At 44.3% G+C, this 131,715-nt stretch overlaps 2 protein-coding genes across 4 annotated transcripts; one reads left to right on the top strand and one right to left on the bottom strand.

Annotated features, from left to right (window-relative positions):
* The first annotated feature begins 19,435 nt into the window (after positions 1 to 19,435).
* LOC147622372 (stress-related protein-like) lies at positions 19,436 to 21,555 on the top strand. Of its 2 annotated transcripts, none has more exons than XM_086823493.1 (4): positions 19,436 to 19,543; positions 19,637 to 19,682; positions 19,820 to 20,059; positions 20,947 to 21,555. In XM_086823493.1, the coding sequence occupies exons 2-4, from the start codon at positions 19,662 to 19,664 to the stop codon at positions 21,337 to 21,339; spliced, it is 654 nt and encodes a 217-aa protein (XP_086679619.1). In that variant the 5' UTR covers positions 19,436 to 19,543; positions 19,637 to 19,661; the 3' UTR covers positions 21,340 to 21,555. The 2 variants fall into 2 exon arrangements, with proteins under 2 accessions (XP_086679619.1, XP_086679620.1); XM_086823494.1 differs by having other exon boundaries at positions 19,442 to 19,543; positions 19,632 to 19,682.
* A 34,890-nt stretch (positions 21,556 to 56,445) lies between these two features.
* On the bottom strand, positions 56,446 to 128,699 carry LOC147622371 (ABC transporter A family member 11-like). 2 transcript variants are annotated; one of them, XM_086823491.1, is made up of 16 exons: positions 127,950 to 128,699; positions 127,530 to 127,761; positions 113,841 to 114,010; positions 113,576 to 113,761; positions 89,369 to 89,464; positions 89,022 to 89,225; positions 88,767 to 88,926; positions 88,457 to 88,674; positions 58,560 to 58,677; positions 58,402 to 58,478; positions 58,171 to 58,260; positions 57,926 to 58,069; positions 57,510 to 57,803; positions 57,323 to 57,403; positions 56,996 to 57,172; positions 56,446 to 56,877 (listed from the first exon to the last, which is right to left on the bottom strand). In XM_086823491.1, exons 1-16 carry the CDS (start codon positions 128,400 to 128,402, stop codon positions 56,638 to 56,640), a joined length of 2,940 nt encoding a protein of 979 aa, XP_086679617.1. In that variant the 5' UTR covers positions 128,403 to 128,699; the 3' UTR covers positions 56,446 to 56,637. The 2 variants fall into 2 exon arrangements, with proteins under 2 accessions (XP_086679617.1, XP_086679618.1); XM_086823492.1 differs by lacking the exons at positions 127,530 to 127,761; positions 127,950 to 128,699 and adding an exon at positions 121,231 to 121,425.
* Between the last annotated feature and the right edge of the window lie 3,016 nt (positions 128,700 to 131,715).

Raw genomic sequence — 131,715 nt, 5'->3', positions numbered from 1 at the left:
CAAAAGGGTAGATCTGATGTGCGGGGTGCGCCGAGGCCGACGGGGGGGCCGGTGGTCGTGCCGTGGACCCTGTGCGCCACGGAGCGACTGTAGCGTGTTTGACCTATACGCTACAGTCGCTCCGTGGTGCACAGGGTCCACGTCACGACCACCGGCCCCCCGCCGACGGGTCAAACAGGCTACAGTCGCTCCGTGGCACACAGGGTCCACGGCACGACCACCGGCCCCCCCCGTCGGCCCCGACGCACCCTAGGTCAAACAGGCTACAGTCACTCCGTGGCGCACAGGGTCCACGGCACGACCACCGGCCCCCCCGTCGGCCCCGGCGCACCCCGCACATCAGATCTACCCTTTTGGGGCCATACGCAGGAAAAATCGGCCCGTCGAGTCGAGCCAAAGTCGGACGAGTGGTGGGGTAGATGAGCGTTCACATGAGGTCGAATGTACGTATAGCGACAACAATTACATGCAAAAGACTACAATTACCTTGACAAGACGACAATCACTTGCAAAAGAAAACACAAATTTTTTGAAAATAGACATCGTTTTTCATTAATCAAATCGAGATTACAAAACACGGATTTGTTGCATTACAAAGGCTTCTCCTATCTAGTGAAAGAGAGCGTCGTCTCCACGGATACGCCTAGCTAGACGAAGATCAGATGGCTTCATAGTGACACGTTTTGCATGCACCATGCACAAAACAGCGTCTTGGAAAAGCGAAACCAAAATATCCTTGGCACCTTGTTGCAGAGCGCCTAGTGCCGCTGCTTGCACACGATTGACATCCCGGCACTGGTCGAGGATAATCTCTTTGACGAGATGCGCAAAAGGTGCCTTTGGAATAATTGGTGTGGAGCTCTTCTGATATTTGCGAATTTCTCTAAGGGCAACCGTCCCTGGTCTCCACCTTTGCTTCTTCTGCGTTGTTGGGGGGCGGTGGTGCTTGCGCGTGGCGAGTCCAAGCTAGCGTGTCATTTTTGAACTTTTGTCGCCGCTCTTGGAAGTTATCAGAAGGGGGTTCTGTGCGTTTAGGAATGGTTTTCCCCTTCTTAGCCTTTGCAGGTGTTGGAGTTTTCTTTGCCTTTGTAGATGGAGTCTTCTGAGCTGCTCTCTGCTCTGCCTCCTTCCTTACTCACTCCTCTTCATCTTTCCTTTCTTTTTCCTCACGAAGCCTCCATGCGTTTGCTGCCCTGGCTTCTCGTTCAAGCTTCTGTCTCTTATTTTCTACTTCCTGAGCTGAGAGTTTTCTCTTTCCTTTACCAAGTGCATGAGCCAAGACTCTGTCTAACATTGCATTGAGAATCCTACTACTCGGCAGGTGCTCCCTTTGTACTGTGTCTTCATTTCTCCTCTTTGTATATTCTGCTCGAAGACCTTGTATAGCCACTTCCAAAATCGTGTCATCTTCGTATCCGGCCATTCGCAGGTCAGCAACAAATCTGCGAGCTTGTCTGTTAAGCCAATCCTCCTCCGTGCAGCAAAGAATGTAAATCTTCTCTCGTTGCTTGCGGCGGCCTGAGCTTCTTCTGTAGCCTTCTTATCTGCCTTCGCCTTCCTAACTGCCTCGTCTTCTTCTGCCTTCTTGGCAGCCTCATCCTCTTGTGCTTTCTTTGCTACCTCATCCTCCTCCTGTGTTCTGACAGTCTCTTCGGCTTCTTTTCTTGCTCTCTCAGCTGCCTCCATGTCCTCTGCTTCTTTCTGTAATCTCTCCGCTTCTTGGCGTTCTTGGGCTTCTTGGGCCTCTCGCTCAAGCCTCACACGCTCAGCTTCCAGATCCATTTGGGCTTGTGGGTAAATGTTTGGGATTTCAGTTCTATGTGTGGTGGGTAAGGACCCAAGTTCTTTGAAAATGTCATCCTGCATATTGGAGGGAGGATCATTTGGGGGCTCCATGTGCGTGAGATATAAGTGCACGAGCGAGAGAAAGAGAGAGAGAGAGAGAGAGAGAGAGAGAGCGCGAGAGGGAGAGTCAAGGGGAGAGGAAGAGAGAGAGAGAGCTCACAAGTCAAGACTTTTAAAAATGATAATAAAACTCACTTTGATATTTATAGGGGGCCAAAATTACAAAAAAGTCAATTTACAATGAACGCGCCAAAAAGTGGCGAACAAGAATTATTGGGTGGGTAACCACACGCGCCCATTTCTTAGTCGACCAGTGTGCCATTGCCTCGCTCTTCCATGTGCCATTGACGCATTGCACCCTTCTCTTTCGCCTTGCACCTACCACCTTCATGATTTTGCGCCTCAAAGATAAATTTCCGGCTCGCTTTTGGGCCTTTCTCCCAGTAAGTGCACGATAAAACCAATTGAACATTTCGTGAGACGCATTGCTGCGAACCTTGCCACCGCCATCACCCGTGTTCTTCAAATAGGCCGCCGTGGCTTGGTAATGTGATCGTTTCATGCCTTGGTTGCTCCAGAGTGCAAGAGACCCATATTCATCTAGAAAGAAGGAACTGTGCGCATAGAGAATATGCATGTAGTGTGTTATATGAGTTTCCCCCCAAGCATCGATCATTTCTTCTGTGAATCTGTCAATCGAAGTCTTGAATGTAGCTATCTCTGCTTCATCAAGATACAGGCGCTCAAGAAGCCTCATCATCTCATCACAAGCTTTCCACACATGTGCACACTTCAATCCTAGTGTCGCCTCATTGCCTCGATAGGTTGTTACATCACAAATCTGCTTCCATAATTCAAAATGTGTATGGCTTTGAGCCTCACCATAGTTTGAGAGCAGGTGTCTTGCTTTTGCACCACCCATACATATCTTATTAGGGTTATCTTGGGTACTTGATGGGTTTTTGCGATCCTTAGAGAGGGTGACAGCACCTGCGTGAAGCCCCACGGATGATAAAACAACTTCAAGCTCTTGGATGCACTATTCTCGCCGTGACTCTGGCTCCATGTTCCAAGCATAATTGATGTGGAGCATCAACAATTTGTCCAGAATTCTAAGTCTTGCATGCAAAGTACACACATGTACTCGCGATAGTGGAATTGAAAGAATAGGGTTCCAAGTAGCATCCTCCTTTGCGTGAGATGGTGCCTTACTTTGATTGCAGCTCATAATTCCATTGAGCCAGACGTGCATACCCTTCCCTTTTTGTAATTGATTTGAGCCCTTTGCACTTGCCTACTTAACGACCTTTCACCTTAGTTGCTTGTTTGGCCTTTCCCACTGCCACACTTGGCATCCTTGGATGACAACAAAAGATGCATGGAAACAAAGTGTTAGCACCGCTTTTAGTTCCCAACATGCATTTGAGGGTCTTGAGATCACCACCAAGGTGCCACTCTATTTCAAAGTCACCAATGCCAGGCACTCTATTTCACCACCAAGGTGCCACTCTATTTCAAAGTCACCAATGCATTTGAGGGTCTTGAGATCACCACCAAGGTGCCACTCTATTTCAAAGTCACCAATGCCAGGCACATGCAAGACTTCACCATTTGATTGCCTGTGTATCACTCCTTGAATACCTGTACGGGTGAAGTACCACCTCAGACACTGTCATGATCCTCGTGCGGAAGGGTCCATGCCGCCTGCCACCATATGTTCTTCTCAAACAGCACTCCAAAGTAATCTTGCTTGCATCGCTTTGTGTGCAAGTTATTCTCCGCATCACCTGTTTCATCTTCGCCGTCTAAGCTCTTTCGCTTCAATGCCCTGCTCATGAGTGTCAGACTTGTACGTTCCACCCTTTGGCCCTTTACAACCTGACATTCATCCAATTTGAGGACAAATATAGCCTTTCCATCCGTCTCCTCTAATGTCATATCATAAAACTGAATCATAGCTTGTTGAAGCACCTCCACCTCGACGTAAACATTGTTAAACTTGTTGTAAGCAAAATCTTTTGAATTTGACATTGGCATGCTACCATCCACCCATCTGTAGCCGCCTAGCAAGTCGGCAATATTGTTGTTTGCTGACTTCCTTGCCATAACTATACTGTATGGTGTTGGAAGTATAGATCGTGTCATTCCTTTGCCTCGTAGATGTGCTGTGATGCAAGTATACAAAGCCCTGTATCCCTTATCAAACTGATACCTACTATGTCACACACAGTGAGCATGTCAACGAGACTGACAATCTGCTCGAATTCCTTGAGAAAATACTTTTGAATCCTGTCATGCAACGCACCATTTACTGGATTGGTTATCATATTGAATTACTTTCTGCTCTGGAATAATGTGCTCAAGGATAGACTCCTCAGTATTGGAACAACCTAATATTGCTTTAGCACATTCCCTGGACATCACATAGTTCAGAGTCAATGACATAACTATATGAAAAAGGAATGTAATGCTAGTTTTGAAGCTGTGATTACCTTGTTTGACGCACACGTCGCTTGCGAGCCCCCCATCTTTGGAAAGAAGACTCAGAGGCTTGCGCTTTCACTGCCTTGCATTATATCCCACGGGAAGGTGAGTGAAATGATCGACACGTCGGCAAAGGTTCCGAGTTGAGTTTCGAAGACGGAGATAGTTCTCTATAACTCGATCCCTGCTTTCCACACCTTCATCAAGCTTCATCTTCTGCTCTGCATCCTTCTTCTCTAGATCCTTGACTCGAGCCAGCATATGTTCCTTTGTGGCCATGAAAGTTGACGCACATTCTTCCTTTTTCGCCTTGCATAATTCTAGAAGCTTCCTGAGGTGATTTTGATTTGAGAGTTCCTGCAAGTACAAAGAATAGAGCCTCTGACAGTACCCTAAGAAACCATTATAACCATCACCCAAGAAGCGTACGACCTGCGTGATATTACGAAAAGAGGGAGGTGCACCAGTCTGTGGTTCAAGGGGATAAATGCTTCCATCAGTCCAAAGATCAATGGCTTTTGCACCTTGAAGTCGTAGCACCTCAGCAGGAATACATCCCTTTATTCGATTACTTCGCATTGTGGCATACTCCTCGTCTAAGTCCACGTGTAAGCGAAACTTTGATTGCTTGTTGGTGATGTCCTGTAGAGCCATTGTACCTAGCAAATGGAGATGGAGGAGATGTAGATGGATACAAAGATGGAAATGTGGATGGTGATGGAGATGGAGGAGATGAAGATGGAGATGGTGATGGAGATGGAGGTGGAGGAGATGCAGATGGATACAGAGATGGAAATGGAGGCCTTGAGGAGATAGATATGGAGAGCTTGCTAGTGATGGAGATGGAGAGCTTCAGCTTGCAAGGATGTGTAGATTTGTACCTTCACAGGAGGGGATGGTGAGCTCTTCCATGAAAGCTAGTGGAGAGGATGATAGATATGGAGAGCTTGCTAGTGATGGAGATGGAGAGCTTCAGCTTGTAAGGATGTGTAGATCTGTACCTTCACAGGAGGGGGGGATGGTGAGCTCTTCCATGAGAGTTGGTGGAGAGGATGATGGAGTAGGAGGTCCAGATCTGCAGGCCATGGCTCCTAGAGAGAGAAAAAGAAGCCCTTACCCAAGTAAAACACCCTAAACTTGTTTTAGAGAGAGAGAGTGTAGAGAGAGAGTGGGATCTGCAGCACCTCCAAAAAGGGAGGGAACAAAGTGACGAAAATTTTCAAACATTCTTTGTGAAAGGTACTTCACTACAAGACAAAAAGGCAGTTAGGTCCATATTCCTTCCCAAGGACAGAAGATCTAATGATTAGATCACCTTTTGGCCTATTTTCTTTTTTGTAGAAAAGGAAAAATGCATTTTCAGGCCTAGGCTACTAGCTTGGTCAAAGCTTGATTATCATTTTAAGCATTTCACTAAGTGTCCAAATAAAAGGGCCCAAGAAGACCCCAAACAAGTCCTAATGATTATTTCATGAAGGAGAAAAGTGAGGTATTTGCTCACTTTCAAAGATTTAAAGCCTTGTTCGAGAAGGAAAAAGGCATCCCTAAGATCAGATGCTGGGAGAGAATATTTCTCCAATGAGTTCAGCAATTTCCTAAGAAAGCAGGGAATCAAGAGGCAGTTTACGTGCAGGTACACTTCGCAACAGAATGGTGTTGCAGAAAGGAAAAACAGGCACATTGTAGAAGTGGCACGTGCCTTGATGGCTAAAAAGAATATGCCACATTACTTTTGGGCAGAAGCAGTAGCAATTGCTCTGTACATTATGAACATGACACTCACTGCAGCTGTTCATGGTATGACTCCTGAACAGAAGTTTACAAGCATAAGACTGGATGTGTCTCACTTGAAAGTGTTTGGGTGTATTGTATATGTACATGTTCCTCATGAAGTGAGAACAAAGTTGGATCTAAAGGCAGAGAAATGCATCTTCATTAGTTATGCTATGGAGCAAAAAGGTCATAGATGCTATAGCCCTACCACTCGTGAGATGTGAGTAAGCAGAGATCTTCAATGAGAGGAGTAGCTGGTATGCCAGTAGTGAAGGTAATATAAGATGCAGATGTAAGAAGTGCTGATGTTGCACCACATGTAGAGTAGCAATCACAGGTGCTGAGTGGACTTAGGGAGTCCTCGAGCAGTGGATCCAATGTTAGTCCATGGTCAGACAGGTTGAGGAATGATGCAGGTACACATGTATCACGGAAAGGAAAAGGAAAGGTAGATCAAACTTTTGTGCCTGATCTGCCAGCAGGTCACTTATATGTGGATGGTGACTCTAGTGGCTCTGAGCAGAGCCTTGATGAGGAGCTTGGCATTCCGTTTGTGATTACTCCTGGTGTAAGGAGAACCATAGTTGTTTTGAGGACACCTAGCAGTGATCTAGGTGTACGCATGTCTACGAGAGTTAGATACCCTGTTGTTGGACAGGTTGAGATATGATGGATATACATCCCATCATTATGCTTACATGGTAAATGCAATACAGGAGGTTGAGCCCACTTGCTTTGAGCAGGCAATTGGAAATAATAAATGGGAAGATGTCATGGATGAGGAGATGGCAGCACTGGATGCAAATGCAACATGGGAGTTAGTGCCTTTGCCTAAGGAAAAGAAGGCAATTGGATGCAAGTGGGTGTATAAAGTCAAGCACAATGCTGATGGTTCAGTGAGCAGGTACAAGGCAAGATTGGTTGCCAAGGGCTATGTGCAGACTTATGGCATAGACTATGAGGAGACATTCAGCCCGCGGTTGCAAGAATGGCAACCATGAGAGCTGTCATTGCTATGGCTCTTGCATGGTGATTTGCAAGAAGAAGTGTACATGATGCAGCCACCAGGTTATGAGAGTGATGCACATCCAAATTTTGTGTGTAGGTTATGTAAAGCATTGTATGGCTTGAAGCAGGCACCCAGAGCATGGTCAAACAAGATCGGGGAGTATCTTGTTACCATTGGATTTTAGATATCCAATGTAGATTTTTCACTTTATGTGAAAAAGACAGATAGAGGGATCATGCTATTAGTCATCTATGTGAATGACTTGATTTATCACTTGGTGATAGTGATACAGACATACATGATGTCAGGATGCTTTTGAAGTAGAAGTTTGAGATGAAGGATTTCGATGAGCTGCGGTATTTCTTGGGCATAGAGGCGGTGAGATCACCTCATGGCATTTTACTATTGTAGAGGCCGTATGGCTTGGACATGTTGTCCAAGTATGGTATGACAAGTTGTAAACCTATTTCAGTGCCATTGGAGCAGAACACAAAGCTTTCCATAGATACAGGTGAGCTTTTGGTGGAGAATCCCACTACATACAGGCGTATAGTGGGTAGTTTGATCTACATGACCATTACAAGGCTAGACTTGAGCTATGCTGTTGGACTTGTGAGTCAGTTTATGCAGGCCCCTAGGAAGCCACACTTGGATGCGGCTAGATGGATCCTTAGGTACATAAATTCCACAGTTGATTATGGACTTTTCTATGAGGCTGGTACTGAGATACATTTGCATGGGTACACATATGCTGATTGGGCTGGAAGTATTGCATAGACAGGAGATCTACCCGTGTTTATGTTATCATTTGGGAGTGCTACTGTGAGTTGGAGCAGTAAGAAGCAGCCAACAGATGCCTTGTCGAGCACAGAGACAAAGTACAGGGGTGCTACTATGGCAGCTTGTGAGGTAGCTTGGTTTTAGAAGCTACTTGGTGACATGGGAGAGCCCGTGGATAGGACAGTTGTGATATATTATGATAACATGAGCAGCATACAGTTGGCCAGTAACCCAGTATATCATGCTAGAATGAAGCACATTGAGGTGCATTATTACTTTGTGAGGGAGAAGGTTCTAGCAGGAGATGTAGATCTGGTATATGTCAGCACAGAGGATTAGGTAGCTGATATCTTCACACTGAGGCATTGAGCACAAAGAAGCTCCACAAGTTTAGGAGCTTACTTGGAGTGCAGTGTGCTTACTTGGAGTGCAGTGTGTGCAGTTGAGCTCGAGGGGGAGTGTTGAGATATCGAGCTCAACTAGTGCTACAGCGGACATTGATGACCCGCCTCGGTGATAGCTTCCGCATCTACACCACTGGCATGGTTAATGAGATTATGGATGATATGCGGCTAGTGGGATGACAGGCTATGTGACAGCCATTTTGGATTACTAGAGACTGGCATAGTTATAGCGCCAGCTCATTTAGTCGCGTTCACATTATATGGACCGACCCTTGTATGTTGTAGTAGTTGAGTACTAACCCATATAGTGTGTACTCTTATCTTTATGTTATGTTGGTTGAGTAGAGAAGAAGAAGATAGAAGAAAATTTATCTATCCATCTCTCTCTTGTGTCTTGCTCTCTCTTGTGTGTGTGTGTTTGCTTGCTAGGGTTTGAAGCTCTCCCTCTCCCCCACATTCTCTTTAGCATATAGAGTCCACCGCAATGGAGGAAAACATGCACAATCAAATAGCCCAAGATGGGAAAGGAAGATATAACAATTAAGTAAAGAAGAGTGGGAGAAAAAGAGGAAAGAAATCAAAGCAAAAATAGAAGGTGGAAGAACATAAAGAAATTCCAAGGGAGTAGGAACCCAAAAATTAACCAAAATCATTATAAGAGAAGTAATAGAACAGAACAAAACAATACCATGAACATGGCAATACCATGAACATGGCAGAAAAAGGTAAACTCACTAGGAATGAACGAACACCACGGACGCAACGAAAAAATCAGCGCTTTTTGCTATCAAGCGGCGAATTAACCAGGCGAGAATCGGCAAAAAATAGCCCTCTTCAAAAGCCATCGAATAGATTGGAGCTCCTAAATGGCAAGAAGATGCAGTTGGCGTGGCATTTGACTGCCACGTCAATTGCAAGTTCTAGCCTACAGGCCCCAACGTCGTCCATCGCCCATCTCGAAGCCGTCTACGCCGTCTACATCGTCAACTCATCTGAGTGTCTACATCGGCAACGTTGTCAAGAACGCCTCGACCTCGTCTATGTTGCCGTCGGCATCCCACGTGGCAATATGATGTGGCTGCCACGTCATATGCCACGAGGGTTGGCCGGCCTCAAGTTGAGCTTCACCTCCTCCTCTGCTCTCAAGCTTTCATACGCATTGAAAGCAAGGCACACAACAATTGTGGGCAAAATTGGAATTTAATTTACTTCAAATTTCTGAGCTTTTGCATTTATTTAATTATTTCCAAGCTTTTGCATGTATTTAATTATTTTTATTACAAAATTTATTCCTTCAGCCCAGACTCAAAATTCACGCTTTTTCTACTCATCCATGCTAAAAAAGGACAGTTTAGTGTATTTTTAACCAAAAGTATGAAAAAAAGGTTGTAGCCCTTATATTAAGGTTTTATTTTTTATCGAGAAATATATTAAGGCTTTATTTATATATATATATATATTAATTACAATTACAAAAGTGACATATAGTATAGATTTGGGAACAAATATAGAGTAGGTTCAAGAGTTGTCCTTATTTTGATTAGTTAAAAAATAAGTAATGGTTGAGATTTCTTTAGTCCTTATTTTGAGGCTATATTTTAGTTATTTTGAGGTTCATAATTGGTAGTTTTCTTCCTTAAAGGGTACTTTAGATTGAGAAGCTTTGAAAAAAGTATTTGAACTAGATGGTGCTTGTGTGTGTGTGTGTGTTGATAAAAAACAGAAGCAAGAGAGGGCACACACAAGAGAAGCAAACCCTAATCCATATCCATCAATCATAAAGAAGGAGAGAAGCCATAGTCATCATCTCTCTCACACACACAAAGGAGAACACAACATAGTGTTGTGTCCACACTACAAAGTAAACCTAATGTAATGTCCACACCACACATGACCAGCTGGACGCGGTCATAAACACACCACATGATATCTATCTACCATACTGTCACTCTGTCAGCACCCATGTGCTATCCTCCAGCTGTATACGAGCTTGACATTTCAACACTCCCCCTCAAACTCGACATGTCCATCTCTAGGACTCCCAATCTAGTACGGAAATACTCGAACTTATCCTTACCAAGTGCTTTGGTAAAGATATCTGCAACCTGCTCATCTGTCTGCACATATGTCAAATCAACATGCCCATCTAGCACCTTCTCTGTGATGAAGTGATAGTGGACCTCAATATGTTTGGTCCTGGCATGATAAACTGGGTTGCTCGCAAGCTGAATACTACTCATGTTGTCACAATGAATGACAACTCTCATATCACTCTGTAACCTGACATCATCTAGCAACTTCTTCAACCACATAGCCTCACATGCAGCTATGGCTGCTCCACTCTGCCTCTGTGGTAGATAAAGTAACTGTAGGTTGCTTTTTACTGTTCCAACTCACAGCTCCACTACCAAGGCTGAAAACATAGCCACTGGTAGACCGCCTGTCATATGCACTACTGGCCCAATCTGCATCTGTATATCCATAGACATGCATGTCTTTTCCTGCCTCATAGAAAAGACCATAATGCACGGTAGTTTTGACGTATCTCAGAATACGTCTCACAGCATCCAAGTGAGGTTTATGAGGATTCTGCATAAACTGACTCACCAAACCAACTGCATAACTGAGATCTGGCCTCGTAATGGTCATGTAGATAAGGCTACCAACCATTCTCCTGTACATGGTGATATCATCAAGCTCATCACCCAAATCAGCCCTAAGCTTCATGTTTTGCTCTAATGGTGTCAACATTGGTTTGCATGCTGTCATACCATACTTTGCCAGCATGTAAAGTGCATATTGCCTTTGCACCAGCCATATACCTTTGCTTGTTCTTATCACCTCAATGCCAAGAAAGAACCTTAAATCACCAAGGTCTTTCATATCAAACTCTTTGCATAAAGAGGCCTTAACCTCATCAATGCCTTTCCCACAATCACCTGTGATAATCAAATCATCAACATAAATGACTATCATCACGATACCATCATGTGTTTTCTTCACATAAAGTGAAGAGTCTGCATTTCCAACCACAAATCCAATACTGACAAGATATCTGCTGATCTTGTCACTCCAAGCACGAGGTGCTTGCTTCAAACCATAGATTGCTTTCTTTAACCTGCAAACAAAAGTCGGATATTTTGGATGTACATATCCTTCTGGCTGTTCCATGTACACCTCTTCTTGTAGTTCACCATTCAAGAAAGCATTTTTTACATCCATTTGATGTAAAGCCCAACCTTTTTGTGCTGCTAGTACAATGATAGACCTCACTGTAGCCATCTTAGCCACTGGGCTGAAAGTTTCATCATAATCAAGACCATAAGTTTGTGCATATCCTTTAGCGACCAGCCTTGCCTTATGTCTCTCTAGGCTGCCATCTGACTTGCACTTTACCTTATACACCCATTTGCAACCAATTGCATTCTTTCCTTGAGGTAACTCAGCCAATTCCCATGTATCATTTTTGTCCAAAGCATCTATCTCTTCATCCATGGCTTTCTCCCATACATGCTCTCCAATAGCCTCTGTATAGCATGTAGGTTCCACATGCTTTACCATAGATGTCATGTATGCATAGTGCATAGCAAAATCTCGATATGTCAATCTTTCAACTGGATATCTGACTCTCTGGGATCTCCGCAATACATGCGGGTCACTCTCTACACCTGTAACTCTAGCATGTGGTGGTACATATCTGTCCTGCCTAGCACCAGGTGTGCGTAAAACAGGTACGCCGAGCTCCTCATCCAAACTCTCAGAACTAGATGATTCATAACCTGTGATTCCAATTCCTTCGACTTTCTTCTTGCCTTTATCCATAGCACTACTCCCAGTGCTCACACTCTCATGCCTCAAACATCCTGACCATGGACGTATACTGCTACTCTCAGCTTCTGCTCTGCTGGCCCAGACATAGTAGTAGAACTAGAACTTGCTTGTGATGGCAAGTTCACAGGCACATTAGCCTCAAGTGAGTCAATGACTCCCTCATCTTTTGCTTTGTACCAACTAGCAAGCTCATCAAACACCACATCTTATGAGATGACTACTTGTCTAGTTTGAGGGTTATAACATTTGTAGGCCTTTCGATCCTGTGCATATCCAACAAATACACATTTCTCTGCCTTAGGATCCAACTTCCGTCTTCTTTCATCAGGCACATGGACATAAGCTACGCATCCACCAAAGACTTTGAGATGTCCAATGTCTGGCCTGTAACCTGTAAGCCGCATCTCTGGCGTGCTTCCATGAATGGCTGCTGTAGGTGTTTTGTTCAGGATATACACTGCAGTAGCACATGCTTCTGCCCAATAGTAATCTGGCATGCTCTTTTCATTGAGCATTGCCCTTGCCACTTCACATATGACTCGATTCTTTCTCTCAGCCACACCATTCTGCTGAGGTGTATACCTGCATGTCAACTGTCTTCTTATCCCATGCTTCCGCAAGAAATGCTCAAAAGCTTTTGAGGTGTATTCACCACCTCCATCTGTTCTCAAACATTTAATCCAACAGCCATATTGCTTTTCTACAAGAGCTTTGAAATCCATGAACTTTTCCAGCACTTCACTCTTCTCTTTCAAAAAGTATATCCATGTCATCCTGCTGAAGTCATCTATAAATGTCACATAGTATAGACTTCCTTTGATAGATGGATTTTGTGCAGGGCCCCATACATCACTGTGTACTATCTCAAGTGGCCTGTTACTCATATTTCCTTCTCTAGGAAACCTCAACCTTGCCTGCTTTCCAAACTGACAAGCTTCACAAACATGCATATGTCCATCATATTTGAATCGAGGCAATCCACTGACAATGCCTCTTGTTTGCATGTTCTTTAATCTCTGTATATTGACATGTCCAATCCTCTTGTGCCACATGTCAATGTCCTGCACAATCCCATTGCTCTTTGAAAACATGGCTGAGCTCAATTCTGGTATGCCAATTTGAACAACCTTCCTTCCTTCTTGCCCTTGGCAATAAATCTACAGCCATGCTTAAAGTCTTCCACAAAACAGCCATTCTCATTGAATCTTACTTGTAATCCCTGCTCAACCATTTGGCCTACTGATGCCAAATTCTTTGTGATGGATGGTACATATAACACTTCTGACGTATTCTTCACATTTCCATCATGCATCCTCAAAGGCACACTGCCAACATGTGTTATAAGATGCTGAGTATCATCTCCTGTGACCACATAACCATTTGTATCCAATGGTTGCATCTTCTCAAACCACTCACCATGACATGTCATGTGGTTTGAGGCACATGAATCCATATACCATGACTCATCTCCTGCATTCTGAGAATCCATTGTCCCCATAATGTGCTTCATTGCAAAAAGATGATTTGAACTCCCATCATTGTTACTGGTAGATGCATAATTTCCATGTTGTGGTCTTCCATTCCTCACATCATTCTGCTTTTTGTAACAATCTTTTGCCATATGTCCAAGTTTGCCACAATAGTGACATTCAATCCCATTCAAATTTTGTTAAGGACCTTGCCATCGTCCTCTACCACCACGAGCACCTGTTCCAAATCTCCCCCTATGGGATTGAAATCCACGACCTCCACGTGATCCAAATGATGACTGTGAATTCTGAAAATTCTGATTTGATTGTGGTTGAGTAGACCTGTCATTCCAACCACGTCCTCCACGGCCTCGAGGGGTAAATCTCCCCCTGCCTCGAAAGCCTCTAGATGAGTAAAAAGCCTGATTCCTTGCATGCTCATCATTGCGTGACGAGGATGCACCACCTGTAACACTCATACCACCAAGGCCAAGCTTCAATTCTTCCACAATGAGCAATGACACAAGCTCATTAAAGTCTGGCATTCCTCCCAACCTTACTGAGATGAAAGTGTCAAAAGATTTGTATTCTTTGCCTAAACCACGCAATGTGAGAGCAACCAAATCATCATCATCCATTGGGGCATGGATTGATGACAAGGAATCTGCATAACCCTTGATTTCCTGAACATACTCATGTATACTCCTATTCCTTCGTGTTACACTGTGAATCTGTTGCTTTAGTTGTATCTTCCTTGCACCAGTGTCCGTCTCATACATTCGGCACAATATACCCCATGCTTCTTTCGGTGTATCTGCATCTTGGATGTGAATAAGCAAGGCATCTGTTACACATATTGAAAAATAATGCAACACTTTCGAAGACCGCTCTACCCATTGCTTGTGAGCCAGCAACTGAGCATTATTTGGTTGAGGAGGTAGAAATGGCTCCGGATCTTCATCCGATACAAGGCTCCACAATCCTTTGCCTTTCAAAAAACTCTTCATTCGAAACTTCCACACTTGGAAGTTGGTTCTGTCAAGCTTCTCTCCAACAATTTGTACTGGACCATCTCCCATTTTGAATACATGTGATGTACCCTGATGTAACACTCTTCCCGATGCTTTCCAAAGCTCCAAATGATTATGAACTAAGCTCAATATGTGCTATACATATGCATTCACACCACAAATGACTTCATGTTGCATAAGAACTTCATTTGTATCATCAAAATTGAAAAAGGGTAAAGTTGAATTTTCTGGTTTTTTTCTCGCCAGTAATTTCTCGCCAGTAACCAGTCAAAGATTATGCTCTAAATCCTTCAAATCTTGTCCAAATGCAATGATTCAACTTACATTGGCTTCCCAACACATTGCTCCAACATATCCTCGAAGGGTTTGATCAAATTCTTAAAGGTGAATGAGAACCACCAATTTTTGTAGCTCCCTGGTTTGCCTTTTTCTGCATCTGTCAGGTACCACCTCTCACTAAAAGTGCTCTATCTCCTTCAAATCTTATCCAAATTCAAAACTTTTTGAATCAAAAGTTTAGCAACTCATAGAACTCTACTTGTACCAAAGGAATTAGGCCAATTTGATATAGACAAGGATTAATGCCTTGATTAATAATGCTCTGTTTCTGGACAGACTTTCTGCAAACCTATAAACCTCTGCTAATTGAGTTCAATGAGCTCCAAATACATCAAATGAGCTGCCCCAAATGTTATCTTGCTCTCAATTACACTTTTGCTAAGTATTCCAAGCTTTAAAGCATCCAATTTGGTGTCCAAATGAGGGAATTAGACCATAATCATTGCAAACTGTCCAAGAAACTCTTCCAGAAAGCGCTGCCTGCTCTTGGGGGCTGTAGAAGAGGGGCAATTCACAATTGAGGTGATAAGATTCTTAGCAATGACCTAAACCAACTTGTGCTTGAAGGGTTTGGCTCAATTCTTCCTCTAGCTTCTGCAATCGATCCTCCACCGGGCATACGTTCTCTGTTTTTGTAGAGTCCAAAAAACCAAAATTTTTTCCTTCACAAATTGCCTGTAATGCATCAATTTTCCATGCAATGACTTGCCCCAAAGTTGCTAATACATGTGTTCATTCACAATACATGAGAGCCTCAGTGTTTGCTTTGCATTTGATCCAATACATTTGCCAAGACACACTCCTTCATAAGCTTTCCATTAAAGCTTCAAAAACAGAAATATTTTGCTTGCTTTTGCACCTTTAATCTTCTCTTACACTTGCTCTTGATACCTGCAATCCGCAGAGGGGGTCTTGCTACACTTACCAATGGTCCTTAGCTCTCAGATCTGATGCCGATGTGTGCTCCACAGCTTCTCCTTTGCTCCAAGCTCCAATGGCTTCCTTCACAGCTTTTTTTTCTTCTTCCCTCTTCTCTCACTCACTCTCACAACACAGCTAATGAGCTCTAGGCTCTGATACCATGATAAAAAACAGAAGCAGGAGAGGGCACACACAAGAGAAGCAAACCCTAATCCATATCCATCAATCATAAAGAAGGAGAGAAGCATAGTCATCATCTCTCACACACACACAAAGGAGAACACAACATAGTGTTGTGTCCACACTACAAAGTAAACCTAATGTAATGTCCACACCACACATGACCAGCTGGACGCGGTCATAAACACACCACACGATATCTATCTACCATACTGTCACTCTGTCAGCACCCATGTGCTATCCTCTAGCTGTATACGAGCTTGACATTTCAACATGTGTGTGTGTGTGTGTGTGTTTGAGATATTGAGAGAGCGAGAGGGAGAGGTGAGTTGTGTGTGTGTGTGTGTGTGTGTGTGTGAGAGAGAGAGAGAGAGAGAGAGAGAGAGCGAGAGAGAGAGAGAGATTGACAGAGAGCGAGAGGGAGAGGTGAGTTGTGTGTGTGTGTGTATCATTTTATTGGAGTAATTTTATTGTGCTATTGAGAGAGATAAGATAAGAGAGACATAAATAGAGAGAGAGAGAGAGATAAAATGATGTTCTGCTCGTCGCTAGTTTCACAAAACTGCTCGCCCGAATTTGTTCGCAGAAAAAATCCCCCCAACTCATAATAGGGAAATAAAAAGTCATCTCACAAAACACAATACTACTAAAAACCTTTATCTATGTAAGATTCTAGCAGAGGTATTCAAAATTCATATCACAAAAAATATAATTTGTTAGTAATAACCAAGATGTGTACCAAGGTGATATGTGGGGTTCCATCTTTGAAGATTATAAATACAACAAAACCTCTGTATTCACCCATGTATGTTTATCTCTCGTTTCAAATAAAAACTCTTACACAAGATATCTAAGTTAAACACACAACCCATTGATGCATGTTTTTGGATGGGCATATTGTTCTTAAAAGTGTCTTGATTATCCCAAACATTGAATATGTCAAATGACTTATTTCAAATAAAATACGATAAGGACATTTTTAAATTTGTTAATGCATCTTGATATCCCTATAGACATTCAATTTTAAGAAAATATATACTTGGGGAAAAATGCCTATTGATGTTTAATTGTATTACTGTATCTTGATGTCCCTTTAGACATGCGAATCACATATAATTTTGGTTGAACGATATCTTTTAAAGATATCGTTGCATAGATGTTGGAGTAGGTAAGCAAGCACTCAAAAAAAGAATCACATCAAAAAGTGATCGTTGTGGTGTTGCTTTAATGAATTAACTTCTTAATAACCAGCCACTTGAAACAATGCCACATGGCAATTAATGAAGTTAAATGCATATAATATTAATGAAGTTAAATGCATATAATATTATCATATATTTTAGAAGGTGACAAGGCATGTGTAAGAGTTACTTTGTAGGCATCACTTTTACGAAAATGAGGCTTTTTTACATGTTTTGGTGAATATATATACACTTCATTTCTTGTAAGAGTAAACATAATTTTATGCTAAATAAAGTTCAAATAAGTCAGATGCGAAGAAGCTAATAAACGAGATTTGTGCTATATATGTTTTTAAAAAAAGCTAATAAGAAACTATCTCATGTGCACTTGGGTGTAATTATAAAATCTTTTTATTGATGATTCTAAAAAATTGTTGATAAGAAACTATCTCATGTGCAGTTGGGTATAATTATAAAATCTTTTTATTGATGATTCTAAAATGAGTTATGCATTATAGTATTAATAAAAGCATTATCTTTTCTCTTTTAGAATTATATTAACCATAGGTTTTGGCATACATGAATAATATGTGCCTACCTTTATTGACGTAAATTTTGGCATCATATGATCACACAATTCAACTTTTGGTTGCACCTAATATATGGACTTATTTGGTGTAGTATTCATAACTTTTTAGTGGTTAGATTGGCATGCATGTTGTTATGGATATTACTTTGGTATTTGTGACAACTAGTGTGAATGGTTGTAGAGAATATGTTTCAATCAGTATAGCCTAACAAGTATCCTATAGTCTATATACCACACTAATACTACCTACCCTACCCTTCATCCTTGTCTTTACAAATATACTCGTTTCTACACCCTACCCTTCATCATTACAAATATACTCCGTTCTACCTACACCGTAACCTTCATTACAAATGTAATACTTTCTTCTAGCATACTTGACATAAAACAATCTTTAAAAAACAAGTTTCACATATAAATACAGTTCCAAATAAAATTCCCTTATTCACTCGATTTTATTGTAGGTGCTTATTCACTCGATTTTATTGTAGGTGCATTAATTAAATGCCACTTACGTGGCATTTAATTAATGCCTACCATACCCCCCTTGCCTACCATAACCCCCTCGCCCTCCACAAGCTTCGAATGCTCACTCCCTACCCCGAGCACGCGTAGGCTTTCACGTTGAACCCTCGCTCCCTACTCAGCACCTCCCCTCACCGCCTGCTCGCCTTGTCCGCCCTCATTTGCTTGCCTCCCTCGCCTCCAATCTCCTCCCCTCGGTAGTTTGTGTCCCCTGACCCACCTTACGTCCTCATCCACTTGCTCACCTCCCCCACCTTGCCCTCGTTTGATCGCCTGGCTTAACCTGCCTGATCAACTCCAACTGCCTGGTCACCTCCACCCCTCCGTCCCTTGCACCTATGCACACTGGGAGGGAGTACGTTGTTTCCCCCGAAAAGATGGCTTCGTCTTACGTCAAGGGAGTGAAAGAGATGTTGGACAAAGGTGTGACAGGCTTGCTCACCCACTACGTGAGGTCAACTGACGAGCGTCCGGCCTTGTAAGAAGTGTGCACAAACGAAGAGATCCCTGTGATAGACGTGTCGCATGAGGTGTAGGAGCGAAGAGGTGAAGGATGATGATGCAGGAGGTACAGTAGTACACAATTTGCTCTATGAAAGAAGGCATTTTCTGGAAGCATGCAGAAACGTCACAATGAAGCGAGATCACACGAGATTCTTTCCAAAAAAGTGAAAAAATCATATTATTTAACTTTAAAAAAACCAACAAATAGATTTTGGGTGCCTATAATATGAAGAGCAAAATTAATTAAAAGCCACCAGAATAACGTTTTGGGTGTTTATTCTTACAAATGACGTCTATGGCGGGGACCCTTTGTTTATGTATGTATGTATGTATAGAAAATTGATGAAATGAGTTGCCCGTTCAAAGGACGCCCACGTAGCGTGTGAACAAGGGCGAATGACGAGAAGTCTAGGCTCGTGCACACCACACGGGTCAAGCACAGCAGCAGGAGTGGGTGGACACTGGTGAGAACGGTCAATTGCGAGAGAGCCGCAAGAAAAGGGACCGAGATAGGCATCTACCACGTGGCCAGGCGTGGGCCAGCGCGAGCTCCTAGGGTATCGTCGTGGGCGGCGACACCATTGGTTGGTTGTATATAAAAACGACACGCTTCTTCGCTCTCTGTTCTCCCACCGCCTCACGACTCTCTGACAGCAGCTCCAAACTTGAAGCGTTCGGGTAATTATGCGTCATTAAGTTACTAATTACCAGCTATTGGTGTAATTTGCCTTCACTGGCTCTCTCTCACTCAGTTGTTTTTGTCTAGTTTAGGAAGCATTTGTAGTTGCTCGATTAAATGGCCGCATCAATTGATCAGGTCTGTATTAAGTTTCGAAGATGATTAATTCGTTTGAATTTGTGATATGGTCGAATAGCAGGCAATTGGATTTAGACTGAAATGCTAAGGTTGCCTTCAAGCTAACATGGGCGATTAATTGATTCAATTTTTGCAAGGGCTGTGACCACCCGGACCACCCCCACCACGCGCAGCTCAAGTATCTGGGGTTTGTGGAGGTGACGGTGAGCTTGGCCACAGTTTGTGTTGTGCGGATTTACTATGTGGCCAAGGAGTGGTCAGGGAAGTGGAGGCCTCGGATAGACGAGGTGGAGAAGAAGGTGAAAGAGCTGGTCGGCCCTATCTACGACCTATTGGAAGGGAAGCAGCACGAGATCCTGCTCTTCTTTGATCACAAGGTAAACATTTTTTTAAAATTTTTATTTTTTAAATATCTTGGCTTGAAAGTAAAAAGTACACATATTATCGCCCAAAGACCCAAGTGCCATGGCTCACACAGAGAAGATTCAAACACATAACCCACAGGCAAATGATAAATCATTGTTTACATTTTTCGTTTTTTGGTATCTCTATATTTTTTTGAAATTCTCTCTCTATCAAGATACTGAATCCTAGGGCTGTGATGGTACTGAATCATAGGGCTGCTGATGAAGGCATGGAAGGAGGTTGTGAATTAAAAGTGGTGGTTATTAATAAGCTGTTATCAGCTAAAAGAGTTTATTTTGCTTATTTTGTTGAGCCACAGGGGGAGGTAAAAGCTGTTCTTAAAATGATAAAATACTGCTGATTTTTTAAAAAAGGGTTTCTTCATATCTTTGAAATTCGGTCTCAATTAAGGTACTGATCATGAGGCTGTTAATGAAGTCATGGAAGGAGATTGTGAGCTAAAAGTGGTGGTTATTAATAGGCTGCTCTCAGCTGGACGAGGTTATTTTGTTAAAAGCCATAGGAGGAGGCTGTGAGTCGAAATTTGATGGTTAAGGCTGTGCAAAGCTTCTAGTTTAATTACTTAAGAGGGATGTGATTAATCAACAAAAGTTGACTGCAAGAAGAGGGTATGAAGATGAAGTCAAAGATCCCTGCCTGGTGGCCCTTTTCTCCCCGTCTTTATTGCAAGCTGCTACTTCATGAAATTAGCCATAGAGGCAATGATTTTCTTGTAGTGAGGTGTGTTAATTAAGCCCTAGAGTGGAAATAATCATGAAGCCCTAGCTGACTATATGAACGATTAAGGGCTATGATTTAACAATTTATAAGCTAAAAGGGCGTCTTCTGATGCATGCAGGTGGATGTGATAGCGTGCACTGTACGCAAGCACACGCCACACAAGGTAAAAGAGTTGTCGGACGGGGCTATCGAGGTGGCGAAGAAGGTGCCGGATTTTCTTTTGGAGGTGGTGGGGGAGGTACAGAGGGTGGGGTTGGTGAAGACCACCACGGTCTACTTCAGTAAGTACGAGCCTCTGGCGGAGGAGTGGGCGCACGTGGCGTGGAAGCAGTTTCTCAAGCTGCCCTACTCAGTGAAGGCCGTGCACCTCTTCTCGCCTCCCGCCCTCTTCATTGGTGAGAAGTTCAATCAGGTGCTCTCTTCTTTGAAAGAGAAGCACCTCCCTCTTATCGACTACGTTCCTCTCCTTCCCATCAAGCGCATCGAAACCATCATCAAGAAAGATGCCTAGGGCCGCCCCTCCCCCTCCATCTCCCCCCTCGCTTCTCCCTCCCTCTCTCGCTGGCGCGCGCCCACAGCTATATATAGTACTACCAGTATTTCCGTTTCCACACGTCCTTATGAAATGCTTTTGACCTTTTATGAGTGGTGTTTCATGCCACATGAAATTGATCATGCGTGCTATTGTTCTAAATTTGTAATATATGTTGTTTTTTTTGTTTTTAAATGTTTAGTTTGGTATCACTTGTGTATTGTTATCGCAAGGACATGTTTTTTAGTTTGTGTTGCATGCTGCACAAAGTTGTAGTACATATATGTATGTGGGGTTATGCATATGGCTATGATGTGTGCATGTATGTATGTTTGCAGGATGAGTTTACAACTACAGTAGATTGGGTGTTGTGTTTGCGTTTGTTCTTCAAGGCCTTCTTCTTCTTTTGGACCTTTGATTTTGGTTCATTGGCCTTTGTAGGGGCTACTGTAGCCTTTCGACTTTGCACCCCTTCGACTTTGCACCCCTGGCTCTTTGGCTACTTGCTTCAAGTTAAAGCCTGGCCATTCTGTGTATTGGCAGCCTGGGATGTTCCTTTGGTTTCCACCCTCATCTTAGCTTGGAGCCTTGTAATGGCATTAAGGGGGATTGTGTGAATAAGTCCTTATTGTACATTTTAACAAGTTAAGGCTCGTCGAAGTGTTACTAGATGCTTCTACCCACATGGGTAATTGTCATTCTATTGGGACAATCAGGCTTATATGCATGGTCTTATCCACACTTATAGCTTCAAAGTAGTGAAAGCTAGAGAGAGTATCCATGTCATGCCTTTCAAAGTAGTAAAAACTAAGGAGCAATATTCTTTTCATGCCTTAAGAAGTAGCAAAACATGCTTTTTAAAGTAGTAAAAGCTAAGGGGAAGAATCCCTCTCATGCTTTTGATCAAAGTAACTAGTAAAATGTACCTACAAGTGTAAATTGAGGAGGTATTTACGTCTTCTCATCTAAGTAACATTCCATCATGCATCACTCTCCACCAAGTGATTGTTAGCACATAGTCAAATATGCCTTTGCATTCTACAAATCATATTTAGGGGAAATAGAGGATTTGGCACTAGAAACTGTATTTTTAACGATTTTTTTAACAAAAAAAAAACATATTTGGTAAAATGGCATGTTTCGAAGGTATACATTTATGAGTGAAGAGAACATGAATCCTTCTCACCATGGGTCAAGGAAAATTTGGGAGAGAGTTTTCCTTCTCCTCTCTCAAAGATGAGGCAGGTTTTTTTAGAAGTTAGAGGAAGCTCTAGACTGAAGTGGAATCCATCTTTTCCGATCTATGTGAAATTTGCATGACAATGTGCCACACCTTTACGTCATAGCTTTCAAAATCCTTTTATTTGCCATTTATATTATTCCTCGGGGATTCACTCATAATAAAGGGAGACGCCACCTGCGTGCATGAACCTAAAAAAAACCCCATATATATGATGCTCATAAGATGATAACACCCCCTATTTAAGCTTATAAGAATACCTTTAAAAATGACCATGTCACCCCCTTTCCTTATATCTATGTTTTTTCTCTAGCATTTACACGCTCCCTCTGCTTAGATTAAAGTATGTTACTTTGAACCTTAGTGAGGGAACATAAGTACTTCATGCATGCTACCAAGAAATAGATGTTAAGTACTAGGAAATCATCACTGTAAATCACCACAACCTACTTGAATCATTATTGAAGCATGTTGAGATCATTTCTTGGTATCCTTAGATCATTACCATACATGTACCTTAAAAGTAAGTACTATCTAGGCCCCTCCCCCTGATTTAAATTTAAGATTTAGTATTCATCTAAATACATGGCCTTACCCCTACCTTATAATCTTATGCCTCATTTCAAAAAACCCCCCTCTTGTACACTCACGTGATATCATAAGTTTTCTAAGAGTGAATCCCTCGGTATATTATTTTCATTTAGGGATTCAACTAGGTAACCATGGCATTTCCCATCTCCATAAAATGATGAGAGTTTAATTGCCACATGGATTGTACAACAAGTAAATGATGAAAGAATTTTACATTGATATAAACATCTTTGGAAAAATGGCATGTAGCTTGCATGACAATGTGCCACCCCCTTCATGCCATTGTTCAATTTCATATAGGGATTCAACTGGGTAGCCATGGCATCATGATGAGAGTTTAATTTCATATAGGGATTCATAGAGCCATTGTTTAAACTCATATAGTGATTCAACTGGGTAGTCATGGCATCATGATGAGAATTTAATTACCTTTGTATAGGAAGTAAATATGATGAAAGAATTTAACATTCATATTACAAAGTCATGATGCGGCACTCCATAAATATATCGACAGTTCATATGTAATGTACTTGGCATTTTCTACCTAAACTCTTTGTATGTTTATCCTTTTAATTATTGAGTTTTGCAAGGCTTCCTTAGTTAATCCAAGGTAAGATCCACAGACCTTTGTGTAACTTTGTCAAAATTGATGTTTGGAGCCAACATGTTTACAGTTAGATGCCCAAATACTACCCTAACAAGAGTGCAAGATTCTAGAAATTCTAACACCCATGCAATAAAAGCTCTCTCTCTCTCTCTCTCTCTCTCTCTCTCTCTCTCTCTCTCTCTCTCTCTCTCTCTCTCTCTCAATTCATTTGAACAAAGGCTTTTTATCATTGAAGATAAAGATAATCTAAAACACTTTAAATGCATTTATATTTCAAAGTGTGTTGAAATTATATCCATTAAAAATCTATCCATCCCTAATCTTTTGATTTATGGATTGGTCCTAATCATCATGACATGTAATTAAGTTATGAGGATACCTATCTTAGTATTCAAAGTTTTATAAAAAAGAAAAAATAACACGTTTTGATAGTTTTTATTAGTATCTAATTCGTGTCTATGGCGCAAAAGTGTTAGGCACAAGTAAGATGGAGGAGAGTTACTTCTCTAAGGCCATATATGGTTGATACGTTTATGGTACTCTTAAGTTGTTAGCACAACTGCAACTAGCTTGATTGATATAGAGGGGTCTTGGATGTAGAGCGATAGTGGAACAACCTAGAAGCTTAAAGCATCACAATCTCATCTCCATGGATATGTAGTGGTGGAGGAAAGCATGTTGCATGAAAGTGATGATGGATAAAGAGGCAAGGGTATTCATTTTGATTCTTGGTGTATTTTAAATCAGTCTCTCACAGATAGATATGTCCATTGCCATTTCTTATGGAGCCATCTTGAGCTCCACATAGAAATGGCTCGTGTGCATACGACATTGCTATATTACATGGTTGTCCATAATCTCCTTTTTGTGGAATGTTAAACATCTTAGTTTTCATGACAACAACAAATGCAAGACAAATGGGAAGAAGATATTTTGTCCCCAAGGCAATAGCCTTACGGGTAAAGCTCTGTTTTTTCCCAAGTCAAATATTTTGGGACCAAATCCTCTTGAGGACACTAGAATCTAGTGTGCATTCGTGTGCAAAGGTGGACATGTTGGATGCTATCCTCCTACATTCGTTTGCTATCGTTGCTTTACCCGAGATTTTTCACCTCATCTTTGACGATTTTATAATGAACAACAATTTACAATCCAACTCCTCAAGCTCCATCAACTCTAGATTAGGGCCATTGGCCTAGAGTTGGAGACTCAATTGCTATACATGGTACTAATCATCATATGTGGTGTTCACTCCAATTAGACAAGCTCATCACCGGGGATCATCACATAGCTTGTCCCCTATGTAAAAGTGCCCCCCCTTCATGTGGTACTTAAGTGTGTGTGGGTGTGTGTCTCTCTATACAAATAAATAAGAAATCTCATCTCAAAGAAACGCCATGTTAAAAACAGGCTTGAGATAAACAAAGTGAACAAGGAAACATTAGCTCATTCACGGTAAATTTTAAGAATGCATGACATTTATGCTTTGATAGTGTGCTAGTCATAGCTATATGAAATGAAAAACAAACAACTTTGCATGAATGGTTTCATTTTCTAGGGGAGATTAAGTGAAAAATACATAAGATAGAATATGTTTAGAAGCGGTACTTTTGTCATCACACAATTTAAAGAAGAGGGGTATCTAGAATATAGAAATCCATAAATAGAGGGCATTTTAATTACCCCTTGAATGCACATGCTATATGGGGGGTTTCACAGTGTTGTATTTTAATTACCCCTTGAATGCACATGCTGTATGGGGGGTTTCACAGTGTTGTATTGGTGGCAAGCCATCACATTCTTTGAGGTGTTGCCCACATGACTTAGTTCCAACCACTATTGCGCTCCTCTCTGATTAGGAGGTTTAAGTGGGCTTCCCATACTCATCGTGCATGCTGACTAATCCTTGTAAGGACCACATGACTTGGTTCCACCACTAGTGTCCTCCTCGGTGAGGAGGTTAGGTGCTTGTACTTCATGTATGTGTATTTTCATACAAAGACATCCTCATATTCTATAAGAAAATTCTTTAAGAAAGGCAATCAAGTATCAAGTCATTTTATTGAAGCGAGTTCCTTAGCAATGTATATTAGCTTTGGATCTTCTCCTTATCTAAAGAAGAGATGTACTTCTTTAGTCTCAATGGGGCCATCATTAGATGTATGTAGCTTTCCATTGGCACTCCTTTGGTCCTTGGGCCTTTTAAAAATGAATGAATCAATCGAGTGGTTTGATGTTGAGACATTCACTAATTTTTGTAGGCTTTAGGACCAAAAGCATTGTAATGGTCCTCTTTGCACAAGAATATTCATGTCTCCATCTCTTTGTTATAGTAAAGCCTATAGACTTGTCTTAAATAGGGGGGGTACAAGAATGCATCCTCAGGCTCATAGGGGTCATAGCCTCTAGGCTCCCATGTTTCAATCTCGGGGAGTTCATGCAACAAGTACTATTACAATGAGTTCATGCAATGAGTACTATCATATGGGTGTTATCTTCGGTGGAAGTGGTTGTGATGGCAAACAGAGTGAGTACTATTGTACATGAGTGTTATCTGCAATGGAGGTGATTGCGATGGTAAAACAATGTTACTAGTGGCATATTGGTAGGTCTATACATACCTCTAGGTAATTGGTTTTATACTCCTTGATGAGTAGCATTATATTATTGTACACATTACCAACGTTTTGGGAATCATGATACATCCTAGCACTTCAATGAGTGCAACCATTAAGTGCAAAACTTTGGTCAATGTAAGCTCTTTCCACCTCCTTAAGATAACTTTGGTCAGTGAGTGTGTTAAGGGAGAAATTGTAGCTTCATAATAAGTACTGTCGCAACAGCCAGAAGTATGAACCCGTCTAAAGCGTGAAAGCGAATTGATTACGGGAAATGGAAGACTCAGGGGGTGTTCAACCCTTGAGTCCCATTAGTCCTATTGCTTGGACTGTATCCATGAAGTACATCATGTAGGACTTCATCCTAACTTGCTACCACACACTCTTGAAGCAGGAATCGATATAAATACTCCGTCACACCATTACGGGCGCCCGTCCAAGTTCGTCCAAGTTATAGTTTTAGACACTATTGCTTCATATCTTGAATGTATGACCCTTTGGTGTATCTACTATGACTCCTTGATGTAAGATAATGGCAGTAGCTCTTGTTAATCCTAGAATTGGATTAACAGTTGTGTAGACATTTGGTTTGATCTGGACCCACAAAGTCCAATCCCCACTTATAAAAAGGCTCGAGTGAAAAAAATGGATTATGAGGCATCTGATCTTTCTTTGTTGGTTGACCAATCCACTGACAAATATGACGTTGTTTTACAAACCGGTCAGCATCCCCTAGAAGTGAAGGCCACCACCATCCGACTTGTAGAGTTTTTCAACCAGTAACATCTCTTGCAAAATGACCTCCACTAATACCCTGGTAAGCCTCCCGCAGAACCGCTTCTTGCTCATGAGAGGGAACACATCTTTTGAGAATCTAATCAACTCCCCTCTTATAAAGTACTACACCAAATCACTTGGAAATTCTAGCTGTGCGGACCGCTAGTCGTCTCCTTTGGTCCTTGGACATACCATCTTCCATTACCCATGTTTGCTAAAGTATAGCATCTCATTATACAAGTAGGTAGTTGGAAAAGTAACTATAATACCAGTAGGTATAGCATCTCATTATACCAGTAGTAGGTAGTTGGAAAAGTAACTACCACTATTGTTGTGTCGAGCAAATCGGCAAGGAAATCATCTGGAACCTCTTCCGAAGGTTCCCCAAATTTCAGCCTCAATAAATAATCTACCACGACATGACTGGACCTAGGAGTATGCACCACTATAAACTCAAATTACTATAGAATCAATATCCTCTTAGCTAGCTTGCCTGTTGAATCCAACTTAAAGCTGAATGATCAACATGAAATGTGAACTTATTTCCTAGCAGGTAAAGCCAAAACTTCTTGACTAAATAAATCATGCCCAGAGCCTCTCTTTCAGTGGTAGAATAATTTTGCTTAGCATGGGACAACTGTCTACTACTAGCATAAGAAACTGGATTGAACCACTTTGGCTCCTTTTAGAACACTGCCGATGTTGCGACATCTGAAGGATCCACAAAAACATGAAATGGAGGATTCCATTGCGGAGGCTAGACAATCAATGCGGAAGCCAACATCAGTTTCAGGTGGTGAAATGCCATGTCTCATTGCTTCATCCACTATATGATCGTCTGCTTGATTAGTTGATTAAGGGGGCAAGCCACATGTGCCAAGATACCTCAACATCCGAGTGTGCCACCTCACTTGTCCTAAGAATCTGTGTAGTTCCTTACCGGCGGTAAGAGGGATTGGAGCTTTTCGGGTCACCTCCACTTTACGTGGATATAATATGACCCAAAAGCATTCCGCTCTCTGAACAACAATGACACATTTCTGAGGATTTACACGCAGTCGAGCATTGCGATACTTTGTCAAACATAGAAAAAAATGATGCAGATTTTGACATTTCTTCCCGAACATACTAAAATCATCAATGAAGACCCTTGTGAAGGAAGTCAATACTCCTCAAATATTTCGTGCAACAACCATTCTCTAAAAAGTGGCTGGGACATTCTTTAAACCAAATGTCATCACATTAGAAGCAAACATCCCCCAAACTGTCCATAAAGGCGGTCTTCTCTCTATCCTCTGATGCCATTTTAACCTAGTTATACCCACCATTGAATCCGTCCAAAAAAGAATACATCTCATGCCCTGCCACATCCAACACCGAATCTGTGTGAACGATAGAGGGAACAAAATCTATAGAACGGTGGAGGGAACAGATCAGTAATGGTAGCAGCATTCAGCTTCCTATAATCCACATAGACACGAAGCTTCCTGTTTTTCTTGGGAACTATGACGATTGGAGACAACCAAGTTGCTCGATTAATTGGATAAATAAATTCAACCTTGAGAAACTCATCCACCTCCTCCTTCACCCTTTTAGCATGATCCGAATTCATTCTGTATCTCTGTTGTTTTACTGGTACTACTGCATCTTCCATCAGGTTTATCTTATGTTGATAGAATTCCGGATCTATCCCCTTTATGTCCATATAACTCCATGCAAAGACATTGACAAAGGAGGCTAGCAAGGCCTATAGATCATGACGGAAAGCCTCTTCTAGCTTGGCACTGACCCATAAATTCCGGATCTATCCCCTTTATGTCCATATAACTCCATGCAAAGACATTGACAAAGGAGGCTAGCAAGGCCTATAGATCATGACGGAAAGCCTCTTCTAGCTTGGCACTGACCCATAAATTCTTTGGATTATCCAGTGATCTAAGATTAAGATCCACCAAAGCATCTTCCTTAACTCAATGAGACTTCCAACTCTTGGTCAAAGGCCTCCCCAACTGCAATCATTTGTTGAAGATCAGGGACTTTCGAATCATCGAACGGTGACTTAGGACAACTTCTTTCAAGGACCCTGGGGGACTATGGAGCTTTCTAGATTTCGCAAAGGTGCCAGAACTCCTACATCCAAATCGGGATGATATTTATCCATAATTGACACTATGTCCCCCTCGAATAGGCTCACCAAGTCGGAATGTCACTAAAGTAGGCATCTTCCTCATCCATAATTGACACTACGTCCACCTCGAATAGGCTCACCAAGTCGGAATGTCACTGAAGTAGGCATCTTCATCATCATTATCCAGTCCCTCCAACATATTTACTCCTTCCACAATACAAGGACAAGCTGGTACCTCCACCTTCTTCTAGGTGGAAATTGAAAGCTTGATCTTCCTTTTGCCTTTCCACATGGTAATGACATCCACATCCCAATCCTACTTAATCCTAGCCTATCAAAGCCCAGGTCACCCAAGTAACAATGAATAAGCATCCTTTATGTCCTCCATCCGGAGAACCACCATAACCACTATAAAGGAAAGGTGGGCCAACTCCATGACCAAACCTTGGATCAGACCAAGTGGCTGAACATAACACTAGTCTGCTGCAAAAGGGGCAGGTTCCCACTTTTGTAGACCCAGCTTATAGCATGTAAAATCTGAAATTATGTTAACATCGGACCCACCATCAAGCAGAACCTCCGGGACCTTTTGTCCCGAGACAGAGTAACATGAACAAGTGGAATGGACTCATCAAACATCGGAGGTTCCTTGTTCTTACTACCCACCTCTCCTACTATATATATACCATCCAGTAATAGCTCCGTAAATGACATTGCAAACTTGGTGTGCCGGCATTGTAGCGTCTCCTAAGGCTAAATGTGCTACAAAAACTATTAAAAATTGGGGATAAATGTGAACACATGTTCGATCGTTATATAAATTTGGTTGTTTCTTAAGATCTTCCCATATAGATCATATGATGGGACTTTTTATCCCTTTGGTTTCTGAGTGGAAGTCACGGTCAATCCTCCTAAAGATCAGAACCTCTATTCCCTCCAGTGTTTATTTTTGCCAGTAGGGTATGCTTTTTCTTAAGAAGGCCTCTTTCAACTTTGTCTTTCAATGTGAAGGGCATATTTTTTTCTTTGCCCTTCAAAAGATGGCCAACATAAAGGTTATCTTTCAAGTTCCTTCATAAAACATTTACAAATGAAATGAAATTGTTAAGTCATTGACCCATTATGGTAACAATATATCTATTGACCCACTGTATTACAATCTCTTTTTGCTTATGAAGTTTGTTTTTCTTGATCACCATGGTTCTGCTATAAAGCTTCATCAATATTCTCAATAAGCTATCAACGAATGTCTTCAAAAAAAGAACTAATTAATGTGTAATGTGTATCTAAAGAAGCAACAAACTAATACCTACATGCCCTTCATGTGCAAGGTTCAATTTTTTTCACCCTTCCATGTGAAGGGTAAATTTTTTTAATATAGCACTTCAAGAGCAATACTTGATTCTTTTTCATACTTCTTTAGCAGGTCAAATTGCCCTTAGAAGGGCTCTGCAACCTTCAAAAATAAACACTGATTCCCTCCATGAATGATTATCTAGGATGCCCCCCGACTTAGCGGCCCTTGGAATCACCTTACGCGCTTGAGCCTTCTGCTCGATTTCTCGAGCTTGCTTGTTCTCAATGGAGTTAGACACGAACCTTATTTTGTTCCACCCAGTCAATTCCCTTTCCTATTTGAGCTCGGGACTTCCATGGGCTCCAAACACACAGGCTTCTGATATCGGGTGACTGCCATCACACCGAGGATTCTATTGTTCTAGAAGATCGGCTCTTTACCGAGACTTCGGTCTTCCCCAAGATCTCCACCACCTCTGTCTCTCGGACGTATGGATTCCAGCTCATTTGCTGGGAAATTGAAGCCTCACCCTTGACTCTACCTTGTGCTTTTTCCAGAGTTCACAGTCTGCTTTCTCGTGTCCTGGGGAATCACAATAGAAGCAATTAAAATTCAGTGGTCTACTCAAGGCTACTCTTGCGAGGAATCCTGTCGAGAAGCCGCATTCCCGCATGGCCAAAACGATGGTCGTCGCTGCACTAGTTTCGACTAGGCCAGTGGAGCAACCGGTGCCGTAGGCTGGCCTCAGCTCTATTTGGCATGGACATGGCCAAGGGGGATCAACAGTGGAGAAGGTTTGGGGGTCGCACCTTGACACGAGGAGCGTTGATCTTGGCGGTGGGCACCAGTTGAGTAATCTCGAAGCCAAAGTAATCTTGGGCTGGGGAAGGCGGGGGTGGCAAATCTTTTTGGAAAATAAAGAGAATTGAATGCATTAGTATAATTTTGAAAAATTTGAAAAGAGTGTCCATATTTCTTTAAATGATATTTATTAAACATCATTACAGGGACATAATGCTAGTTGCCACTAAGTAATCTCGGGACAATAGTAATCTTGGGATAATAGTAATCTCGGCCCATCATAGTTTTAGGAGGACTTCATTGATATTATAGTCTCTCTCTCTCTCTCTCTCTCTCTCTCTCTCTCTCTCTCTCTCTCTCTCTCTCTATATATATATATATATATATATATATATATATATATATAGCCAATACATTGGGGAGGGGAAGAACATTCTATTATCTTATTGGATCTAAAGATCAAACTACCACTTGCATTAATCTGTCAAGAAGGTATTTCTCTTAGCTTGATCTTTCTAATACATTGAGCTATACTTTTGGTTACAAGCATTGCCAAAAAACACCTTATTTTGACATGATTTGATCTCCAATGTGATGTGCATTATCTTTAAACAATTTATAGTTTAGCATATTGATCAATTTGATAAAAATAAAATTCTTTGTTTTGACATGATTTTATCTCCAATGTGATGTGCATTATCTTTAAACAATTTATAGTTTAGCATATTAATCAATTTGATTGTGTATGTATTGATAATGTAGTCTTAAATGTCCACAGCAATGGATTGGCTAGTTGGAGATGAGGATAGTGATAATGCAAGTGATCTAAACATTGAAGACCAATGTCAAAGTGGTAACAACCATGATACTACAATGGAAGTCTCAAAAAATTACAAGGTTTTATGCAATCCAAATGAGCATTTATCCCGTATATATTTCTCTTTTAGTGAGGAGCTACATAACTTAATGATAAGAGTACTACAAGATGATGTGTCCATAAGCTTGGAAATGCTAAAAAGTCATGATGATAGAGGCATGCTTGATTTGAAGAAGTGGCGAAAAATGAAAGATGAGCTTTGCTTGGGAGAGAGAGAGAGGATGGTTCTCTTTGTATTTGTTTGAAGGGGCCATTTAAGTTAAAGACTGCATGTATTGAGGAGTGGGAAAGCATTGTGAAAGCTGCACAATGTGTCAAAGGCTCAAGAGAACACAAAAGTGCAAATGCCATGCTTGAAGCGATCAAGTAACATGGTGCACTGACATCAGAAGGCATGGAATACCCTCATCTTACATCAAGGAGTTTATTAATACATGTACATGTAATCGTAGCAAGAGTCAATAACTCCCTTTAATTAGGCACCACAAATGGGATCTAAACAAGGAGCCATCATATGCTATACATACAAATAGGGCTGATGTGGACATGCAATTAAAGAATATAATGATAGAGCATATGGTGAGACTAGTCATGGTGCGGTCATCAAAGCGACACCACCCTTCCAAGGCTATGGTGGACTACATGTGTCATTGAGGAGGTGGACCTAAATGAAGTGGAGAAATTAAGGGGTTACGTACATCCAAGAAATGTGGATGCACTTTCAAAGTGCAAGTGAAATACATTGATGGCAAGGATGAAGTGTGTATTTTCATTAATCCAATCCATACAGGACATGAACCAAGCACAAGAAGCGACTTATATCACTTACCAGTTCACCCATATGTTATTGAATGCTGCACGGAAGATTTGTTTGATGTGGAAAGCTCTCGCCATGTTGCAAAAATATCCTTATCTAAAGAACGATATCCTATGGAGAGAGCATCTACTCTTGACTACGCTATCTATAGGTTCTTCACATGATTCCCAAAGAGGTTTCTTCATTGTCATATCGAATTCGCACTGAAGGTACTTTCTTGCTTGTTGTTCATGAATAAATATGATAAGATAATTAAGAATGATCGTTTGTTTACGAGTAAATATTGTTAGATCATAAAGAGTAATTATTTGAGTGCACCAACATGATGCAGGTAAGGTTTCTAAAGATGATTGGGAGTCAATGTACATGGAGGCTTTAGCATTGAAACAACAACAAAAGGTAGTGTATTCTAAACTTCATAGTACTTTAGAGATCTCTACCATATGTGTTGCATCTTGGAGATCTCTACTTTGGAGATCTCTATCATATGTGTTGCATCTTGGTATATCACACATTGTTGTTATGTAGGTGGTGTATTGCCAACCCTATAATCCAAGTGCAAAGGATGCCAAATATAGGCCATTCCTCTTGGTTTTGCAAAATGATTGGATGTTGAAAATGGCTTTACGTTTCTCTAAAAACAACTCATGGGCCATAGATAGCACTTTTAAGACAAACGTATTTGGGTTACCCTTATATGCTGCAGTGCTACCAAATCAACTTGGTATTAGCATACCAATTTGGTTCATGTTGTGATGTGGGAGCCCACCATGAAGTCATTGCCTTGGAGTTGACACTGCGGATTGTTCTCTCTAGAATGGGTCATGTTCGTCCTACCGCACTCGTTATTGACAAGTCACAATAGCAAGAATTAGAGGCTATACTCAAGGTGGTGAATGAAGATCCATATTGTTGGAAATTTCAAGAGAATGGAACAATGATTCAGATTGCATGTCACGTCTTGCTATGTTGGATCCATACCAAGAAGGCTTGGGTTGAGAATCTTTTTCCACAGGTAGAACTAATCCATTTTATAGTCAAGCTTATTTATATTTATAGCTTTGTGGTATATGCAAATGTTGTTTGTAAATTCAGGTTTCCAAAGGAGATGAGAGATGACATATATACTTCAATGTCAAACCTTATGCATTATGCTACGGAGGATGATTTTGAGGGAAGGTATCTACAGAAGTATTCAATCCAAAACAATGTCATCCGTTATATTACAAACGGTTGGTGTGGACAAAATTGTATGTGGAGAAAACAATGGCCAAAGTTTGGACGCCTTTTCAACTATGGAAATGTTGACACAACAAATTTGGTGGAGTGGCTCGGGCAATATATCAAATACACACTCTTGGAAGATCGTATAAATCAATCCATTTTGGATTTAATTCATGCACTTATGGGCGATTCAAAGATTGGCAGTCACATGGGTGGAACCTTACTTGTTTTCTTTAAAGCAGAAGCAAGAAATAGGTATAGACAATGCACATGAGATGGTGTCTCCTCCAATGAATGACATGTGTGATAAGACAAGTCCCGAAGAGGAGATATTTCAATGTATACAAGAAATTAAAGACTCCTTGGTCATCAATCCAACAAGGAATACCTAAGAGAGGTGCCAAAGAAATGAAATTTGTCTTGCATCAATTGAAGCTGTCTAAAGATACTCTTGCATCATTGGTGTCTCCAAGCCAAATCAATATGCCAACTCGAGGGAATGTGCAGCAAATCTAAGAAAATGTAACCAATACTCGACTTAGGTATGGGGAAGCACAACCAAATCTTGTATCACCAATAGAGATGGGTGCACAAGGTTCCACTTGCAAACCCAATAAGCCAACACATCAAACTGGCATTCTTAAAAATATAAAATCCAAAACCATAACTTGCGTTTGACAAGATTACATGAGCCATGACTTATACAAAAGTTACAAAATCTCATACAAAAGAGGTTGAATCTCATATAAAAGATATAGAATGTCATAAATAAGATGTGGAATCTCAATGATCATACAAAATATGTAGAATCTCATACAAGCGCCCACATCATCATCTAGCAACATAGGACCGTATCATCTACTGCTGCATGACCGTCTCCAATATACAAGTTTGGATCCAGGATCGGAGACCACCCTTCAACCTTTGTACATCCGCATGTGCAAACTAAGATTTTGAAAGCTAAATACAACATATCAAGAAGGTAAATGCATATGATAAATTATCCATAAAACTGAAGAACATAGAGAGATAAATTAACCATGAAACTAAAGAACATAGAGATGAAAGCTTATATACCCAATTTCCAGGCTTGGAATGTTGTAATCTGCCTTTAATCAAAAACCACATGGTAGCCATAACATAATATCCGCAATCATATCCATTAGGTTGTTGAGGAATCTTGTACAGAAATTATAAAACCACATAAGCAAAAAAGTTGTTTTGTTTTCTATAATAGCTAATTGTTAAATGGTAAACATACCTCCACTGTCGTGGTCCTGACACAACATATCTGGATTCAAAAGCTCACTCTGTGTACCACATGATGAGAACTATGGCATGCTAAAAATGCAAGCACCCTGGAATAATAACATAACCTCCATCTTAACAAGCTTGTGGGATTACTTCTTTACACACAACGTATACAATAAAATACTAAAAGTAGATTTACATCTGTAAACACATGGCAAGTAATCTGTCAACAGACAGTGCATAGGCAAGGAATCAAAAAAATAAGATTGCACTTTGCTCTCAGGCAACCCATTAACACGTTGAATGTGTCCATTGTAGAATTCCAGTAGGCTCCAATGAGATCTGTATCATTAAGATTATCATAAGTGATTTCACTATACAAATGAAGTTAGTAACATTTAAGATTTACAAATCACAAGTGGGCTTACCTATCAAGGATTGAGAAAAAGGTGAATATAGAGCTCCCGAGTCTGGGGTTCCAAAGAAATTTTGAAGTGACACATCATCAAGGGACATAAAGGACATAAAGGACAACCATAAGCTGTCCACTATGAACCACACATGATCTAGCACATTCTTTGGCAATGTGTACTACATCCACCTATATGAAACTTCTTTAGTACTACATCATCAACTTCAAGGGACATAAAGGACAACCATAAGCTGTCCACTACGAGCCACACATGATCTAGCACATTCTTTAGCAATGTGTACTACATCCACCTATATGAAACTTCTTTAGTATTAGGACACACACAAAAATGTTTTGAAAAAGAGACAACGCAACAAAAAAACTTACAAGGCAAAAAGATTCAAAGAGTTTGTGCTAGCCTCCACATCCACACCACCTCCATCCACAAGTTTAAAGTCACAGTCCACCTGTAGTCTCGATCTCAAGGATCCCAAATGGTAAATCATACCATGTCTTATCCTATTACAATTTACAAATGAATTTAGCCAAAGAACGGATATCATACAAGTAAGATACTGTGTGAGAAGCATACAATGATAACAATTACTTATCTATGTAAGCTGACATAGAGTTTGGGGCTGGACTTTGGCAATCAAATCTTCTATTACTGATAACAACATTCATGTCTCTATTTTTGCTACTTTCTTCAGGAGACGCAATGATAATGGGTATAGAAATTTTATTTTTGTTATCAAATATTGGCTACATTTTACCGCATAAGAAGTTGCTTCAATAAAAAATATACTTTGCATGTGCTTACGAAGAGAAAAATAATCTGTCGATAAAAAATCACCAATCGACCCTCTCTACCATCCTTCTCATCACCTATTGGAGATTTTTTGTTTCTCGCTCCCTTTTTGTGGAGCAAAAGGCATATGCACATTCTCAGAGAGTCTCACACCCTAAACCAAAAGAAATAACAATTACGAATTTTAAAAAAAATAAAAATTTCTTGGTATAATATTTCTTGAACAAAGGCTTACCGAGGTAGTGACAACATCATCTCTCATGTCATGGACATCGGTATCTCCCACCGCATTCAAACCAGCCTCATCATCATCTTGAACATCGGCCTTGTCACCATCATGAACATCGATATCTCCCAACTCATGGATATCGACCTCATCATCGTCCCCCATCTCATGGACATCGGCCTCTTCTTGATTTGGCTCATTTCTCATCTATAAAACCTTATGAATATTAGTATTTAAACAAATGCTTTATGCATAATTTACCATTGAGGGAAGACTAAATAACTATACGTACCACGACATTATAGCCTTGTGCAATTCTTTTTGCATGCCGGCAATGCGAGCAGACATTCCCTTCTCCCACTCCTCCATCCTTTTCTTTACATAAGCTTCTTTCCACTCCTCTCATAGGAACTCAACATAAAAGGGAGATTCCTAAAAGGAAAGCCACATGCATAGTTACGAAGTGACTCACACTTTATTCTACTATTATAGAAGCAACATGAAGTCATAATCTCAAAGACCTTGTACAAAAACTAGATTCCACTTTATTTTTAAAATTTTAAAGATCTCTTACAAATTACACAAATGAGACTAACCTGTGTTTGCATAGTGCCACAAGAGTAGTCTTGGTTGACAAAGGTACTTTAAATCTGCAACTACATGAAAGAGACATACACATATATTAGCGGAGGTTTTTGCATACCACTTACATGTTAAGCATTCATACATACGAAAGACACATACACTCTAAGTCCCTCTCCCTCTCTCTCTCTCTCTCTCTCTCCCTCTCGTTTAGACACATACAAAGAGTGTTTGCTTATATCCGCCTCTCTTCCACACGCACATTTCATTTTGATATCATGTGCATGCGTATGGCGCACATACATATCCAATCACATTATCTCTTAATAAGAGGGTGTTCACACCTAAAGTGTTCACACACCACTAGACTCTCCAGAATATCCAACATTTAAAACTTGCTAAAACCTCAATCCAAATGAGGTAAGAGTCCCAGTGGTTATTGCACCAAACATATTCAATCATGTTATCTTTCTTTTCTTAATTTTGATGTCCTTCACTTTTTTATAATGTTTTTCATTGCAAGTTCTACGAGTTGATATGCCCTCTGGATAAAGAACAAGATGGGTGAGCCTACAATAAGCAGTCGAGTGCTTCAATTGTACAAGTGTGGTCCAATGCCAAACTCGTCAATTTTGAAGACCAAGGGTGCTCGACAAAAATCAATGCCATCATATGGATCACGTGGTCCAATGACTTGGCTATGATGTTAGAACTCCTCTCTCTCTCTCTCTCTCTCTCTCTCTCTCTCTCTCTCTCTCTCTCTCTCATGCCACATGCATGCATATGTTTGGCCGTTCTAAATATGGGAAATCCACAAAGCAATAGGTGGTACTGCGATGATAGAAGCTACACCTATCTCACAAGAATTAGAAGGGCAATAAAAAGGAGGAATAACAAAGTGCTATTCGAAGGCACACATAGCTAATGGCTTGCGAAGGCAAAGGGTGCAGAAGCAGCAGTCGGGCGAGATCAGCAGTCGACTTCGTAATGGCTTGTGAACTAATGAAGAGCTAATCGAGTGGGATCAGCTATATTTGCCACGGGTGGCAGCTAATGGCTTGTGAACGGTGGAGCAGTAGAGAGTCGGGCTTGCCTCTGAAAGCACTTGTGCTGTGAAAGCTAATGAAGAGCGAAGGGTGGAGCAGCAGAGAGTCGGGCTTGCAAAGGGTGGAACAGCACTCGATTACACCAGTCGGGCTAATGAAGAGCGAAGAACTAAGTAATCTCGGGTGCACTAGTCGGGCTTGCGAAGAGCTGAGTAATCTCGGGCACACCAATCGGGCGATGACAGGAAATTTGGGTGAGCTTTCGGCGTAGTAATGTCAGCCGACACAAATCATAATCACCAGAGCCAGCCTGAGATTATGCCAGAGCCACCTGAGATTACGCAACGGCTCCGAATTTGATCCAACGGATCACCGCATTTGTTAGCTCTCCACCGTGGATCCCCCTTGCTAGCCCGTGCCAAATAAAGCTAAGGTACTACCAAGGCAGAATGTATTGGTGCCAGTGCTGGGGCTCTTCTACCATTGTACTCACAGGAATCCATGCTGTGAGTAGTCATGCACGACAGATAGCACACCAGAGATCATTAAGCCCGCATTCTTCTTCCATGTGACCAAAATTTCGATACTGGGTACACCAAGCACCTGTTTGGATGTGATGAGAAGATCCAATGCTCCATGCAACAAGAAGTTGAGCCATAACTACTCACATCGTGGACTGTTCTCCTGCCCTTCTTGCTAACCTTTCCCTTTGACTTGCGCTTCATCTCTTCATCTGACTCATCAAAACTTTGATCATCCTCCTCATCCGAGGATTCAGATGAATGCTTATTGGACTTCTTTTTTCTCTGTACAAAGTAAGCTATGATTCCCTAGATTTAGAAAGGCATCCTAATCTAAACTCATCTAGATGAATTCATAAATAATGAGAATACTCACAGAATACTAGTAACCACACGTAAACAAAAGAAGAAAGAAGAACATCATGGTTGCCAAAGTGTTGTCTCACTTGATTTTACTAATAACATTGTGTAATAAAAAATCGACAGAAACATGCAAAGATATATTCTCAGAATTAAGACAAGAACAGAAACATAGAAGACACGACGATGCACAACACTATGCAACGAACATCAGATTGCCATGGAATTATTGAAATGACAATTTTTATCCTGATTACAACAGTACCTCACTCTATATAATGGGTAAGACCATTACATTCCTAGGAGATGTCAATGGACGTAGGCGCCTTCAAGATCCTTTTCCCAAGGCGGTTAGGCTTCTGAATCAAACTTGAGTTTGGACGTGGGCTCTAGCCAACACGCACGTGCACCACATCCAATTTTCACCTTGCACACGCATGTACACTGCTAAATAAGGGAGTAGATACTCAGCGCAAACACACAGACACATGCACACATAGTCACACAGTCGTATTGAGCTCAGAGACCGTGGTAGAGGTAATAAGTTTAAAGCTTTGCAGAAAGCTTCAAACTTTTCTCTCGAAAGAGACTTGGTAAACCCATTGGCCACATTGGCTTGTGTAGGCACGTAAGTGCTCTCCCACACATAATGATAATGCACCTCAATGTGCTTTGTCCGCGCATGAAAAACTGAATTCCGTGAAACTACTAATGCACTTTGATTGTCATTGAAAATGGTGGTAGAAAATAGTTGCCAATAGACGGCAGAGCCATGCACACTCCACACTAACTGTGAATGCTGCCCTGTACTCAACCTCACAACTAGAAGTGGCCACTGTCAGTGACTGCTTCTTGTTGCTGAGACGTGAAATGCATAAACTTCCAAGAAGAAAACAGTTACCACTGGTTGACACCCTAGTGTCATAACATCTTGCCCAGTCACTGTCAGTGTAGGTGGTCAAGCATAAAGAAGACACATTGCTATAAAACAACGCAAAGTCTTGAGTGCCTTGAAGGTAACGAAAGACATGCTTCACTACTTTTGCGATTTCCAAGTGCTAGGGAAACGCATAAATTTGCTCAATTGTAACACTATATACTGAATATCAAGACGGGTAGTGCTCAGATATATAAGGCATCCGACGACACCCTAGTGATAAGTTGCACTAGGTACCCAAATATTAATGCAAAAGCCCCATGTCTATAACATCGAATACATGCTATAAGTCAGCGAGATGAAAGCTGAAATTTTTCCCTCATCATCAGGGCCAGTCATCACAAGCAAATCATCCACATAAAGGTTCAGGATGATGAAATGAGCCCCCTGTTTGCAAACATAGAAGGGACTCTCAGTGTACAGACATCCAACTGATGCACATTCCAAACTTTATGCGCATCCAATTTGTTTTGAATGTGCTGATTGTAAGTAGTTTGTGGAGGGCTGTTTTGGAGCCAAAGGAGGCTCATCAGATTCAATAATAAGCATGAAGATGCAAGCATTGCGGATAATGTGCTATAGTCACAATTTCCAACATCAATGCATAAACTGTCAAGGTCCACTGAATACCAATACATCAACAAAGGAACCTTAGTCAATGGTCAAGTCGACAAGGTGATACTCGGCAATGGAAACGGGCTAATATAACAAATTTTCAACAAAGTAAGTGGATTGAAAATGCTGAAAATAAAGAGAGAAAGAAATCCCAAATAAAAGTATCTGTCAAGTGGGGACAACAAGGTAAACATCCAGCCATTACTATGAGAGTATAAGGCAACCTCTCAATAACACCATGCGGGTGGTATGTCTCGCAACATAAAAGAGCTGTGGAATCCCACACATATCGATGAAAAGAAATTCCTGAATTATGCATACTCACAAGGCAACCAAGCTGAAGACAATGTAACATTCTGACACCATTAGCATCCATGTAAATGAGCTGCAAAGGGGAGGCAACTCGAACAAGAAGCTAGGAAAGAAAGTAATACATCTCAACAAGTAAACATCACTACATAAAGGAATGTCTCCAAGACATAGCACAATTGAGAGATCAAATGTATAAGTGACCAAGGAAATCACCAATAGCAATACACAATATGTGCCCCCCCTCAAATGCAATAGCCATAGAGACAATTGAGGTGCCAAGTGCTATAAAGCATAATCATTAGAGTACAGATCATCACTGGAATCTATGAATCTATGACTGGCAGAGCAACATCATGCAATGAAGATGTAGTGACTAAGGCACAATCATCATGAGCTAAATTAGTCTCTTCCTTTGCATCAGATGAACCAACACCAACTGACAATTCTACATCTTTATTAAAGTACCGATCAGCATCCGACAATGACAAACAAGCAACAGACAAATCACTACATGTGACTGTTAAGGCATAGCCATCATGTGCAAAATTTGCTTCCTTGGCATTGTTGGTTGTAGTTGTAGTAAGACCTTGTTGGTTGTAGTTGTAGTAAGACCTTGTTGCCAAACATTTTACAATGCCAAGGATGCAAATTTTGCACATGATGGCTATGCCTTAACAAAATTTGCTTCTTCTTTTCTCACTCTCTATCCACTTTCGGTATTCCTCAATTACATGACCATTTTTCCAACAATAGTTTCATCTCTTCTTCTCAGTTTTCTCCTCTTGTGGGACTTAGGAGGATCTAAATGGGCTTGTACTTTGCTCTTAGGTTTAGCATGAGAAGAGGCTCCATATTTTCCTTTGCCATAGTGGGAAGCAACAAAAGCCTGATATGTAGCAATCATATTGTTTTGATTGGAACAAGATTTCCATTCTCAGAGTCGTTGGGGGTACACATTCCTGCTTTCAGTATGCGCAATGTACAAGAAATGGATGCTCAGCTTGCGATGTTCAATGACGGCGCTGAACAAGAGAGCTACCAAATCATCAAATGTGTACAAATCTGTATTCCGCTTCTTCAGAAGGTGAAGAGTGGTAGAAAATCCTTGATAGGATTCAGGTAAGCCATTGAGAACTGTAGAGACAAGCGAACTGTAAGATATCACCTCATCAATATTGATTAACTGCTCTCTCTGATCCTTAACACGGGTCAAAAATCCATCCTTAGAATCACCCTCGGTCATATGCTCTAAGTCAAGTTTTTTTCATAGATAAGCTACACAAGCTTCATTGCAGATGTAATTTAGAGAGGCAAGTATATCCCATGCACTTTTAGAAGAAGTACATGAACAGATATGAGGTATGACTTGCCATTTACAGGAGAGAGCAATCAAGGCATGAGCCTACGCATCTTTAGCATCCCATCGGAGTTGTTCTTGTGTAGAAGGAACAGGTGCAAACGGTGCACTTCCACAGGAACTAGGGTCACTCGTTCCAACAATGGATCCGCCTGACGTACTAGCTGTAGATGCGAAACCAGCAAGTCTTGAGTCAGGAGCAACGGAATTAGCAGGCCTTAAGTCAACACTAGATATATACACCGACAAATTCTTTGCCAACAGCCACCGGTACATGGGATAGTTGGTTCCATCCAACTTGCTGTCAATGGACAACATGCCAAACAAGTCATTGGTATTTCTAAACATTTTACACAACAGATGTGCAAATTGAAGTATATCTAACATAGGTAGTAGCTGCTCGTGATTTAGAGTCAATGGACAACATGCCAAACAAGTCATTGGTATTTCCAAACATATTACACAACAGATGTGTAAACTGAAGTATATCTGACACAGGCAGTAGAGCTGCTCGTGATTTAGAGTACCTTAAATGTCTGCTTAATGTATGTGCAAACTCACCATAAACCTTAAATGTCTGCTTAATGTACAACATAAATGAATGACACCAATGTATAGGCGGCAAAATTCCTAAAACTGTGTAAAGTGCGAGATGCGAGAGCGTACCCAAGACGTACGGTGGCGACAACTAATGACACCAACAACATACAGAAGGAGGTAGAAACCCTAGATTTGTGAGAAGTGTGAGAGCTTACCCAAGATGTACAGTGGCGTAAATTAATGATACCACTGTATCACTTGCTTTGCCGCTTCAAAGAATAATGGCGTGGAGCTATTGGCTCTGAAACCTTGCTCTGATACCAATGTTGGATGAGGACGTAGATGCTCATGACACACACAGTCACACAGTCGTATCGAGGCCAGCGAGGACGAGTGAGAGAGACGAGATTTGATAGCTAGAAGTACTCGATAGGAGGATAAGAAATGAGTGGAGTACAACATACCTGTAGTCATAGGGCTGGCGTGCCCACCACACCAGAGTGTGTTCACATGGGGAAAAAACCCATACCAGCACAGGGTAGAACGTGCCCGTGTATAAGATTATTCACACTAGGACTTCTTGGAGGCTAGAGGCTAACATGCACATTCATCACACCCCAATTACATGCATACTTGCACTGCTACTTGACATCTGCACAAGCCCTTTGCGCATACGTGTGTATCCACACGTCGCCTGTACAGACACACGTGCAATTGCTTTTTCGCACCCTCATGTGCGCACACCCCACCCTTTAGATTGTGCACATGCACATCTACACACCCACGTCACATTTGCATATGCCTATGCATTCCCATTTGCATGTACACAACCTTACACATTTGCATGTGTATGCACTCATTCACCCCGTGTGCATAGCCCCCACACAAATCTGCATCTGCATATACACTTTCACGTGTGCACACTCACATGCACACGCACTTGCATTTTTGCATTTGCACGTGCATCCTCTTTGCACATTCACGCATGTACATGCTCCCCACACATTTTTACATGCACATTCACATGTGCGTGCATACATTCACATGTGCGTGCATACATTCATCCCTTTGCATCTCATACACACAGTCCCCAATTGTACGGGCACTCCACTTTCACATGCACGTGCACACTTACATTCCCATGTTTGTACGCACATGTCTTTGTGCATGTGCACCCCTACCACTTATTCCACACGCATGTGCACACACATTATTAATGCATTCACCTCTACATGTGCAACTGCATTTACACACGCACGTGCACTTCACCTGCTCATGCACACCCACAATCCGTTGCACATTCACTCACACCACCTATATGTGTATAGTCCCTTAACACATTTTCATTCCATACACATGCATGCACACATGCGCGCACCAACACTTGCACCCACCTTTCCGCACTCATGTGCACCCCATCTTCACACAGTTGCACACGCACACACACTCGTATGTGAACCCCATACAATTATGCCCGCACGCACACACTCCACGTGCATACTCACACGTGCACCCCGTACACTTACACCGCGTTTGCACATCAACCCTCAAGTGCACCCACCTTTTCATACCATCGCGTGTGCACCCTATCCATCCATCACTGCCCCAATCAAAAAAATTAACTTCCCATTTTAATTTTTTGCCCTACCTTTCCCCTTTTGTTATTTTTTCTTTTATACTTTTTTAAATTTTAATTTTAATTTTACATTGAAAAAATTTCCCATCATGTTTTTTTACTTTAAATAATAATAAATATAAATATAAATATAAATAAAAAGAGCACCTTCCGTTATTCTCTCTTTTCCTCTATCAATTTGCACATTGCTGCGGTATGTAAAAGACATGAAGAAGCGAAATGCAAGAATGGAAACCAAAATACAAAAGGTCAGTGGAAGGGATTTTTTCCTATTATTTTTTAAAAATCCAAGATTTCTCTCTTCTGTTTTCTTGTGCCTTCATGGTCAATATGTAATAGAATGAATATATATATATATATATATATATATAATAAAAAACCCTTCTCCCCTTTGTTAACCTTTTTATTTTATTTTATTTCCTTTTATATATACTTTTAAACCAAAACACACCCAACAACAAAACAAAAACTAAAAATCTATGCCAGGAGCAGGCGCCAGCTCGATCTGTGCAAGGAGAGCCAGCCAGCCTGCGAGTGGAGCCGTCGGCGTAGGTATGCGGGAGAGGCGAGAGCCCGCATCTCCGGTCGGGAGCGGGGTCTGCTTGTGAGCATCACTGGCCGCCTCACAGCAAGGTCCATCCGGTGGTTCTGAGGTGTAAGCTCACAGCAAGGTCCACACGGTGCCGCAGACGGACTGGTTTCATCGCGCTGTCTACTGCCTAGAGCACAATGTGCCGCCAATTCCTGGATTCGTCACTAATCCCACTTAGAGAGTAGAGAGCATACCATGAAGGTTGCAACTATGCAAATTATTGCATGACTTGACTAAGGGGCTCTACCTGTATACGTGTATGTCCATGCATATGTATACGTGTATGTGTGTGCAAGTGGGAAAGTCAAGAGTGCACGTGCTTGTGATAGAAAGGAGGCTTCCCATGTGGTTTACATGCTGATCTTCTTTAACGAACAGCAACAAAGAGTGTGTGCATGTATCGCGAGAGTGAGTTATTTTCTTCACTTTCACCAATAATGGAGCACATGCACAATTGTTTCCTACTAACATCAGATTCTTGAGGAACGTGTTATTGAGAAGTAGTCGAGGGCTCAAGCTTTTGTAGGACCAGGAAGACCCTAACCTCCCCATCTTCTTCCCTGACATAAACCCCAGTCTCTTTGCAAATCGCTGGCTTGTACCAATCACCGGCCGCAACCTGGCAAAGCACCAAGGCCACACTACGTGGGCACAAAGCTGTCGGTGTGCAAACGTCCTCATTCAGCCCCTATCGGCGTTCCAACAAGTAATGATCAACGCAACGCCGACGTACACGTCTTCCTAGACAACTAGTGAGTGCAAGTAACCACTTCACCCTCGTTTTACTACTTATATTGGCTCCCAACTGAGTGGGTAGAGCACTCCCCCCCACAGAGGGTACAGTTGGTATAGCTGGTTGTTTGTAAGTACTCTCCCAAAAAGTCCAAATGCATCTTCCCAGACTATCCAAAACACCTCCCAAACATGCACTCACCACATAACGACCATGCACTTACCCAAAACCTAAGGGCTTCATCCATTGAGCACAAGATACTTTTTCTTACACATCATAGCGGATGACGCCACATCGACCTCGTCATCACCTCTCCGTCGGGAGTCCCGAAAGGCGGTCTCTAGATCTTCCAGGTTCATTCACCGAAATGTCTCTCACCATTCGGGTCACTATTCGGGACGACTCTTGCTCCCTAGACCCAAAAATGCTTCAATCCATCCAAGGTTGCCTCCTCTATGCCTAGATCAAAACCCCCCTTAGTAACCTTTTATGGTCACCTACCCGTCGGCCGAGTGCCACACCATACTCCAATTACTTGAAGTAGCCCTTTTCCTAGACAAGGACAGCCTCACAGCCTTCAAAAACCTATCCCCATGGGACCTCGATCTCCCTCTTACCCTCCATTACGTCGAGTTCTACCACAATACAAACAATTCTAGGAAGGTTGAGATGTCGGATGGGTCACTTCGTGGAATCCCGCTCACCGAGGATCTTATGCGTAGAGCTCTACATCTCCCAGTCCATGCATCCAAGTTCCACAGTCATGATTGAGGTTCGCCATCTAATCGTCAACGATGGGGGCTAAATTTGATGACACGGTCGTCCCAAAATTAGGTGTCCCAGCCCATGTGATGACCTTCCTCGCTCATCAGAATACTCGGGACTACCACAACAAGGTGTCCCTCACCATCCTCCCCAAATCGCTTTCCAGCCAACTAACAAACTGGGCCAAAGCCTTCACCATTGAGCTCCAAAGCTCTTGTAGGAACTCGACAAGCAAGGTACATTGCATCCACATGCTCACCAAGATCCTTTGTCATGCTATTGACAAAGAGCTTCCGCCCCTGTGCCTTGCCCAACCCGTTTGTGCCTTGCGACGCCTCATTCCACCGATACTCCCAAGTCCCACCCTTTTTCGAAGAAACCAAAATGGGATCCATCCGTTTCTTCCCCAAGGCCTGCAAACAGAGGAACCTTCAACCGGCTGCTCGCCATTGGCTCTACAACTGCATCCTCATGCAACCACACGTTCTAGTTTTCCCAAAAGAAGCTTCTCTTGGCTTTGCCAGTGATAAGTTTAAGCCTCGGTACTTTTTTATCCCTAACCCAAATCCAGGGAAGGCGCGTGGAGCCCAAGCTGCCGACACCCATCATGAAAGTCACCCAGTGACTCCCCCCCCCCAAAAAAAAACCAATCTGTTATCCATTCCCACTTCATGCGAACCTCCACCACATCTGCTTCGGTCGGCCTTCCGCCCGTGCAAGCATCCCATACCCACCTTCGCAGCACCCTCAAGGATACGATTGATTGGTTTCTCATAGACCTTCTCTTTCCCCCGGAATCAGCCCAAGATTTTGTAGCTCCCCCCAGTACTTCCGATGTTGACACTCACCAGTGGGTCGAGCCTATCATCCATGTCGCCGAAGCGCCACATCCTCTGGCAATAACAAGAGCTTAAGAGGCAGGATGCCTACATCTAGAAAGAGGAATGGAAACTTACCCATTTCCAACAACTGCTTCAAGCTGCCCATGAGAAGAGAGTGCCACACTCGAAGCCAAACTCAAGAAAGCCACACGTGAAATCCACCAGCAGCATGAGTGTGGCAGCCAAAGCCACCCAAGAGGAGCTAGCCAATACTCATGAGCAAGACATGGTTGCCCTCTGCCTTCAATACCAAGCCCTCGAGACTGCCAAGGTTACGGCAGCCCAGGCACATGAAGCCAAGAGAGACCAAACCCTAGATGAGCTCAAGCAAGCGAAGTCGAAAGAGGGCCAAGAGGTTGGTGCGGTGAACCAATTCGCCAAGGAGCGTGATGCTGCCCTCACCCGCAACACACGAAGCCACCAAAAACCTCACCGATTTCCAAGAGGAGTACAACGTCATAGTGAGCAAAGCGGCTGCCTTGGAAGGGCGCAACCAACAGAAGCTAAACATGCTTCTCTCATGGGCTACCGACCTCGACACATTGCCCACCATGAGCTGGTCTCCCATGGATGCCCTTACCCTTATTTGATGGCTAATGTCAAGAGTGCAGCTACACAAAAGTGGAGAAGAGGGAGAGATGATAATTATCAAGATGATCAACACAACTCTAAAGGGATTGTGGGAGTACAAGATGTAGTGGAAAGCATAAATTCATTATACAAGTCGGTCCTTTTTATAGGAGAGACCTCATTACATATTCTAAGCATATGCTTGATTTGATGCCACCACATATGCTAAATAAGATTCCACCAAGATGTAGTGGAAAGCATAAATTCATTATACAAGTCGGTCCTTTTTATAGGAGAGACCTCATTACATATTCTAAGCATATGCTTGATTTGATGCCACCACATATGCTAAATAAGATTCCACCAAATATTCTAAGTATGATGCCACCACATATTCCTTTTAAGAGACCGCTCCTACACAAGAGACTTATACATACTAGCTGTTGTTCACACACATTGGAACCGCTTTATTTAAGGCTTACATTCAGTGCTAGTTTACTCAACCACCTAGCATTTGTTTATTCTCACATTAATCATTATTAATATTTAACATTATCAACCACACCCTAGCCCTTTATTTGCTTTAATTCAACATTCTTTTATCATACCCTATTTCCAGCCCCACCTTCCACACCATTTTAGCCGGCACAATTCTCATGACCCTGTGAAAATGGGTGCAGCATAAGTGTGAGCATGGTGGTCGGTGAGCAAGATAAAAATTTAATTGTTCATACTTGGGTGCCCGGACAAATGGTAACATGTGTGGATATCCCCAAGTGTGAAGGGGACCAAGGGATTTAATATTTTAATGTTTACAACCTTGGGTGGCCCCTAGGAAATAAACTTAAATTGGCCCTAGGATTTTTATGGGGAGAGGGGGCTACTCCACTTTTAGAGTACACACCTCCCTCTCTCTATTCTCTCTCTTGCTTTTGGAAAAGAGGGCTGGGGAGGAGAGAATTTCTGAAAAGAGAGCGCATACAGGCTGCAGGCGTCGAGAGCTTTTCTGAAAATAGGGCGTACAACTGACAGGGCTGCAGGGCTGCGCCTTTCTCACGCTTGCTTATTGGAAGGGACTGTAGGCGGGCTGGACTGGACAGAGTTACGCAGGCTGGTTGGGCAAGTTGCAGGTGATGCACAGGGGCTGAACAGCAATTCCCTCTCCTCTTTGCAACTGGCTGGCTGCATGTACACATGCAGGCCCTTACTCTCTCTCTTCTCCCTCTTTGCGACTGACTGACTGCAGAGGAACACATGACTGAACTACAAAAGTGTAGAGAAGTGCAAGGACAGACTGCACTTTCCTTCTCTCTCTTCCTCTCTTGTGGAGGGCGACAGGTTGCAGGAGATACAGAGAAGAGGAGTGTTGCAGAGCAAAGACAGCCGACTATTGTCTCTTTCTCTCTCTCTCTTTTTACAGGCTTGTGGGCGGTGTCAGACACACACAGGTCCAAACTCCTCTTTCTTCCGGCTCGTGGATTGTTCGGGAGTCTCTCCTGATCCCTTGTGAGAGGAGGGATTTGCAGCCTAAGAGGGCAGAAATAAGAGTAAACTTTCACATTTTTTTCTTGGGAAGAGTTTACGGGCTGATGTATGGCTATGTTTCTGGCTATGTGCCTGGGCCAGTTAGATGCGTATTCAAGGCCTCGTGGATGTACTATCTTGGCTGATTAGAGGTGAATAACAGTGTGGTGTTTTGGGACACAGGACTGTGTGAAACCTCTATGCTAAGAGGTCCCGACGAGGATTGGCAGATTGGACATGCATATGTATAAGCCATGAATGGCCATGATGTATTCAGTTAAACTCTTCCATTGAATTTGAATAAAGAAATACCGAAAGGGGCGCCAAGCTTTGGGGCCAACAGGTGTCGTCGTTCTTTTCGTGTAGGAGCACTCTAGCTCCCTTTTTGTCGGTCATATTTGTCTGGACTACAAATGGATTGGGTGACTGCTAGTCTACTTTACTTTGGTTTCTACCAGAGGCCGGTTTCACAATCCTGTTAGGCATCCTCTGACTATATCATATAGTCTATCCTCACCTCGACCAAGCCATCACCATCGACAAAGCTACCATTCAGATCATCCATGTGGTGTATCCACAAGACATCTCCGTGGACCTGGCACAGGAGGCCTTCACCTTTTTCCAAAGCCATACACCTAAAGACTAGGGGGACGACCTTGATGGCAGGCATGAGTCTTCTCGTGTAGAAGCCTGTCTAGCCAATCAAGCTCCCTCGTAGGCAGGACACATTGAGTGCCATAGAAAACCCACCAGAGCTAGTCCCAACTGCCTCTCAAACTGAACCAACTTCAACTCCCACCCATAACCCCCCCATCAAGCAATCCACAAGATTTTCAATGGGCGCCCCTTCCTCTTCCACTGCTTAGTCCTCAAGCCTTGACCTTCTCAACGAACTTAACCCCCTCATTAACAGCATCCATGAGCTCTCCATCCTCCACGAGGGACCAAATTTGAATGAGGAACCACTGTAGACTACTCCGGAAGAAGCCAATGAAGACGATGGAAAGGACCCAAGGGTCACAGTCACATGGAACGTGGAATGGGACTACGAACGAGACCTAATTTCGGAACGGGGACGTTTGGACTCGGAACGGGAATGGGAATGACATGTCTTTTACATACCGCAACAATGCGCAAATTGATAGAGGAAAAGAGAGAATAACGGAAGGTGCTCTTTTTATTTATATTTATATTTATTATTATTATTATTTAAAGCAAAAAAATAAAAAACATGATGGGAAATTTTTTCAATGTAAAATTAAAATTAAAATTTAAAAAAGTATAAAAGAAAAAATAACAAAAGGGGGAAGGTAGGGCAAACAATTAAAATGGGAAGTTAATTTTTTTGATTGGGGCAGTGATGGTTGGATAGGGTGCACACGCGATGGTATGAAAAGGTGGGTGCACTTGAGGGTTGATGTGCAAACGCGGTGTAAGTGTACGGGGTGCACATGTGAGTATGCACGTGGAGTGTGTGCGTGCGGGCATAATTGTATGGGGTTCACATACGAGTGTGTGTGCGTGTGCAACTGTGTGAAGATGGGGTGCACATGAGTGCGGAAAGGTGGGTGCAAGTGTTGGTGCGCGCATGTGTGCGTGCATGTGTATGGAATGAAAATGTGTTAAGGGACTATGTCATTTCATTTCATCATGAGAAATGAAATGTTATATTAACGTCTTCAAGAGGCCAAAGTGACGTATGAGAGAGAGAGAGAGAGAGAAAGAAAGAAAGAAAGAAAGATTTTATTAACGTCTTCCAAAGACAAATCGGTGTACCTGTATGGGGTATCCTCTGTCATCCCAACAAAATGAAAAAGTACTGAACTAAAAAGCTGAATCTGGGTGTGCAATAAGTACAATGAGTGGGGGAGGGGATGGAGCTCTACTACTAAGAGAATGCCAAGCTATATGCATGGAGAGAGAAAGAAAGATTTTATTAACGTCTTCTAAAGGCCAAAAACGGCCTATGAGACAACCTGTGTTCGTCATCATCATGTCTCAATAGACATCAAATGGATACAAAAGAAAAAAAAAGTACAAAGTACTCTATAATGTGGAGATAAATCTCATTAAAGGCTCTGGTTAACTACTGTGGGGTGGGTGGGTAGGAAGGAGGGGGAGGGGAGGTAAACACATCCAATCAAGCATCTAGCTCCAACCGGTGCCAATGACTAAGAGAGAGAGAGAGAGAGAGAGAGAGAGAGAGAGAGAGAAGAAAGAAAGAAAGAAAGATATATTAAGCGTCTACTAAAGACCCAATGGGCGTATGAGACCAAAGTGATACAATAATGTCCATGGCATATCTCATCATGGAATGGAAAATAAAACAGAAAGAAAACATAAACATAGCTATCTCACTTGGGTGATACAAAACTGTCCATGGAAACTCATCATGGAAATACTTGAGAGCAACATCAACTCCAAGTATATTAAACATGAGAGAGAGAGAGAGAGAGAGTTATATTAAACATCTTCAAAAGTGTCACCATTTGGTCCATCTCCATTTTTGGAGCCACTTCTATGGGACTGTCACTTCATGGAGCGGCCAGATTTGTACCATGTTCACATGTGGCCAAGCCAGTGTCCCATGTGAAAGGGTCAGTCATTTGGTGTCACATGGATGGAAACCAGTTGTGTGCCACCCGTGTGTGACTAGTATTGTGCCATATGGACGGGAGCCCGTTTGCTGCCACCCGTGTATGACCAGGATTGCGTCTTATCCATGGGATTGTCACTCCATGGTAGGATTGATATTTGTGCCGACCTTGACTCTGGGATTGTCACTCCATAGGAAGGCCCGTGTCAGAACTTGTGTTTTGCCTATGGGACTGTCACTCCATAGAAAAACCAAGACTTCACATTTCTGTCGCACCAGTTTTGTGCCGGACAAGAAATCTTTGTGCAAGTTTCATGAGAGGGAGATTTCGTCCATTACATGTGTACATGCATTTATGTTTGCATGCATAAACTTATTTTTGCATGACTTGTTCTCGTGTGTTTGCCTGCTATGTCATGCCAGTACACTAGACGGGGACGCCCCCAGTGTACCGTGGCTGTACTGTTTGTTGATAAGTTGGTGTGGCGTGTGAATAAGTGGTAAGTATTACCCTTTTTGGCCTTTTCAAATGTAAAATCCCTTAAGTAATGTCAACCTTAAACAGGTGGTTGGCTGTTCACACACATTTAAACATTGGCTGGACATTTGCTCTCATGTGGGTGTCCAATATTATTTTAATAACATTTATAGTTATTATTGCATGAAGTAATTCTTCTTCCCCCACACGTGGATGGTTGGTGGGAGTGTGAATGAAGAAAAGTACCCAATTGCATCTGCTTGTACCCGCGTCTAATTTGCAACCAGCACCCGCCTCTATCTATCAGCTTGTACCCGCCTCTGCCTAGCTTGTACTTGTTGTACTTGTACTTGTTGTACCTGTTGTACTGGTTGTACTCGCTGCATCGACTGTACCTGCCTATACGTATTGTACCAACCTGTACAAGCTTGTACTTGACTGTACCCAATTGTACCAGACTGCTGTCCAACATCTACTGTTGCCAAGACCTGCCTACAATTTGGGAGTGCAATAAAAAGGAGATTAGCTTCTCTCCTAAGAATTGAATTTGAATATTTGTCAGGTATTTATCTTTGTAATTTTCAGATTCAGTAATTATTAAAATTAAATGTTGAAGAACAAGTTCTGTTAGGCAAAATATCACACCCTGTTGCCTTCATTAAGTAAGGCCATCAGGATGGTGACTTTTTCCCATGATACCTTGACTGCGTCCTCACATTTTGGAGGAGCCAATGAAGATCATTTGGGCTATATGAGAAAAACTGGGAGCAAAGCTGATTCAGGAGTACCAGGTATTGCTCCCTCCGCAGTGTTTCACCTTGTCAGGCGTTAGTATGAGCGTGCCTGTTGGTACACGGTCCCGAAAGACCAGTGAGAACAGGTGGTCACCCACAGTGAAGGTGGGAGATTAATTGTCACTTGGTCTACTCCGACAACTGATTCTTCATCGACAACATCTCATTGTTTACCAGTTGTATTCACTCCTTGTTATGGAGAAATCTGGCCTAGGGCCCGTGAACACTTGTATAAATAAATACTCCAAGAAATACAACAGTATTGTAGGGGGGTTGGCCCTTTCCAGCCCCAGTGATGGTGTCAAGTGTTCTTTGTTATTTTCAGTTTTAATGTTGCAAGTGTTGTCCATTGCTTGAATTAGTTCAGTGATCTAAAATATGTGTATTTTATCTTCCAATTTGTCAGTCCTCCTGGAGGGAGCGGTTACAAAAAGACCCAGTGGGTCTATGAGACCAAAAGTGATACAATAGCGTCCATGTAATCTCATCATGGTACAAAAGAAAACAAAGACTAGAGCTATGAGCGTGGAATGTCAAATCCGAGCCATATGATACACAAAGTGGGAACATCACCATCGTATAACCTATGAAGCTAACCCCTTGGTAGGGGAAAGGGACCGTCAAGGACATCAAGCATGGGGTTAGCATGTCGAAGGCTCTACAAATCCATGGGACATCAGCATCGTTTCGTTTCGATAGTGAAACGTTTCGCGGTGACCTTGATCATATCTGATCGCCCGGTTCTTGTCATCTTGAGAGAGCCTGATGAATGGGAAGTCCGGGTCATACTGGAGTGGGGGGAGGCGATCCATCTTGAGTCCCTACCTCGTGAACCAACTGCATACTCGGCTATACCATGACTCGTGCCCATCTGCTCTGCTAGCTACTGTTGCTGGGAGGATTGTAGGGCGAGCCTCAAGATCTCCAGGGGGATCCTGTGAATGTATGTGACTGTCTAGAAGAGTGCAGCAAACTCTGCTAGGATAATATCATGTGGGACCGATGGTTTGCTGCGTATCATACGGGAGAGCATCATGACTTGAGGGCTCTCTATCCTTGGCCATTTGTCCACCATAAGATCAAGTGCTCAGAAGGGTGCTCCATACATCAATGCCAGAGTGACCAAGGTATCAAATAGCCACATCTTGGTCCTTGGCTCTTGAAGATTATAGTGTAGATAGTTGAGAGAGAGAGAGAGAGAGAGAGAGAGAGAGAGAGAGAGCCTAAACTCTAAAGAATAGAGTGAGTTAGTAGAGAGAGGAGAGATTGCAAGATAGAAAATGTGGGCATTATGTATTGCCATTCCGTTCCATTCCCCGCTCCCCACATAGATCCGTTGCCAGAACGCGTTCCATTTGTTTCGGAATGCAAGTTGTGTGACGGTCGCCTCACACGTTCCATGACATTCCCATGCTCCCCACATGTGCTAAGTGGCGTTCCCATGTTCCAAGCATTCGAGAACGACGTCCCATGTAACTATGCCAAAGGTGTCCTTGCCTATCCACGAAAAGCAGTTCACATATCCACCAACTGTGCGAGATCTCACTTTCCAAGGCAACTTCCATAGTCGCCTGGATATCACCTTGGACATGGCCGAAATCCACCATGAACCAACATATGGATTCCTTATTTGCCTAGTGGAAGATTGACCACCAAAGGAGGTTGGCTTACTACAATCAAGAACCTAAGAAATGGTTTAAATTTTTGCATCTGATAGAATTTGCTTATAATGCCTCTTGTCATAGAGGCTTGGAAATGTATCCCTTTAAGACATTGTATACATGTGTTTTGTTGGATTCTTGCATGCTTGATGGTTTGTTTGCATGAATAGGATTGAGTGTAGGCTTCTCCCTTTCATGAGCTTCTTCTCTACCCACCTCTTGTGAGAGAACTACCATGAAGGTTTTTCTCTTTTCGTCTCCATCTAGGCAAAGAGAACTTTGTCTTCACTCCCATGGCCATGGAAGCATTCCGGTGACAACAACGAGGACGCGATGGACAGGCTAGCACACCCACATCACAAAGTTGCATTTGTAGTTCTAAGGCAAGACCAAACAACACTTGTTTTGGCAAAGGCTAAGGTAAGCTATCGTCTTGAACAACATTTGATCAAGAGTAAGCCAACAAGGCCCCCCGAGATCATCCTAGATGAGTTTGGGGCAGATCCCTCGATCATTGACACCCTCTTCCATACCATCACTTAAATACACCATGTGTATACACATGATGCAGACCGTCTTCTACAGTTAGCCCTTGAGTCCTCCATGCAACTTACTGGGGAGGGTCAAAGCAAGTCTTGGCACTCATGAGTGGTTAGTTGGTTTGACTGTCATGGCCTTCAGAGAACCCCCTCACATCTTGACTTTCATCTCTTCCGGTAAGAGATCATCTACCTATCAGATAAAATTTCAAAAAGAGTAAGAGTTTAAATATATTATATTTTTATCTGACAATATTTGAGTGTATAAACTATACCCATATTGTTTCACACATCATCAAGCAAATATATGACAATGCAAAATGACGAAAACACCATATAAGATCATAGATATGATTTATGCATGATGTGAAGTAGGGTGCTAAAAGATTATAATGTTTGAATAGATTGAAAATATAATCCATGCAATGATGGATTGACAATGCCAAATGTCAAGAAAATCATAAAAATGACTTGTTGACACTTCCAAATGGAAAAGAATTATACAATGATTTTATTGACACTGGCTAATGGGGTAGTAATTATATATTCAAGAAGTGACTCACACTAGATGGTTGGGGGATGTCTGGCACTGGAAGATCTACTGCTGGTCCTGGATCTAATTCTAGAAATTGGACCAACACCCTCAACATGTTGAGATGTTGGAGATGGCATCAAGTCTGACTGCCTTGCTAAGCAAAGCCTGCCATTGTCATCTTGTTGCCATTCTAACCTGATCATCATCCCACATGGATGCTCTTCCGTCTCACTGCCAGGAACCACAACATGATTCGCTCCAATTGGAACCTGCATCAAAAGTGGGTATCAGGAATATGTTCAAGCTGTTATTATGGGCATGGAATACTGCCTAGCCCATAGTAACAAAAACAAAAAGAAGAGTGAAATGAAGAACAAATTGACTGGCCTGTAAAGAGTCACCACTGGGCAAAAGCACTGTTTCATAGCGACCTTCTTCAGCAGCACTTTCAAGCTCTGCTTGTTTAGCTATGTTCAAAAACACCTCCTCAAGGGTTGTTAAGCTGATTTGTATGTCTGTAATGCCAAGTTCTGCTTCTTTTTCTTGCAACTCATCAAAAAAGTCCTGCATTCAAATCATCCAAGTTTTCAACACCATTTGGAGAGAAAGCAAGCCCAGCCAAAAAAATGCAAGCACACATCATGCTAGTACACCTGCTCTCAATTGTTGTGAAAATAGAGGTCTATGTCACATGTAATGAGATGAAAACAATACCGTTAGCTGATTCTCTCTCCCCCGAGATATAACATAGGTTATGAAAGCCATGTTCTCTTCTGTGGGCTGCACTCCAAGTTTCTGTTACATATATATACCATGTATGTCAGCCCTATTAAGGCACAAAAAGAGATTTCTATTGTCCCTATTTGTAGGCATACCACTAAACAAGAGTTGTAAACATCACCTCTTCGAAAAACTGCTTCACACGATTTGCCCGTAGGTCACCTTCTGGGGGCAATTGTCCATTATTTTTTCTATTCAAGCTCACGCTGATGATGTATCCAGCCCCAAATCGAGATTTTAGATAGAGAGATGCACCGATGCAGCGGAGCTTTCCTTTGGCCATGATCGCTATCCTGTCACTTAATATATCTGCTTCCTCCATTGAGTGGGTCGTTAAAATGATAGCTCTCCCCTTCTTTGCCCCCTCAATGATGTCCCATACATGCCTCCGAGTGATTGGATCCATACCGGTTGTCTGTGGCCACAATATTAGTGAAATTGTCTATGGAGGTGAGCATCCAAACAGCTATTACTGCAAAATACGGATTGGAATGACAATGCTTCTTACACTAATATGAGTAAAAGGGATGGTCTTACTGGCTCATCAAGGTACACAATTTTGGGGTCTCCAATCAAAGAGATGGCAACGCTTAATCGCCTTTTCATCCCTCCACTATAACTCCCCACTCGTATGTTCATGTCCTCTGCAAGTCTGACTTGAGAGAGAAGCTCTGTGGAGGTCTGTACACAAACAGCATGTCCATATGTTAGTCTTAATAGGTACTTTGATCTTAGCTTTCCTTTTTAAAAATAAAAGATATTCACCAAAGATAAAAGTCTACCTGCTTCTCCAAAGATGATGGTACACCCTTGATTCTGGCAAAAAGGTACAGGTGTTCCAGCCCAGTCAAAGCATCCCATAAGACATCAAACTGAAAGGCAAGGTAATCGAGAGTCATTTTATGCCATAGCCACAAGTCATCCTCTCTATAGGTACTCAAAGCCACCTCCTACACCAAAGTGCCTACAAAGGTATCCTTAAAAAAATGAAAATAGAAAAAAACCTGTCACACCTGGGGACAAACTCCCATGTAACTGCGGATGTTTGACATGCCTTGCGTGCTTCTTATCGAATCTCCATACACCAAGGCTGTAATCAACTAGATAGAGTGAGCAATCATGGTCATTTCTGGGACTTCCCAATGATTAAGAAGACACCTTTGATACATACCGTCGCCCTCAGTGACTGGAATAATTCCAGTGAGACAATTGATGGTTGTAGTCTTCCCAGCACCATTGGGACCCAGCAAGCAAAATAGTTTGTCTTTCTCAATATGGACCCATAAGCTCTGCAATAAGGTTTTTTATTCAATTTAGTTTAGGACCACTATATTTTTTTTTCTAGAAAGACTTTTATTAAGTAAAATAAAATCATACATAGGGAGATCTCAAACCAAAATGTAGGGAGACCTCAACCAATCAGGGGCACTATGCTTCCATAAAAGCCCCGTAGGAGTGGAGGGGAAGAAAATACCATGATTCCACTCTCTCATAAATCTTCTGCGTTTTGTTTGCGCAGCTCTAAAAGATCCAGGTATGCGGGCCTAAGTGGCCAAAAGAGTGTGAACGATGTCACTCCATATACTGCAAATACATTGGGTGTCATAAGCATGAATACCCTCCAAGGCCTCTGAGCATCTGGTCTTCCACATATGCCACCCCGTGATACTAGAAATAATCTCCCAGGTTGTGTCAATACTCAGTGGAGGTGGTGTGTATCGTGGCTGGGGATATCCTGAAGTAACCATCTCTACTACAGACAAGTATAATGGGATCTGTTCGCTTGTCCTCAAAAAGAAGCTGTGGGCCAGACTAAGTCAGCCATGCAATAGCACCCCAAGTAATGTAGATAGGATCACTCCTCAATCTGTCGAACAGCTGGGCTATAGATACCGAGATCCTCTCTGCTCCTCTGCACTCCCATAAGCAATGATACATTGTCTCAGATGGAGCTGAGCATCTAGGACAAGAGGGGTCCGTGCCAAAAATAGATCTCCACTGGCTAGTGGGAACCCACCGTGTAGAAAAAGCCAGAAGAGGTATCCTGTACGAGTGCCAGAGTCTCTGCCAAAATCTCCTCTGAATGGGGGGTGTAATGTCATATGCCTCCCAACTCTCTAAGTCTGTCCAACCTGGTGTTACACAGTGTGTAGCTGAAGGAAGGTATGCTCCTCATGGGGTTAGTCACATTGGTCCATTCCCACTCACCACGGTCCCAATGTAGATATCGGATAGAGCATCCACCATATAGCCATAGGCACCACAAAGCATGATTAACCATCATTGAGAAGGATCAATATACCAACGCTTCCCAGAGCGACCCACTACTCTCATTGGACGGATCGTGGAGCCAAGTGTGATCACCTGTACATCACATCTCTCCATCTGCCATCCAGATTGAATGGAATAGAAGGCAACAACATCTTCGTCATCTGGCTTTGGGAATCCCAACACCTGAACAGGAATGCTTGTCCGAGAAAAAACCGCCAACCACAAGTGCTGATACTCATATAAAAAAATGTACCAATGACCCGGTGGTTAGGTATAGCTACATCAATCTGTGCAATCCGTCAGTGACTCCCTCTGAGATGCTCGGTAGATGCCTCTCTCTGATTGTCTCTCTCTAATCATCTGGAAGACTCTTAAAATTCTTCTAGTCAAGTACTGTCACTGCACATCTCTCCTAGCTTGACTATTGCATATACCCTGCTGCTCCTAAAGGTCTGCCAAGATGATCTCTGATAAGGTCGTTCCATATAATGGGCTGCCTCTCAACCTCATCTACTGAGCTTGGGGGCCCATGACATAAAAATATTCGCAACTACTCCAAGCCTGGATGATGGAAGAAACTAGTGGGGAGGATGGGGGCAGTAATAATACATCTAAGAATATGGTACATGAAGAAATCCTTCCAAGGCTCAATAACAGAAGGAAAGCTCTAATCACCAACTTGGAAAGTAGAGCTTTGCACTCGATCTCTGCATCAATGATGTTCAATCCCCCTTCTCCTTGGGAAGGATAATAGTTTCCCAAGCAACTTTGGCCCTTGTGTCTGATGTGCCATCAAGCCCTAACCCCATAAGAAGTTGTGGGTCACCCTCCGCATCTATCTGATGCATCTATGGTCATAACACCAACAGAAGTGACACACCAAGCTATGGCAAGCAACATCTAGTTTACACCAGGGCTCTAGATGCCAGATCGAGCTTCCTAGAGCTCCAATGGAGGAGCTTTTTCTTTATGCTTAGGAGCACATGGGCAAACTGCTGGGCAGACGTAATTTCTATCTCAACCTGGGATCCAAGATATCTAGCAGTGTGTCCTCTCCCAATCCATATGAAGCCAACATCTATGCCCCAATCAATCCTCTCAAGGTCACTGACCCAAAATCTGACAGATGAATGCCAATTTATAAAGACCCATGCTGCTAGACAAAACTCTTCCAAGGAAGTGCGAAATGAGCAAAGACATGAGTTAGATGCCTTAAGAAACATCGTTGTATCATCAGCCAATTCAGAGTCTAAAAGCTCCTCTGTGCACAATGGCAATCCCAATCCAGATACTCCAGCACTCGAGCAAAGTCAAAGTTTTTGCAACAATGAGATACTCTAGGGGAGCTAAGGCACAGCCCTACTGTATGGAGTGAGATGTGGAAGTGCTCACCTCGACCTCCACAAGCAAGCATAGTGCTGTGAGCTTCCCAATGAAGGCAAGAGACACCTCTGCTCCAATCTTGATGTAACATGTGGAAGCTCAATGGGTAGAATTGGTAACTTCAATGGACAGAATTCAGCAATCTTTCACAACGAAGATAACGCACAACATAGAGAGAGAGGTGCAGAAAATATATATATAGAGAGAGAGAGTAAGTCAGATACAATATTGGGTCCCGAATACCCTCTCATCTGTAGGGCCCCCACCACAAATGGTGTATTTGCTTTATTAGAATGATACAAATCTGCAAATAAATCTGGTTCTTGACCTTTCACCTTCACATTGGCTGAGAGCTCTCCTTGGCTGTCCTGGCCTTTGGAATTCAACAACCCTTTGTGAAAAAGGTCCAAAGCTTCTGAACGATAACTTTGGGCATCACTTGCCCACCTGTTTCCGCCATTGCCTCATCACCTAAAGATAAACCCAATCTGCTTTCAAGAACTTCAAATCCCTTCTATCTTTATTGGCCTGTCCAGTGCAGGCCTCCTACGCTTTATTAGTCAACCTGTCTTTAATTGATTTCAAGATCTCCTGGTAAGACTCCGCCAATCTGTTCGTTTTAGGTGGTTCTGGTCAATAGGTACTGGAATGGTCTTCCAAACGCTAATATATAAGGAGTCCTACCAATAGTAGCTGAAGAAAATGAATCATTCAAAACTGCTTGAACTAAAGACAAATATGATTCCCACTTATCTTATTGATCCTGGACATAACACTTCAGCACGTCAAAGGCCAATTGGTTGTAGATTTCGGTCTGGCCATCTATTTGTGGGTGAAATGCACTGGAAAAGTTCAGTTCAGTACCAAAATTATCAAACAATGCCCTACAAAAATGACTGGTAAACTTGGCATCTCAGTCTGACACTATGGTCCTAGGAATCCCACCAATTGGGTACCAATGCCGAATGAACGAGTGGGCAACATCTTCGGCGGTCACATTGGCCCTGCATGGAAAAAGCATAACAAATTTGCTAAATCTATCAACAATAGTTAAGCACCGAGTATTACGCTTATCCAGAGTGGGAGGTAGATTTGTAACAAAATTCATTGATATACTTGGAAAGGTCCTTTGGGAATGGGTAAAGGCTATAACAATTCTATCTTCTTCAAATGAGGAGCTTTCACTTTCTAACAAACTGTCCTTTGGAAATGGGTAGATTTGTAAAGTCAAAGAGTTGCACATGAGTGAACACATCTCACCTCATTTTTGGCCAATAGTATTGCCTTTCTAGCTTTTCCAAAGTCAAATTCATGTCATGGGCCCTATGGAGAAGAGCTACCTTGAACAACTTCATGACACACAGGTGGCCTTTGTAGAAGAGCCAACCATCTCGTATCAAAAAGCGACATGGTCCTATGGCATCCAATGCTTGTTTCCAGTGTGTACCGAATTCCTCGGAATCTGTGTACGCGTGCTTCATGTCATCTAGTCTTGTACCAACAAGGTCGGGTCACTATTTCGTTCCTGCTCAAAGCGTTGGCCACTGGTTAGCCTTTCCTGTAAGGTACTCGATCATGCCACCGAATTGCTGCAAAATTTGGCTCCAATGGTACTGACTGTCACTCCACTGTGCACTTGGCATTGTCTGAATCGAGCATAATGCTTGATGGTTCTTGTCAATAGCAACTGGAATGGTCTTTCAAACGCTACTTCATATGGAGTCCTGCCAATAGTTGAAGAAAAGGAATCATTCAAAACAACTTGAACTAAAGGCAAATACGATTCCCACTTACCTTGCTGATCGTGGACATAACACTTCAGCACATCAAAGGCCGACTCGTTGTAGATTTCTGTCTGGCCATCAGTTTGTGGGTGAAACACATTGGAAAAATTCAATTTAGTACCAAAGTTATCAAACAATGCCCTCTAAAAATGACTGGTAAACTTGGCATCTCGGTCTGACACTATGGTCCTAGGGATCCCACCAATCAGGTACCAATGCCGAATGAACAAATGGGTAACATCTTCGGCGGTCACATTGGCCTTGCAAGGAATAAGCATAACAAATTTGCTAAATCTATCAACAATAGTCAAGTACTGAGTATTACGCTTACCCGAACTGGGAGGCAGATTCGTGACAAAATCCATGGATATATCTTGGAAAGGTCCTTCGGGAATCAGTAAAGGCTGTGACAACTCTATCTTCTTCCCACGAGGACCTTTCACTTTCTGACAAATGTCACATTGTTGCACATATGCAAACACATCGCGTCTCATTCTTGGCCAATAATATTGCCTTTCTAACTTCTCTAGAGTCGAATTCATGCCCCGATGACCACGAGTGATGGCCTCATGGACATCATGGAGAAGAGCTGCCCTGAACGACTTCATGACACACAATTGGCCTTTGTAGAAAAGCCAACCATCACGTATCAAAAAGTGGCATGGTCCTATGGCATCCAATGCTTGTTCCCATTGTGTACCGAATTCCTATGGAATCCGCGTATGTGTGCTTCATGTCATCTAGCCCCATACCAGAGAGGTTGAGTCTAGTGGTCTGAATCAAAGTCACTTGTCCCTTCTTGCTCAAAGCATCGGCCACTGGGTTAGCCTTTCCTGGAAGGTACTCGATCATACCACCCAATTGCTGGAAGATCTGGCCCCAACCGTGCTATCGGTCACTCCACTGTACACTTGGCATTGTTTGAATCCAACGTAATGCCTGATGGTCAGTGCATATATCTCTTCCTTCAGCGTTTCGTATCACTTTCTTTTGGGCATCTGCTCAGTCCATTCCTTTTCAAGCTCCTATCGCATGGTGTTCATCTACTAAAGACCCAATGGGTCTATGAGACGAAAGTGATACAATAATGTCCATGGCATATCTCATCATGGAATGGAAAATAAAATAGAAAGAAAACATAAATATAGCTATCTCACTGGGGTGATACAAAACTGTCCATGGAAACTCATCATGGAATACTAAGAAAATACAAACATGAGAGCAACATCAGCTCCGAGTAGATGGTATACCACTCTCCAAAATATAAAGCATGGGACTAATGAGTATGGCCGAGAGGTCTCCCTTAGCTATGTCAAGCCCCTCATGGGCCGCTGTGACATGGTGCTCAAGGTGGTAAAACTGAGCCGGGCGAGAAGGTCCTGCAATGATGTACTAAGAGAGAGAGAAAGAAAGATTTTATTAACGTCTTCCAAAAGACCGAACTCGGCCTATGAGACAAATCAGTGTACCTGTGTGGGGTATCCTCTGTCATCCCAACAAGATGAAAAAGTACTAAACTGAGAGAGAAATGAAATGAAATGAAATGTTATATTAACGTCTTCAAAAGGCCATAATGACCTATGAGACCAAAAGTTACATCATGGTGGATCTGATACAATGTCTGGATAAAAAAACCCAGAAAATGAAAAAATAAAGATGATACTACTGGCACCTAAAAAATGAAACTGGAACTGGAAGGTACACTATGGAGGTACCTCCATCTCATAATATGTGCCGCATCGGACACTGGCGGATCTCCTCAATATCCTGTGTGGTCAGCACCCTGACTGGGTGTCTCGCATGCCTCGCAAGAATAATCCGAATCTGCCGCTGCAACATCCGTCTATGCTGGGATGCCCTCCTCCGTGGTCGTGGGCGTCTGGACCACCCAAGCTCAATCTACAAGAGGCCAAAGTGGCCTATGAGACAAAAGTACCAATACATCCAAAACTCAAGGAAACTAAATGTCCCGAGTAGAAAATGAAAAGCATAAACTGAAAAACTACTAGCTATAACATGTGGCTAAAGAGGAACTAGTGGTCTGATACAACTGCAAGAAAAAGGCATATCTGATAAAAGTGTGGAACTCAAAAAATGGTAGGCTATGAGAAGCGGTTGAGATAGACTCATCCCATAATGTCTCACATAGGTCGATCCAACATAGACAGGCTGAAGCGTCGAGGTCGTGCCGCATGACGTCGTGCCAATATCACTTGTATCCTTTCATAATGTCTCAGTTGCGACCGCGGCCCAGCAGGTCATGGACGCCGTGCTCTACATAGCTCTCCAGGTCTGTCCAGGGTGACTCCTCGACATGGCTGTGTGGGCCCAGTTGACTCGTGGGCAACGGTGCACAGGGTCGCTGTTGCTCTAAAGAAGTTGGTAAGGGTGGGCTGACCTATGTCTTGGACATGTCCCCCCTGTCTGGAGCGTAGGATGTGGTCTCGGTGTAAGTGTGGAACTCGAAAAATGGTAGGCTATGAGAAGCGGTTGAGATAGACTCATCCCATAATGTCTCGCATAGGTCGATCCAACATAGACAGGCTGAAGCGTTGAGGTCGTGCCGCATGACGTCGTGCCAATATCACCTGTATCCTTTGATAATGTCTCAGTTGTTGCGACCGCGGCCCAGGAGGTCATGGATGCCGTGCTCTACATAGCTCTACATAGCTCTCCAGCTCTGTCCAGGAGGGTGACTCCTCTACATGGCTATGTGGGCCCAGTTGACTCGTGGTCAACGGTGCACAAGGTCACTGTTGCTCTAAAGAAGTTGGTAAGGGTGGGCTGACCTATGTCTTGGACATGCCCCCCCTGTCTGGAGCATAGGATGTGGTCTCGGTGTGTGTGCAGCTCGAGGAGAAAAAGCCCAAGGCAACGCTGGTCTGAGTAGTCCATCACTCTAGACAATGGCCCAAATCCATCTCGGAAGAGGCAATGAAAGCGCCCCCAGATCTCGTAGTACACTGGGCACCGACATATGTAGTGCTCCTTAGTCTCTAGCTCCAGCTGATAGAGCGGGTAAATCCGATCCTCAGGGGCAAGGGAGACCGCTCCATATCGACTAGTTTCTATCCTCAGCTGATGTGAAGACGTGCAGATCTGACCAATAGCACATCTGACTCCATGAGAGAGGTGAATGTCCATGTACCTCGGGTGGACAACAAAACCATTAGGGGATAAGTGGAGAAGGTGCTCTCGCTAGAAAGCCATCTTCGTCCCTAGTGGCTCGGCAAGTGTGATCCATGTGCGTGCTATGTGTAGCTGAATGATATCCATCCTGATGATCTTGTTGAGCTCATTCCGGCTGAAATCCAAGAAGGGGGAGTCCAAGTTGTACTGTAAAGGTGGAAGGCGGTCCATATGCATGCCATGTAGTCTGGGCATACCAGCACTCCGTGTCGCCTTGTGATGTGAGCTATCTGGACGACTCTAGCACGAGTCTAGAGTATCTGTGCCTGGAGAGACTCCATAGCCTATGTATGAAAGTGACTGTCTGGAAGAGGGCCTCAGCTACGATCGGTGGGGCTCCCGTCTTTGCCCGGACTAACTCGTGGTACTAATGATTTACTCCTGATCGTACGGGAGATCATCATCACTAGTGGTCTCTCCATCTGCTCCCACCCATCATTAAAGTCCCCTCCACTTGAGGCTGGCTGCTCTGCTGTAGATTTAATCCTGATCACGCGGGAGATCATCATCATTAGTGGTCTGGTCTCTCCATCTACTCCCACCCATCATAAAACTCCCCTCCACTCGAGGCTCGCTGCTCTGTTGTAGATCCACTCCTCCACCCGTGATAGAGACTTGGCCCCCAAATGGGAGCGCCGTACAAAAGCGCTAGTGTAACCAACATGTCAAATAACTAGAGCTTCATCCGAGGCTCATGAAACTGGATGTGTGCACACTAGCTCTCCAGGGCTCCAAGTGCAGCATATCCTCTACTCAATCTGTCCTCCGCCGCCCTCCTCGTGGTAAAGCCCAGTCCAGTAAAAGTAACCCCCAGGTAGGCATATCTCTTGACTCTCTGTACTAGCTCCCCAACCGGTCGGGCCATTGCTAAGAGGTGTTAAACACCATTACCTTGGTCTTCCCAAGGTTCACTGTAAGGTCCCTATCCTAGCAAGAGGTCCGTAATGCATCCAGGTATCTCTACAGCCCCTCTGGTGTATCTGAGATAAGTACAATGTCATAGGCATAGAGCACCAAAGGGATCAACACTCCTCCCAAGCCAGGCTCGAGGTCCTACTCTATCAATGTAGTCGGAGATCTCATCAACAGTGTGGGTGATAGCGGGCAACCTTGCTTCGCCCCAATAGTGGTGGTGATCTCCTCTGACATCCCTCCTGGAGCCCGGACCCAGCCTCTAACTGACTCATACAATGCTAAGACTCCCCATCTCATCTCAGCGGGCACGCCCATGTCCTGTAGCCTCTACATCAGCCTCCATTGTGATACTGTGTCAAAGGCCTTGCGGAAATCCACAAAGCAACAATATACTCTCTTCCCATGAGCTCTGCCCTCCTCGATGACGGCCCGAAGCGTGAAGAGTCCAAGGTAGAGTATCCCCTCCTAAACCCCGCCTGTCCATGTGCGCGATGCTGATGTGTGTCTGCCCATTTGCTCAACTCATGCTCTAGTACCGAACCATAGAGCTTAACTAGCACGTGGCCAACCATGATGGTCCTATAGTTACTCGGAACCGTAGGATCACCCGCATTCAGGATCGGTACTATAGTATTCGCTGACCAACTGGCAGGGAAACCTTCCTCGCAAAGGGCCCGATTGAGCAGGTGGGCTAAGAGTGGTCCGAGCACATCTCTCGCATGCGAAAGGTGCTCTACCACTAATCCATCATGATCCTGGGCTCGGCCATTCTGCAACCTGTCAATGGCGTCACAGATCGGATAGACAGAAGCAGTATGCAGATAAGAAGAGGTCACGTAGAAAATTCGAAGAAGCAAATATGGTCGTCATTTGAGTACGTCCCAAAAGAAGTTCTCTATCTCTTGGGAAGTACAAGAAGTTCCCCCAGATACTATGGGCCATATTTGATTACAAAGAAAGTAAGTGACTTAGCCTATGAACTTCTTCTGCCTCCTCATCTCAAAGTACATAATGTATTTCATGTCAGCCTACTTAAGAAGTATGTACCGAGCCCGAATCATGTGCTTAATGATGAACTCTTAACTTCTTCAACCCAAGGGCAGATGGAACTCCAACCTGAAGAAATCCTTGATGTTCGAGAGAAGGTTCTCAAGAATAGAATTCTGAGAGAATTATTAGTCAAAGGAAAGATCTATCCTTTTGAAGATGCCACCTCGGAGAAAGAAGCTGAACTGATGCGGGATTACCCCTAGTTTGCGAGATGAGGACATCTCGCGTTTTTCAAGTAGCAGAGAAGAAGGTGGAGGAGGTGAGTCGGCTATCTAGTGGCCGGGGAGAGGTGGCAGTCCGGGTATCTGGTAGAGCGAGGTAGCATAAGCACGCCATGTCTCCGGTGATGTAATAGGTGCCTGGGCTCTGGGTGTCTGGAAAACTTGCCATGCCTCCTTGTTGTCCTGTCCCAAGAAAAGATGGTACAATTCATGCTCCAACTTCGCCAGGTAGGCTCGCTTCTTCCTCCGCACGAGGCGGCGAAAGATCATGCGCGCCTGGCGATGTGTACATATCCCCTATGCTTACTCTCAGATGAGGCAGGCACGGGTTTCCCAGCATTCATCATCGTACCAATCTTTCTGTTGGACATTCTTGCTCGGAGGTGTGACGAATGGCCGAGTGTGAGAGAAGTACATGGCAGCTGACGTGTAGAGTGTCGAGGCGAACTCTGTCGTGAAGTCCTTCAGCGGTACATGTGGGTCCATGTCTTGTAGAGCACTGTACAAGAGGTTGGCGTAGCCAAATGCCATCTCTCTGGTGAAGTGGTATTGGGGGTGTCTCTGGGGGCCGCTCGGTGGTGGCATCGAATCAAAGCAGCTTGCAATGCTTAAGGAAAGGTATGCATGATCGGCAGAGAGAGAGAGAGAGAGAGAGAGAGAGAGAGAAAAAAAGAAAGAAAGAAAGAAAGATATATTAACGTCTGCGAAAGGCCAAAGTGGCCTATGAGACCAAAACATAGTACACAGCTGATGGTGTCTCATCAAAAGTAAGGCAAGCACTAAAAAAGTCCTAAAACAGTCCTAAACAGCTATGAAAGGAAAATACTCCTACTGAGGTACAACAAAAGTGTATAATATCTACAACTAGCATAAGACTGGTGTAATCTGCTCATCTCAATCTCTCTCTCATGGGGTGCTGTAAGATAGAGAGACTAAAGTGGTGGGGCAGTCGTCTCCTGTGGCAGGTGATGATGCCTCTAATCCACCGGTGATGAAGCGGCCATGGACGACGTCCTGGTAAGCGTGGGCGTCTCGCTCGACAAAGTGCTATGGCTCTGTCAAGGGTGACTGCTCCTGAAGGACATCTATGGGACGTCTAACTCTTTGAGGGGGAGGTCCTGGTCGTATCTGCCATGGTGGTCCTGGCCCTAAAAAAAGAGAGAGAGAAAGAAAGAAAGAAAGAAAGTTGTATTAACGTCTACTAGAGGCCAAACTCGACCTATGAGACAAATCAATGTACAATTGTCAATGTCTTCTGGATGTCCAGAAAAAAAAAAGGACAAAATGAACATGAAATAAACTATGAAAGTACTGAGCTAGTGGGGGGTGTGATGGATGGAGCACTATTGCTAGAGGCTCAATATGCAACCTATATGCGCAAGGTATACAAGAATGCAATGCAGATCTGTCTAGCTCCAACCAGTACCATAATGGGAGTGTAATATGTGATACATAGGCGATGGCGAGGCAAAAATACCTCGGAGCATGATCCCCAGGTGCGAGTGTAAGTGAGCTGGCCGCTCCTAGATATGGTGCTAATGTCGAGCCCGTATCTCAATGATCTCCCTCTGATGTAGTCTAGAAGTCTGGTAGCCTGGTGCTCTCGGTCTCCGTCTGGCTCGGAGGTCTGCACCGCGCTGAAGTGTAACCCCCTCCTGTGTCAGGATAGGCACTGGGATAGCTCTGGAAGAAATCACTGAGCTGGAGCTGTCGCCCACCTCTCCCTGTGGTATGAGTCCGTAGTAGTGTCTCTCTGTGGCGTTGTGTCTCTAGCAAGAAGTGGCCAAATCTGCGCTGGTCTGCGGACTCCATGATCTGGCGGAGTGAGGGATGTCCACTGAAGATGGTGGTGTATCTCTCTCTAATGACACTATATGCTCTGCATCTGCATACATAATGTTCCTCACTCTCAACCTCCTCCTGGCGTAGTCTGCATATCCTCTCTGCTCTGGGGATCCATGCTGCCCTACCCTGCCTCAATCTCAAGGTGGTTTGATGACACTCTGAGCTGGCCAATCACCACTCAGGCACTGTGAGGCATGTACACATCCATGTATCCAAGTCTCTGTATGAATCCATCCGCTGAGATACGCATAAACTGATCTCTGTAGTATAGCATCTTCGGCGGTAGAGGCTGACTAGGTGTAATCCAAGTCTCTTGAGTATATCGCTACCATAAATCTTGCTGAAGGACTCTCTTCCTCTCATTGTGAGAGAGCTGGATGTGTGGTGCATGTATATCATACTGGAAAGGTGACAGGTGATCTATGTCAAGACCATGCTGAGTGAGCCACTGTATCATCTGTGAATACCATGATCTCCTATCTCCATTCTCTACGAGCTGCCTGGACGCCTCAAAAGCTCTATGTGAGAGTCGATCTGATGGCATATCTCTGATTCTCTGTATGAAGCAGATCGTGTCATGTGCACAGTGGGTATCTACTGTGTGCTATACGCATGCAAGACTAGTTTCGAGGCTTGGGGAAGCTTGGAACTAGGCAGGCTGATTGACGAGCTGAGTTAGGGATGCGGGCACCCAAGTATGGACGGGTGGGCGGCCAAGTGTGGATGTCATGTGCACAGTGGGTATCTACCGTGTGCTATACGCATGCAAGACTAGTTTCGAGGCTTGGGGAAGCTTGGAACTAGGCAGGCTGATTGACGAGCTGAGTTAGGGATATACTAACGGGCGGGCACCCAAGTATGGACGGGTGGGCGGCCAAGTGTGGACCCCCGATGACCGGCCAAGAGCCTATAAAAGGGTGGCCAAGGTTAGTTATTGTATTATAGAGAGTCTCGCGAGTTTGTGAGAGCTCTATGGTCTTACAGCCTAGATCTAGTGCAGACGTGCACCTGCTTTATGCAGCCGAGGCCGGCAGCAATCTCGAGGGCCGCGAGGGCAACTTCGTGGCGGTATGGGACGTCGCAAGGAGGAGATTGGTCGGTACGTCAACCTAGTTAGCTCAGCTCGTGGCTCGGTGGGGACAGCCAAGACTGTGGGCTTGCCCACGGCTGTCATGGTTGGGAGGTGAGTCAGGCCTGCACCCCCTTTGTTGTTTGTTGTTCGTTTGTTTGCAGGATTCAAGTTTCGAACCAAGATCGATCACGAGGGGATCACTAGCATAGGAGGTGCAGCAAACTCCGTCCGGACAATGTCATGTGGGACGAAGGGTTTGCTGCGGATCATCTGTGAGAGCATGAGAATCTGAGGCCTCTCTATCTGAGACCATGTGGAGGTGGCGAGCCCAGGTGCCCATACTGTTGCAGCATACATCAAAGCAGGGGTGACTAGTGTGTCAAACAACCACCCCTTTGTGCGGGGCTCCTGGAAGTGTGCCTGGTGACACTGTCTCTCTAGCATGGCCAGAGCTGCATACCCTCGTGTGAGTCTACCCTACCCTCGTGTGAGTCTATCCCTGGCTGCCCGTGCCATAGTAAATCTTCCTGGCGGAGTCGTAAATGTAATCCCCAGGTACACATATGAGTCTACCACCTCTACCTGTGCTCCTGCTAGTGTGAAGATGACCTGTCGTCGCACCGGCCCTGAGGTGTGGAAAATCATGGCCTTGGTTTTCCCAAGGTTCACTGTAAGCCCCCTCTGTGTGCAGAAGTCATCGAGTGCATGGAGATGGTGCTGTAGTCCCATCTACGACTCAGAGACCAGAATAATATCATCTGCATATAGCATAATGTGGACTGTGGTACCTAAGATGTCTACCCCGTCCCCACCACAGAAAGTTGTATTAACGTCTTCAAAAGGCCAAAATGATCTATGAGACCAAAAGGTTACATCATATCCATGAGGTACATCTTGGGTACAAAATAGTAATAAAGAAAGATAACAAAATCTAGAACTTTAAAATTTGATCTAGGTACATGAGCAGAGAGAAATGAAAATGAAATGATATATTAACGTCCTCAAAAGGCCAAAATGACCTATGAGACCAAAAAGGTTACAACAATTGGTGGATATGATACAATATCTGTGTAAGAAAAGCTAAAACAACTAAACAACTAACTGAAACTGAAACAACAACTATGAGGAAAAGTAAGGTACTAGGAGCTCCTAATGGATAACATTTGGGAAGGAGAACTCCAGCAACAAAGGTAAGCATCATATACATCACTATCCAAAGATGTCTCTCATCGGTCGATGGCGGATATCCTCAATGTCCTCCATGGTGAGTACTCTGACTGGACGTCTCCCATGCCGTGCTAGTATGGTCCCGATCCTCTGTTGTAGTCTCCGCCGGTGTCGGGATGGGCCTCTCATCTTGGGGCGCCTGGACCGCCCCAGCTCTATAGCCCGATCAATCATATATTAACATCTCTAAGAGGCCATAATGGCCATGAGACCAAAATTGAGAGTACATCTGAAGTTGATGTCTCATCAAAGAGAACGACTAAATGAGACTAAAAAAGTACAATAAACTAATTGTCTTACAGTTATCAAAACAGAATTGTAAGACTCTAAGATGATACTGAGTAGAAAATACTGGAAAATGTATATTAGGTAGATCCATGTATGCTGATCAGTTGAAGTGTTGCCCTCTCCTTAGATCAAGTATCTCCGCCATGGGGCTGTCTAGAATGGAGAGGTCGTAGAAGCGAGGTAGGCGCCTCCGATGCCGAGCAATAATGGCTCTGATCTGGCGATGGTGAGGATGCCATGGTCGCGATCCTCGTGGGCATGGCCGACGAGCACGACATAAGATGACTGCTCTATTAGTGGTGACTCCCTGGGAGCGTGGTCAGGGAGAAGGTATCAGGAGGTGTGTGGGCTGGGTTGCTGGTGAGAGAGAGAGAGAGAGATGAAAATGAAATGAAATGTTATATTAACGTCTTCAAAAGGCCAAAGTGACCTATGGGCTGGGTTGCTGGTAGAGAAATGAAATGTTATATTAACATCTTCAAAAGGCCAAAGTGACCTATGAGACCAAAGTTACAACCATGTGACATCTAAGAGAGAGAGAAAAAAAGAAAGAAAGAAAGATATATTAAGCGTCTACTAAAGACCTAATGAGCCTATGAGACCAAAGTGGTACAATAATGTCCATGGCATATCTCATCATGGAATGGAAAATAAAACAGAATGAAAACATAAATGTAGCTATCTCACTGGGGTGATACAAAACTGTCCATGGAAACTCGTTATGGAATACTAAGAACATAAAAACATGGGAGCAACATCAGCTCCAAGTAGATGGTATACCACTCTCCAAAATTTCAAGTATGGGATTGACGAGTATGGCCAAGAGGTCTCCCTCAGCTATGTCATGTGGAAAGGTAGCTCGATGGCGGTGGAGCATGTCCTCGATCTGGAGCTGATGAGGTGATCATGGCCGACCAGGGGGTCGAGGGCGTCGGGCACGCTGGAGTGCAGAGGCTCGGTCCAAGGTAACTTCTCTCAGGCGAGGTAGGTCCAGAGCAGCTCGTGGAGGGTCCACAAGATCCACTATGTCGGTGTCCTCCACCTCCTGGGTCCGGAAGAAACTGGTGATGGTTGGCTGCCGAGGGAGGGGGTGGGGTGGCTAGGGCCTGTGTCTCAACAAGGTGTCCCTGTGTCTGCAAAGCTCAAGTAGGAAGAGGCCCAGGCAACGCTGGTCCTGGAAGTCAATGATCCTGGAGAGTGAGAGAGAAAGAAAGAAAGAAAGATTGTATTAACGTCTCTCTCAGGCCAAAGAGAACTGGCCTATGAGACAAAACCAAGTACAATGTATGTGGTATCTCTGAGTATCAGATGGTGCTCAGTGCACAATACGACAACTGGAAGAAAACTGAAAGAAAACTGCTACTGTGAGGTCAGGATGTATGTACATATATAAGGATGGAGCACTACTCGGGTAAATGAACAACTATATGCCAGGGTGATACAACGATGCTCAATGCAAGCCTGCTCCTAGTCAACTCCATCCTGTGGTGAGGGGGGGGGGGGGGGGGTAATATGTCATACATGTCAGCGCCAGTTGTAATGATACGCAAGATGGCCGCCAGATCAAAGGGTCCCGGCTGTCCTCTCTCCCGTAGTTGCCTCTAGTGTCGTGCCCGAATGTCCCTGATCATATGTCGATGTCTGTGGAAAGGTCGGTTGTATCCGGGCGCTCATGGATGCCGTAATGCTCGAATCTCCTCTACTCTCTTCAAAGTGGCCCCTCAGCCCATCACTGTGGGATCTGGCATGGTTGTCCTTTGGAAGAAATCGATCAGCTAAGTCTGTCGGATCTGGGCTCTCCTCTCTCCTGACTGGAGTAACTGCTCTTTGTGTCGTTATATCTCTAGTAAGAAGGAAGCGCCCAAGTACTCGTTGGTCTGATATCTGCAGGAGGCTGGACTGAAAAGATGTGTCTGCACCTCTGAAGAGAGTAGGGTAGGTGGCTCTGATCCCATCATAATATGGACATCTGCATACAAAGTGTGACTCGCTCTCCACATCCTCTCTACATCATCTGCATAATCTCTCCTCCCGCGGGATGCAGCTCGTCCAGCCTCAATCTCCAGGGGGTGTGATGAAACTCGGAGCTGTCCAATCACTACTCTCAGAGCATGTGGAAGATATAGATCCATGTAGTGCGGTCTCTGAATGAAACCATCATAATCAACATCAAGAAATGATCTCTGTAGTATGCCATCTTCGTACGGAGAGGCTGTGATGGTGTCACCCATGTGCGCATGATATGCCTCTGAATCAGCTCCTGCTTGATGACTCTATTCCTCTCAGTGTGTGAGAGGGAGAGATGTGGGGCATGTAGATCATACAGGGTAGGTGGTAATCGGTCCAGCCACTGGACTACCTGTGTATACCATGAGCGACTGTCCCCTAACTCTTCAAGCTGCCTAGATGCCTCAAAAGCAATCCGCGGGAGTCGGTCCACCGGCATGTCATTGAGCCTGTGCAAAAAACATACTGTCCGAAAGAGAGAGAGAGAGAGAGAGAGAGAGAGAGAGAGAGAGAGATATTAAATGTCTACTAAAGACCCAATGGGCCTATGAGACCAAAGTGATACAATAATGTCCACGGCATATCTGATCATGGTATGGAAAATAAAACAGAAAGAAAACATAAACATAGCTATCTCACTTGGGTGATACAAAACTATCCATGGAAACGAGAGAAAGAAAGAAAGATATATTAAGCGTCTACTAAAGACCCAATGGGCCTATGAGACCAAAGTGATACAATAATGTCCATGGCATATCTCATCATGGAATGGAAAATAAAACAGAAAGAAAACATAAACATAGCTATCTCACTGGGGTGATACAAAACTGTCCATGGAAACTCATCATGGAATACTAAGAACATACAAACATGAGAGCAACATCAGCTCCGAGTAGATGGTATACCACTCTCCAAAATATCAAGCATGGGGCTACTGAGTATGGCCGAGAGGTCTCCCTCAGCTATGTCACGTGGAAAGGTAGCTCGTTGGCAGTGGAGCATGTCTTGGATCTGGAGCTGATGAGGTGATCGTGGCCGACAGGGGGGTCGAGGGCGTCGGGCATGCTGGAGTGCAGAGGCTCGGTCCGAGGTAACTCCTCTCGGGCGAGGTAGGTCCAGAGCAGCTCGTGGAGGGTCCACAAGATCCACTATGTTGGTGTCCTCCACCTCCTGGGTCCAGAAGAAACTAGTGATGGTTGGCTAGAGAGGGAGGGGGCGGGGTAGCTGGGGCCAAGGCTCTCTCAAAAAGGTGTCCCTGTGTCTGCAAAGCTCAAGCAGGAAGAGGCCCAGGCAACGCTGGTCCTTGAAGTCAATGATCCTAGAGAGTGGACCGAATCCCTCACGAAATAGACAGTGAAACCTCCCGCGGATCTCATAGTATACTGGGCAGCGGCATATGTAATGCTCCTCAGACTCAACCTCTGTGTGGCATAGTTGGCAGATCCTCTCCTCTCTTGGTCCCCATATGAGCTTCCCGGCTCTGAAGATGCGCTCAGCTCTACCTGTCTCGACTCTGAGGCGGTGGGATGAAACCCGTATCTGGCCAATCGCAATCCGCATGGCATGGGACATGTGAATAGTCAAGTAGCCCGGCTGCTGGATGTATCCATTCTCAGTGAGTGTGAGGAAGTGATCTCTGTAGAACTGCATCTTCGTGGGGAGCTCCGAAGGTGTGATCCATGTGCAATGTGTGTAGAGGCTGAGAAGATCTAACCGGATAACCCGGTTGGAATCCTTGTGAGACAACCGGAGAAAAGGGGAGTCCAGACTGTACTGGGGGGGTAGGCGGTCCATGCAGAGCCCATATACTGAGAACCAAGTGGAAACTAGTGCATACCATACTCCAGAGTGCCCCTCAAGTGCTAGCAATCTGGAGGACTCCAGGGCAAGCCTCGGGTACCTGTGGGGATGCATGTGACTGATGTGATGGAGGTATGTGACTGTCTGGAAGAGTGCATCCACTACCATCGGGGTTGCAGCAAACTCTGCCTAGATAATCTGATGTGGGACTGATGGTTTGCTGCGGATCATACGGGAGAACATCATGACCTGGGGCCTCTCAACTCGCTGCCAATCCTCATCGGATAAATCTGGCCCCCAGAAGGCTGCTCCATACATCAAGGCTGGTGTGACGAGGGTGTCAAAAAGCCAGCCCTTCGTCCTGGGGTCCTCGAAATGTGCCTGGAAGCACTGCCGCTCAAGTAAGCTCAAGGCTGCATATCCCCGCGTCACTCTGGCATGTGCTACGGGAACCAATGTAAAGCGTGGGCCACTAAAAGTGAGAAAGAAAGAAAGAAAGAAAGAAAGTTGTATTAACGTCTTCAAAAGGCTGCATATCCCCGCGTCACTCTGGCATGTGCTACGGGAACCAATGTAAAGCGTGGGCCACTAAAAGTGAGAAAGAAAGAAAGAAAGAAAGAAAGTTGTATTAACGTCTTCAAAAGGCCAAAATGACCTATGAGACCAAAAGGTTACATCATATCCATGAGGTACATCATCCTGGGTACAAAATAGTAATAAAGAAAGATAACAAAAAATCTAGAACTTTAAAATCTGATCTAGGTACATGAGTAGAGAGCTCTCATATCACCCCAATACATCCCTCATGGGCCGCTGTGAGATGGTGCTCAAGGTGGTAAAACTGAGCTGGCGCGAGAAGGTCGTGTTCCACATATCCTGTAATGCCACAACAGTGATCTCATCCGCAATGTCATCCCAAAAACTCATGAAAAACGTGGGAGTGTCACATGCACTCTACATTGTAGTGCATGGTGACAAAATGGCTCATCATCAGTGCATCATTGTACAGCAGCAGGATCCTTTAGGATATGAAAATATCATATGTCGTGGCTCCATTGTAATCCTCAGTCCAAGGTATGTCAGGCACAAGCTACGCAGGTCATTCCTCATCCTTAGAGTGTCAGTCAGTCAGTCAAGTCCCTTAACCCACTTGAAGAGAATCATTCATGCATGTAGAGTCGGTAAAAGGCTTAGGGTTTGTATCAGATCATGGTATGCATTTGCATAGCATTCATCCCCATGTGCATGTAAACCATTACAGAAGCCTTAGAACTTTATTCAGCATTATTAGCATATTAATTAGCATTATTCAGCATTTTTATCATATTCTTCAGCATATAACACATTACACAAGTCATGTAGCATTTATTATGCAGTCGGCCAGCCAGCCGACCAGCCATATACTCCATATAAATAGCATCGTTTTGCATGTCATCATTCATCTCAGCATTCAAGCATCAACGATTCAGCATTCAGCCCTTTGGATCATCATCGCTTGAAGCATAGAAGCATTCAGCAGCATAAAACGCATCATCAACAATCAGCCAAGGAAGAAGCACTTCAGCCCCTAGCCTACAACAAATTTCAGGATACACATACTTTATCGTTTGCTCCATCCTCCAGGGTGAAGGTAAATGCAGCATATTCATTCATTCATCTTGCATATTCACAGCCTAGAACAGTCCCAATTCAGCCCATCGCTCAGCCACAGTTTGCAGCCTTCCTACACCCCCTTGGAAGAGTGCATTGGCTTTGAGATTGGACATCATTGGTGCTTCTACAGCCGTCTACAATTCAGCTGGACTCTTGGTCTTCCAAAGGTCTTGTGTTTGGCTTATCTACAGTCCCAAGTCAATCATTCTCTTCAAAGTAATAAAGAAAATACTCCTAGCAAAATAGGAGAGGGCTCTTTAGTGGGTAATTTGGGACCCAATAAGGTATACAAAGCTCTATCTCTCTCTCTCATCTCTTAAACTGTGAAGTGATAAAGTGAATTGCTAAAGACTCATGAAACTCAGGATAAAGAAGGCGGTGTGAGACTTTGTGAAACAGGATTCTACATCTATGCATAATTCCGTTGCATGTTACATTGGTATCAGATTCAACTTGTCCACACACACCGCATTCTAGCATGAGAGCATCCTTGGATGGTCATACTTCGCCGTGGCACGACCACCGACTTCAGTGAAATGTCTACAGAGGAGAGTACACATCAGCAGGAAGACGTCTCCCCCGAAAGAGACCATGATCTTCCACCCACAGCAGATACCATAGCTCTACTCCGAGCACAGATACCACAGCAGATACCATAGCTCTACTCCGAGCACAAAACCAACTTCTCATGGAGCGTCTCCAACTCTTAGAGGCAACCGCAATAGAACCCACTCCACCAGCTACCCTCGACTTCATCTCCCTCTTCTTTCAGAGGGAACAACAAAGACGAGAGGATGAGGCCAGACGACGGGAAGAAACAGCTGAAGCAGAAGGAAGAAGACAACAAGAAAAAGCAGATAGACGGGACTATGAGGAAGCTCAACACAAGCTTGAAGAAGACCGACGTCAGGTTGACCTCGTAGCTTGGGAGCACCATCGAGAGCGAATGATACTCGAGCACAAGCGGGAAAAGGAGGCCATGCATCTGCAATTTCAACACACCCTCTCTTTAGTTTCCCCGCCCATAGGTGCCACCAACTAGACTCTCGCAACATCAACGACCGTCATCCGAACTCAACCAAATTTTAGTAAGTATGATAGTAAGTGTGATCATTTAGCTGTCAATCAATTTATTCATCAGTTTAATGCATATTTTCCTTTGGCAAAGCTAACAGATCCTCAAGATAAAGTCCATGTAGTGGCTCCCCATCTTACGGGTGAGGCAGTCACTTGGTGGCAGCATTGGTTTAGTTTATATACAAACCAGACCAGAGGTATCACAGCTTTTCGCTGGGATACCTTCATCCATGACCTAAAGACCAGATTTCTCCCTCCCCAGTATTTGACCAACCTGGCAGATGAGTTCTATGGACTCAAACAAAACGGGTCACCCGGGCTTCAGTTTTCCGGTAAGGTTATCACTTTAGCACAGTAGCTAGGGTTATCTGAGAGGGCCCAGATGGATCAATACATTCATGGATTGAATCCTAACATTCGGTTCACAGTTCACAACTTTGAACCTAACATATATGATCGGGCTTTGACTCTCGCTCAAAATGAAGAAATGAGGATGAATGGAGGCAAGCCAAAACAACCATAAAACCCAACCGGGGAAGGCTACTCCGTCTTCTAAAGACGCTAAAACAGACCACAGTTCTAGCTCTAGTTAAAGGGGTAAGGAATCCAAGCCTAAGAAAACCCAAAAAGGCTAAAGCAGGTATCACTGGAGGATATCTTCCTCCAGAGGAGCAAAGGAAGTACCAGTCAGAAAACCGATATTTTTACTGTCATACCATTGGGCAAGGTAAGAAGGATTGTCAGAAATGGAAAGCGGTGCAAGCCTCCAAAGAGCCTTTTGCCACAGTTGCCACAGTATCTTCCGCTCCTCCAGAACTGCCTACTACCGCCAATGCGGTTTAGCATGCATCACATGCCATCCGTGGTGCTTGGTGCTACAACCACACAAAAAAGCTTGATCCGAGCTTGTGGCTCTGCCAAGGGCCACCAATTTGTAGTCCTATTTGACATGGGCAGTTTTGAAGATGCCATCTCTCCCCATTTGGCTATCAAAATGAGTTGTACATTAGTACCCTATCATTTGGAGGTGGACGGGTTTACACCTGGTCTCTGCACCCACATTTCTCAAAAGGCACAACAGTTTTCTTTTCAAGTTCAAAAGGCATTCCAACAAGATTTCATTGTCTCGCCTCTTTTGAGGTGTGACATGATCTTAGAAATTCAGTGGTTTTGCATATATAAACCCATTCCCAATTGGAAGCAGGACACTTTTACTATTCTAAAGGTTTGCCTAAGCCTATCATGATTCGCAAGGATAGGAGCATTCTCGGCATCCCTTTGATTTCTCATCTCTAGGCCCAACGAGCTATCCGCAAGGGAGTGGAAGGAGCATTGATTTATGTTCATGCTGAGATAGCTTCTAGCTCATCGATAATAGCTGTCTTATCTTCTTCTTCAGCAGATCCCCTTTCTCGACATCTAGACATTCTGCTTAGGGACAATCTCCCGCCCAGTCTCCCACCCTCTTGTCCGGAGCATCATCATATCGATTTGGCCCCTGGGACAACATCTTCTAGCAAGTTTTTACAAGATCTTAAATGGCAGTCAGGTTGCATTTTCATTGGCGACAATTCCACTATACCGATTCATAGTGAGGGGAGGATGGAGAATATTCTTGATGGCAAGGGAGGGAAGCATTCCTCTCGTGTTCTTTACGTCCCAACACTTAGTTTTCATCATCTTCTGAAAGATAATTGCCTATGTGTAGTGTCTGACATGAGGCAAAAGGTTTTGGATAAGTGCCATGCTCCTCCATATGCTGGTCATAGAGGCATAATGCCTACAACGCACATGATTGAGCGATATTTCTTTTGGCCAGCTATGCAGAAGGACATAGAGGCACATGTACTTGCATGTATCACTTGCCAAAAAGTAAAATTTGATAGACAAAAGGCACCAGGATTGCTTCAAACATTGCCTATTCACACGCAGTCATGGAAAAGTATTACAATGGATTTCATTACAGACTTACCACGAACCCAACATGGCAATGATACCATTAGGACAATTGTGGACAGGTTTAGCAAGCAAGCTCACTTTTTGCCGGTCAAGAAGACCATGAAAGCTGAGCATATGGTTAAAATATATCTTGCACAAGTGTTCAAGCATCATGGAATGCCGAAGTCCATTGTAGGGGATAGAGATCCTAAGACTACAAGTCTCTTTTGGCGGGCCTTATTGGATAATATGGGCACCAAATTGGACTTCTCATCAGCTTATCACTCTCAAACAGATGGGAAAAGTGAGGCTGAAAATTCAGCCGTGTTGGATCTCTTGAAATGTTATGTGGCAGATCAAAAGTCTTCTTGGAAGAACTACTTACCGCTTGTGGAATTTGCATATAATAACACGGTGCATGCATCTACGAGAAAGCTCCGTTTCAGATTGTTTATGGTAAGGTGGTTTTGCCACCCATCCTTAGCACAAAGGATGAGATATTTGCAGCTAACGAGTATGCAAGAGACTTGGATATTGCCTTTGCTGAGACGCGGACAGCCATTGAAAGGTCACAAGACAAACATAACAAGGCTACAGATAAGCATAGAATGCAATTTGATCTCAAAGAGAATGATTGGGTATTGCTGAAATTTGAGAAAGCAAGACTTGCAAAGAGGCCTGGCAAAGAGGGCGCATACACCATCACAGGATGGAGATTACAGGAAGACCTGACCAGTGTCGGATTTGTCGTCAGCAGGGCCACATTGCTAGACATTGTCCCAGATCGAGAGGCCGGCGTCCTTGAATCCCCGTACCTGCACCTTTACCGCACCCTTAGAGAAGCACCCCAACCCTTATGCAGCTCTTGCCTCACAGGATGTGGATCCTTCCTTGGGGAATGAGGCTCTGCAGGCACAGGATTCGGATCCCTCGCAAGAGGATGTACCACTATAGACACAGGATGATTGCACCCTCAAGGATAATGTTGCACATTTGCATTATCATGGTGTGCCTCTCCAATTTTGAGGACCAACCCTGGCTTTTCCCCAAAGTGGGAACGAGAGGTAAGGTTTTCATCGTCGAATTTTCCCTCCCTTACATATGCGAGACGTACCTCCATCTCTAAAGGGGGCCCTTCGTCGACCACAATATCTCATCGTTCCTACTCTGAGTCCTTATGAGGATTGTCTCATGGAACATTCACGGTCTTGGGGGGTTTTTTCGCGTCGGCAGAAACAGATTGTCAAAACTCAGCTTCATAGTGCAGTTACAGGTGGACCTATGGATGTATTGCACAAATTGGATGCTAGCCAGTGTGGGAGATCAAGCAATCTTCGTTCAGGACACACCTTTTGGTCACCGGCCATTGGTACCAAAGGTGATGTTTGTATTTCTGTTTTAGCTGTGATTTTGCCTTGCATCATTGGACATGTTGAAGCATTTAACCTGCAAGAGCGTAGTGGATCCTTCTTATGCAAGGTGTTACACGTATTGGTATTCTTAACCTCTATGCTCCTAATCATAGAGGTGAGAGGATTGTCTTTTGGAAATCTTTCACTACGTTGATGCCTCATGCTGACCATTGGATTATTGGTGGGGATTTTCACATGGTTGAGATGCCAAAGGTGGGTATGAGGGCTTGGTGCATCCTCTTGAGAGAGCGTCTTGGGAGAGGTTTATACTAACCATTCATGGCAGAGATTGTTGGCATGAGGATGACATGCCGAGGAGACCATCCGCTCTTCTTTATTCATGGTCTAGCAGGAGAAGGGATGCAAGATGTCTTTATGCACGGTTAGACCGGTTTTATGTGGATGATTGGGTGCCTAATAGAGGGGGTCGTACTTTTATTGCTGCACGCACTTCAAAATCAGATCATTATCCAGTGGTTTTATGCATTAGAGATTCAAGTCACCATGGTTCAGCACCTCATGTATGCATCCTTGATCATTTGCTCTCAGATGCAGAGCTATCACGTCAGATGCTTGATATTTGGAAATCTCATGATTTCTCGCAGGCATCGCAAAGCCTAGCCTCTACTCTTTGTGATATTAGTGACTTTTATCACATGTGTGCTCTTTCTAAGAGGCACGAGGTCTTGGACTTAGAAAGGGCTATTAGACGTAAACTAGTTGCCTTACAGAGAGAGTATGAGACACATCCTCATGCTCACTGGGTCGCAGACTCTTTATGTATTGTTAGGGCTGAGCTTCATCACTCTCTTGAGGAGCATTCGGAGTACCGTTACCATGCCCATGAATCCTTTTGGACCCAGATAGGTGGCAGATGCAACAAACACTTCTTTGCTACTCATGGCCCATCTCATGCCAGAGATAGTGTCAAGCAATTGCAGGATGCACATGGCACTCTTCATTTAAATCCTCTTATGGTTAGACCGATTGCCACTGATTTCTATCGCCAACTTCTTAGCACTAAGCCTCATTCTGATTTGAGACACAAGGCATAGAGGAAGGTTTGGAATGCATTACTACATTTGATTACTGAGGAGATGTGTGCCGTTCTGGATGCCCCTTTTTCTATGCAGGAGTTCAACCATGCTCTTCATGCCTTACCTCACGGTAAGTGTCCAAGGGAGGATGGTCTCTCCCCTGTTTTTTCATTACTTTTTGGGATGAGATTGGGGCAAAGATCACATCGGCTCTCCAGGAGATAAGGGACACAGGTTTTGTGCCTTCTTCTCTCGCTGAGGGGCTTATTTTCCTTATCCATAAGAGCCGGGATAAGACCTTGATTGGACAGTGGAGACCTATCACCTTACTTGGGACTGCAAGTAAGATACTTGCTAAGGCAGTGAGCATTAGCTTGCAACCAATTTTGTAGGATGTCATTCATGATTTCCTTCAATGGATTCTTACACGGGAGAAGCATCTTTGATAACATTTTCTCATTTTGGGCGGCCGTGGAATGGACCAAAGCCTTTAGCCATTCCTTGAGGCTTATGATAGGGTGGATTGGGACTTCCTTTAGGGTACTCTTAGCCATATGGGTTTCTCTCAAAAGATGGATCAGGGGAATTTCATGCATGTATCGTGATGCCCACACTAGTGTGCTTGCTTGCGGTGATAGAGGAGAGCAATTTCAGATCTCTCGCTTAGTACGGCAGGGATGCCCTTTAGCTCCATTATTATATATCATAGCTGTAGGGGCCATGATCATCTTCCTGGGCTCCACTACTGGTATTTCTGGGTTGATGTTGCCTCTCCATAGTCAGGAGGAGCCGGTTGACTCTGAGTTAGCTGATGCCATAGTCATGTTCTTGGAGGCCTCACACACATATTTATGTTCCTTTCGGGTGGCACTAGAAGAGTTTTGTTTGGCAGCAGGGGCCCTTATTAATTGGCGCTCGCTAAGAGTTGCTCGGGGTGTAGAGCTTGGTTTTACTTGGATCAGCAGAGGATGCATTGCTAGATATTTGGAATGCCAAGTTGGGATTGATATTTCTCCTGCACAGCAGTTCGCTCAGGTACTTATGAGTATTCAGAAGAAGCTTCTTCATTGGAGCTCTAGGAAATTGGATTTAGCCTCCAGAGCATCGGTGGCTGATCAAGTATTGCTTGCCTCGGCTTGGTTTATTGCCTCTTGTTGGTGCTTCTCTCGTGCGTGCATTGGTCAGTTTGTGGAGGTTGATCCACAATTTTCTTTGGTTGTGTTTGGATGGCACCACAGACACATGCGCCAGGGTAGCCTGGCTTACAGTTATTCGAAGGGGGGGCTGAATATTATTGATCCCGATGTTCAGTGCAGGGCATTGCTTTGCAAACTCATGGTTAGAGGTTTCCTACCAAGCACTGAGCCTTGGAAGGATTTTTTCCTTTCCCAAATTTCCGGATGTACACCTCGTGTTGTGAGAGATTGGCTGCCCAGCACGCGGTTTTTGTGGATAGAGGCAGATATCAGGGCACCATCTTCCCCTCTTATTGTGCCATTGTCAGAGCATGTAGAAGCATGAGACCTTTCTTGCAACAAAGGCTTCCTACGTCTCTGGATGAGGCTGACTGACAACCTATTATGTGGAATGAGTTCATTATGGATGAGGCCGGTCAGCAGCCACTTGGTGCATCTCGTTACATGCAGTGGTCAGGATGGGAGAGATGTGCATACACAGTTCTTGCTTGGAAGACCTTCAAGAGTCTTCCAGTGGATCGGAGAGCTGCATCCATTCAGTATCTTAGGGGCTCTCGCATACGTATTGATCAATTGATGCAGCTATACCGCATGAGTGGCCCTCTGGGATCTTTCATGGAGATTATTATCCGAGATGTATGAAGGGGTAGCAGGTGAAAGGGCCGGAACCAGGCCACCAGGCTAGGCCATTGTAAATGACTAGTCCATGAGCCCCACCAAGGGCGAGAAAATACCCCCCGTAGTCTGTTTAGGTCACCATGTCCTGTGATGTCCGCTCCATATTCGTGCCCACAATGTCTATCTCCAGATATATGGAATCGTCGGTCTCGAAGAGGGGTGCCTGTGCACTCGCAGTACGGGCATTGAAGTCTCCAGCAAGGAGGATATCCCCTAGTTTTGAGAATCTCATAATATCATCACATAGTGGCAGGTATGGGGACTCCCGAGACTGGTGGCATATTTGGATGTAGATGGTGCAAAGTAGCACACCTCAAGGTAGATGTCATGGGCTCCTTGTGTACTGATCCTCACCCATATGAATTGTGCATCCTCATCCCGTCTGATCACCTATATCACATGTTGTAGCTCCTCCCTGTAGAGCATGGCCACTCCTCCCAAGCCTCTAGTGCCTCCTACTATATGGGACTGTGGACGGTGGACGGACCCCCATCTATATCCCCTCACCTCAAGCAGCCCGCTCCGCTGGCACTGGTGTGTCTCTATCTAAAGGATCATGTCACGCCCTCTAAATGTGTCCTCAAACAAACCTGCATCTGTCCGCAGAGCTCCATGGCAGTTCCATACCGCAATCTCTAGTGTGGTCCCATAGGTCGCGCACCGTCATGTAGAGCACCGCTCCATGATAATCACCCGCCCATCTTTGTATACTGCCCACTTCTCGGCTTTCCAGGCCTCCATCACTTGTATCATTCCCACCCATCTGTGCTGTGCACTTACATGGGTATGAGGTCACCTCCTAGGTAGATCTTGGTTCCTTTCAGTGTGGCCCTCTTTTGCAAGAAGGCTGTGCGTGTTTCTCCCCATGTGCCAAGCTTCCATGAAGGGGGGGCAATCAGTATTCCCATTTGTTTGCATAAGGCTTCACCATCCTCCATTGGCGAGCCTTCTACCTTCAGACCTGTGATCCTCACATTGAGGGCCTTCTGCTTGCAGCGCTTGTCCTCCTCAAGTGTGGCTGTCATGATAGTGTTGGTGTTGGGGGTAAAGAGAGAGAGAAAGCAAAGGCTGAGATAAAAATAAAGCCAAGGAGAAAGAGAAAGCTAAGAAGAGAAAGAAAATAGAAAAAGAAAATGAGTAGATTGAGAAGACAAAGGAAAGAAAGGTAAGGCTAGAACCCAAGATTAGACCCATAGCATTAAAAGATCCTTTTGAGAAAACTAATAAAGGTAAAGAAGCTTGGCTAAAAGGTGTGGTGCAACAAAAAAGGGGAGACCTTAGTAAGGAGACTAGAAACGAGACTAGAAAAAGCAGCCCACCACTAACAAGTCAGTCAGTGCCCATCCAACTAGTGCAATCCTAGGAGAAGAGAGGGAAAAAAGAGCACAAGAAAGAGAAGGTGAAGGAGAAGAAGCTAATCAAGTAGTAGTTACAAAACATAATATAGTTCTTCACGGATGGAATCCAAGATACTTGGCTTCAAGAAAAGTACAAAGCTATTTGCATATATTTAATTGCAAAAACGTAGCCAAGAGATAAGAATGATGCAAGCACAAACACGATCAGTATATGAGTTAATCAAGGATAGCAATAAACATAAGAAGCCATTTTGTGCTAAAACATATAACAATCAAGGAGTCCTAAACACAAATCAGAGGGGTAGATAAATATTTCTTCTGCATTACAGATCTTGAAACACGTAGGAGTAGTATTCATTAAGTTAGCAGATTAGCAGTAGGTTCTTTCTCAGTAGCCCAGTTGAAATTCAACAGTGCTATGAATAAAAGAAGACTTTGGGCAAATACTTCAGATGGATTTCTCGGCCTCTTGGATCTGGGGATGCTCGCAGGGAGCGCTTTTCCATTTCTCGCTCGCTGCACCAGGTTGTCCCTTGGCACCCTTTCTTTTCCTCTTTCTCGAAGAGGCCATGAGCAGCTTCCTGCATGAGCAGATAACAGGCCCCCAAGGTATCAACCTCCCCATCCGTTCTTTGGAGGACCTCCTGGATATGGAGTTCACAGATGACTTACTGCTTGCTTATACAGCTCAAATGGGAATTCCCAGCGTTTTGCAGAGGCTATTGAGCTCTTTTGCCTTGCTTTCAGTGCTCGTATCAACTAGCACAAATTGTGCGGTTTCTGGGTATGGACTTGACTCGGTGCTGCCCAATTGATGCTTTCCTATGGATTCCCACAGGCACTCCCACTCGCTACCTTGGATGTCATGTGGGCATTGACATCACCCCTGAGAAGCAGATAAAGCATTCAAAGGAAGCTACTCTACTGAGCTCAGCTCGTGTCACTCTTACGGGACAGATTGCAATGGCCCCAACCAGGTTTTGTTGGCTACCATGTGGTACATTGCTTCATGTTGGGCCTTCTCCCGCTCTTGCATTGTCTAGGTTTAGATGCTTATCCATAATTTCCTATGGTCCAGCGGTGATGGGCGTGCTTCTAGGGCCAAGGTGGCTGGTGGCTTTGCGTCTAATTGTCCAGCTCCCACAAAGGGAGGTCAGGCATCATTGATAGACACCTAGAGAGTATGGCAAAGGATGCACTGAAGAAGCAGCCTTGATGGCTGATGTGGGAGCTTCTTTGTGAGATGCCTACTGCTTAGGAGGAGGCTAGGAAGAGGGAAAGAGGGAGATTCCTTCGCCAGATGCAGCTTGACCAGGTCAATCAGCCTGCAGTTTGACCTGCATTCAACCTGCCATTTGCTGGTCAGCAGTCCACCAGCTTCAAACAGGGGCCCTTAGCTGGCTCAACTATCCGAATCAGGGCTTGTGGGCTACACAAATGCAGCCCACTGCTCTATTCAACCTGTAGGATAAGACAAATTTAATTGCAGCCGCATAACTAAACGTACACATTGGCACCTTCATAACCGAACATAAGCATTTTGAAGTACATACACAAGCTTCAAACACAAGTGGGGTGCTTTCACCATTTCGAAAGTACGCAACTGCCAAAGTTCTTTTAGAGAGGCAAAAATAGCTTTACGTGTCATCCAAAAGAATTGTCCAAACCTTCACTGCATGATACGCAGGTGTGCTCTTACATTTGCAGCATCCTCTAGTTCCTGGAAAGGTTTTCACCAAACCACACACTTTTACTGCGATATTTGGGTCATGGACTTTTGAAACTTGTTCCCGCACAAATCGCTCTTCTGCTGCTACATCATCATCAATCACTGTGCTTTCAGATGGGATGGCAACAGAGCCACTACAGTTGCAGATGCCACCATCTAAAAACCAAACATATGTACAGAATGAGCAATAGGATCATATCAAGTCCTGGAACCAGCATAGAAACAAAAGCTCTGAATGGAATGCAGACCTGCTGCTTGGCTAGAGACCCTCCCTGTCCAGTAAGATGGCATTAAGAAGTAATAGAAAGGCTTCCTTACGCCATTCACATCTTTGAGAACATTGTCAAGGTACAGTGCAAGGAAAAACCATATAAAGAAAGTTGCTGTGAGCCATTTGTAGATTTGATCCTTGAGAAACACAGTCACATAAAATGGTTTCAGTGTTTTTGGAGTGTTGAGTGAAACATCTCTGACCAAACCAAACTGAGAATACGTGAGAGTACCATCGTCAGAACACAATCGGGGATTGCAGCAGGGCACCTTGTCCGACCCGCCCAGCTGCTGATACCTTCTGCTTCTTTCGTTGATGTGGCATCTCCTAAGTATTGCAAGCTGATGGCAAGGAGATTTGGCGGGAAAATTGACCAGATTACTCGTAAAAACTTTGCAAACGACTGGTCATAAGGGAATCCTAAGGCTGTGACCAGCTGCACTCAAAAGTGTTATAACCAATCACATCAGACGCCACACATACAAAAGGACAAGGACTATAGTATATAAAGATATCTATGTCAAGGCATCCACATATAACAACATGATATACAACATAGTCTTAAGAATAAATAGATACCTCTGTCAGGAAACCAATAATGAAAACAGCAAATCCGACTGTCCTGGCTGATGCTGAATTGCTGACAAAAGTTGAAAGCATGAAGGCAAATCCGATCTTTTTGAGGATAACAGAGATCATGTGAGTCACACAATAATCACAAAGAAAACCAAATTAGGGAAATCCTTGTAGCATAAGGTTTTTCTTCATATCAATTAAGGAGAACGAAAAGAAAGAGTTGCATCGACCTGCACAAATACGCAAATTCCAAATCTGACCTAGGTAGGATCAAAACAAACTAATGGCTTCATGGTTGATTAAGAAAAACAATCAACTCTAATTGAGATTAAAGCACAAAGAGCAAAGCTCTATTGCATTCAAAACTCACCTTCCATCTAGAGTCTGAGGAGCACTACTTGTTTCAATCCCCAGTATACTACAAGATACAGGGAAAATTTTCATTACCTCTTCCCTCTCACGGCTGATGCACTACAGAAAAATTTCACTTCAGAGATGGATTCGGTCCCCTCTCATGGGTGATGCACTACAGAAAAAATTCTCTACCGACTATCAGAGATGGATTCATTCCCCCCTCACGGGTGATGCACTATAGAAACCAGATTTGCTTGGGTATGTACCTGTTCAAGTTGCCGACACAAAGGACTCTGATGGGGCCAAACAATTGGTACAGGCGGCTGTACGACTGCTGACACAGGCGGCTGGTTGCAGGTACAGAACTGTACCAGCTGGTACAGTCGGGTACAGCAAGTGAATAGGCAGACTCAGGCGTGCGCAACACAATCCGTACAATTCTGTATGGACAGATTCAGTCAAGTGTTGTAGACCTGTACGGACAGGTACAGATCTATACGACAGCAAGTACAGGTGACAGCAGCTCCACGCGTAGAGACTATACAAACAAATGCAGGCAGTGCTGTATCAGAGCTTATTTGGTGCATCAGACAGGTGGTTGCAAGAAGGCAAGTACAGACTGGTACGATTGGCTTCACGAGTGCAGAACCACGAGCTGATTTTGGTAAGCTTTGAACTTGTCCATTTATCTTTCTTTCCAATGGCTTATGTCTGCTACTGCAGAGTTGTGCTATCTAGCCCTTTGTGAGAGGAGGGGTATGGCAGATTGAAAGGGTGGAAACAGAGATTGGACAGTGAATGTATGTTTATGCTGAATTGTGAAACCATGTGCTTGGGATATGCCAGATGTGTGCTCAAGGCTGCCCTGCTCAATGGTCTTGGCTGATCAGAGGGAAACACAGAGTGTTGCTTTTGTGGGACACAGATCTGTGTGTGACTCCTCTGTGCTAAGAGGTCTTGTGGGCTGCTAGATTGAACATACAGGTGTATTCTCCTGGCTGGTTTTGTTGTACTCAGCTTTACATCTTTTTGAATTTGAATAAAGAAATACCAAAAGGGGCGCCAAGCTTTGGGGCCAACAGGTGTCCTTTTCATTTCAGATTTGGGGCACTCTAGCTCCAATTAAATTTGTTTTTATATCTGGACTACAAGTGGAAGGGTGACTGTAGTCTACCGCATTTTGGTTTCTACCAGAGGCCGGTTTCAAGGTTCCGTTGCCGGGACCTATCATCAACTTTCTTAAGGGGGTGAGCTCGTGGTTGACTCGAGGAAAGTCACTGCTAAAAAATTCCGCAACATCTCTGATACAGAAGATGAATATTTTTATCATGAAGAGGAAGAGCAAGAGACCTCTCCTGAGAGAAATGAATCTGAGGATATTCTTGCAGGAGAACAGACTGCAGATGATGAGCATTATGCGGATGTAACACAACCAAAAGATGTGCCTGGTAAAGAGGAAGATGATGCTCAGTTTAAGAATCGTTTGGCTGGTGTTATGGATGTGTTTATGCAGCTCACACAAAGTGAGAAGTTTGCTGAATTTATGAGATCCCGTACAGAGCCTAAAAAGAAGAAGAAGAAGGTGCGTTCTAAAAACCTTCCTCAAGGTCATAGTGGTGCCTTTCCCACAGGATCCAACTTTTGGACAGTTTCCGAACATGCAGCATGCTTATGGTGCTAACTCTCAGAGTTCCTTCTTTGGACAGCCATCTATTCCTCAGCAGACTATGCATCCAGGTTATTTTGGTGGTGGCTCGGTGTTCCAATCTATGACAGGGGTTATCCTCAGGGAGGAATGGATATGCCAGGGACTTTTGGAGCAAATTTTCAGCCTGGAATGCAGGGGAATATGTATGGTGGTATGCAGTCCGGAATGCAAGGAAACATGTTTGGGAGCATGCAACCTAGAATGCAAGCAAATATGTATGGTGGCATGCAGCCCGGTATGCATAATGGAATGTTCGGAAACATGGCTGGAATGTATGGCATGCCAGGTGTGGGAATTGGTAATGTTGACCCTATGATGGGCATGAATGCTGGGGGTAGCAATCTTGTGAAGCCACTTCCATACGATAATCTTACGCCTATGGGTAAGGCGAAGGATTTTAAGGAAGGGGGAGCTCCTATGAAATTTGATACATTCAGTGGGGCCAAAGATAAGTTAAAAGCACTTACCTTTTTACAGCAGTTTGATGCTGCTTTTTCTGGTGGTAATTACACGGAGTCCTCAAAGGTGAGAAAAGCTGCGACTTTTCTCAAAGGCAATGCATTGCAGTGGTGGTCTACTCTTCTTCTGCAGGGCATAGCACCAACTACGTGGGTAAAATTTAAACAGGTGCTCTCTTCAGTATGGCTCACATCTACTTTTGAGGTGGATGTAATGACCGCATGGCACAAGTTGGATGCATCAAAGTGTGATAATCTTGAAGATTATAACAAGAAGTTTTGGAAAGCTTTACTCCCAGTTACTTCTTACCGTGCAGTGCCTTGTCTGAGCAGGTAGAGAAATATTGTTGTGGGCTGCCCAAGGAGGTGCGTGACTATTGTATAAAGACTCGAGTAACAAACATGTCACAGATGATAGAGAATGCTATGACAACTAATGCGTTACTCACTGGAGTCTCATCTGGGTTTAAAGGCAGTAAGAACTCGAGCAAGAAATCTGAAAAGTCTGAGCATGCTTCGCGTGAAGCAAAAGGGTCCACAGAGACGCGGTATAAGAAGTTGCCAATGCCCAAAAGAACTTCTGAGGAGAGACAGGCTTTGAGGGATGCTCGGAAATGTTTTTACTGTACAAAAGAGGGACATATGTCTTTTAATTGTCCCAAGAGAAAGTCCCAAAAGGACTCTGACAATAAAGGAGAGCCCAAGTCAAAGAAACCAAAACCTTCTGCAGGGTTAGTTCCTGATCTTGTTGGGGAGCAGCCAGGTGGTGAAGAGACAGAGTTGTGCAGGGCATGGGGCAAAGTGAGAGATCAAAATGCCTTGATATTCTTTGATATAGGTGCTAGAGCCAACTTCATTTCACCAGATTTAGCTGGCCGATTGGGGATTCGTGCAAAGGAGATGGGGCCGTTATATGAGGCTAACATGGCTTGTCCAGGGTATGCAGAACCCGTTACTCCTTTTCATTTTGGGAAGCTCAGGCTTCATTTGCAGGGTTATGTGGACAGCGAAGAGTTTTTCATCATGCCACTTGATGGATGTGATGTTTTGTTGGGTATACCATGGTGCCACAGAGTACATGCGGTGGTGGATACATACAATAGGAAGATCACTCTGACTCATAGAGGAAAAGAACATGTTTTGGATGTAAAACTTAAGGGGAATCTGTTCCTATTGTATTAGCTTCAGCAATTTCATCAGTAATGAAAAAGCATCTTTTCGCGTACTTGATTTATGTAAAGGATGCAAAAGATGATGAGTCTAAGTCTAATTTGTCTATGTTAGATAAGGACAGGACTGATTTCTTATGTGGGTTCCAAGATTGTTTTTCCGAGTCATTGCCAGGGGAACTTCCTCCGGAGAGGCCAGAAGATCATGCCATTGATCTAATTCCTGGTAGTACTCCACCGAATAGACCGCCGTACCGTGTTAGTGCAGCCCAACAAGAAGAAATTATGAGTTAGGTACAGGAGCTCTTGAATAAAGGGTTGATACAGGCTAGCTCATCACCCTTTTGCTCACCTGTACTCTTAGTGCAAAAGAAGGATGGTTCTTAGCGCATGTGTATTGACTACAGGGCGCTGAACAAGAATACCATCAAGAATCGATTCCCCATTCCGAGGATCGATGACATTTTGGACCGCTTACAGGGCTCCACAGTCTTTAGTCGCATTGACTTGAAAAGCGGGTACCATCAGATATGTATTAGACCCGAGGATGTGCATAAAACAGCATTTCGAACCACGTTTGGGTTGTATGAGTTTTTGGTTATGCCCTTTGGTTTGACAAATGCACCTGCCACATTTAACAGAATGATGGACAAGATTTCCGGCCTCATAGAGCGTTTGTGGGCACATTCTTTGATGATATGATTGTGCATTCACAAACTGAGGAGGAGCATAGAAGGCATTTGGCCGTTGTGTTTGCAGAACTCAAGAACCATAGGCTGGTTATTAATGGCAAGAAGAGTGAGTTCTTTTTGCAAGAGATACACTTCTTGGGGCATATTGTGCGCATGGAGTCCGTATGGATCCATCGAAGGTGGAAGCAATTCTTAATTGGCCAGATTTGAGGACCGTGCATGATGTACGCAGCTTTCTAGGACTGTGTTCCTCTTACAGACGGTACATACGGTATTTTGCTGAAATTGCTTCGCCTCTTCATGCCTTAACAAAGAAGGCAACCCCGTTTAGATGGGCTGATCGGGAAATTACAGCCTTCAAAAAGCTTAAAGAAAAGCTTACTTCGAATCCAGTATTGGTATTACCGGACCTCTGAAAGGCTTTTGTTGTCCAGTGTGATGCATGTGGAAGTAGCATTGGGGCAGTTCTCATGCAGGAGGGACATGTGATAGCCTATGAGAGTAGAATATTGCAAGATGCTTAGAAGCATTTACAGGTTTATGAAAAAGAGATGTTGGCTGTAATTCATGCTCTTTCTACATGGAAACACGATTTGCTTGGGGCTGATTTCACTGTGCAGACAGATCATCAGACCTTGCGTTATTTCCTCGCGCAAACTAAGCTTTTAGAGAAGCATATGCGATGGGCAAACTTTTTGTCTATGTTTCACTTCCAGATTGTGCATGTGGAAGGCAAAAAGAATGTCGTGGCAGATGCTTTGTCACGCAAGCCACAAGTCTCAGCAGTTTCACTTGCTATCATGAGCTTGATGAAATGAAAGAGCAGTATGCCCATGATGAGGATTTTGAAAGGTTGTATGATCAAATATCTGAGGGTCAGCGGCATGAGCATTATACTCTCAAAGATGGGTTTTTATTGATGCATGGCAGACTGTGTGTTACCAGGCCATTGCAACTCAAGGTTATGATTGAAAGTCATGCTCCACCGTTTGCAGGTCATAGAGGTATTGACGCCACGGTAAAAGCAGTGGGGACTTTCTTTTATTGGCCAACCTTGAGAAGAGATGTTGATGCCTTTGTTAGGCAATGCATCGTATGTCAGAAGGTAAAGTTTGACCGTCAAAAGACACCATGGTTATTACAGCCTTTACCTATTCCAGATAGACCTTGCGAGAGCATTGCCATGGATTTTATATTTGATCTTCCACGGACACAAACGGGTAATGATGGCATTTGGACTATCATATGCAGGTTCAGTAAGCAGGCTCATTTCATTCCCGTGCGTAAGACGATCAAAGTTGATCATATGGTGAAGTTGTTCATGGTGAACATCTTCAAGTATCATGGCTTGCCTACGTCTATCATTAGTGACCGTGATCCACGGATGACGAGTTTGTCCTGGAGAGGGTTGTTTGACAACATGGGTACAACTCTCAAGTTTTCATCATCATTTCATCCACAAACAGATGGTCAATCGGAAGAGGCCAACTCTACAGTGTTAGATCTTCTTAAATGTTGTGTGTCAGAGCACAAGCAACAATGGGAAAAGTATCTTCCTTTGGTGGAGTTTGCATATAACAACACTGTCCAAACCTCGACGGGCAAGGCGCCTTTTGAGATTGTGGAAGGAGGGAAGAAGGTACCACCCATTTTGCACACAAAGGATAAGATCTTTGAGACTGATCAGTATGTGGACAACATGGATGAAGCTTATCGGAGAGTTAAGTTGGCACTCCAGAAAACTCAGCAGAAGCAAAAGAAAGCCGCAGACCGTCACAGACGTGCATTAGAGTTTGCATTGGGTGATTAGGTTCTTTTGCGCTTTGAAAAGGCTAGACTCAAGAAGATGAAGGGTAAAGAGCGCTTATTCCCTAAGTTGAGCATGCGTTATTATGGGCCTTTTCAGGTATTGGAAAAGATTGGTGAGGTGGCCTATCGCTTGAAGCTACCAGATCCCTGGAGGATTCACAATGCATTTCACGTGAGTCTCCTTAGACCTTTCCGTGGGGATGTGCCTGAGGATGTATCAGATGAGGCTCAGCCGGAAGTTGAGGAACTTGATGAGGTTCTTATTCCAGAGCAGATACTGGCACATAAGGAAAGAAAGGTACGAGAGGTAAAGTTTCTCGTCGCTATCTTGTGAAGCTCAAGAACTATTCACCGATGGATGCGAAGTGGATGGAGGAAGGTGACTTAACAGATTCACCTCAGGTTTTGCAGCTTTATCTCGATGCTTTTGAGTTAGAGCCGACTCTTGTTTTGGCTCATTCAGGTTCAGCAGAGCATGGGTCTGGAGCATTACCTGATGCTCAAGAGGGGGGTAGCACCTCCGCTCCCTTGATACAGACAGGCTCAGATGACATCTAGAGGTCGCTTGGTGCAGTTTTTATCTCACCCGAAGGTACTGATGGTGGCTGACAGTACATCTGTTTATGGGACTTCTATGATATATGTGTACTAGTCACATTGGATGTTGTGGTTGTGTATGGTTCACAGTGGTCTACAACTTGGACTACTACTACGCCATTGGTTTGCAGTGAATGATGTTACATGTGCATGGCTTAGAGAGATTGGGACGCTGATCTTGCCATATTGTATATTTCACTTTGGATATTTTGCTATATCACCAGAATGCAATCGAGAACGCTTGCCATTTTTCAAGAGGGGGGTATGTCATGACCCTGTGAAAATGGAACAGCACAAGTGTGGGCATGGTGGTTGCTGAGCAAAAATATTAAATGATTCACATTTGGGGTGCCCAGACAGAGAGAATGATGTGTGGACATCTCCAGGTGTGAAGGGGGGAACAAGAACATTAATATTTTAATGTTTTATTCATGGGTTGCCCCTAGGCCTAAGTGGCCCCTAGGGAACTTTAATATTTATTAAAGTTGGGCCCTAGGACAATTTTGGAGAGAGGCCACTCCACTTTTGGAGTTACACGCCTCTCTCATGTCTCTCTCTCTAGCTTTTTGGGGAGTCGTGCAAGTTCATGCGTGGATGCAAAAGAGAGGAAGTCGACTGACTGGCTACTATGTGTGAGAAGAGCAAGCTGATTAGACAGGCCGTACAGCTCTGTGAAGACTGCCCGTACAGATCTGTACGACAGCAGGTACAGTGTACGACTGCTGCAGGTACATGCGGCTTTGGTACAGGCGACTACTGCTCTGTTGCTGGCTGGTGCAGGTGAAGCCATCAGAGAACCGTACAACAGGTACAGGCGACTGTACGACTGCTGACACAGGCGATTGGTTGTAGGTGCAGAACTGTACCAACTGGTACAGTCGGGTACAGCAGGCGAACAGGCAGACTCAGGCGTGCGCAGCACAGTCCGTACAATTCTGTACGGACAGATTCAGTCAAGTGTTGTAGACCTATATGGACAGGTACAGATCTGTACGACAACAAGTACACGTGACAGCAGCTGCACACGTACAAACAGTTGCAGGCAGTGCTGTATCAGAGCTTATTTGGTGCATCAAACAGGTGGTTGCAAGAAGGCAAGTACAGACTGGTACGATTGGCTTCACGAGTGCAGAACCACGAGCTGATTTTGGTAAGCTCTGAACTTGTCCATTTATCTCTTTCCAATGGCTTATGTCTGCTGCTGCAGAGTTGTGCTATCTGGCCCTTTGTGAGAGGAGGGGTATGGCAGATTGAAAGGGTGGAAACAGAGATTGAACAGTGGATGTATGTTTATGCTGAATTGTGGAACCATGTACTTGGGATATGCCAGATGTGTGCTCAAGGCTGCCCTGCTGAATGGTCTTGGCTGATCAGAGGGAAACACAGAGTGTTGCTTTTGTGGGACACAGATCTGTGTGTGACTCCTCTGTGCTAAGAGGTCTTGTGGGCTGCCAGATTGGACATACACGTGTATTCTCTTGGCTGGTTTTGTTGTACTCAGCTTTACATCTTTTTGAATTTGAATAAAGAAACACCGAAAGGGGCACCAAGCTTTGGGGCCAACAGGTGTCGTTTTCATTTCAGATTTGGGGCACTCTAGCTCCAATTAAATTTGTTTTTATATCTGGACTACAAGTGGAAGGGTGACTGCTAGTCTACCGCACTCTGGTTTCTACCAGAGGCCGGTTTCATGCGAGCACATTTTGCCTGTGGAAAGCAGATATTGAAGAGTGTTTGCATGAGCGCAACAAGGTCATTGCCGAGTTCTGGGATGAAGTGGCCGCTTGCAAGAAGGAGATCGAGCTCCTCAAGGGGGAGGAAGGAGAAATCAAAGAGGCCATGCCCGCACACATCACTAAGGAGCTTGAAGACCCATGTAGCAAAGGAGATCCAAACATGGGCGGCGGCGGCTAAGAAGGCCCAAGAGGAGGTGCAAGCCACATCCGAGTGGATTGAGGTAGAGCAGAAGCGCAAGCCACCGACGAACAAGGAGAAGTTCGTCAATGCAGCCATGGAGGAGGAGAGGAAGAGGAAGATCCGCGGACTTCACATGCGGGTGGTGGGATGGAAGGAGAAGGATAGCCCATTGAAGGATGCCAAGGGCATTCGCGGGCGTATGGGAGTGACCAACACCTCTATTATTGTCGCTACATGGAGAGTAGGGAAAGACATTGCCAGGGAGCGGCCACTTATCCTCAAGTTCACGGACCTAGAGACACAGCGAAGGTTTCTCTCCAAGAGGAGAGCCCTCAAGGAAGACAAAATCTACCTTGAGAACGATCTCACACCAGCCCAGGTAGCACATCAAAGGGAATGTATGCCGCGGATTCTAGAGGCCCACAAGGCAAGCAAGTGGGTGGTTTACCGGGATGGTTGTGTGATCATCACATAGAGGCGCGACTCGCCCCATCGGTGTTCCGGCCAACCATGCATACCTGGCCTTCTCCCTCACATGCCAATACACCACCCAACCACCGGCTTTGCCCCATCAATGCCCGAGATACCACTTCACCAGAGAGACCTCTTCCATCTATTCTCATCACGTCTACCACATCCTCTCCGACCTCGACCCCCACATCCCACTTGATGAGCTTACCACACACCTCTCAGCCACCCTCCATACGTCCGTTGCAGCCGCCTTCCCGCACTCTAGAGCCACCCCTACATCACCTAGAGGGACTGTCCCACAGAATAGCTAGTATGACGAGGAATGTCGTGATACCCGAGCCCGTCTACATCGGGAGGTGGTGCTAGGATCCACCACTCACCAGCAGGCACGAGTGATCTTTCGACGTCTCACACGAAGAAAGAAGAGAGCCTACCTAGCCAGGCTTGAGCAAGAGCTATGAATGGGAGAGTTAATTGTTAGGGTTTCATGTGGGAGACATACACACAGAGAAGAAGGGAGAGAGAGAGAGAGAGAGTTGTGGGGATAAGTCAACTCAAGCATGAGTGTGTGACTCCCCTATCACACATGTATATTGCACTAGTACACATAGTGCACTTAGTACATTAAAAGTACTAACTGTACTATGTACTATAACTTATGGGCTTGTACACACTACAAGGGTGGGTTGAATGGGAGAGTTAATTGTTAGGGTTTCATGTGGGAGACATACACACAGAGAAGAAGGGAGAGAGAGAGAGAGAGAGAGAGTTGTGGGGATAAGTCAACTCAAGCATGAGTGTGTGACTCCCCTATCACACATGTGTATTGCACTAGTACACATAGTGCACTTAGTACATTAAAAGTACTAAGTGTACTATGTACTATAACTTATGGGCATGTACACACTACAAGGGTGGGCATAATGCCTTTACCCCAACAACCTCCCACTTAAAGGCAAAGTGCCCTTAAATGAAGGAAAAGAAAAAATCAGCATGTACATGATAATATACAAGGCCATATCAAGGTTGAAACTGGCCTCATCCAATGCCCATCAAGTGTCTGCAATGAGCAAACCGCTCTGGAGGCAAACTCTTTGTCAACAGATCAGCCGGGTTGTCATCCGTATGAATCTTAACAAGCTGAATTTGCTTGTTCTCTATCACCTCTCTGATGAAGTGATACTTCACATCCACATGTTTCGTCTTTGCATGAAAGACAAGGTTCTTTGCCAACTGGATGGCACTCTGACTGTCACAATGCAACAATGGAATATCCCCTGTATAACCCAAATCGACCACTAACCGAGATAGCCATAATGCCTCCTTGCAAGCCTCTGTGGCTGCAATATACTCGGCCTCTGTAGTAGATAAGGCAGTGCACTTCTGCATCCTGGATATCCATGACACAGCACCTCCTGTGAATGTAAACACATAACCGGTAGTAGACTTCCGGTTATCTGGATGACCGGCATAATCCGAATCCGTGTAACCATGCACTAATGCATCCTGTTTGCCAAAGCAAATGCACATATCTTGTGTGCCCTTCAGGTATCTCACGACACCTTTTACTGCTTCCCAATGCTTCTTGCCAGGGTTGGCCATGTATCTAGAAACCACTCCCACTGCAAATGCAATGTCCGGCCTAGTAGCAACCATGGCATACATGAGACTACCACAAGCTGAAGCATACGGAATCTTGGCCATATCAGCCCTGCCACTATCTGACTGTGGGCTGTCTGTCCATAGCACTGAGTTTCACATATGGAGGCAAAGGAGTATTAGTCTTCTTCCCCCCGTCCATATTGAACCTCTGCAAAACTTTGCCAATGTATTCCTTCCGAGACAAATACAACACATGCTGATTTCTGTCCCGAAGTATCCGCATACCCAAAATGTGATTTGCATCACCCAAATCCTTCATATCAAAGGTTTGATGCAGTCTCTTCTTCAAGGCATCCATCTCTTTACGAGATTTCCCGGCAATCAACATATCATCAACATACAAGATGAGGATCAATAGATTGCCATCCAAAGCTTTCTTGGTGTATAAGCAGTGATCTATGTCACTTCTCCTGAAATCCTGGGATTTCAGGAATGTATCAAATTTATGATACCATTCCCTTGGTGCTTGTTTGAGCCCATAAAGACTCTTTTTCAGCTTGCATACAAGCTTCTCCTTTCCATTTACTGCATAACCCTCTGGCTGTTGCATATATATCTCCTCATGGAGATCACCGTGAAGAAAAGCAGTCTTCACATCCATCTGAATCAAATCCAGATCATCATGAGCAACCAAAGCTAATACAGCTCTAAGTGTGGTCATTTTGACCACTGGAGAGAAGATCTCATCAAAGTCCACACCATATTCCTGCTTGAAGCCCTTAGCCACTAACCTGGCTTTGTATCTTGGCTTTGCATCTGGTGCAACTTTGAGCCTGTAAACCCACTTGCATGGCAAAACCTTCTTGCCTGTAGGCAAATGCACCAACTTCCATGTTCCATTTTTGTGGAGAGAATCCATCTCTGACTTCATGGCACGCTCCCAAAGAGCCTTGTCTGCCCTCTGTAAAGCCTCCTTATAACATGAGGGCTCCCCACAGTCAGTGAGCATCAAGTAGTCAACCCTTGGAACAAACCTGTCAGGGGCTCTGGAGGGTCTTGTGGACCTCCGTACCCAATGACCATCATTTGCAAGTTGCTGTCCAGCCTGCATATCACCTATTGGTGGCTCCTGTTCCATGCCATAAGGCTGAAAAATCATGCCCGGTATCTCCTCTAACTGTGGGATATCCATAGGGATATCTTCTGCTCTGGTTATCCATTTGGACCATTTTCAGCACCATTTAAGGGCTGGTTTTGCTGCTGTAATGGCTGATTTACAGCCCTTTGTTGTTGTCCATGATGTCCATCATCATCAAAGATGACTCTGCCAGGCTCCTGTTGCCTTGCAGGCTCCTTATACATGCATGTTTCATCAAAAATGACATCATTGCTGCGTATAATCTTTCTATTCACTGGATCCCAAAGTCTATACCCCATTTCACCTCTGTCACCATATCCTAGGAATATGCATTTGGATCAAGTTTGGTGCGCATTTCCCTGCGTATGTGCACGTACGCAACGCAACCAAACACTCTCAAGTGCTTGTATGGCGGAGGCTTCCCTGTCCATACTTCCTCTGGCACTTTCCCACCAAGCCTCGTGTTAGGTGACCTATTTATAAGATGAACGGCTGTCATAACAGCTTCAGCCCAAAAACCATGAGGTAATGCAGCATGTGACAACATAGAACGGACCTTCTCCTGTATGGTCCTGTATCTTCTCTGCTGTCCCGTTTTGTGGAGGATCATAAGGAGTAGAGAGCTCCCTCTTGATGCCTTTAGCATCACAAAAGTCCTGAAACTGTTTGGACATATACTCTCCACCACTGTCGGAACGCAAAGCCTTCAGTGTTTTGCCAGTTTGATTCTCAACATGAGCAACAAACTTCTGAAACACTGAGAATGTATCACTCTTCAAACGAAGAGGATAAACCCACACCTTGCGTGTGGCATCATCAATAAAAGACACAAAATATTTTGCCCCTCCCAGAGAAAGCTGAGGCATCTCACATACATCTGTATGCACAAGCTCTAACTGAGCATCTTTCTGTCCAAGAGCTTTCTTGTGGGGGCACTCGAGTTGCCAGCCATATATACAATGCTCACAAAACTGAAAACTTGAAAACTTTAGAGAAGGCAAGTAACCAAAACGAGACAATTGCTCCATTCCTTTGACACTCATGTGTCCCAACCGGCTATGCCACATAGAGATTTTCGGCAGCTCGGTTGCATTTACATTAGCATGGTGACAAACACCTGCATGCATGAAGTAAAGAGTGTCCACCTTAGAGCCTCTGGCAACAACCAGTGAGCCCTTACTAATCTTCCACTTTCCACGACCAAATGTGGTAACATAATCAGCATCATCAAGCTGTCCAGTAGAAAGCTGGTTCTTCTTGATCTCAGACACATGCCTGACATCATGGAGCATAAGCTGTGAGTCATCTGAAAACACAAGCCTCACATCACCTCTACCAAGAATATTGCATGCATGGTTGTCACCCAAATAAACTACTCCTTCATTGCCAGCAGTATACCTGACAAACAAGTCTCTGCAACCTGTGACATGAAAGGAGGCGCCTGAATCAATGATCCATGAGTGCATACCATGACCATCTCCTGCAAGTAGTGAATGGGCATCAAGTGAAGACGTGAATAGGACCTCATCCTCACTGTCACCTGCATGTGACACATTGACTTCTTCAATCTTGACTCCACTTTTGCCCTTTGGCTTTGCATCTTTGGCTTCATCTTTGTCTTTGTCTTTTCCTTTGCCCTTTTCCTTTTGATCATTTTTCCATTTGTAGCATTGCTTTTTGATGTGTCCCTTCTTGCCACAATAATGGCATTCCAAGTCCTTTTTGGACGAGACTTGCTCCTTCCCCGTTCTTGGCTTTTACCCCTTTGTTGGGATCTCCCACGTGCATTCATTGCATTGGACTTTCCAACGGAATTGTTCTTCCTGTTCATCTCTTCTTGAAGAAGAGCACCCTCAACATCTGCATATGACAGCATAGCATTTGAATTGCTAGTGGCTGTCCTGAATGTGTCCCAACTCTCTGGCAAAGTGCATAAGAGAAAGGTGGCTTTGAACTCATCGTCCATTGCCAACTTTTGATTTATAACTTGGCTGACAATACCATTAAACTCATTTAGATGGGCTGTCATAGACGCCCCTTCCTTCATCTGAAGACCTATGAGTTTCTTCAACCAATACACTTTGCTTGAGGCACTTTGCTGGGCATACAAGTCCTGCAATCTTTGCCACATTCCCCAAGCTGTCTTCTCTTCACGAATGCTGAAAAGTAAAGTGTCTGACACAGACAACATGATGGTGGATCTTGCTAGCTCATCCATATCTTCCCACTCTTCATCAGTAAGAGAAGCGGGCATTATACCCCTTTATTTGATAGGCTTGTGCTGCTTCTTCTGGAGCAACACATTATAGCACTGGGTTTGCCAAATATCATAGTTATGTGAGCCTTCAAGCTTCTTGATGTGAAGCAATGAAGAGCTCTCACCTGTGGTTGCCATAGTAATATGCAACCTGTCAATGCCTGACTCCCTGCAAAATGTGCAAACACTGCACCAAAAGCACACAAAGTGCTCACAGTTGTTCTCCCAAAGTTTATCTCCCACTGCGGAAGCACAAATGCAACTCTACTCCCACTGTATGTGATAAAATCACCAAAATCTGGTTGCTGCAGATTTAGGACAGCACCTTAAATGTGCTATGTTGCCCTTCCAAAGTACTGTACAGCAGTACTATGTGCTCACCAATGATGTACCAAACCTGTACCGGCAAGTACAACAGCTGAAATTGAGCCTTTTGGTCACTCAAATCAATGTGCAGCCATGCCAAAACTTGTACAAAGCTGTACCAAATCTGTACCAGCAAGTACAATAGCAATAAATGCTCTCCTGGCTGTCCAAATGAGTGAAAATCAGACTTTTACAGTCCCTTTCACTGCATACAACAGTCCCGAACAGAAATTGGGCAAAAGCCCCTTGACTGCAAGCTGATTTCTGAGGATTCAAGGCATAAAAGTCTTGCCTGCTGCTTTGCCAAGCTCAACAAGCATAAAATCTTGAAAAGCCCCTTGATTTAAGATCAATTTCTAATCATACATGGTACATTAGCGCACATGAAGGCATCCAGAGTCTTCGCAATGCTTCCCCTTGGCCACATAAACATCCAGTACATAAAAGCCCCTTGATTTACAGGCACATTGAGTGCTTGTCAGGCATCAACACATTGCCCAAAGCATCAAATGCCATTGCCTGCATGCAAATCAATCCAGTCGGCACAAAAGCCCTTTGATCTGCACTGCAATTTTGCCCGAATGTGCGATTTCTCACATCATATAGCATGTATGAATGCTTAATTGCACAATTACATCAAAAGCCCCAAATTTTGACATCCAATTTCCTGCAAATTGATCCTGATTGTGACCAATGTCACCCAATTTTGCCAATTTTGCTCAAAATTTGAGCAATTTTGGCACCTGTACCTGCTCAATTGATTGAATCGATAAGAAATTCCCAAAGAACTGAAGCAAATACCTCTTAATTTTTGAATTTCTCTGAGATTTGCAGACTGAATTTTGTTGTTGCAGGAGAGGGGGGGGGCACGTCTGATGCTGATGCTGATGCTGCTGCTGCTGTTGCTGTTGCTGCTGTTGTACGGATACGCCTGGCTGCTGCTGCTTTGCAAGCGCTGGCTGCGCTTGGTGTTGCTTCTGCTGCTGCGAGCGCTGCTGTTGCTGCTGTAGGCGCCTGATGGCGCCTGGTTGGCTGGGCAACTCGCTCAGCTGCCTGGCTGTTGGCTACCTCCGCTAGGCAGCCCGGGCAGCCTTAGCTGGGCTGCATGGACTGGGCAAGGCGACCAGTTGGGCAGAATGGACAGTGCGACCAGCACCCAATCAGTCTATCTACACTGGAAAGCATGCAGGCCAGGCGAATGACGGGCGACGGGTGATGCGTGGTCAAATTGACAGGCGTGGAGTCAAACTGACAGGCGACGGGCTCCACCTCCTTCACCACTTCGTGCAGGCCTCCTCTACGCTGCTGCTGCGCTGCTGTAGATAAAGCGATGCAGCTCTGTCCGTCAACACCTAGTCGACCTGCTAACGTTGACTCCTTGCGCTTCTACTCCAGGCTATCGGCTCTGCCTGCATACGCACATCTACCCTGTGATTTGCTCACGCCCAAGTCCAGCGCTGCGCATACCAATGCTCACACGCACAGGCTATCGGCCTTCAGCCATGCTTGCTTGGACACACACCTGCAAGCTACTTGCCTGCGCCAGACCATGCTGTCTCAAGACCATACATAGTACTCTGATACCAGTTGAATGGGAGAGTTAATTGTTAGGGTTTCATGTGGGAGACATACAGACAGAGAAGAAGGGGGAGAGAGAGAGAGAGTTGTGGGGATAAGTCAACTCAAACATGAGTGTGTGACTCCCCTATCACACATGTATATTGCACTAGTACACAGTGTGCACTTAGTACATTAAAAGTACTAAGTGTACTATGTACTATAACTTATGGGCTTGTACACACTACAAGGGTGGGCATAATGCCTTTACCCCAACAAGCTATACTAGCTATTCTTGGGAGGGACTATAAGGAGGCCTGGAGGATCTTCCAAGATCATCGCCTGCCGACTCCGATTATTTCACCCGGCACCTGGCACACCTATGCCACCTCTCTCTACCATGCCCCCGAGCAGCCACCTCTCCCCCGCACACCCGAACCTCGTCCCCCACACTCTTCCTTCTTTCACCTGAGCATGGTGAGAGATGCTATTGACAGGATGCAGAGCACGGGATCATGATGGACTCCTCAACGAGCATTTCTCTTATGCTAGGGACAGGCTAGCCCCCTTACTGGTTCACATGTTTAACACGGCTCTATGTGAGGGCTTCTCTGCCAGCTGGTCATCGAATACTATTGTACCTATCTTGAAAGCAGGTGACCCCATGGACCCCAACAACTACAGGACTATCATGATTGGTAGATGGTCCAAGGAGCATGAGCTTAGTAGATGGTCCAAGGAGCAGAGACTCAGAGCACCGGGGCAGGCAAGCTTCAAGAGAGGGCACTCCACACTAGATCATATCTTTACACTACAGGGGATCAATGAGGAGGGGAGGGCTCACAGGCATCGGATATACTTCTGCTTAGTGGATTTCCGCAAAGCTTTTGATACCGTCTCACGGGCCAGACTCATGAGGAGACTGCAGGATATGGGAGTGCCAACAGAGATGCTTTGGGGATCATTACACTCTATGAGTCACTCATAGGAGAGTACGGGCTCCTGGAGGTGACTCAGAGATCACACAGCACTATCGGGGTGAAGCAGGGCTGCCCCTTGTCTCCTACTCTATTTGGTCTATACATTGACGAGATCTCAGGTTACATAGACAGAGAGGGAGGACCAAGAGCACATTTAGTAGGAGTCCTGATACCGATCCTCTTGTATGCAGATGATATTGTTCTTATTTCTGATTCACCAGAGGGGCTGTAGAGGCATTTGCATGCATTATGGGACTTTTGCGAGGACCGGGACCTCACTATGAACCTTGGAAAGACCAAGGTCATGATCTTTAACACCTCCTCAGTGGACAAGTAGATCTGCAGTATAGTTTACATATAGTGGGGAGCTTCTAGAGTATGTTACCTCATATATATACCTTGGGATCACTTTTGCTGGACCTCACTTCTCGATGCGGAAGGCGGCCGAAGCTAGATTGATGAGGGGGTATGTAGCCCTTGGCTTGCTAGAGAGGCAATGCTCACATACAGTTTCAGGAGCCGAGGACGAAGCTTTGGCTATTTGATACTCTAGTTACACCTGCACTACTGTATGGTGTCCCCATCTAGGATCCCAGCTTATACCACAAGAGGAGACAGAGGAGAGAGCTGGCCGAGACAGATACAGAGGAGGTATATGATGGGTGGAAGCCGATGGAGTGGCCCCTAGTGGCAATGATCTCACCCATGATTAGAATAAGCCATCAGTGCCATGATATTGTGCGGGCAGTGATGGGGGCTGCACCGATAGTGACAGAGGCTCTATTCCAGACAGTGACATACTGGCACAGGCTATGGGAGCTTCCACTAGATAGATACCACAGGCTAGCCCTGGAGTCCTCGTGACAGCTAACACTTTAGGGAGATACAGAGTGCTGGTTTGTACAGGTAGGCACTTGGTTTGGCATGCATGGTATGCAGATGGAGGCACTCCCCCCGTTCCAGTACAACGTAGAGGCCCCGTCATTTTCTCTCAACCGCACAGAGCGGAACAGGGTTATCAGGAAGGACATTGTCAGACCGGATACTCACAGGACATGGAGTTCACCTAGTCATCCCACTGAGGACGAAGATAGCCTTCTACAGAGATCACCTCCTATGCCTGACAGAGGATGGTTCATCATCCACCCACGCTACATGGACACACACCTATCTTTTGGGGTGAGATGTGCTATCGGCCAGATCCGCACCTCGTCCCACCAACTGAGAGTGGAGATTGCCAGATGTAGAGCCAGGGCGTCCGCACCACAGGACAGGATATGCCAGCTCTGTCACACAGAGCCCGAGATAGGATCATTACATATGCTGATGCCCTGTATACTATGAGATTCGGGGGAGGTTCAATTACCTCTTCCGAGCTGGGTTCGGACCACTTTCTAGGATCATGGACTTCCCAGATCAGGGATGCCTGGGACTTTTTCTTCTAGAGCTCCAAGGCCTATGAAAGGCTGACATGTCAGCCTCACTACACTAGGTACCATGTTGCAGTGCCCTATGCAAGATATTCTTGGGTGATGCTAGAGCTTGAGGCTCTTTGTTTTTTTTTCAGGTATATTTTCTTTTAGCTTTACTTTCAGTACCATGATGATGTATTCCATGGACATGATGTAACATTTTGGTCTCATAGGTCATTTTGGCCTTTTGAAGATGTTAATACAACTTTCTTTCTTTCTTTCTACACCCAAGTCCAGTTTGATCACGAGCTTGACCATGTTTACTTCGACCACATCTACCGCCAACTCCAAGATGTGGATCCTACTGTCCCCCTAACCACCCTCACATCACAACTCACCACCATATTCCACACATCTGCCACCACTTCTTTCATCTGCAAACGACGGTCTACCGCCAAGCCACCTCGCAGTTCCATGCCCCAAAACTGTTGGTATGATGACGAATGTTCAGCCACAAGCTCCCCTCTTAGGCATGACCATTGAGGTGCCGATTGGGCAACAAAGCACCAAGTGCAATGGATTTCTCAACGCCTACACAAGAAACGAGAGTTCTACGCTCCGAGAGAGGAGTTATACCGGCTCTTCTTAGGGCCGAACTACAAAGAGGCCTAGAGGAAACTCCGAGAACAACGCCCCCACACGCATATCACCTACCTGGACACATGGAACTCCTATGCACGCTCCCTCTATCTTATCCCCCATTAGCCACCTCTACCCCCACAACCAGATCCCTGCCCCACCACCTCCACCTTCCTCACAAAGGCCATGGTCCTCCATAGACAACGTAATGGGCGGGCCCAAGATCACGAGGGACTCATTGCCAAGTACATCTCACATGCCAATGATACTACCCTAGCGCCCCTACTAGCCTACATGTTCAATAGATCCCTTTGTGAAGGATTTCCACCCTATTGGTCCGCTAACACCATCACCCCCATTCTCAAAACCGGAGATCCACTTGATCCTAATAATTACAGGACGATCATGATTGGCCACACATTGGCCAAACTCTATGGATCGGTGCTACTCTATGGATCGGTGCTAGAGGTAGAGCTCAGTTCATTTCCAAAGAGACACGCAAGCTGAGCCTCACAACAAGCAAGCTTTCAGAGGAGCTTCTCTACCCTTGACCACATCTTCACCCTCCGTGCCATCATCAAGGAGGGTAGAGAACCACATCAAAGGATTTACTACTTCTTTGCGGATCTCCGTAAAGCTTTTGATATTGTACCCTGAGTCCGCCTCTTACAATGACTACAAGAGATAGGAGTACCAATCTGACATGGTTTGGAGCATCATTTCCCTCTATGAGTCCGCCGTCACCAGGCAAGTGAAAGCCTGAAGAGGTACATCGCACGATATTCCACTGCTATTGGGGTGAAAGAGGGATGCCTTCTATCACCCACTCTTTTTGGCCTCTACATTGATGAAATCTCGAGCTTCATTGACAGATTAAGTGGGCTGGTCAACCACTAGCAGGCATATTGATTCCCCTACTACTTTATGCAGATGACATCGCCCTCCTTTCAGCTTCAGCCAAGGGACTTCAGAGACATTTGGATGCCTTACGGGATTTTTGCACTCAACCGGACCTCATTGTTAACCTTGGTAAAATCAAGGTAATGGTCTTCAATACCTCCCGCCCCTTCACTTCCGAATTGAGCTTCACGTATAGAGAGGATCCTGTGGAGATTGTCTCATCCTATGTCTACTTGGTGTCACTTTAAATGGCCCATGCTTCCGACAGCACATGCCAAAGTGAAACGGGGATACGCAGCCTTGAGGCTACTTGAGCGGCAGTGCTTCCATGCACATTCCCAGAAGCTCGAAACAGAGGGTTGGCCTTTTGACACCCTCATCAGACCAGCCTTGATGTATGGAGCAACGTCATGAGGGCCAGATTTTGCCGACAAGGATTGGCACCGAGTTGAGAGGCCCCAGGCCATGATGTTCTCCAATATGATCCGCAACAAACCATCAATTCACACCAGATTATCCAGGCACAGTTTGCTGCAACTCCGATGGTAGTGGATGCACTCTTCCAAAGAGTCACATACCTCCCTCACATCAAGTCACATGGATCCCCACAGGTACTCGAGTCTTGCCCTAGAGTCCTCAAGACAGCTAGCACTCGAGGGCCACCCTAGAGTGTGGAATGCCCAAGTTTCCACTTGGTTCTCAAGATATGGGCTTCGCATGGACCGCCTCCCACCCCTTCAGTATAGTTTGGACTCCCCTTTTCTCCAGTTCTCTTTTTGATCACGAGCTTGACCTTGTTTACTCCAACCACATCTACCGCCGCATTTGGTACGAGGCGGGTATGGTACGCGCCTCGAAAGACTCGTATTTTTTAGAGACGTTAGAGGCGTGTTAGAGGCGTCTGTTATTACATACATACATATATATATATATATATATATATATATATATATATATATATATAGTGATAGATAGATATATAGTGAAAGTTGAGAGAGAGAGAGAGAGAGAGAGAGAGAGAAATGAAATGAAATGAAATGTTATATTAACGTCTTCAAAAGGCCAAAGTGACCTATGAGACCAAAATAGTCCATCCTCATCATCTAGATACATCATCAAGATTCAAGGGTACAAAGTAAAATGAAATGAACCGGTAGAGTATAGAGAAATGAAATGAAATGATATATTAACGTCTCTAAGAGGCCATAGTGGCCTATGAGACCAAAACTGAGAGTACATCTGAAGTTGGTGTCTCATCAAAGAGAACAACTAAATGAGACTAAAAAGTACAATAACACTGATTGTCCTACAGTTATAAGAACAGAACTGTAAGACTCCGAGATGATACTGAGTAGAAAATACTAGAAAATACTGGAAAATACTGAAAAATGTATATCAGGTAGATCCATGTATGCTGATTAGTTGAAGTGTTGCCCTCTCCTTAGATCGAGTATCTCCGCCATGGGGCTGTCTAGAATGGAGAGGTCGTAGAAGCGAGGTAGGCGCCTCCGATGCCGAGCAATAATGGCTCTGATCTGGCGATGGTGAGGATGCCGTGGTCGGGATCCTGGTGGACGTGGCCGACAAGCACGACATAAGATAACTGCTCTATCAATGGTGACTCCCTGGGAGCGTGGTCGGTGCCCTGATGGCCCAATGGAGAGAGAGACTAGAGTGTGTATGTATGAGCCTTGAGGGAGGGAGAAAGAAAGAAAGAAAGAAAGATTTTATTAACGTCTTCCAAAAGACCGAACTCGGCCTATGAGACAAATCAATGTACCTGTGTGGGGTATCCTCTCTCATCCCAACAAAATGAAAAAGTACTGAACTAAAAAAGCTGAATCTGGGTGTGCAATAAGTACAATGAGTGGGGGAGGTGATGGAGCTCTACTACTAGGAGAATGCAAAGCTATATGCATGGAGTATATGAGAGAGGGAGAGAGAGTGTGTGTGTGAAAGAAAGAAAGTTGTATTAAACGTCTACAAAAGGCCAAAATGACCTATGAGACCAAAATAGTCCATCCTCATCATCTAGATACATCATCAAGATTCAAGGGTACAAAGTAAAATGAAATGAACTGAAATGAACCGGTATAGTGTAGAGATAGCTCCAAAAGTGGGTATAAAAAACATCATCATCCTAGTGTGTTTAAACTTTGAACTTTGAACTTTGGGTCTTGAGAAAGGCTTAAGGGAGGGAGGGAGAGAATGAGGAAGAAATGAGTGTGTGTGTGAGGGGCTGCCTTGGGCCCTTAAAGCCCCTGTCTAAAGACTCAAACCAAATTTTTTTTTTGGGGGTGGATGCCTCGATCAGGTAGTCGTACGCCTCAAACTGTTAGAGGCGCGCCTCGTAACAACTATGCTACCAACTCCAGGATGTGGAACCTACTGTCCCCCTATCCACCCTCACAACACAACTCACTACCATACTCCACACATCCGCCACTGCTTCTTTCATCTGCACGCGGCGGTCTACCGCCAAGCCACCTTGGGGTTCCATGCCCCAGAATTGTTGGTATGATGACAAATGCTGAGCCACACGCTGCCGTCTTAAGCATGAGGAACGGAGTGGGCAAATCACGAAGCGCCAAGCGCAACTGATTTCTCAACAGCTCACCCAACGCAAGAAACGGGAGTTCTATGCTCGGAAAGAGGATGAGTTATACTGACTTTTCTTAGGGCCGAATTGCAAAGAGGCCTGGAGGAAACTCCGAGAACATTGCCCTCCCACACCTATCACCTGCCCGGACACATGGCACTCCTATGCACGCTCCCTCTATCATATCCCCCATCAGCCACCCCTACCCCCACCACCAGATCCCCGCCCCACCACCACCTTCTTCACAAAGGGCATGGTCCTCAAGGCCATTCGTAGACTACGCAATGGGCGAGCCCAAGATCATGAGGGACTCACTGCCGAGTACATCTCGCATGCCGATGATACCCTGGTGCCCCTACTAGCCTAAATATTCAATAGAGCCCTTTGTGAAGGATTTTCACCCTCTTGGTCCACCAACACCATCACCCCCATCCTCAAAGCCAGAGATCCACTTAATCCTAATAACTACAGGACGATCATGATTGGCCACACATTGGCCAAACTCTATGGATTAGTGCTAGAGGCGGAGCTCAATTCATTTGCAAAGAGCCAAGGATGGAGACTCAGGACAAGCTGGCTTTCGGAGGAGCTACTCTACCCTTGACCACATCTTCACCCTCCATGCCATCATCGAGGAGGGTCGAGCACGACATCAGACGATTTACTGCTGCTTTGTGGATTTCCGCAAAGCTTTTGATATTGTACCCCGAGCCCGCCTCCTACACCGTCTACAGGAGATCGGAGTCCCATCTGACATGATTTGGAGCATCATCCCTCTATGAGTCCGTCACCGGACAAGTGAGAGCCCCAGGAGGTACATCACAGGAGATTTCCAGCACTACTGGGGTGAAACAGGGCTGCCTTCTATCACCCACTCTTTTTCGGCCTCTACATTGATGAGATCTCGAGCTTCATTGAAAGCAAGTTGAGAGTCCCCAGGTCATGATGTTTTCCCATACGATCCACAGCAAACCATCAGTCCCACACGAGATTATCCAGGCAGAGTTTGTTCCAGCCCCGATGGTAGTGCATGCATTCTCCCAAACAGCCACATACCTCTATCGCATCCGTGCGATGGATCCCCACAGGTACGTGAGGTTTGTCGTGGATTCCTCGAGATAGCAAGCAGCACTCGAGAGCCACCCTGGAATATGGTATGCCTAAGTTTCCACTCGGTTCTCAGGAGATAGGCTCCACATGGACCGCCTCCCACGGTCCACCCCTTCAGTACAGTTTGGACTCCCCTTTTCTTGAGCTCTCTCATGAGGACACCAATCCGGTTAGATCTTCTCAGCCTCTACACCCACTGCACATGGATCATACCTTGGGAGCTTCCACCGAAGATGCACTTCACGGAGATCACTTCCTCACGCATGTTTTTCTATCTTGGCTCGGCTAGGTTCATCCTCAATGGCAAGGAACAAGAACATGGCAGCACACCAAAATTCTAGGAGAAATGGCCATGATATGTGGTGGAGTAAAGATGAAATACATATTCGGAAAAGTAAACATGTAAAGATTTTAAATTCAAATTTCTGTAGATTAAAAATTTGAAAAAAAAAGAAAACATGAGGTAAGACATTACCATGTTGACTTGGAAGAGGAAAAACAAGAAGAAGAGTATGCCATAACTATTGTGGAGGAAAAGATAGAACTGGAACAACATGCCAAAGAGTACAATAAGGGTCGAGGATATGAATGCCAATGTAGTCTCCCATAAAAACCAAGATAACCAATAGGCTGAGTCCATGAGCCCCATTATCGACATGGCCTGGAAAGACACAAAAATCAAATTGTCAGCTAATTGTTTAGTACATTTTAATTTTTAAAGAACAAAAATAGTTATATACCTGCCGAAGTTTCAGTTCCCTTTCGACAACAAGGCTACTCATTTGAATGACAAATCCAAACATGGTTGCTGCAAGAAGGAAAATCGGCCCGATTCTTCCAACCACTGAGAAGGTTTCTATGTTGGGATGAGCGAATTCCTTGAATGCAACTGACCACTCAATGCTTGAGTCTGTTGCAAAATTGAACATTTTGTGAAGCTGGGCTAGAGATGATTCAAAATTAAGCATTTAAGGTAATGAGATCCTTCTCAACTCCAAAAACTGCTCGATGTGTACAAGGTCTTTATCAACTTTAAAATATGCAAAAGATTGCACAAAAGACAGACAGAAAACTCAAAACAGATAGCTAAATAGATAGGGTAAATAGTTGTCTTTTGAGTCTTATGAGACCCAATCATGCAAGTACATGTCTACACAATATATAAAAAACAAAGACAAGCATAGTGTCTTAACTATTTGTGGATGTCTATGCAAAGTCAGCTGCTTTATGGTTTGAGAGTTTTTGGAGCCCCTCCCTGACATCTTCTGTGAGCTACTTTATGGTTTGAGAGTTTTTGGAGCCCCTCCCTGACATCTTCTGTGAGCTACTCCATACTTGGGCATTGGTCCTGCATAAGCGTTGAAATAGAGCATTTTACAATGTTGGTAAATGTCCTCAAGTGTGAAACGTCTTCTTTTTCCCCCTTGGTGTTCTACAAAATTTTCCACATTCTTTGGCCTTCTGTGTTGTGCATGTGCAATCCCTTGCTGGACTTCATGCTTCCTTCTATTGGAAATATGGAGCATACATGTGGCAGCTTTGTATGCTTCAAAGTCATGTCTGTAATTCGTTTTGTTGGGCAATTAGGCATTTCACATCTAACCCCTTTTTGCAGGCATCCAATTATTGTGTAAACAGCCCTTTGGGATTTTTACAACAAATATCGTTGTTGAGAATTCCCAAGGGATTCTTTGAAGACTTCCCATTTTGCAAGCAGTGACCAATAGATATCTTGGTTGGGTTGTAAGAGAAGAGATTTGGCAATTATATTTGATACATATGAGCTTCCTTGAAATCTATCATAAACATACGTGGATCATTTTTTCACATGAAGGTGTAGCTGGCTGTTGCAATCCTATCGCTCCCCAAGAGATCTTGATATGTAGTGGTCTATACTCTCTTGTACCAATGGTCCAAGAGAATATTCCATACCTGAGGGATGCTGTTCTACAGGAGGAATATGTAGTGGTCTAAAACAGACTCTTTGATCACAAAACCTTTAAGTTGAGATTTCTTCTAATCATAAATGCAACACCACCATTTCCTCTTCTTGTTTGCTTAGTGGCCATCGTAGAAAGTGCAGTGCATATGAGATTTTTGATGGGATCCTTTAAGTATCATAATTCCAAGCCTCTTGAATAGCATAATGTCTGCATCATGTATCAGCTCCTCTAGACAACTGCCTTATTCCAAGAGTATCTGCTGAAGTTCCAAAAGACTATGTGTAACGTCTATTGGGTGCGTAGGGTGGGCAATTTGGTTGCTTCTGTTTCAATGCTTCTGCATACTTCAAGAAGCTTTTTCTGTTCGGCTTGTTGTTGTGGGGTAAGGTCTACCCCAATGCTCAATTGGGTGTATTTCAAGCATTCTCTCTTGCTACTTACCAAGGCTCTAAGGTGTGACCTATACCTTACTTTAAATACGATTGGACGTTGTTTCCAATCTGCTGGTTGTCAGCCAACCCTCTGTGCATTCTTTATGGTTGACCCTATTAAATGGATTTCATTCTTGAGTTTCTCGTGTATGTTTTGCGCAAGCACCTTCATTTTTCCACTTCAAAGTTCCGATAGCCCGCAAAACACCAGATCACTTGGGTCAGCTGTGCATTTACCATGCCACTATAATAAACTGCTGCTTCTCTAAGGTGCTTGCTCAAGGGGGGTTTTCTGATTGCCTCAACCCATGGACAGTGCTCTTAAAGCTGTTTGGGTAACTTTGTGCACTGTTCTCGTCTCTGCAGCATTCTGCTGAAATCTTGAGTACAAGATGCCCACAAAGTCTATTCCAATGTGCTCTGAGTAAAAAAAGCTTACATGTAAAGACACATGCTGAAGATAAAGAGACGTAATGCCAATAAAAAGCAAGCAAGTGTAGGGACACAATCGATAGTGCATGTTAGAGTGTTCAAGATGGAGGTTGGGTGAAGGTAGGGGTGTGGGTGAAGGTAGGGGTGTGGGTGTGACACACCTACGAGTATGCAAGGCACAGCCGGACATTAGATAGCAACAGGGTCGGATAAGGTAAGTGACACGTGGTGTTGGTATTTTAGGGTTAGGGTTAGGGTTCAGCTATGGTGGCTGAAAAAGTGGAGCAGCAGTGGTTGAGTGAAAGAGAGTAAAAGACAATGATTGCACAAAACTCAAGTACTATATTGATGTGATTGTTTTGATACGAAAGTACAAGGAGTGAGTACATTTTTATAGCCCATGGGGCTTATCTTTTGACTAAGTCACAACCACATGGACTTAACACATGGCACTACTGCTGACATCATTAGGTCAAACTACATAAAATATCTAGATATTATGTGCCCCTCTAAGAGGCGGTTCACACATGAACACAAGCACTTACTAAGATGATGTTTCCATGCCAACAACATTTGTACTAGGATTTAAGGCTTGCTTTCAACACCCTCCTCAAGCGTTATCCAAGTACATACTTCCTTGGATTAATCTAAGCCTATGACTTTTTTTCACTGGAATGTTATGACTAGTGTAGTCCTTAATAGAGGCACTTTGTCAAGCCAACTTCTTCTTTGTTGTTGAGGGCTTTTAGAAAGCCCACCCTGCTTCGAACTCTGTGACGTTTGCTTCTTCTTTGCAGTCTTCTTCCTCCTGGGTGACATTTTCTTGTGCTTTGTGATAACAGTTATTTTCACGGTGATTTGTCTGACCACAATGCTTGCAAGGCTTCTTTGAAAAACAGTCTTTGTCATGTGGTTGGTCCTGCCACAGACTTTGCGTTTTTTGAAGTTCTGCTTCTTTGTGTAGAAGGTGCTATCCCCTACTGTTGCTCTGGCTTTGAACTTCTTTTCTTCTTCCTTGAAGGAGTTTATGACTCCTTCCAAGGTGAGTGTCGGGAGATTTTGAGTGTGGTCACTGGTGATGAGGGCGCCATAGGGTTCTTTTGGCATGGACTTGATAAGCACAGCGACAACCACATCTTCCTCCACATTAGCTTTGAGTGTTGCAAGCTAGTTCATGAGGGACTTCACCTTATTCACATGAGCATCAAAGCTCTCAAGTGACTGCATCCTAAGTCCATAGAACTAAATCTGCAGGGAAACCTTGGAGTTCTTCCCTTGAGCTCCGAAGAGCTTGTCCAGCATCTCATAAGCTTCCTTAGAAGTCGGGAGATCTGCTACATGATGTAGGAGGTTGTCGGACAACCCTAGGGCTATCAACCCAAAGGCTTTCTGTTCATTGAGCTTCCAGGCTTTTAGTGCTGCATCTTCCCATTCTTTGGGCATCTTTTCATCCCCTCAATGTAAGGCCACAAACCTTCACTCATCAAGTTGAATTTCAGCTTGGTCTGCCAAGTGTGAAAGTTCTCCCTGTCAAACTTTTCAATGAGCACATGTAAACCCATAATGATGGAGACAAGGGGTCTTAGCTCTTATAGACGACAAGCAGTGTCTACCCTTACAGAGATGATGCTAGCTGCCAGATGGCGACCAGCAGGAACTGATGACAGGTGTCGGCTACAAGTAGAGAGAAGCGCACAGTAGTGGTTGTTTTGTGTGCCCAGTCAGGCTGCTATGCTTAGGCTCTGCCTAGTCGGGTTGTTGACAATGACGAACTGTTGAGGTAGCTTCTCGCTCAGCACAGCATCGGATTTGTGGAACAGCAGTCGAATACGAGAGAGATGTGGAACAGCTATGCAGGCGAAGGAAGAACTGTTTCGTAGGGCTTAGAGGTAGTGAAGGGTGTATCAGCCGGTATGGGGGCAGAGAGGCAGCGAGCTCAAGTGAGTTGGGGTGCTGATAGAGAGGCCGAGCTCTGATACCATGCTGGTATTTTAGGGTTAGGGTTCAGCTATGGTGGTTGAAACAATGGAGCAGCCATGGTTGAGTGAAAGAGAGTACAAAGACAATGATTGCACAAAACTCAAGACTATATTGATGTGATTGTTTTGATATGAAAGTACAAGGAGTGAGTACATTTTTATAGCCCATGGGGCTTATCGTTTGACTAAGTCACACTCACACGGCGTTGACACATGGAACTACTGCTGACATCATTGCTCTGGTCAAACCACATAAATATATAGATATTGGACATTAAGCATTAAACAAGTCATTCCGGCCAAGGATAATAAGAACAAGGCAAGTGGGGAGCCTCAGTGACCTCAATAGCCTCAATGCATCTAGCCTTCCAAATGTGACACGCTCCAATACTAGCAATAATCTCCCATGCAGCATCCAACCTCTATGTTGGGGCTCAGGGGACGTATCCTAACTCCAGCATGTCTTGAAGACACCACCGCCGAGCAACTCCCTAACTGATCATAATGACCAAATCCATGACATTCCCTTCATACCTGAGCTGTGGACCTAACGATGTCAGCCAAATCATAGCACCGAAAGAAATGTAAGCATCATTTCTCATTCTTCTAAGGAGATGTGCTATCACAATCCAAATCCTATGTGCTTCCCTACACTCCCATAAGCACTGGTAAACCGTCTCTAAAGCTCCTGCACATCTCAGGCATGTTGTGCTAACACCAACAACCAATATCCACTAGTTGGGGGCAAGGCCACCAAGAAGATAAAGGACGATATATGTGTCCTCCTATAAGAGTGCCACAACCTCCTCCAAAATGTCAGGTGTGATACCATAAGCCTCCCAATGAGGTCAAAGAGTAGGGACTCTCTGAATGTGTGCTAGAACAAGATGCCTAGCGCTCCGCACAGTATAATTGAAGAAAGGCATGCTTGTCATTGGTTGGTAGCATCCCTCCACACCTACTCACCGGGGTCCCAATGCAAGTACCTGATAGGGAAACCGCCATACAATCAAAGGCTCCAAGCATCTATAATTATCCCCCGGGTGGAATAAATATAAAAAGACTTCCCTGCTCTGCCAACAACTCACCTTGTCCAAGGCTTCTTGTTTCTTGGCCAAAGCAACACTATGATAATACTGCATGGTCCTCTCCAAGGCCAAAGCAACTCTCTGTCGAGGGTCAAGATCGTTACATGACCTCCAAATCTCTTTGACCTCGTGTGAAATCTCTGCATCCAAATATAGAGAGTCAAGGATATGGACACGAGGGGATGCCATGCGAGTCCCCAACTCCCTAAGGCACAAAAGAACCTGTCAATGATCTGACTTGGTGGTGCCAGGCATGATAGCAATGATGGCTCCCCTATGCAAGCTCCAATCATCCACATAAAACCTATCAAATCGTGCCAAAATACATCCATCCCCACAGCTGCAGTTATCCCAAGAGGAGGATAAAGAATTAGGCCTCCTTTGAAGCCATCCTCTATCCAACAGTCCCAACCATAGAACAAGACCCTCAATCTTTCCCATGAGACTCTCTCCAAGGGGTGTGTTCTACCCTCACGGCTACCCTTTTTGTCAAAGGGCTGCTCAACCATGTTGAAATCCCCTCCAACTATCCAATGATCGATCTGGGGGAGGAGGTTTGTGATGGTGTCCCAAAGGGCCAAAAGACCACCCTCTCACCTCACATTACGTGCATAAATATTCAAGATGCCCTATTTCTGACCCTAATGCATGACCATAATCTACTTCGCCCTAGTAGGTATGATAACACCATATCCAATAACATGAGTCATAAGTGACGCTACAACAGAAATGCATACACCCCCATCTGCCCATGACCAATAAGTGTAGCCAGAAAGGATCTTTCCCAGTGTTACCACACTCATGCCTATCCAATTTGTGCTCTTGCAACAAGAGCACATCCATAGTTCTACTTGTAGCAATAGGATGGAGCTGGTCCTTCACGAGGCGTTTCCTACTACAGGTGGGAAGCCCTCCGAGGCCACACACATTCCATGAGACAATCCTCAAGGTAAAGATGTGGTTTTGACACCGGACCTAAGCAAACACTTAGCCGGTATCTGTGCCCGCCACCTCTCATAATGTTGAAGGAGGGGGGAGTCGCTTTGCACAGTCTCTGCATACGAGCACAATACATAAGTGCATCGAAAAGCATTGTGATCAGATACATCATATTGTACATCCTGCAAAGCATCTTGAGATGGCAACATATCTTGATGTGCATCTTCATGATCCCCCATGCCATGTACATCCTAAGTACTATCCAACCCCAACGAGGACTCAACAAAGTCATTATGGCCTGATGCTTCATCCTTTTGCGAAGATGACTCGCAGCTTCATCACTCTAATCCAATACATAATCATTCTTCCATACATTGTGTGGGTGAAGCATGAGCTTGTGTCCTAGCATTCTCACCAGGAGGGCGGTCATGAGAGACGACACGGCACTCCTAGCAGAATGCTGGCACAGACAAAGCCTTAGGCTGTGTCGCCTAAGAGGCGCGTTTGCACCGTCTCCTTTGACCCCTAGGCCTAGGTCAATCCCTAGCAAAGTGCCCCTGCTAGTGACAAACCCGGCATTGGTTAGGCCTACCTACAATCTCCATACGTTGCTTCAACAAACCGTTAGGTCCTGGAAGCAACATGAAGTCCTCAAAAAGCTCATTGTCACGAGCAAACACCATAAGCCTGGAACCACGTCTGTCGAGGCAATGACCACCTAGGCGGCATAGGTCAACAAGACAGAATTGTGTGCCTAGAAATTGTCCAAGGCGTGTGGACAATTTTGGACTAGGTCTTGGACCTCGTTCAACCACCAAAAGGAAGGCGAAAACTGCAAGTAAATCCCTTGAAGGGAAATTTGGAGGGTTCTACATTGAAAACTAACTATGGTTTGGATAATTGTTTTCAATTGTATTCATTTCATTGCATTGTAACTCGCAACACTATGATGGTAGATTCTAGTGTCTGGTTCATGGTATTCAATTTCTTTAGTAGTTTTGGTGTCTCTTTAACAGAGATGGCACCAAAGGAGGATATGTCAGTGGATCATAGTAACATGAAACGTTTCGTCGTTTCGTTGTTTCGAAGGTTTTGTTTCGTTTCGTTTCATCTGTTTTGGACGAAACGAAAAGGTTTCGAAATGACACTTCTTACGAAATTGAAAAAGAGAAAATGCTCAGTAACACCACACTGAGGGATTCCGGGCCGACCCCCCCCCTCAATACCAAGTATATTATTGGAGTATTTTATTGGTACAATGTTCCACAGGCTTTTAAGTCAGATTTGCCATAAATGCACCAGGAATGAATACAAATACCTAACAAGGCAGGGAGAGGAGTTCCTGTCGTAGTCGATGTCCCTCGAGAAATCTTCCCGCCCTTCATTGGAGTAAACAATCACGGTACTGGTTTTCCGGGTCCACACAGGATGCTGGTGTGCCCGTACTAGCGCCTGGACTGGACACTCCAGTGGGAGAAGACTCATTGAAAGGTGACGATGCTGTCCGCCCCATACGACCAAGCCAAAACGGCTGACCAGGAGCCTGTTGATCAGCCAGCAGCCTGCATATGGTGACTATGAGCAAAGGCGGCCAGCAGCTCCTTGTAGCAAAAGCGACCAGCAGTACCTAGTCGTAGAGGCAGCCAGCAGCAGCCTATAACCAAGGCGTTTCAGCAGCACCCGGTAGTATAAGCGACAAGCAGCCAGCAGCAGCCTGTAACCAAGGCGATTCAGCAGCACCCGGTAGTATAGGCGACCAGCAGCCAGCAGCCACTTGTAGCAAGCAATCAGCAGACCAGTAGCAATCCTGTAGCAGAGGCATTTCAGCCCACCAGCAACCTGTATAGCGAAGGCGTTCAGCCGACCAGCAGCCTGTATAGCGAAGGTGTTCAGACGACCAGCAGCCTGTAGCAAAGGCGTTCAATTCCCACTCCCTGCACTTCTTGTGAAAACAATCCTTTTGTGAATGCGCCTTCAGCCTGCATGCTTTCGTTGAGTTTTTCCACCAACCCCAACAACACGTGGAGGGTCACTATGTATGAGTAAGTTGCCCTCTCCACATGGTGTGCCCAAGGACCGGGTTGGGCCCAGGCACACTCATTAAATGTCCACTCACTTACTACAAGTGTGAACCTGCAAAGGTTATAACATTACAAAGAAATTTTAATAAAAATAACCAAGGTTTTGGCAAACTTACAGCCTGTTCACAAGCCACAAAACATGTCAGCATACAAGGCACTCCTACGGTTCACAGGTAGGCGTCCCAGAATACAAGGCACTCCTACGGTTCACAGGTAGGCGTCCCAGGCCCTAAACTGGACATTCATAACAGGCAAACAAACGAATACAGATCACATGAAAACAATGTCATGCATGTGCACTTGATTTATGGACCAATCTCTCGGTCATGGAACATGTACAGCAATGGCATTTCCGGGCACAAATCTGGCACATCAGAAAGCGCAGAATTGGGACCCAGAACACTCGGATCCACACACTGGGCACACTTGGGCACGAGAAACTGGGGAAAACCATATAAATGGGCAAATGATGCAGGAAACACCTCTGTGATTGGCTCTTAGCATTCTGACGAGCCTACTTGATTATCTCTTGTGACATTCTTCATCAGTACCTTTGTTTGAATTTGTTTTCTTCATGAAAGCTGTATTTGGAATTCTGGTAACCCCCTAGGGTACCCTTAAAGCTCGTACTAGATTAATTCCTTTGGATAATTAGATATCTCAAGAGAGGGTAAGGGTAGGCCCATTCTAACACCCCATTCTAGCGCTACTGATGTGTCCATCATTTACTTTCATGGTTTTATTGGTTTTCTTTTGTGGCTATTTAAGTTCTTGATCCCATTAATAGTTACGTAGTTCCAAGATCCACACTCCGGGTTACAAAATGCTTGAGGAATTTGAGTGGGTCCATGCCAAATCATCCACGCCAAATCATCCGGATGGACTTATTATTGAACAACCTTGAGTAAGAGTCAAACCCATGCAATCAAATCAAATGGGGTAGCCTTCGAGAATCTCATGAAGACCACCTTGCTTGGGGCTTCAGAACAAGCAGCTCTATCCAGTATCAACACAAACCCTGCAACTATGGCCGTACTCTGTAAGAACGTCTGTGTCTCATGTACCCGCTTTAGTTTTCTTCTTATCTAAGCTGCTGCTCCTCTTCATAAGCAACGGACCTCATTATCATCACATCCTAAAGAAGTTTGCCTTCATGGGCTTATTCAAAGTGCAACTACTTCTTGAACACATTTTTGCAGGTGTGTCGTTGAGAAGTATGGGGTCTCATTCTAGGTCAATGAAACTTTGTTCTAGATCCTGGTGTAAACGTGGAGAGAACATCTGCTGTTTCTCTAATCGCCACCAATCCGAAGTTCTTGAACCTATTATTGAACTGTAGATAGACCTTCACAGTCAAACTGATTAACCCATGTAATCAACTCGAGTGGGGTAGCCTTTGAGAATCTCGTGAAGACCACCTTGCTTGGGGTTTCACAACAAGCGGCTCTATCAAGCAACACAAACCCTGAAACAATGACCATTCTCTGCAAGAAAGTCTCAATCTCCTGAGAAAGTCTTCACCAGCTGCTCCTCTTCATAAGCAATGGGGCCTCATTATCATCACATCCTAAAGAAGTTTGCCTTCATGGGCTTATTCAAACTGCAACTGCTTCTCAAACGCATCTTTGCAGGTGCAGATGAAAGTGATGGGGTCTCATTCTAGGTCAATGAGGTCATTCTAGGTCCAGGTGTAACCGTGGAGAGAATATCTGCCAGTTCTCTGTCCGAAAGTCTTCCTCCTGGGATGAGGAATCTGTACATCTTGATCATTAGAGACCATGTTTCTTATATAACCCAAACACAACACAATCATTCAGTGTCTGAAACCCAACACTAAAACCTTTTTCCTGCAGGACCAAATAATCTTAACCTAAAAATTTGTTGTCTTGGCCATGCTCTAATACCAATGTTAGGTAGCCTAGAGCAGGCACATTGCTTCTAATCAAGGTTTATTTGCAGTGGAAGATTTAAACAATAATAAGGTGGAGAGTTCACTCCCATACAACCATAGTTGCATGCAACGGAAACAGATGATGTCTCCGCAATGAAAATAGCATATAACATTATGTAGTAAATTTAAATAGAAATGAAAAAAACAAAAGTTGAGAGAAATAGAGGAGAAACATCATTTTTAAAGAGAGAACAAGAAAACATGGAAAAAATCAAACTTTGGGATGGGGGGGGGGGGGGGGGGGGGGGCAGGGGAGGAGAGGAGGAAGGGGGGGAAATTTCTAGGTGAGACTAGGAAACAGAAAATGGAAACAGAAATGGCGTCTTGGGAGAAATGGAGTTTCCGCAGGAAACGGCTGTTGTTACTATGCAGCTACGAGCAGGCTCATTCGGGCTACTCCAGGAGTCTTGGGCTTCAATTTTCCTCTACGTACAAAGGAAGAGTTATTGGACTCGGGAGCTAGCAGATGATACCCCAATGTTTTTGGAGGCCTCATGTGCATGTCTTTGTGCCTTCCAAACAGCCTTGGAGGTTTTCTGTTTGATGGCAGGACCACCATTAATTGGCAGAAGTCTGTGGGATTTCATAAAAGTGATTCTTCACAAGCAGATTGGGGTTCGGATGTGGGGTTCACTTGGATTGAGAGAGGATGCACTGCGAGATACGTTGGCTACTAGGTTGGCATTGACATCTCCCTAGCACAACAGTTTGCACCTGTGCTCAAGAGCATTAAGAGAAAACTTCAGCATTGGAGTAGCAAGAAGCTTGATTTGGCATCCAGAGCCTTGGTGGCTAACCAAGTGCTGCTGGCCATTGCTTGGTTTATCACTTCTTGTTGGGTTATTCATTGGGGATGAATTGGCCAGTTACGTCGCCTCATTTGGAATTTTCTTTGGTCAGGATTAGATGGCACACTACACACCAGGGCCACAAATTCTTGGAAACCAATATCCTACCCAAGCAAGAGGGGGGATTGAACATCATAGACCCAAAGGTGCAACGTAAGGCATTGCTTTGTAAGATGATTGTTGGATGATTTCTTCTTGGCACTGAGCCATGGAAAGAATTTTTTATGCAGCAGATTACGCGGTGTACTCCGGGTAGAAGAGGTAGAGCATTGACCCCCATCCTCCCCCTTCGTTAGATCCCTTCTTTGGGCTTGGGATTGCATGAGGAAGTTCTTGGTCCACATACCTCCACGGTCAGCTGAGGAGGCTAACAAACAACACATTATGTGTGAATGACTTGATCTAGGATGAGTATTGTAGACCTCTTGGGGCAGCTACGCATATTCAGTGGGCTCACTCGGACACTCTCTTCCCCATAGTGCTTAAAAGCCTCACGGGGGATCACAGAGGGGTGCATACACAGCATTTGAGGGGCACTAGTCTTCAGAGGATTATGCAAATTGATACTGCCATACCCAACCACTGGATCATATGGACCACCTTATCACCCGTGGTTTGGAGTTTTCTCTGGAACAAGTGTACCTCTTCAGGTTATGGGCCTCCCCACTCTTAGAAAAGATGATGCCCTAATTTTTTTCGCTATACAGGATGGTTGGTATTTGAAGAGATATGATGTGTGAGATATCACCGAGGGCCCAATGGTGCGTCCTATGAGAGTTGTTGGCAAGGCAAGGAAGTTCTTTTAAATTTATCCCGCCTCAAGGAAATCACAAATGCTTGGAGTCTTTGGTTGTATGGTGGTTGCACTTGCATTGGGTCCCCAGTGAGTGGGTGCAGAGGGATGCTGCCAACCCAATGAAAAGCATGCCTTCCTTTAGTTATATTGTGCGGAACACCAGGAATCTTGTTCTAGGACACATTCAGAGAATCCTTACTCTTAGACCTCATTGGGAGGCTTCTGGTATCACACGTAACATTTAGAGGACTTTTTGGAGGAGGTTGTCACTGGAGGACATAGATATCCTCCTTTATTTGGCTCTCTTCTTGGTGGCCTTGCCACCAACCAGTGGAGATCGGTTGTTGGTGTTAGCCCAACATGCCCAAGATGTGTAGGAGCTTCAAAAATGGTTTACCATTGCTTATGGGACTGCAGGGAAGCACAAAGGATTTGGACTGCGATAGCATGTCTGCTTGGAAGAATGAGGAAGAATGCTTAAATTTCTTTTGGTGCTATCATTTGGCCAACACAATTGGGTCCACACTTCAAGTGAGGGGAAGGTCATGGATTTGGTCATTATGACAGAGTTGCTCGGCGGTGCCGCCTTCAAGACATGCCGGATTCAGGATACATCCACACATCCACAAGCACAGAGGTTGGACAGTGCATGGGAGAATATTGCCAGCACTGCAACCTAGCACATTTGGAAGGCTAGATGCACTGTGGCCATTGAGGGCATTTTGGTTTATGAGTCACACTGCATTTGCAAGATTTGGAGTGATATCATCCACACCCTCATGGCTTCGAAGTTCGAGGGCTGTGGAGAGAACGTGCGGCCAATTTATGAGAGTGGGATTATGGCATCTTTTTCATTTCCACTCATATGGGACCTTGTCGGCAGCACAAGGTACCGGACTGGTTGAGATTTCCACCTTGTTTGGTTTGAAATCTCCCTCTTGTGTATATTGTTTCATTAATAGAAATCTCTTCTCTGACAATCCCCCCCACCCCCAAAAAAAAAAGAAAAAAAAAACCCACCAATATACAAAGGGCTGGTTGACAGGTAGGACACCCTAAAATCGGAAAACCCATTCTTTTTTGACCCCTAGGAATTCTTTGACATGCCCAGCCCATGGCCGGGCTGTGAGTAGCTGTGTGCCCTGACCATGTCTGTGTCTGGGCTGTTAAAGCCCCCAAAATCAGGCCTCAACCCCCTGCACACTGCACAATGTTGAAAATTGCCCCAAGTTGGTATCTAAATCTGCTGTGTAATCTATCCACTCCTCATGTTGTTGCAGTCATTCATTCTCATAGGCCATTTTGTCTCCAGGCACCTGAGTTTTCCCATCAGAAGCGTGCACCTACACTACCCTGATGCATCCCTGTCTGAGAGCACACTCTTTGCTTTGTCCCTTTATACCCTTAGGGTTCACAATGGCCTGCCACTCTCCTTATCTACCTTGTACAGTGCCTCAATAGTCATGGCATGCTGCACATGAATTTGAGGCCTAATGCCTGTGACATTACGAAATAAAGATTTTACATTTATTCAGCTGTGAGGCAATGGTTGCTAACCTCAGTATCAACTCCGTAGACATACCAAGAACCTGTTTTAGTAAATCCCAAGGCATTGCTAGCTGTAATGCATTTGCCTGTCACTCTGCTAGGATTTTTCCTCCTTGGCTGGTCACACTTGGCTTGAGAAGTACCTCAGTAAGGTTGTTGAGAGTGGTGAAAACTGTCAGCCTCCCCTCTGCAAAGGGTCATGGTTTCCTACTTTAAAGAGATGCTTTCAACATAGTTTCATAATAGCCTGTTATTGGGGTTACAACATCGTTTGGTCTTTAGCACATGAGCATGTTGATTGCCAGCCTATCATCTCTCAATGGCAGTCAAATGCAAGTTCAGATTACCTTAGATTGATGATTACCGTGAGGAGGGCTGGTGAAGCATGCATACCTCCAGTTACAACACGAGTAATTTCCCTTTCTGCAGCTAGTTGAAGGGGGATTTGAAAAGTGAAGGTGGGATCTTCGTAAATTCCGCGCTCTTGTCGTGGGGTAGAATTTGTCTGAATCCCGTACGCGATCACACTTGAGCTTCGCTCCTGAAAATGCAAAGCTCCGGTTGTTTGCATGGGATTTGAAAGCAGCCATCGATTCGCTTCAGAAATAGTCGTGAAATTTCGAACCTAGGGATGCAATCAGGAGGAAATTCCTTAACACATGGGAACATACATCACTGTTATGTCAAAAACATAGGCATGCTTGGCCATCCATAGAAACCAAAAGGTAGCTGAGCGTCCAATGCATTCCTTTCTACCAATGTAGGATGGATAGTAAACCTTAGCTTAGAACATGAGAATGCATCAAACCATACCTTGGATGATGGTATTGGACGGCCAGGGTTGTTCTTCCTGATGTTGTCGATGATAGTGGATGCTCTGGTGATAGAACTCCCACTCCATATGAAGTCATAGCATGGAGTCTTGATGTAGTAGCCAGTCTCGCAAGCCGGGATGGGGGTGACAAGCATTGGCTCGGGGTCCACAAGGTTCTTGAATCCGGATGTGGTTTTCCTACTGGCAGTGACCGCCTGGTCGACGCAGAAGATGAGAAAGACAAAGAAGAGTGAGGAGGCTAGCTGAAGGGCGGTGCCGCGCTTGTTGCGGAGGGAGAGGAGAAAGTTCTTCTTGAGCAATGCATATAGCTGCTGGGAGAAGAGGGGAAAGCCATGCAGTTTGCCATGGGGAGGGGTACTAGGGCTACCACTAGCGGTGGGGGTGGGGGGCGGGAGGGTGTGAGCAAAGGGTGCCTCTGGGGAGGGCAACATGATGGGGTGATGAGCTTGGTAAGAGAGACAGTACTTAAAAAGCTAGAACAGTTTCTCGGAAAAAAAAAATTCTCGGAAAAAAAAAAGCTAGAACAGCATAGAGGTGATCAGTGATGAGGCTGACAGTGGAAACTTCCATGAAGGGTACAACATGACTGAGATGTATGGTAGTACTAAGTATCGTTGTGCTTTGATCAGAAGCATGCGTGGCACGTGCAGAGTGAGTGGTTGACCCAAAGCTTGCGGCCTTCCGTTGTGCCCGAGCCCCGAACCTCCTAGGTTCGGTATGCCTCCCTTGACTTTCACGTTACTTCAATACCACGCTTCTAATTTGGAGATTTCCCTTTTTTAGAAATTTTGTGCAATTTTTTTGTATAGTACATTTTTCAAGGCGGCTTCTTGTAGCTTCAATGTAGCTTCAAGTTGAACTTATTTTCAGTTTAGGTGGCCATGTGCTATTATGGTAAATAATTAAGATTTATTTGTGTTTTTCTCCACACATGCTATTTATGGTTTATAATTCCACCCTTCTGAATGTTTATATATAAATTTTTCCTTGGGCTATATGCCAAACAAATTCCCCCTCAACGTTAGCTAGCATGCACCCTTCTGAATGTTTTTCCTTCAGCCATAATGCCAAACAAATGGCCCCTCGGCATTAGCTAGCATGCAAAGCACATAGAGAGTTGGTGTTAACAAGGCAATGTCATTACAAATTCCTTTTTCTTTGAAAAGAACAAAAAAAGGATAATCACAACACAATTTGCACCGTAACATTTGCAAATTCACATGCAACCATATATGTTAAAACTTTCACTTTACACATGCCGGAAGCCACCTTACTCTGTGTCTATGTGTATGTGTGTGTGTGTATGTGTGTGTGTGTGTGTGTGTGTGTGTGTGTGTGTGACGATAGGGCACCCCCGCCATAGAACAAATTAGTTTGAGATTTACAAAAACTTGAAACAATGACATCACTTAATAAATTCAAATGTAGACTAAGTATAGGCAACAAAGAGTCATTGTATTAAGCGAGGATCATACAGATGGCATTGCCTAGCTGGAATGAGAAATATTAAATGCACCACTCAACCTAGTTGTTCATTACACCACTAAACCTAGTCGTTCATTATTGTACACAACCTAGTTGTCAACAAGTTTATTGAAAAGGGGGAGTTCGTTACTTGCCACCATCCAAAGAAGTACATGAATTAGTCACATGACATTTCCTTTGGGAAGGCAAGTGTCATTGCATGTTATAGATGTCCGAAAAGGCTTTATTAAAAGAACACTAATACTAGTAGCACAAAATTTTGACCATTGCGTGTAAAATATTAGAGCACAAGGCACTCTCTAGAATTTAGAAAACTCATTGCTTTGTTATGTGCTCAAACACTTATGTAAGAGAGAAAGGGCAAGTGACATGGTAATGCATATACAATGCTTACTATGGAAATTAATGCTTCTTAGGTTATTATGGTGGAGTCAAAACCAATGCTATGATTGGATGATAATGCTGCTATATGAGTGAGAACACTTGATTAAGTGGTATGTGGATTAAGCAAGCACTGAGATTCCAGGGCTATTTTTTTTCTAAAGATTAAGTTTTGCCTAGTGCATTTTCTTACATGGTAAAAGAGCTCAGGTTCTAGACAAAGTTTATTGGCAAAGGAATTTACAATTAATATCAAAATAAAACCATAGGTTTATAGATCATTGATGCAAGGCACATGCTTTTAAAGACTAAAGCAAGGAGCACTCTTATAAACCCATAGGTCTATAAAGTCTAGACTCAAGGCAAAATTTTAAATCCAGTAAGAACTATTAGTGTATGTGGCTTTATGCCGACACATCACAGAGAAGGAGCCTATGTAGGAATTCAACTCGAAGGAGGAGGATCTACAAGATGGGGAAGGAATATCTACAAGAGGAGGGTGGCTTTATGCCAAGGAGCCTCTATAGGAATTCACCTTAAAGGAGGAGGATCTACAAGACGGGGGGAACCTACTATCCACTATCTATTCATTCATACCTGCCTCAATATTATAGCTAGCCATTCCAACTTAAGCCCTAATGTTTTAGGTAATACCCTTACCCGTATGATTACCCAACTCCATCATAACATGCCCTAGAGAAAATGTAAAGCCTCAGTCATTATAAGAAAGAAAAAGGCATTGCCCATCCTATCGTGACGATGCTTAATCAAGCTAAATTCTCTACCTCTTTGCTCTCTACCGAAGTGCCCTATCAAAGTGCTACATCTCATACAATAGTACAAAGAAAAAAAAAAGAGGGAGATTATGCTCCGAAAGCCACCTCTGGCTTCCAGAGCATAGTCTCCCCCCTTTTTTGCATGGCCTTTTATTTAGTATGACCCAAAGGGTGCAAGTTCTTTTGTGATACAAGACCATACATTAGGTTGCTGCACCCAACACAATACAACTTAAGGGCGGAAAAAAGGGGAAGACTTCGCTTCGAAAGCCAAGGCGTGCACTAGCTTCCTGAGGGCAGTCTCCCCCTTTTTTTGCATGGCCTTTCATCTACTATAACCAAGAAGGTGTGAGTTCCTTGGTGATACAAGGACATACATTGGGTTGCTACACCCAACACAATACAACACAAGGGAAAAAAAAAGGGGGAGACTGCGCTCCAAAAGCCAATGCATGGCTAGCTTCCAGAATGCAGTCTCCCCCTTTTTTTGCATGGTCTTGTGTTGTATTATGTTGGGGCATAGAAAATGAAAGGCCATGTCGGTTGGAGAGCTTGGGGTAGCTCTTGTGTCAAGTTACAAGTATTAAGCATTTAATTCAAATACGCCCTACATGTTTTATATACACAAAAAGGAGGAGACTACGCTTTGGAAGCCAGTGCATGGCTTTTGGAGCAAAAGCTAAGAAGAGGATGTGGTGTGCTAAGAATGCCCAAAAAGGAGGTATTGCTCCTTTTTTTATAAAGGAGGACATGAAGATAAAGATTTCTACTACCTCAAGGGGTTCTGTCAACTTCATCAACAAACTCCTCATCCCTCCTCTGCATCCCCCATTCTCGCCCATTATGCTATAGCTGCCATTGTCATTCCACAAACCTTCCATGCTGCTATGCCGCCTCATTGCCAACCCACTCTTCAAGTGACCTACCTCCCACCACTCATCCCTAATCCCCTTGCACCATCCACCATGGCAGCAACCCCCATGAACCGTCCTCCTTGCCCTCCTCAACCTCGCAATTGCCCCGTCCTCTACTACAAATGTGGGGATATATGGTCATTACCAACATCGTTGCCCCCTCCTTGAAGGTGCTCCACCCTGTAGGC

This window comes from Cibotium barometz, chromosome 29 (assembly GCF_041138505.1).
Source record: "Cibotium barometz isolate CiBa-2024 chromosome 29, ASM4113850v1, whole genome shotgun sequence".
Taxonomy (NCBI): Eukaryota; Viridiplantae; Streptophyta; class Polypodiopsida; order Cyatheales; family Cibotiaceae; genus Cibotium; species Cibotium barometz.
The sequence above is the reverse complement of the archived record's forward strand: the minus strand, read 5'-3'. Positions and strand labels throughout refer to the sequence as shown.

Coding starts and splice junctions, on each gene's coding strand:
- LOC147622372 (XM_086823493.1), top strand. CDS start 19,662: ATGGCCGCATCAATTGATCAG. Junction 19,683..19,819: donor TGGCCGCATCAATTGATCAG/GTCTGTATTAAG, acceptor AATTTTTGCAAG/GGCTGTGACCACCCGGACCA. Junction 20,060..20,946: donor TGCTCTTCTTTGATCACAAG/GTAAACATTTTT, acceptor TGATGCATGCAG/GTGGATGTGATAGCGTGCAC.
- LOC147622371 (XM_086823491.1), bottom strand. CDS start 128,402: ATGTTGCCCTCCCCAGAGGCACCCTTTGCTCACACCCTCCCGCCCCCC. Junction 57,173..57,322: donor GGAGAGAGAATCAGCTAACG/GTATTGTTTTCA, acceptor ATTTGAATGCAG/GACTTTTTTGATGAGTTGCA. Junction 56,878..56,995: donor CCAGTGGTGACTCTTTACAG/GCCAGTCAATTT, acceptor CTTTTGATGCAG/GTTCCAATTGGAGCGAATCA.